Consider the following 143,320-nt stretch of genomic DNA (forward strand, 5'->3'; position numbering starts at 1 on the left):
GTGCCATCTTCCTTTACTGCTTGCCTGAGTTCTTTTAGGTCTGAGGCTTGGAGTGGGTACCAATTAAGTGGTTTAGCTTTAGTGGGGTTGATATTAACTGGGAAGGCTCAAGCAGTTTGGGTTTCAAGTTCTGTATCAGACTCCTGAGTAGCATGGGAGGCGGGGTTAGTTTCGCATGAGAGTCTCTAAAATTGCAGAGTTGTTGAGTGGCTGATGGTTGAGTATAAGGGGCTATGGAATTTGGCAGGGTTTTATCTACAGGTTCTGAAGGTCCCTCACTTTTGAGGTTTCAAGAAGAGGGAGGGAATTTATCTCTTTTTGGTTGCATATGAGTTTGTGGAGTAAGGGGAGAGGCAGGTGAGAGCTCCTTTGGTAATTTAATGGAGACTTGCCTTTGGATGGGGGAGGGATGAGCAGGTGGAGCAGACTGTTTGGCATTTCCTCCAAGGCATAAGGGGGGAGGGGTGGGTAAATGGATTTTATTTCTCTTATTAATTGGGTAAGGGCTTCGAGGTCTGAAATAGAGTAATTTTTGGGACTTTGATCCTTGGGTTCCTTTGACTGAGGGGTGTCATGAGCTGTGTTGTTCTCAGTCTGTTCTATTTTAGATGGCCCTATACATTGCTGGATTGCAGCTAAGATTGGCAAAAAACCATGAGGGTTTTTTTTTTTCCTTGTTGGGTGTATTGCAGAATTTGATGAGGGAAGCTACTCTGCTCCATGAGTCTGGCCTATAGATAATCTTGTAACCCATGCATGGGGCTATTTCAAGGACTTCCTCCCAAAACAAGGAGGCTTTTTTTTTTTGGTTATTTTCATGCCTTGGGATTTTAGTAAGGCACATATTTGCCTGGCCTGGAGTGGTTTTTTATGTGATGTTGAGTAGCCCATGACAGAAAAGAGGAGAAACACTTTGTCCAATGGGAACATTCCCTTGACCTTTAGGCTTTGGGGGAGTCCACAAAGGTCCAAAAATGCTAAGCCTTCCTGCATATTAAAGAACTGGTAGCCACCCTGTGGCCTTTAAATGGCTGCTGTGTTACCAGGTTTTTCTTTTTGTTTTAAAGAGAGTCTAGATAGAAAGTCTTTGAAAATGCCCATTGCAGGATGTTGGGATTTAAACAAAGGCCGAAGGAATCTTCAGCCAACACCAGAGTAGCTCTGGCCAGAAGGCATCAGTTCCTTCAGTTTATCTAAATCTGCTTGATGGCTCCAACTGAATATACAAAAGGAAATAAAAGGTTGCTTGTCTCCAGAGTTGGGGGCTCACCTTTCTGCTGTATTAGTTCTTGTAGCTGCATGTTTATTCGTGCCCCACTTTGGGTGCCACCTGTAGGGCATGGTTCCAGAGGGGGTCCCATGTAAATCTCTGGCCTGGTAGGAGACAGGGTGCAAGCAGGAATGCTCCCCTACTGCTGCTCCTGCGTCTCAGCTGTCTGGTGAGGTCCGAAGCTGCCCTACGTTGGGCACTAAAAAATGTTGCGAACCAAGCTGCCCCACGTTGGGGGCCAAAATGTTGTGGACTGCTCTATCAATGTTGGAACCCGCACTGCCAAAAGCCTTGGGGGCTAAACTGTTAGAGCCTGCACTGCCCCAAGCTGCTCAGGTCTGTGGGTCGGGGTTCAGCAAGAGAGAGAGTGAGGACAGACTTGAGGAATGGAGACCAGACAGAATGTGATTCAATCCCGTTTATTCTTCAGTCTCTCTTCCTAGTCCAAGTCCCAAGTCTTGAGTTCCTAGTCCCTAGTTACTAGTTCCTAGTCCCTAGTGCCTCCAGGTTCCAAGTTCTTTCTCCAAGTGCTAAGTGCCTAATACCTAATGCCTTCTTCCGAGTTCTCTAGTCTAAGTGTCTTCTTCCTCAATGCCTAATTCCTACTCCAAGTTGTACTCTAATTGTACTGTCCAAGTTCTTCCTCCAAGTTGTACTCTAGTTGTACTCTCTAACCTAATTCCTAGTTCCAAGTTGTACTGAACTCTTCTGTTTGCCTCTTGCCTTTTATATGTCTCACTTCTAAGCCATGCCTCTAAGTCACACCTTTAAGTCATGCCCTTAGGCCTTGTCTCTAAATCTGATCTCTAAGTCACGACCTTAAGTCTCAGCTCTAAACCACAGCTTTAAGTCTCACACACCCAAGGGAAGATCCTGGGTATCTAAAGCAAGATGTTATCAGAGTGTGCTCAGCTGTTGTAGGCTATTGTAATCAAATCTCTTGTCAGGGTATATGGCTCAAGATGACTGCAAGGATGATAGCTGCCTTCTGTCGGCTCCCCACAGCTGTCTGTCAATCTCTGGCCTGACCAGGTGCGGGACATCCAGGCCAAACGGAAGAGAGTGCTGCCTCCGGTGCTGCCTTCAGTGCTGCCTCTGACCACATCTCTGCTGTCACTGCCCTATTGCTCCCAGGTGCTGCACTAGTCTCTCTACCCCAAGCTGGTCTGGGTAGTGGGGAGAGGAGAATCCCAAAGGAGTTTTGGGAGAGCAGACCTCTTTCCCAGTGTTACAGCTCTTGCTGGGCCAGTGAGGTGCCAGCTAGCTAGCAGGTAGGAGAGCAGACCTTCCATTGTTACAGTTCTGGCTGAACTGGAGAGGTGCTGGCTAGCTGGTGAAGAGGAAAGGGTCCAGAAGGTGCCTGGGGAATGCAGATCTCTTCCTAAGTTTTACAGCTATAGTGTTACAGCTCTCCCGACAGAAACTCTTAGACAATGGGATGATTCTTGCACATCTTTTTACTTCTCCTGAGCTAGCTTAATGTATACAGTATTGGGCTGAGCTAAGGTCTGGTAGCAGATAACCCCTATTGGCTTGATCTAAGAGCTTAGGGATGCCTCATCTACATGTGGGAGGGCCTGAGGCACTATTCCTATGTGACCAGTAACTATAGTCCTCTCTGTGGGAGGGGCTGTGAGGGACTGAGACTGAGTGAAAAGAGCCAGGCACCAGGAGCGATGCTGAACGCTTCTGTCCCATGGGGGTCCAGGGTTCAAAGCTTATGCTCGAACAGGTGCCCAGCTGCTTCTCACAACTTACTGCCCCACATTCAGAGAGGCCACAAGGGAGGAGGAAAACTGGATGAGATAGATAAGGGACAGAACATTGACCTTAGCAGCACAAAGCAACAGCAGCACCAGGCTCTGCAGCACCAATTTCTGCAGGGACCCCAAATCCCAAACAGTCCCTGCAAGCAGCTTCCCACCCGCCGCTTGCAGGGACCTTGGCAGCTGGCCACTTATGGTGCGAGAACATGGTGGTCCAGGTAGCACCGCAGCTTTTCAAATTGTCACCTGTTTCAGGTGACACACCAATGTCGGGCAAAAATTCACTAGGAATGTGAGATCATTCCCCTGAGAGTTATAGTTACATATTTTTTGTTTTTTTAAAGACATAAGTGAGAAGCAGTGAGACAAACCACAAGACTCCAACCTGGTATGTCTGAGACAAAGTGCTTTCAGACAGGTCACCTGCTGTGAAAAATTACAGCCTTTCCTGAGTCAGAGAGCCAAAAGAATAGGCCTCCATTTTGATGCAAATACTGCTTCATACTAAAGAAGGACAAGTTAGTTACTCTCTGCTTCTCCAAATGGCCCACCTTTGGAGTAGGATAGGCACCCAAAGGGACAGGTGATCAAAGCAGTAGAGGAAAGAGTCTTTAGGCCAGGATGTCTCTGGCACCCCAGGCCAAGTGCCCTATATAAGTTACCTGGATGAATCAAGTAGAGGACCCCAACCCCCATAAAAGCCTTTCTTCCCCAAGACCATTGTAGGTTCTGACCATCAGGAGTGCTCTTCAGGACTGAAGAGCAAGAAAGGATACCAGAAAGTAAGAATGTTCCCTCAGACATGGGGGCACCATCAATTGTCCAGGTTGTGGTCAACAGCGGGGTTTTTTCTGACCAGATCTGACTAGGACCTTAATGTGGCAGAAGTTAAGGGGCACCTAAAAGCCTACCACCAGATTTCATTGGCAGGTCTCAAGGGGGCCACATGAGGCCACACCAATTTTGACCAAGGCATGTGAGGTTAAGCAGGGATCAGATGAGTTGCCTACAGCCTTTCTAGAATGGCTCATAGAGGCATTCTGTCAGTACACACTGTGTCCTTTACAGACCAGGCTAGTAGACATCAAGAAAACGCTTCAGAGGCTAGAGGGACTGCAGGATAAGTTATTAAAAGATTTAGTATAGGTTGTTGACGAAGTCTACCATAACAGGGAGAAAGAAAGAGCAGAGAAGGAGAAAGGAAGAAGATGAAAGAGTGATGAGAAAAAGAAAGCTGACAGGAAAGGAATTTACAGTGAATCTTGGCAATAGTAAGTAGTTAAGGGAAAGCAGAGAAGGGAGACTCCAATCAAAGGGAGATAGAAACTCCCTGAAAAGGACCAGTGTGTACATTGCAAGTAAAGGAGCCAGCTGCTGAGTAGAGAGTGCCCTAACAAATGGAAGCTGGGGTCAGGAACATCCTCAAATGGCAAAGGTATTTTCCCTGAGTGAAGACAGTGATGGGTGTAGACGGGGTTTGGACCCACTAAACTCTTTGTGGACACAGGGGCTCAACACTAGGTCCTCCCCCAAGCCGATGGCCCCCTTTCCAAGAAAAGATCTTGGTTCCAAGGAGCCACTGGCACCAAAATGTATCATGGACTACCTGAAGAACGGTGGACCTAGAGATGGGCTAAGTATCCCATTCATTTATGGTCATCCCAGACTGTCCTTACCCTCTGTTGAAGCAAGACTTACTCTCCAGGATGGGGACCCAGATATACTTCCTGCCTGATGGGGTGCAACTACTTGGCCCAAAAGGAGAACCCATGGGTGGAGGAAAGACTTCTCCTACTGACACCTGCCGGGATCTGAGGCAACCTACTTTACAGACAGGAGCAGTTTTCTCCATGCTGGTCAGAGACAAACTGGTGCTGCTGTGGTGGACGGCACAAATGTCATCTGGGATGAACTTCTACTCCCAACTCTAGGCATGTAAGCACAGAAAGCAGCCTTGGAACTTGGGGCTGGCAGGAAAAATAACATCTACACAGACAGCAGGTATGCCTTCGCCACAGCCCATGTCCACAGGGCTATATACCAAGAGAGAGGACTGCTCACATCAGAAGAAATCTTGGATCTCATGGTTGCCCTGATGAAGGCAGAAAATGTGAATACTATTTGTCGCCTAAGACACCAGAAGAAAGGAGACTCGGTGGCCCAAGGCAATAACCAGACAGATTAAGTGGTTGTAGAAGTGGCTATGCAGGAGCCTATCCCAGTTATGGGCCTGTTAGAGACAATCACTGAGGAATGGGACTAGATTAAGGGATGGCCTTACTTAAAACACACAGAAGAAGAAAGGACTCAGATTGCTAGCCACCCTACCAACTATTACCTAGAGAAAAAAGGGCAATGGTGCACACAAGAAGGGAGAACTATACTCCCCAGAAAGCAAACAAAAGACTTACTAGGCCAAATGCACAGATGGACTCCTGAGAGATAAGTGCATCCAAGCAGTCAAGGGATCAAAGATGTATAATGGACCTCAGGGTTTGGGCCAGAGAGATAGTAGGACAGTGTAAGATATGCCAGCAAGTGAATGCTTATGAGGCCAAGAGTAAACAGGAAAAAACACCTAGGTGAGAACAGCCTAGAGTATATTGGGAGGCCAATTTTGCAGAAGCTAAGCCAGGAAAATATGGAGACCCTCTTGTGTTTACAGATACTATCTCTAGATGGGTTGGGGCTTTCCCCACCAAGCAGGAAACAGCTACTGTGGTAACCAAGAAGCTATTAGAAGACATCTTCCCAAATTTTTCAGTGCCCAAGGTAAATGGATCAGATAACTGTCATGCTTTTGTTTTTATGGTAAGTCAGGGATTGTCAGAGATATTGGGGACTAATTGGAAGCTCCATTGTTTGTACTGTCCCCAGAGCACAGGGCAGGTAGAGAGAATAAACAGAACCCTAAAAAGAGACCTTAACTAGATTGCCCTTGGAAACTGGTGCGGGCTGGGTGGTACCCCTTGTCCTGGCCCTGTTCTGAGCCTGGAACACCCCTCTTGTGTGGGACCTCAACTCCCTTGACCCCAGCTCTTGACTCCCCCCAACCCCAGAAATGACAATTCAGGCTAATAAGGATATTATGGCTCGATTGTAAGCTTTCCAGATCAGACACCAAAAACTGTGGCCTACACTTAGTGATCTGTATAACGCAGGTACCCCAGAGGTTCCACACGAGTAAACAAAGGAAAAGAAGCTGTTCCTGGTGCTGTTGACCATCTCTACCTCCACTGAAGTAGATGGAGTAACTGCCTGACTTCACATAACTCAGACCAGTACCTGATGCCAACTGGAGAGCAGCCAGACACCTGAGCAACCCCCTCAAGCTCAAGATCACCTGCAGTTCTGCAAGACCAAAGAAACCACTAAATGGCTATGGTGTATCTTTCATCTCATGTTGAGTCTAAGCACCCCACATAACCTTATCAAAGTGACTTGGCAAGTGCTCTCAGCCACTGGAAATGTGGCTTGGTCCACTACAGTGAAACACCCGCCTTGTGCCAGGTTACCAGACCTTGTCTTTGATCTCTGTAAGTTAGCAGCAGGCCTTGACTACTGGGATATTCCAACCCTAGAGACACAGGGGTAGGGATTACCAAAATGTTGGGGACAAGGGACTTTTGAATTTAAACTGTATCCCAGAAGCAGCCTTAGAGGGTGGGATTTAGGGTGCATACACCCAAAATTGAGAAGTGTCCTGTGAGAAACCCCCATATATCTGTGCTCCCAAGATGGGAAAAACCAGCAGCAGGCCCAACAGTGTATGTATGTAAAGGGACAGCTACTTTTTCTGTGTTACCTAAGGGTGTAGAAAATTGAGAAGTACATACTGGAGACCATCTAGGGGGGTTGGAGGAAGACAGTAAAACATTCAATGGCAAAGGTAGTGGAGGGACTAGGGGAGAGAGAGAGAGAGAGAGAGAGAGAGAGAGAGAGAGAGAGAGAGCAAGCCCTTTTGAGTCTTGGTTTAACTTTCAACTCCTCTTAGTTTACTACCTTGATTTCTACATTGTTAGAACCACTGATAATTTTGTTCCTGCCTCTGACTTTGGGAACTTGCATTTTAAATCCACTTAGTTGCTTTCATTAAAGATTGCATAGGTGCAGTACAGTTGATGGTCCTGAGAAAAAGACATTAAGAGCTAGTACAGAGGACCAGAGATATGAGCTGCATAACTATCCAATAACTTCAAGATTGAAGCATGCACAAAGAGAAAAGGGGAATGAAGAGGAACTTTGGAACACTTGTCCCCCTCCCCCCCCCCCCATGGGAGAGGTTAATTAACATTATTTAGTCAGAGGACACTTACTGGACTAACATTCAGAGGAGGAAAGGAGAAGCTGATTAACATTCCTCAGACCACAGGGAAGAGAACCCACCTTCAGGTGGGAAAGGCCCAGAGAACCTAGACACATTCCTCAAGACAGACCAATCCTTGCCACTTATAGACAAGGGAGATCCTTCCCACCTCATTCCCCAAAGACCAATCAGTTTAAAAGTCACACCATTCTGCCAATTATATTGTGCCTAGTCACTGCTTTCTCTAGTCCACCCCTTAAACTGTATAAAAAGTGACCAAATGGGCTGCCTGGTGCTGCCACTCCACCTTCAGTGTAGGATAGCCCCAATGCATTGGATCATTAAAATTCCTCTTGATTTTGCATCCATTTACGACTCCCCATGGTTCACTCAGCAGGTCCCCAGTAAGCTAAGGCTCTCCAAGAGTCTTACAATGTAATACAAATTCTTGAAAACCAAAAAATAAAAACAGAAGTAAAGCAGAGCTTATCACATCCTGCTGAGAACCCACAAGAACCCTCCTGCACTCAAAATGCTTCTTCTAGCAGGAAGCTGTGGCTCATGGACCTAATCTCAGACAGAAGCAGCAGGATCTCTATGAGTTTGAGGACAGCCTGATCTACATAGTGAGCTCCAGAACTGCCAGGGATACATAAAATGACCCTGTCTCAAAACAAATAAACAAAGTCCATTTGCCCTTGTCCCTGAACTAGAGCTGTCCCAACTGGAGAGGGAGAAATAAGGCACAGGGCTGAGCAGGGCTCATAAGGGTCACTACTGCTTAGAAAAGGACCGGGGGGGGGGGGGGCATTGAAGACCTGGTATGTCCGATGGAGTCACTTCCTGCAGTGGACAGCCCTGGCCTGGCACAAGCCCCACTGACACACTCAAATGCATGCATTGTGCAAATGTGCACACATAAACACACAAAAGCATCTATACTTCCAGATACAGACATTTGCACATGCTCATATAGAAACATGAACACATACACTTACAGGTACAAACCCCTGAACAAGTAAACATACACATGTCCATATAGTACACACAGATATAGAGACAAATGTGTACAACATGCACATACTGTTTGCCTCTTGTTGCTGTGGGAAGGAAAGGATTTATTTGGCTCGTATGTCTCAGTCCCTCTTTGAAGGAAGTTAGTATAAGACCCAGAGCACCGGCTCTTACATCCAGGATGTCCTTCTCTAAAGACACAGAGACAGATATCAGTGTAACCTGCAAGAGTTTATTGATTCATCCAGTGTGCTGGGTCCATCCCACAATTGGTGCAGAGGCAACCCCGAAGAACAAAGGCATTCACTTTTTATACTTCTTCAGACTATTGGTTTTAGATAGCATGAGTTGATTATCTCTCATTGGTGAGGCCCATTGTCCTTTGCATTCATTGGCAGCCCCTGGTAAGGAGATATCTTTGGTATATAGAAGGGGAGATAAGGGGTCTCGCCCCTAACTCAGCTGAGTCATTTTCTGGGACAGGGCATTTCTGGAATTCTCTCACCTTGAGCTCAACAGAAAGTCTCAGCCACCTGGTTATTTTCTCAAGGGGGAGGAAGTTTCACTTATCTGCTCTATCTTTACATCAGCACAGGAACTCAAGCTGTGGCAGGTACCATGGAGGAAAGCTGCTTGATAGGCTGGCTCCTGACTCACTCCCACATCTATTCTCCCATAGTTCTCTCATAGAGCTCAAGCAAGTTTAGGGATACCTAGGGATGATACCGCCCACAAAGGGCTGGCCCTTCCCACATAAATCACCGTTGAAGACCATAGCCCCACAAACACGCCCACAGGCCAATCTAATCTAGGCAATTCTTGCATCCTAATCTTTGCATTCATTGGCAGGCCCTGCTGAGGAGACATCTTTGATATATAGAAGGGGAATAAAGGGTCTCACCCCTACTTTGTCTGAGTCATTTTGTGGCACAGGGCGTTTCTGGAATTCTCTCACCTTGAGCTCAACAGAAAGTCTAAGCCACCCATCCCAGGAGACTAGATTGGATCAAGTTGACAGCTGAAGCGAACACATACATCTATACTGGACCCTGCACACCTTGGAGCCTCCTACTGAAACCAACAAGGAGATGGACTCATGACCACCAAATGAGTTCAATCAGAGCTCAAGGTGGACCCAAACCCCACAGACCTCTATCTGATGAACTGGTTCTGGGGATTTGTCAATACAATATAATGTTTCCCTTTTGTCTGAATCAGGAGCCAACAAACCCAGAACTTTTCATTTCAAATTATTTTTAATGTCCCACAACTGTGAACAAGGAGTTGCACCAGGAAAGCGCCCAGCCAGACCAGTGCCCAGTCTTCATCATGGAGACACCACACCAGGTTAGCACCACATGTATGGGCCCTTCCAATACAGAGGGCCTACATATCTCTACAGTCAGAATAGGAATGAGCGTCTTGATTTCTGTGGTCCTGGGAGTGAACAGCCCTGTCTAGCAACATGTCTTCAAAGGTTGGATGGACTGCAAACATCCCACCCCTGAAGAGCTGGGAGATGTCAATGAAGGGACCTTGACCTGGCAGCAGCCTGTTCCTACCATGGCCAAACCTGGGAGAAGGGACACTCTCAAGAGCCCTACCTTAAACCTGGGACTCAAGCTACAGTGCACCAAAGCCTAAGAGAGGTCTGGGAGGGCTGGTTGTAAGGAACTGTGTGCTGAGGGTAGGTCCACAGCACCTGACACCAGACCACTATGGCCTGAGGAACCTGCAGCTAGATTGAGGGCTTTTAGTAAACTCCAGCCTTATTTAAAACATTTTTTCTTTATTTTATTTTATGCTTTGTCTTTTTGTGTGTCTGTGTACCATGTGTGTGCAGTGCCCATGAAGGGCAGAAGAACACACTGGATGCTCTGGAACTCGGTTACTAGCTACCATGTGAGTGCTAGGGACAGAACTTGAATCCTCTGTAAGAGTGCACATGCTCTTAACTGCTGGGCCATCTCTACAGCCCCCTGGGAGTCCAGAGCTTTTAAAATAAATGCCTCTATTGAGAAGCAATTCATATGACATATACTCCAGCCACTTCAAAGTGCATATATCTGGGAGTCTAGTATATTCAAACATGTACAGGCAAGGTGGTGCATGCCTTTAATGTCAGCGTTCAGGAGGCAGAGGCAGGTGAACCTCTATGAGTCCCAAGCCAGTCTAGTTTATCTTGTGAGTTCCAGGCCAGCAGGGGAAACATAAAGAGACTCTGTCTCACAGTTAAATTAAATAAACACATGCATAGATAAATATTCGTGTGTGGCTATTGCCCACAGCCCAGATAAATCACTCCAAAACCATTAGGATTTTCTCCCTATTTCTTTGTCCCTTAGACATTGGCAACTGTAGCCACCTGTGGCCACACTGGGTTCACCTGAAAGGAGGGCTGGGAACAAAAGGGGGACAGACGGTGAGAAAAGATGGAGGCAAGACAAAGTTCTCTGATCAAGGCTCAAAGCTTTAAAGGTAAAGCTCTCAATTTAGAGGTAAAGGCCCAATCCAAAACCCTCCTGGTTTAAACCAGAGATGGGTGGGATAATCCAATAATTCTTTCTTGGTCATGGCCAGATATATCTCAAGTCAAGCCCAGGGGCAGTTCTTCTTCTTGGCTTGTTTTGGGGATTTCATACAGAATAACTTGCATAATAATGGGGTGTTTGTTTGTTTGTTTGTTTGGTTTGATTTGGTTTAGTTTTGGTCTGGCTTCTTCTGCTTGTGGCTGTGTTTTCAGGGTTCATCCACATTCTGCATACATCTTAGAAGTGTATTCATGCCTCACAGTTGCTGTGCAAGCACCCTACTGTGGGTTGATGACAGAGTTTAGTTATAGGGCTCTTTCTTGCCTGCTATGTGCAGGGCACAGAACTGGGCAAAATACTATACAGATTTGCTTTTTTTTTAAACCTATGTATGAGTTGATGGACATTCAAGTTACTTAAGGGTTATCTGCTTGACTCTTTAAAATGTTACCATAGAGACCTGGAGAGATGGTTCAGGGGTTAAGAGCACTTGCTGCTCTTACAGAGGACCAGGACTCGGTTCCTGGCACCCACATATGGTGCCCATGTATACATGCAGACAAAACACTCACACAGATAAAATAAAAATTTTTTAAATCTCAAGAAAAACTTTAAATACTGCCATAAACATTGGTATACACATATCTGTTTGATCTCACAGTGCTTATTTTTAATTACATTTACTTATTTATTTTATGCATATGAGTACACCACCATTGTTCTCTTCAGACACAGCAGAAGAGGGCATCCGATCTCCTTACAGATGGTTGTGAGTCACCATGTGGTTGCTGGGAATTAAACTCAGGACCTCTGGAAGAGCAGTTGGCGAGCTTAACCTCTGAGCTATTTCTTCAGCCATCTCTTCAGATCTAAGGACATGCTTGTTGGCAACTGTCACAGTTGTATACCTCTAGAGAAGTCGATTCAGATCTTTTACTATGGCCCAGGTGTTTAAGAAAGAATTAGCGCTTTGAAGTTATAGGAAGCCAGACCAAAAGAAACAAAAGCTCCCTGTTACCAGGATCACAGGGGCTTCCCAAAGCCCAGGCAGGCTCCAGGAAGGAGGAGGAGGCTAGAGCAGGCCACGCCCCGCCGCCATTCCCAGAAGGGCTACTTGAAAGCATCCCACTGCAGCTTCATAGTTTCACTTTTGTGTCCTGACATCTCCAGAACCGCTCTTGCTGGTGGCTCCTGTTGCTCCCGGGTTGAACAGATAAGAGACCTGTCCAGGCACCCAGGCACTTCCTTGCTTCCCTTGGTGAGCCCAAATTCCTCCGTAGAAGTGAGGATCCAGGTGAGCCACCCTACTACTCAGCCCCTCCCAGAGCCCAGAGGCCCCTACTCTAGTGTGGTCTCTTCTGTGGCCTGGATGCCTGGTTGTTAAGTAGGGGATTCAGCCTTCCAGAAGCCCCACTATAGCAGACAACTTGAAGAGAACCTAGCAGCTAGGGCCTAGTCTCTATGTAGGCTACCCACTAGTGATACAGTGGGACTAGCTGGGTTTGGACTTGATGCAGGCAGGGGGAGAATGGGGGCAGACAAGGAGGGGGCTGCAGCACTCTATGGGCCGAATGCTGAGTACCTGGCCCACAAGTCCTTCTCTGATCCCCAAGGGCCTTCTTGCCTCACTGTCCACCTTTAGCCCAAAGACCCGGTGTCCTACGGGTGTAACTGTTGCTCCACACTGCACAGGGTGTCTGCCCAAAGCCTGTTTCGGCCTCTGACCCATGAAGGTTCAACCAGTTGTGGTAAATCAGCTGTACACAAGAGTCCTGGAGGAAACCACTGAACCCTGGCTTTGCTGTGGGCTCCTGTGCCAACTCCCTTAGAAGTGGGGGCTCCTGTTCTTTCCCCAGCCTGGGCCCTCAGCCAGGGACCACAACAGGGTATCTTAGACTTCAGCAGGTGGCCAAGGGTGACACACAGTAATTAATGGTGTGGATAGTGCAGGACCTGCTGCTACAGGCTACCTCCTGTTCCTCCTCAGTCAAGAGCCAGAGACCCCAGGGAGAGACAGGTAAGTGAGCCACAGAGTGGACACTGCCATCTGTGTTGTGTTGGTCAGGCAGGATGTGCCAGGACTAACAAGGCAAGGCTACTCTGAAGGGGTGGGGTTCCTGAGTACTTAGGCAACTAAGTATGAACCTCTGCCCTCCGCCCCCAGGATCATGCCATCAGCCTTTGAGAGAGCGGTCAAGAGTGTGATGAAGGAGGTAGACAGCAAAGGAGATCTCATCCCAGTGGACTGCCTTTGGAATTCAATCAGCTTCAGGCCCTACTGCCTCCTGAGCAGGAGATTCTCAAGCTCATGGTTCTGGAAACCCCCTTATAAATATGTCAACCTGTCAATCAAGGACATCCTGGAACCCAGTGCTCCAGAACCAGGTATCTCTTTACCCTCTCCCCTCCTCCCCATCCTGAGCCCCCAGATTGTACAGAAGAAGGGAGTGGGTGAAGCCGAGCCTGCCATCTTCCTGGGCACGTTCAACTCTACTCCTCTGGCCCTATTTCCAGAATGGGGAGTTTTTTAAAGGCCCCATTGCTGCAGAGGAAAGACAAGGCAGTGGCTACTGGAATAGGACTGTGGAACTGTTCTCATTTTAGAACCAGAGTGTTTTGCCCAGTTCCAAGTTTCTGACGTCACCGATGGGAACATTCAGGGCAGTGTGGCATTGTCAGACATGGCAGAAGGGAGAATTTCCTGTGGGGCTGCAGTGTCTGGCAGTTCCAGTGCCTCCATGAGTGTGTGTATACTGAGTGTGAATCCAAACATCTGGGCAATCATGCAGCGTGAAAGGTGAGTCCTGGAAGGGGTGACGGCTCTCTTATGTTGAGCAGCCATGCATTTGGGAAGGTTGCTGGGTTCTGGGCATCAGAAGGGTTCTGAGGCAGCATCTCTCAGCACTGAACAAGGGAAGCCTAAGAGGAAGGGAGCAGTATAAACAATGTCAGGTGGGAGGGATGTTAACCTTGGTTGCCAGGACTGCATCCTGAAGATCAGGATATCAAGGAAGGGCCCAAGTTCCTTGGAATCAGGCTGAGCTTCTGGTTGTTATGGAAAGGGGGTGATGTGGACTTGGAGCATTTATGGGTCATACATAATGGAGTCCCTCCACAGGCATACACATCCACTTCTCCCCTTTAGAACTTGTCATTATCCTCACAAGCACCTAGACACTGTTGGGAACACCCTGGGAGGGTTCCCAAGCTTGGTATCCACAGACTCCTGGATTCCCTAGCCTTTCCATCTTACCTGTCAGCAGGATGGTAGGGAGGGAGGCTAGTCCGTGGTGGGCAAGCCCTGGCAATCTTTCTGTAGGCACCTGCAGCAGCCTGAGAATAAAATCCTGCAACAGCTTCAGAGCCGTGGAGATGACTTGTTTGTCATCATAGAGGTGCTGCAGACAGAGAAGGAGGTGCAGATCACCATGAACCATAGCCAGGAGGGCTCAGGCCAGTTTACACTGTCTGTAGCCTCATGTTTCCAGGTATTTTGTGCTAACCCTAACACCAGGTTAGTCCTACTTGGGCACAGAGCAATTGCAGGAATCTCAGGAGCCAGGGGCAACATTCCAGCCATTTATGGAAGACTCTTCTAAGACCCCTCCAGAAGCAAGCCATAGCCCCACTTGCCCAGTTAGCTGGAACTACTAAAGGCTGGATCAGCCATTACCAATGACAAGCCTGTCACCAACACTTCACTCATAGCTATTCACTCTACACCCCTGAGCCCATCTCCATCCTTCAGGGTGAAGGCAAGGGGCACAAAAGCCGGAAGAAGATGGTGACCGTTCCTGCAGGCAGCATCCTTGCATTCCAAGTGGCCCAACTGCTCATTGGCTCTACATGGGGTGAGTGGCAAGGGACTGTCTCTAGAGTCCAGACTCTGTGGCAGAGAAGCGCTTCAGCATCCAGGGGATGCTGCGGGCATCTGAATGATGATCTCCCAGACAGGATGGTAAAGTGTGCCAGGAACTGAGATGTGGGTCATAGAGGCAGGGTCTCATGAGGTCCCAGGAGCCCTGGGAATACAGGGATTGATGACCTGCTTGTTTCTGCCTGCTGACAGATATCCTTCTTGTCTCGGATGAGAAACAGAGAACCTTTGAGCCCTCCTCAGGTAAGGCCCCAGACTCTCTGGCCCTACATACCCCTTAACATTGAGATGTTCTGTGCTCAGGGCATGAGGTGGGCACATGCCACACATACACATGTATACACAATGAGTGAGACTCAACTCAGGTGATGTTGCTGGGCCTGCTTAGCTTACCATCTTCCCTGGGTTGCCGTTAGTAGGAAGGATGGATCTGGGAGGGTCCAGGAAAAATCTCAGCCCTCTTTGACATGAGACAATGGTCCCTGGGTCACTGAACAAAACAGCTCTTTCCCTTCTGCCATCCTGATTTGTTGCCTAGGCTTCAGAAGAGGAGTGGACCAGAGGCGCCCTGGATTTAGTCTGCAGCACTTCCGCCGCCACCTTTCACTGAAGTTTGGTCAGTAACCCCTTGACTACCCTGGAACTCCACAGATTCTGCATCTTTTCACTGGACCTACCCCTCCTAACTAATGTTTGCCAAGACTTCATGGGCATCAGGTGGTACTGCCCTCCATCCCTCCAGATGTAACCCATGTGGAAGAAGTTATCAGGGAAGACTTCCAAGGGCTGTATGCAGAGGTGAAGGCTGGTGCCTCAGAACTGGGGAGATTAAAAATGGAGTTGAGACAACAGCTTCTAGTGGACATCGGGAGGATTTTACAGGACCAGACCAGCCTGGAAGCCTTAGAGGCCTCAGTGAGTGAAAGTGTTGGAGGTGGACAGGGTCTGGCCAAACCTGCTCAACCTCACTTACACCTTCCCTATCTCAGCTAGGGCAGGGCCTGTGCAGTGGTGGGCAGGTAGAACGTCTGGATGGCCCAGCAGGCTGCATCCTTCAGTGTCTGCAGCTTGATTCTGGGCAGGTGGACCGCAGACCTGCGGACACTATCTTCTACCTGTTGGGAGCACTGAATGGTGAGCAGCCCAAGGAGGCATTAGTAGGGGACAGGAAAGGAGGACTAGGTTCTATATTGGGCATTCTGGAACCCTCTCTCAGCCCAGATCTCTCCACAGTGCTGAGTGAAACTCAGCGGCAGCTGTTGGCTAATGCTATGGAGATGACTGTACTGTCAAAGCAGCTAGAGTTGGTGAGAGGACCTGGCCTTGAGGGTGCAATGGGGCCCCTGGGACATCAAGGTTGACACGGGAAGGTACTACTTCCCTCAGGCTCAAACTACAAAAAGCATCTGTAACCTCTTACCCTCCTCTGTTGGTAGGTGGAGCTCATCTTGGAACAGAGCACCCCGTGGGAGGAGCAGTGCTCTGTGTCCCTGCCCTCCAGGCTCCTTGGGGACAGCTGGCATGAGGAGGCTCCCACTTGGGTCTTGCTAGAAGAATGTGGCCTAAGGCTGCAGGTGGAGCCCCCCCCAGGTGCACTGGGAACCGACCTCTCAGGGCCCCACATGTGCCCTCTATGCCTCCCTGGCCATATTGTCAAGTCTAGGCCAGGAACCTCATTAGCCTGCTGGCCTCCCTTCCAGCAACATCCCCATGTCCTACCCTCCAGCCAGGGCACCATCTTGCCAAGCCCAGCCTCTAGGAAAGCCAAGTACCCAACTCAGTCACAGGGTTGGAATGCAATGAGACCCAGGAGTTGGGAAAACTCAATAAATGTACAAACAAAAGCATAGTGCTGCATTTTTGAGGGATGCTGGATCATCAGTAGGATGGGGAAGGGTGGGGTTTGCACACACAGAATCAAGGTGGATACAATGGCTGTCACCTCACTTTTGTGACCTACAGACAGGTAGATTCTGATCAGTAAGCAGACTGTGGGACTGTTGGAGTGATGCAACTGGAACAAGTTTTGTGACCCAGGTTGCGAAGTGGGGAATGTTTGTAGAATGAACAGGATAGCCCTTCATGGGCCTAAGGGAGAATGTTAGCCCAGACTTTTTCCCATGTGTGCCAGGGAGTTTTCTCTCCTAGGTGGGAATTGAATAACAGCAAAAGGGGTTTCCTAACTTATGCAGGGATGAGCAGGGGTTCCAGCCTAACACTTTTAAGCACACCAGAAAGAATGCAGCCTTCAGGACTTACTAGCCAGAAGGAATTAAACATTCCACTGTGGCTGGAGAGTTAAACTGCTGTCCCAGGCACTGTTCTACTGCTGTGAGGTGACTCCTTGACAGTTGTGGCCTGAGCTAGCCCATGTTTGGGGGCAAAAAATGTTGGGGTCACTCTATCAATGTTGAAACCCCCACTGCCAAAAGCCTTGGGGACTCAATTGTCCCACACTGTCCCAAGCAGCTCCGGTCCATGAGTCAGGGTTCAGCAAGAGAGACAGTGAGGACGGACTTGAAGAATGGAGACCAGACAGAGTGTGATTCAGTCTCGTTTATTCTTCAGTCTCTCTTCTTCTCTCCAAGTCCCAAGTCTTAAGTTCCTAGTCCCTAGTGCCTCCAAGTTCTTTCTCCAAGTTACTTCTTCCAAGTGCTAAGTGCCTAATGTCTAATAACTAACTCCAAGTTGTTCTCTAAGTTGTACTCCTAATGCCTAATTCCTGCTTCCAAGTTGTACTCTCTGAAGTGCCAATTCTCTGTTCCAAGTTATACTAAATTGTACTCTTCTGTCTGCCTCTTGCCTTTTATATGTCTCACTTCTAAGCCACGCCTCTAAGCCACTCCTCTAAGTCATGCGCTTAGGTCTTGTCTCTAAATCTGATCTCTAAGTCACACCCTTAAGTCTCTCCTCTAAATCACACCTTTAAGTCTCACACACCCAAGGGAAGATCCTGGGTATCTAAAATAAGATGTTATCAGGGTGTGCTCAGCTGTTGCAGGCTATTGTAATCAAATCTCTTATCAGGGTATATGGCTCAAGATGGCTGCAAGGATGATACCCGCCTACTGTCAGCTCGACACACATGACCAAGGCAACTCTTGTAAAGGAAACAGTTAATTGAATCGGGTTTACACTTACAGAAGTTTAGTGTATTATCATCATGGTAGTGTAAGTGTTCATCTGTGATTTGCCAAAGAATGATACCCCAGACTCAAATAGTATGTAAAAAGCATTTTATTCTGCAGAAGTCCAGCATACCAGGGTCTCTCATTACCAAGACAGAGAGACAATCAAGTGAGCTCACAGGTTTTAAAGCACATTAGTATTCTGGGACAGATGATCTTTATCTTATTCTAACTCTAGGCTTCCATTATTGGTGTGTGAAGGCTGGAGCCTGATTTTTCTTTACCTTCTTTTTTTCTAGTAATAATTGACTTCTTGGGCTGGAGAGATGGCTCAGTGGTTAAGAGCACTGACTGCTCTTCCAGAGGTCCTGAGTTCAATTCCCAGCAACCACATGGTGGCTCACAACCATTTGTAATGGGATCTGATGCCCTCTTCTGGTGTGTCTGAAGACAGTGATGGCGTGCTACATAGAATAAATAAATAAATCTGTAAAAAAAAAAAATTAAAAAAAAATAATTGACTTCTTTGGGCTAGCCTGAACTGGCCCAGTAATTAGGGCTAGTCTACTTAACTACCAATTTGAAGTCTGTCATAAAATCAGCCTAGCCTTCTCATTAGGAAGCATGGTGGCATGCAGGCAGACATGGTGCTGGAGGAACTGAGAGTTCTACATCTTGATCTACAGGCAGCAGAAGGAGACTGTGTGCCACACTGGGCATAGCTGGAGCATAGGAGAGCTTTGAGATGAGCCCGCCCCCACAGTGACACACTTCCTCCAATAAGGCCACACCTCTTAATAGTGCAGCTCCCTATGGCCAAGCATCCAAACACATGAGACTGTGGAGGCCATTCCTAAACAACCATATTTACAATCATCATCATGACAGGGAGCATGGTCAGCAGACCTGGTGCTGAAGAAGTAGTTAAGAGCTCCATCCTGGTCCACACTCTGGGGGTGGGGTGGAGGAGGATAGTGGGCCTGGCTACGGCTTTTGAACCCTCAAATCCCACCCTCAAGGACACACTTCCTCCAACAAGGCCATAACCATCTCCAACAAGGCTACATCTCCTAGTCTTTCAGAGTAGTACCACTTCCTGGTGACAAAGCAGTCAAATATATGAACCTGAGGCCCATTCTAACACAAACCACCACACACACCATCAAGAGAACTAACAGTGGAAATGATATTACTTAAAGGGCCCAGAATGGCCTCAAATATCAAAGAGCCATGATGCAGACAGCCCTCTCACCGTAGCGTGCTCACACAGTGCTCCACAACTTTCTAGCCCACCATTCTCCATTGAAAACATGTTACTTTGTCAGGTCAGCACACAGTGATGGTGTTTATCATGACACTTTTATACACTTGTATCATGAAACCTGGAGTTGGTTCCCCAACTCCACTTCCGTTCTCCACCAACCAGCTGGTTTCTTTCTTCTTCATAAGATTCTTTACATCTGCTAGCCACGATCCCAGTGATTCTCAACCTGTGAGTCATGTCTCTCCTAAGACCATCAGAAAACACAGATATTTGCATTATGATTCATAGCAGTAGAAAATTTACAGTTACAAATTAGCAATGAAAATAATTTTATGGTTGGGTCACCACAGCCTAAGGAACTGCATTAAAGGGTCAGGGCATTAGGAAGGTTGAGAACCACTGCACTATCCTGCCTCACAACTTCTGATCCCCTTCCTTCCTTCTCATGATGTCCTTTCTACTCCTGTCCTCTGACCCCCACCCCTACATGAATGTTCTATGGGGCTGGAGAGATAGCTCAGTGTTTAAGAGGTGTTGCTTCTCTTGCAGAGGCCCTGGGTTTGTTTCCCAGCATCCGTATGGTAGCTTATAACCAGCCATCTGTACCTCCAGTTTTAGAAACTCCAGCACCTTCTCCTGCACCATTTGTGCATAGACAATAATGCAAATAAAACACTCATAAACATAAAATAAAAGTAAAAGCAATACACATTTAAAGCTGGTGGCTCATGCCTGTAATCCTAGCACTCAGGAAGCAGACAGACAGATCTCTTTGATTTTGAGGCTGGGCAAATTCCTATCAAGTTCCAGACTAGCAGGGGCTACATAGTAAGATTTTGTCTCAAGACAGATAAATAAATAACATTGTTGCACATATAAGAGAAAATATGTATTTATCTTTCTGAGTCTGACTTGTCTCACTTAATGGAATGCTGTTCAATGGCATCTTCCCAGCAAGTGCTGTGACCTCATTGTTCTGTATGGCTGAGGAATATTCCGTTGTGTACATGTGCCACATTTTCTCTGTTCATCGGTTGCTGGACACATGGCAGGTTCCACTCTCTGGCCGCCGTTGTGAACAGTGCAGCAATAAACATGGATGCACAAGTGTCTGCATGTGGCATGACTTAGTGTTTCAGTGTCTCCCTGAGTGTGGGTTACCCAAGAGTGGGTTAGTGGAGTTGTATGATCACTTCGTTTTCAGTATATCTTTCTTTATAAGATTTAGTTTTATTTTATGTGTATTGGTGTTTTGTCTCTGTGTTTGTTTGTGTGAGGGTGTTGGATCCCCATGGTACTGGAACTACAAACTGTTGTGATCTACCATGTGGGTGCTAAACATAGGTTCTCTGGAAGAGTAGCCAGTGAGCCACCTCTCCAATCGGGGTATATCATTTTCTTGTTTTTTTGCTTGCCTGCCTGCCTGCCTTCTTTCCTCCTTTACTTCTTTCTTTGTTTCTTTCTTTCTATGCTTTGGAGTTCATGTTTGTTTGTTGAGACAGGGTTTCTCTGTAAAACAGTCCTGGCTCTCCTGGAACTCACTATGTACACCAGTCTGGCTTGAAACTCACAGAGATCCACCTGCCTCTTTCTCCCCAGAGTTGAGGTTATCATTTGTTTTCTTGGTGATGGCCACTGTAACTCGGGTAAGAAAGACTCACAAAGAAGTTTTAACTTGCGTGTCTCGCTACCTAAGAGTGTTGAACACCTCTTTAAGTACTTATTGTCCATTGACATTTATTTGTTTAAGAACTATTTGGCTCAGTACTTCATTAACTAATTTATCTTTATGTGTATGCCATGTGTGCAGGTACCAAAGTGTTGGATCCTCTGGAGCTAGAGTTATAGGTGGTTGTAAGCCTCCTGATGTAGGTGCTGGGAGCTGAACCCTGGTCCTCTGCAAGAGCAGGAAGAGCTCTTAACCTCTTCCTATCTCTCTATAATCTCTCCATCTCTCCATCATCTCTCCATCTCTCCACCCCAGTAGCTCATTTATCGAATGGGTGATTTGATATTTTGGAGCATAAAATTCATAGCTCTTTAGTCTGCTAGCTGATGTATAGTAGGTAGATCCATTTTCCCAGTGTGTAAATCGTGTCTCCACTCTTGTGATTCTTTCTTTTCCTATAGAGAAAGTAGCATTTTAATTGCATGTAATTTGTCCAGTCTTAGGATTGTCCCCTGTGCTGTGGGAGTCCTGTTCAGAAAATCCTTGTCTCTGCCTGTGCTTTGAAGTGTATTAGTCTCAGATTTTCAAAGTTTCAAGCCTTACATTGTGATCTTTGATTCATTTTAAAGGTGTATTTGTTAAAGGGGCAGTATTCCCTCCCATTCCCAGCATATGTTTTTGGAAGTTTTATCAAAAATGAGGTGCATGTCCCTGTGTGTGCACTGCTGGGTCCTCCCTCTACACCATTGGTCTATGGGTCTTGTTACAGTGGCTCAGAACTGAAGCTGAGGATGCAGTCCTGTCATTCACCCAGCACAGCTAAGAATTCCTTGAGCTAGGGCTGGAGAGAAGGCCCTGGTGGTTAAGAGCACTGACTGCTCTTCCAGAGGTCCTGAGTTCAATTCCCAGCAACCACATGGTGGCTCACAATAATCTGTAATAGAATCTGATGCCCTCTTCTGGTGTGTCTGAAGACAACTACAGTGTTCTCATATGAATGAAAGAAAGAAAGAAAGAAAGAAAGAAAGAAAGAAAGAAAGAAAGAAAGAAAAAAGAGTCTGAGCAAGCCATAATGAGCAAACCAGTCAGCAGCATCCCTCCATGGCATCTGCATCAGCTCCTGCCTCCAGGTTCCTGTCCTGTTTGAATTGGAGCTTGAATTCCCTCAGTGATGAACTGTTACTAGGAAGTGTAATCTGAAATAAACCCATTCCTCCTCAAATTGCTTTGGTCAAGGTGTTTCACCGCAACCATAGTAACCGAGACACTGGCAGAGTGATGACTGGCTCTGGCAGAGCTGATGAAAAAAAGAATCAGAATAGAGGGAAGTGAGGGCAGACTGTTAGAAATAGAGTAAAAAAAAAAAAAACTTTGAAAACTTTCACCTGAAATGAAAAGAAAGTGGAGAGGCAGAACAAGTGTGTCTCAGAGAGAAACACACCTAGCACAGCATCAGCTGCACACGTCCCTGGCTGAGGCAGGGGACTGAGATGCTTACCAAAAGGTAAGGCAAACCAAACCTTGCCCCGACCCCCACACCCCATCCCAGATCCCTGGCTCTGGACAGGGTGACCCAAGAGGAGACAAGGAGTCATCAAGGAAGGAGTGAGCCAGGTGTAGTGATTGGGGGAATCCTGCAGCTCTGACTGACTAGCAATCAGATGGCTTCTTAATTTATATAGATTCCATAGAGTAAAGACAGATGATCCTAGAAATACAGATTGTATCATTTCTGTCTCTGGACATGTGTGGGGTTACAAATTCAGTCACAATGAGAGAGTACAAAGAGAACAGATTTTATTTTTATAATCAGCCCTATAACTTCAACTCAAAAAACCTAAAGAATGTCTCAGCCAAAGCAAACACATTTATTATATGACAGCCTGCTTTAGTCTGGCAGCATTTGCAGTTTTAAAGCACTCCAGAAAAACAGAAAATATCTGAACCAGTCTTTTATATGAATAGTAAATACTAATAACTAATTCTTTTTCCTGTATAATTTTGTCATCTACGCTATAAAGTAGCAAAAGTTTATTTTAGTCAATCTATTTTATTTACTTTTGTTCTATTCTTCCAGGCTGAACCCTGTCCAATATCAAAACTCCCCATAATCTATCACAGTTTCACAAATGTTTAGAAGTCCAAACCTCAGGCTGGAGAGATGATTCAGAGGTTAAGAGTATTGCCTGCTCTTTCAATACCCAGCAGCCACATGGTGCCTCACAACCATTTGTAATGGGATCCAATGCTCTCTTCTGGTGGTTTGGGACCTCAAGGAGAAGACAGGGAGGAGGAGAGAAGCTATGCCAGAGAAGAGTACAGGGCAGAGCAACAGAGCCACCACGGACACGGACCAAGAGAACACGGCCCAGCGGGGTGCTCAGTTGGGTCTAGAGAAGCCATGATGGAACACAGAAAATACTAAGTAGTAACTCGCAATTATTGGCAGAGTAGATTCTAACAACATGGAGATTAGGCAGTTACCCAGCTATTGTGCTGCTTGAGGCATATTAAAATATAAAGGCTCTATGTGTTTCTTTCATCTGGGGACATAAACCATTGAGGCAGTTAGCAACCCTGAACCAAGATTTATTAAATTATTAATACTACTCTTCCCATGGCCACTGTGCCTCAAGATCTGGATCAAAATCCTGTTTCTTCCAGTCTCAAGATCTGGATCACAGTTATGCCCTTCGTGTCTGGATTGTAGTTCATTCCAGATTAAAAGTCCAAATGAAAACAATCTAGGTAATAACACCTAATATAACATAACTAGTCCTTGTTTATGTGCAAACACAAACAATATATAAGCTTAGCTGGGTGGGGTCTTCCCTGGGATCACCTCTCCCTTCATCTGGTTATTTCCTTGAACACAGGACTCAGTTCTATTTCCTTCCTGGTGCATCTTCATTACTTAAACTATACAGTTTGTATCTTTCCTTCCTCAGCTTGCTCCTTTTCATTAAGATGCTCTTGTGAACTTTAGTAACCACCAAACAGAATTTATAGCAGGCTGTTTTGGGGACTTACTTTGTTAAAGCAATTATTTTGAATTTCTCCACCTTAGCCTCAGGCAAACTCTTCAGACAATAGCAAAAAAAAAAAAAAAAAAAAAAAAAAAAAAAAAAAAAAAGCCACATTCTTCACCAAAATATTACAAAAACAGTTTCTAGGCCATAAACTAAAATTCTTTTCCATTACAATCTATGAGGCCAGGTCTGCACAGTTAAAATCATCCTCAGCACCAATGTCCTCCATATTTCTACTAGGACAGTCCATCAAACCCCACTTAAATCAGTCCATTTCTTCCCAAACCCAAAGTCCCCAAATTCAGATTCCTCCAACCAAAACCATGGTCAGGTCTATCACAGAAATACCCTAGTCCCGCCTACCAGCTTCTGTCTTAGGGTTTTACTGCTATAAAGAGACACCATGACAAAGAACTTTTATAAAGGACAACATTTAATTGGGTCTCATTCACAGGTTCTGAGGTTCAGTCCATTATCATCAAGGCAGCTTGAGCTCTCCAGCAGGAAGGGATGTTAGAGACACCTTCTAGAAAACACCATTATATGGGTGGGTTCTGACATGAGTGGGGATAGGAAATGGATTGATTATCAAAAGGAGTAGGGACAATGGATGTGGACAGGAGAACAGGTCAATGTCTCTTGAGCAAAGGGCACAGAAGCCAGAAGAGCTGTATGGAATAGAGGTGGGAAGAATCGGGAGTGCTGGATTACTGATGTAACTAGGAAGGCCATGACAGACAGGACTCTGGCTAGGCAGACTGAGTCCTAGGAAGGGCACACTCTAGGGAGTGGACAGGCTGGTCTGGCAAAGAATAAGTAGATGGACCAAGACTACAAAAGGCACCTGAGGTAGAATGTGCCATCCGCAACACATCATGGGCACATAGAAAATAGTTTCAGGGCAAGGGGCACCATTGGCCAGCACCAGGCCCACAATGACCCTTCATCATCAGTAAGGCTTCTGCAGATCTGCTATAGTAGGGACTGGTGACAGCATGGACAGTGCCCACGAATCTGGATACTGACACTGGCTCAACGAGGTTCAAGGCAGCTCCATCGGCCTGCGAGGCTCCGGCGTAGGAATGGACTATCCTCATAGAGTGGATGGGGCCTTGTGGGGTATGAATGGTGGTGGATGAAGCTGAAGAGAGTGGGACTGCATGTTTGGACCTGCGACCGGGCAAGCAGCGCCACCTGTTGAGCAGACACATGAGCTCCTGAGGAAACTGCAGACTCTGGGTAGCCCCACAGCTGTCCTAAGTCTATATAATGGGGCATCTCAGGAGGAGTGGAGAAGAACCTGGGGCTGCCCTCACCCACTTTGTCCTGTTCACTCCTCTCCAGAAAGCTTCACCTCTCCAGCACTCTACCCCATGTTAGATCTGGTGTTCACCCCGGAACAGAGAGTCCAACAGGTCCTGACTGACTCCTTTGGGGCTAGTATGATAGACCAGGAAACCTGTACCAAAGCAAAACAGAGAGGTCTGCAAAGCCCTAGAAAACACTGGCCCAGCCCTCAGAGCCCTAAGTGGGTAAGGTGGCCTCACCTATCAGCACAGTGGCTGCCCTGCGCAAGGTGTCCTGTGGGCTCCGCAGGTAGCCCTGGGTCTGACTCAGGAAATGTTGCATGTGACTTGGATACCACTGAACCTAGGGACACAAATGCTCGTGACAGGACGAAAGTTTCAGTCCTTCATGGACAAGGGACTGGAGCAGGTAACATGAACAAAGGCTGTGGCCTGGCCTCACAGGAACATGGTGGTCATGTTTAGCGCAGGTGGAGACTCTATTTTGAAGGAGAGTAGACTATAGACTCCTATGACAAGTGAGCAGCTGATTAGACCCCGGTGCTTTCCCCACTAACCAGGCAGTGGCAGACACGGCTGAGAGCCTCAGGGCTGTCATAGTGAGCCACAGTCACCATCTCCTCCAGCAGGCCCCATCGAAGGGCCTGATCACAGCGGGCTAGTGTCCACTCTGAGCTCTGCAATGGGGGAAGCAAGCAGGGTTAGGGGTCCAGGAGATGGCACTGATGGAAAGAAAGGGAAGGTGACCAGAAAAGGTTGGCACAGCCCAGTGTGAGTTGCTCAGCAAGGCAGCCCAAAGGAAGACCTGGACCTAAAAGTCCTTGAGGTTCTTTGCTGTAGGTCCTGGTTCCGGAGGGAGTCCCACGAGGATCTCTGGCCTGTCTGGGCACAGGGTGCAAGCAGGGATGGTCCCCTACTGCAGCTGCCTGTGGATCTGATCCAGCCTGACCTGGTGCAGGAGGTCTGGTCCAAAGGTGAGAGAGTGCTCCCTCCACTGCTGCCTCCACTGCTGCCTCCAACTGTGTCTCTGCTGTCACTGCCTGATTGCTCCTAGGTGCTGCACTCTTCTCTCAAGGCCAAGCCAGTCTGGGCAGTGGGGAGGGAAGAATCCTGAAGATGTTTCCAGAGAGCAGACCTCTTTCCCAGTGTTACAGCTCTTGCTGGGCCAGTGAGGTGTCAGCTAGCTAGCAGGGAGGAGAGCAGATTCCACCCCCCACCCCCCCCATCCTGCTCCCTGCACTGGCCAGTAGGGTGTCAGCTAGTAGAGGGGAAAATGAGTTGTCATCCAATATGACAAAGGATCTTGACAACCAGGGGAGCAAATTTACAGCATATACACTGTCTGAAAAGAGGTTAAGTGGACTTTTGACTCTTTTAAAGCTAGGCAAATGGCATATAGTTCTTTATATTAGGAGGAGTGGTGGGGAAGCTCTTTGAATCGGGAGATAGGGGGTTCGTCCTCAGGGAAGTAGTATATTACTACTGGAGCTCCCCTCTTCCCCCATCGGTAAATATTGAGGGGACTCCTGCTATGGGCTCTCTGGAGAATAGTTTGGGTGGTAGCCATCACAACAGAGGGAGGGTAGAGGCCCATTTTTCAACAGGATAATGCTTGTCAATTTGTCCTGGGAATCCTATTAAGCTGATAGTAAAGTGGGAATCATTTTTGATTAGCCACTGAACATCTGAGAGGGAGAAGGGGGTGACAAGAATGTCAGGTTCTTTTTCTAGATTTGTAGGGCTCTATCCCTGCCATTTTTAATCATATTGGTGAGTGCATCCACTTCATTTAAAATTCTGGGTACACTACCCATTGGAGTATGGAGCCATTCTAGCACCCCTGTGTTTGGTAAAGGGCTTTTACAAGTGTAGGGGAGGAGTTAAAGATAAGGGGATTTACAGGTGTTGTTTGGTCATGCCTACCAAGAGCCATATCTTTTCGGGCTGAATTGACAGAATTTAGGGCTTGGACTGCTTCTGGGGACAGTGTTCTTAGGGAGGAGAGACTTTTATCTTATTTCAGGAGGTTAAAGAGGGGTTGAAGGGTGCTTGTGGGGAGATGGAGCCAGAGTTGAAGCCAATTGAAGTTGCCTAAAAAGCTCTGAAGGGAGGCAAGAGTTAATTTTTGAGGGAACAAAAGGGTGGGTTTGAGGGGGTGTATTGAAGTAAGGGAGATCTCTGTTCCTAAAAATGTGACGGGAAGAATAAGTTGAATTTTATGAGGGACTATTTAGAATCCTATGGCAGATAGGGAAGGTATTAGCTGGTCTTTAAGTAGGAAAGGAAAGGTAGAAGCATCTCCCAAGAGAAGGATGTCATTCATGTAATGATAGACATTGAGTCCCTTGTCTAAATAGGGTTTTAATGCAGTAGCTACAGCCTCCTGACAAATAGTAGGACTGTTAGCCATTCCCTGGGGAAGAACAGTCCATTCATATTGGGAGGCTTGGCCAGAGCTGTTAATGGGAGGCACTTAGAATGCAAAGCATTCACAGTCTTGGGGTGGAGAGGGATGGAAAAAAGCAGTCTTTTATGTCTATTGCTAATAGGGGAACATTGGCAGGAATGGCTGAGATGTGGGGTAGCCCTCTTTGTGGGGAGCCCCGGATTCACATGGTTTTGTTAATTGCCCTCAAATCTTGCAATAGTCTCCACCCCCTGAGCTATTTTGTATAACAAACACAGGGGTGTCCCATGGTCTGTGGGAGAGGTGGATGTGTTGTAGAGACAACTGTTCCTCTACGAGTTCTCTGAGAGCTCTAAGTTTCTCCCTTGACAGAGGCCAGTGTGGGACCCAGATGGCCTTGTTGGAGAACCAATCAAGGCAGGGAGTATTAAATCTAACAGTGGCGCTAGAATTGGGGGTGATTTTGAGGAGGGTTTTAGGGTCCCCTTGGGTACTATTTTCTTCATAAGTAATATCCTCTATCTTAATATGGTCTCTTTCTGGTTGGGTGGTAAGAACCACGTCTAAGGCCTGTAAGAAATCTCTCCCTAAAAGATTGGTGACTACTTTAGCCACCAGTGGGCATATAAAGCCTATAGCTCCATCTGAGTCTTCCCACCTATAGATCTGCTTGGTGATGCATGTGTGAGAATTACCTCCTATGCCTAGGAGCTGGGGCCTAGAGATCAGTTGCTAGTCTTATGAGACCAATTGCTGTCTTAAAATAGTCCTATCTGCCCCAGTATCAATGAGACACTTGAATGGTTTGTCATCTATTTTAATGGTTCACTTTGGGTGGGAGCCTTCTGAGATGCTGGACACCCATAAGGCTTCTACGGGAGTAGTTGTCCCTCTTACTGTTGGAGCTGAGGGTTGCCCCATTTGAAGTTTAAAGGCTCTAGTGGCTTTCCATCCTTATCATATAGAGCAGTACAGTGCCTCCTCCAGTGGAAATCTTTTCTGCAGCTGGGATGGATGGCCTTAGGGCGATAAGAATCTACTATAAGAGGAGAGTTTTGTGGGCATTCATTCCTCCAATGTCCTGCCTCTCCACATTTGAAGCAGATTCCTTCTGTTTTTATTGCTGCCACAAATGCCTGAGCCACGGGTGCAATCTGGTGTGATGCAGTTCTTATTTCTCAGGTTGCCACAATAAACCTATCATGATGCTGTTCCTGGAGACCCTGGAAGCTAGTCTAGACTCAGAAGTCATGCCTTCCCAAACTATGGTTTTAAGAAGAAAGTCTCTAGCTGCGGGCTTGGTTAGTTCTGAGAATAAAATCAGATAGGGATTCTCCAGGCTTCTGATGGAGGGAAAGCAGGGTGTAGGCGGGGTCTTTTGACCCCAAGGTTGGAGTGAGCCTATTCCAAGCTTGAATATCACAGAGGAAGACCTGTTCATAGAACCCTGCTGGTAGAGTTGCCTGCTGTGCTCCAGTAGAGAATAATTCCTGGCCAAAGAGTTCCTTAAATCCCCATGGGGAGTCATCACCCCTCTCCTGGTTTTGCCTACCTTGTTGAAGATATTCATCATGAAAGAAAGTTTCCCACTCTAGAAACATTGGGCCAGGAAGAGGAGAACAGCAAATATCTTACCAACTTTAGGGGGTGTTTAAGTTGGCAATATGGTTCTATAGGAGAGATTTTGTCCACAGTGCATGAGTGCCATCTTCCTTCACTACTTGCCTGAGTTGTTTTAGGTCTGAGGCTTGGAGTGGATACTAGTTAAGTGTGTTAGCTCAAATGGGGTTGATATTAACTGGGAAGGCTCAAGCAGTTTGGGTTTCAAGTTCTGTATCAGACTCCTGAGTAACATGGGAGGTGGGGTTAGTTTTTGCATGAGAGTCCCTGAAATTGTAAAGTTGTTGAGTAGTTGACGGTTGAGTATAAGGGGCTATGGAATTTGGCAGGGTTTTATCTACAGGTTCTGAAGGTCCCTCACTTTTGAGGTTTCAAGAAGAGGGAGGGAATTTATCTCTTTTTGGTTGCATATGAGTTTGTGGAGTAAGGGGAGAGGCAGGCAAGAGCTCCTTTGGTAATTTAATGGAGACTTGCCTTTGGATGGGGGAGGGAGGAGCAGGATGAGCAGACAGTTTGTTTGGCATTTCCTATAAGGCATAAGGGGGGAGGGGTGGGTAAATGGATTTTACTTCTCTTATTAATTGGGTAAGGTCTGCAAGGTCTGAAATAGAGTAATTTTTGGGACTTTGATCCTTGGGTTCCTTTGACTGAGGGGTGTCAAGAGCTCTGTTGTTCTCAGTCTGTCCTTTTTTAGATGGCCCTATACATTGCCAGATTACAGCTTAAGACTGGCAAAAAAAAACCCATTAGGGTTTTTTTTCCTTCTTGGGTGTATTTCAGTTTTTGATGAGGGAAGCTATTCTGCTCCATGAGTCTGGGCTATAGATATTGTTGTCAGCCATGTATGGGGCTATCTGAAGGACTTCCTCCCAAAACAAGGAGGCTTGCTTTTTGGTTATTGTCATCCCTTGGGATTTTAGTAAGGAACATATTTGCCTGGCCTGGGGTGACTTTTATGTGATGTTGAGTTTCCCATGAGAGAAAAAGAGGAGAATTGCTTTGTCCAATGGGAGCGTTCCCTTGGCCTATTGGCTTTGGGACATTCAACAAAGGTCCAAAATGCTAAGCCTTCCCGCAGATTTAAGAACCAACAGCTGTCCTGTGTCTCTTAAATGGCTGCTGTGTTACCAGGGTTTTCTTTTTGTTTTAAAGAGAGTCTAGATAGAGAGTCTTTGCCAATGCCCATTGTGGGCTGTATGGATTTAAACAAAGGCTGGAGGAACCTTCAGCCAAAACCCGAGGGTAGCTCTGGCCAGAATGCATCAGTTGTTTCTTCAGTTTATCTAAATCTGTGTGATGGCTCTGACTGAAAATACAGAAGGAAATAGCAGGTTGCTTGTTTCTAGAGTGGTGGGTTCATCTTCCTGCTGTATTAGTTCTTGTAGCTGCATGGCTCTTTGAGCCCCACTTTGGGCACCACCTTTGGTCGTGGTTTCTGAGGGCATCCCACAAAAATCTCTGGACCAGTAGGAGACAGGGTACAAGCAGGAATGGTCCCCTACTTGTGCTGCCCACATCTCTGTTGTCTGTCAGTCTCTAGCCTGACCTGGTGTAGGAGGTCTGGGCCAAAGGGGAGAGATTGCTGCCTCCAATGCTGCCTCTGACTGTGTCTCCACTGTCACCACCCGATTGCTCCCAGGTGCAACACTCATCTCTCTGCACCAAGCTGGTCCAGGCAGTGGGGAGAGGAGAATCCCAAAGGTGTTTTGGGAGAGCAGACCTCTTTCTCAGTGTTACAGCTCTTGTTGGGCCAGTGAGGTGCTAGCTAGCTACCAGGGAGGAAATCAGATCTTCCCCCCAATACCCCCCCCCCCCATGTTATAGCTCTTGCTGTTATGGAGAGGTGCTGACTAGCTGTGGAAGAGGGGAGGGTCCAGAAGGCACCTGGGGAACACAGATGTCTTCCTAAGTGTTACAGCTCTTGTGACAGAAACTCTCAGACAATGGGCTGATTCTTGCACATCTTTTTACTTCTCCTAAGCTAGCTCCGTATATAAAGTATTGTGGTGGGTTAAGGTCTGGTAGCAGATAACCCCTATTGGCTTGTGTAGGGAGCCAACAGAAGGTGGCTATCATTCTTGCAGCCATCTTGAGCCATATACCCTGACAAGAGACTTGTTTTCAACAGCCTACAACAGCTGAGCACACTCTGTTTTATATACCCAGGATTTTCCCTTGGGTGTATGTGACTTAAAGGTGTGACTTAGAGAGGAGACTTAAAAGCATGACTTAAAGGTGTGACTTAAGAAGTGAGACTTATAAAAGGTGAGAGGCAGACAGAAGAGGGACTGGAAACTTGAAACTTGGAGGCACTAGGGACTGGAAACTTGGAACTAGGAACTAGGGACTAGGAACTCAAGACTTGGGACTTGGACTAGGAACAAGAAACTTGGAAAGAGAGAAGAAGAGAGACTTGAGAATAAATGGGACTGAATCACACTCTGTCTGGTCTCCATTCTTCATGTCCACCCTCACTCTCTCTCTCGCTGAACCCTGACCCGTGGACAAGAGCAGCAGTATGAGCCAGGACAATTTAGCCCCCAAAGCTTATGGCTGTGTGGGTTCCAACATTTTGGAAGAGCAGTCCCCGACAGGCTTGGTCTGAGAGCTTGGGGATGCCTTATCTACATGTGGGAGAGCCTGAGGCACTATTCCTATGTGACCGGTAGCCATAACCTCTCTGTGAGAAAGTCTGTGGGGGGCTGAGACTGAGTGAAAAAAGCCAGGCACCAAGAGTGACACAGATCTCCTTCTGTCCCATGGGGGTCCTGGTTTCAAAGCTGATGTTCAAACGGGTGCCCAGGTTCTTCTCACTGCCCACCACCCCACACTTGTCCTAGCTTGAAACCTTCAGAGAGGCCACAAGGTAGGAGGGGAAGTACTGGATGAGACAGATATGGGACAGAACACTGACCTCAGCAGCATCCTGACTGGAATCATGTAGGCACAGCAACAGCAGCACCAGACTCTGCAGCACCAATTTCAGAAGGGGTCCCTGAATTCTGAATGGTACCTGCAAGCAGCTTCCCACCTGCCGCTTGCAGGGACCTTGGCCGCTGGCTGCATCAGGTGCGAGAACATGGTGGTCCAGGTAGCACCACGGCTTTTCAAATTGTCACCTGTTTCAGGTGGCACACCAATGTCGGGCAAAAATTCACTAGAAGTTTGAGATCATTCCCCTGAGAGTTATAGTTATATCTTTTTTATATTTTAAAATGTAAGTGAGAAGAGGTGAGACAAACCAGGAGACTCCAACACGAGACCTCTGAGACAAACTGCTTGCAGGCCTCCATTTTGGTGCAAATACTGATTTGTAGCAAAGAAGGGCAAGTTGTTAGTTACTCTCTGCTTCTCCAAATGGCCCACCTTTGGAATAGGGCAGCCACCCATAGGGACGTTCATACAGGTGTCAAAGCAGTAGAGGAAAGAGTCTTTAGGCCTGGATCCCTCGGGGCACCCAGGCAAGAGCCCTATATAGTTACTTGGATGAATATAGTAGAGGACCCCACCCTCATTAAAGCTTTTCTTCCCCAAGACCCTTGTAGGTTCTGGGTGTCAAGAGTGCTCTTCAGAACCAAAGAAAAAGCAAGGGAGGATACTGGACACTAAAAATGGTCCCTCAGGCATGGGGGCATCATCTATTGACCAGGCTGTGGTCAACAGCAGGTTTCTTCTAACCAGATCTGACTGGGACTTTAATGTGGCAGAAGGTAAGGGGCACCTAAAAGCCTACTGCCAGATTCCATTGGCAGGTCTCAAGGGGGCCACATGAGGCCCCACCAATTTTGACCAAGGCATGTGAGGTTAAGCAGGGATCTGATGAGTTGCCCACAACCTTTCTAAAATGGCTCATAGAGGCATTCTGTCAGTACACACTGTGTCCTTTACAGACCAGGCTAGGAGATATCAGGAAAGAGCTTCAGAGGTTAGAGGGACTGCAGGATAAGTCATTAAAAGATTTAGGGTAGGGTGCTGAGGAAGTCTACCATAACAAGGAGACAGAAAAAGTGTAGAGAAAGAGAAAGGAAGAAGATGAAAGAGTGATGAGAAAAAGAAAGGTGACAGGAAAGGAATTTACAACAAATCTTAGCTACAGTGCTTAAGAGAAAGCAGAGAAGGGAAACTCCAATCAAAGGGAGATAGAAAACTCCTTGAAAAAGTCCAGTGTGCACATTGCAAGTAAAAGAGCTACCTGCTGAGCCCGAGAGTGCCCTAACAAATGGAATCCAGGGTCAGAAAATCCTAGGCCTTGGGAAAAAACATCATCAAATGGTGAAGGTATTTGCCCTGAGTGAAGACAGTGATTGGTGTAGATGGGGTTTGGACCCACTCAACTCTTGGTGGACACAGGGACTCAACACTTGGTCCTCCTCCAAGCCTATGGCCCTGTTTCCAAGAAAAGATCTTGGATCCAAGGAGCCACTGGCACCAAAATGTATCATGGACTACCCGAAGAACGGTGAACCTAGAGATGGGCTAGGTATCCCATTTATTTATGGTCATCCCAGACTGTCCCTATCCTCTGTTGAAGCAAGACTTACTCTCCAGGTTGGAGGCCCAGATACAGTTCCTGCCCAATGGGCTGCAAATACCAGGCCAAAAAGGAGAACCCATGGGTGGAGGAAAGACTTCTTTTACTGACTCCTGCCAGGACCTGAGGCAACCTACTTTACAGACAGGAGCAGTTTTCTCCATACTGGTCAGAGACAAAGTGGTGCTGCTGTGTGGACGGCACAAATGTCATCTTGGATGAACTTCTACTTCCCACCCCGGGCACGGGAGCACAGAAAGCAGCCTTGGAACTTGGGGCTGGCAAGAAAATTAACATCTATATGGAGAGCAGGTATGCCTTCGCCACAGCCCATGACCACAGGGCTATATACCAAGAGAGAGAACTGCTCACGTCTGAAGCAATCTTGGATCTCTTGAATGCCCTGATGAATCCAGCAACTATGAGTACTATTTGTTGCCCAGGACACCAGAAGGGAGGAGACTCAGTGGCCTGAGGCAATAACCAGACAGATCAAGTGGCTGGAGAAGTGGCTATTCAGAGCCTGCAAGAGACACCCACTAGGGAATAGAACTAGATTAAGGGATGTCCTCACTTAAAACACACAGAAGAAGAAAGGACTCAGATTGCTATTCATGGACTACCCGAAGAATGGTGGACCTCGAGTTGGTCTGGGTATCCCATTCACTTTTGGTTATCCCAGACTGTCCCTACCCTCTCTTGGGACTTACTCTCCAGGATCTTGGTCCAGATACACTTCCTGCCCAGAAGGCTGCTACTAACAGGCCCGAAAGAAGAACCCCTGGGTCAAGGAAAAGTTTCTTTTACTGACCCCTGCTGGGAGCCAAGGAGAACTGCTTTACAGACAGGGCAGTTTTCTCCAAGCTGGTGAAAACAGAGACAAGCTGGTGCTGCTGTGGTGGACAACACAAATGTCAGCTGGGATGAACTTTTACTCCCTACCTTTGGGCATGTTTGTGCAGAAAGCAGACTTGGAACTTAGGGATGGCAAGAAAATTAACATCTACATGAACAGCAGGTATGCTTTTGCCACAGCCCATGTTCACAGGGCTATATACCAAGAGAGAGGACTGCTCACATCAGAAGAAATCTTGGATCTCTTGGATGCCCTGATAAAGCCAGCAACTAGGAATACTATTTTTTGCCCAGGACACCAGAAGGGAGGAGACTCAGTGGCCCGAGGCAATAACCAGACAGATCAAGTGCCTCAAGAAGTAGCTATGCAGGAGCCTATCCCAGTTATAGGCCTGCAAGAGACACCCACTAGAGAATGGGAATAGAATAAAGGATGACCTCACTTAAAACACACAGAAGAACAAAGGACTCAAGATTGCTAGCCACCCTACCAACTATTACCTAGAGAATAAAGGGCAATGGTGCACATAAGAAGGGAGAACTATACTCCCCAGAAAGCAAACAAAAGACTTACTAGGCCAAATGCACAGATGGACTCCTGAGAGATAAGTGCATCCAAGCAGTCAAGGGATCTAAGATGTATAATGGACCTCAGGTTTTTGGCCAGAGAGATAGTAGAACAGTGTAAGTTATGCCAGCAAATGAATGCTTATGAGGTGTAGCTGCCTACAGCAACAGATTAACTCGGTTCACCTGAAAGGGGTGCTGGAAATGAGGAAAGGGACAGAGGGCAAGAAATGATGAAGCCAAGACAAAGTTCTCTGATCAAGGCTCGAAGTTTAATGTTCAGTTCTCAATTTAAAGGTAAAGGCCCCTCCCAAAACCTTTCTTGTTTCAGCCAGAGATGGGTGGGGGAACTCGTCCTTGTTCATAGCCAGAGGTATCTCAAGACAAGCCCAGCAGGCAGTTATTCTTCTAAGTCCCTGTGCAGCCAAGGTGGATAAATCCACCTAGATCCTTTCACTTGGTCTGTTGTGGTACACAAGGTGTTTCAGGTCTGCTCAAGGATAGGAGGAAGGGCACAACTCCCCCTTTTTAGTTTTTATAGATTAGCAGTGCCAGCAGCCGGAATGGGGCAGAAGATTTCATCCCATCTAGGGTAAAGAGTGGCAGGGTGACCATGCCTGGCTTAGGTTGGCATCTATATTGCTCCTTATTACCCATCATGGAGGAAAAACATACATACCATTATTATTGATGTATTCCTCTATCTTAGGTATATGGGAGCTCAGAAACACTCTTACCCATCTTTGACTAACCAGCCATCTTTGGCACACTCTTTCCCATGTAGACCAAAACCACATTAAGACCAAAGGACCTGTGAGCATGCACTCAATGCAATTCTTCATAACGATGGATAACTGCCATGAGGAATAGCTGAGCTTGCTGAGAGCAATCCTGTGTGAAGGCAATCAATCTGTTTAAAATACAAGGTTCAAAGGTTAAAAGCCACATAATTATCCAAGCAATGTAAATAAATAAAGTTGTCAGCAGGAATGTTCTAGTATCTAATCCAACAGCTGGTTGACAGGGATCAGACACAAAGTCTGGCCACCAGGTATATAGTGAGTGGCTTTAAGTATTGATAAAGCACATATTCTCCAATAAGAGTGCAGACTATGTGCCATGTTAAATCAGCTGGCTGATAAGGATTTTGAGCCATCTTCAACATTAGAATCATAATCAATAGGCTCAAGATAAGTGTCCACTTGATGAACCAATCTTTCAGGAAGCCACTGGGCACCATTTTCTTTTTTGAATAAACACAGAGGGAACCATGACCCCAAATTAAAACAGGGTTAGGACCATTCTATGTATTAGTTAGTGGGTATCTCCATTTGACCCTGACAAATGAGCTGGAAGTGACTGGATACCAGTGGTGATCTGCTGCAGACTGACCTTTAATATCAGTTTCCAAAAAAAATTTTAAACAAAGAAGACAAAAGCACGTTGTGCTTTTGGTGACCTTGGAAGGTATAATTCCACCCCCCTTTAGTTTTTACAAGCCAATTTTTCAGAGTGTGATGTGCATGTTCAACAATTTCTTGCCCCATTGTGTTATAAGAAATTCCAGTTTTATGTTCAATACCAAATTCTTTACAAAATTATTTAAAGTTGTTTCTAGTATAGGCTGGCCCATTGTTGGACTTGATGACTTTAGGTAATCCCATAGCATTAAAAGCTTGTAAGCGATGATCAATTACATTTCTAGAGGTTTCTCCCATATGTAGAGAAGCAAAAAGGACTCCTGAGCAAGTGTCAATAAAGACATGTATATATTTCAATTTTCCAAATTCTACATAATGTGTTACATCCATTTGCCAAATATGATTGGGCACAAGACCTCTTAGATTAATGGCTAAATGGAGAACTGGAGATAAATAAGACAGTTAGGGCATTGCTTTACAATCATTCTAGCCTGCTTCTTAGTGATCTTATGTTGGAGCCTTAAGGTGTGACTAGAGAGATGAGATTTTTTTATGATCATGTCTAGCCAATGCAACAAGATCCAAAACTAAGGCTTACCCTATAATAGCTCTGTCAATACTATCATTGCCTACAGCTAAAGGTCCAGAAAGACCAGCATGAGCTCTTATTTGGCCAATATAAAAGGGATTTCTTTTTTTTTTTCTGGTAAGAATGAGATTTTGTAGTTGTGAAAACAGAGATCCGGCTGGAGTATTGAACTGAAATACACCACAAGTTTCCAACAAGGGGACAGTCTGAGCCACATATAGGCTATCAATAAAAAGATTAAAAGCATCATTTACAGATTGAAAAACATTCAGAACTGCTGTCAGTTCTGCTAACTGAGCAGAGAGTCCAGGAGTCTGTATGACTACCTGTTGATTATTTATGAGATACACTGCTCATCCTTTAGAGGAGCCATCAGTAAAAATTCAAAGAGCATGATGTAGAGGCTGCAAAGAAGTCATGTTAGGAAACATAACCTTATGCACATTTTAAAATTGTATCAATCTAACTGAGATAATGATTTTCCATAATGCCATTAAATCCTATTTGAGTAAGCAATGAGCCTGTACTATGCTGCTTTAAACAAGTATTCTTATCTGCATTAAAAGGCTGAATAATGATGTCTGGTTCTTTGCCAAAATAAATCAGTGCCTGTTTTCTTCCAAGTATAATCATATGGAATACTGCCTCATAATATGGTAGGATGTTATGTTTAGGAGATATCTTTGAATGTATCCACACAAGGGAAACCTTTTGCCACAACAATCTTGTAGGTGTAAAAATCAACAAATGTAGAGGCAAGGAATAGTCTATGTAAGTAACAAATTGTTTCTCAATAGCTCTTTCTACTTGTTGTAAGGCCAACAGCCCTTCTGGGTTTAAAGATTGAGGGGAGGTAGGATCAACACTCCCTTTGAGAATATCAAATAGATGTTTCAATTCTCCTGTAGTAAGCTTTAAATAGGGATGAAGCCAATTGATATCACCTAACAGCTTTTGAAAATCATTTAAAGTTTTTAAACTGTCCCTACAGATGGTTATCTTCTGAGGAAAAACAGCTTGATCTGTAAGCCTAAAGCCTAAATAATTATAAGGATCCTAAGTTTGTACCTTTTCAGGAGCTATTTGTAGTTCTTTATCAGCTAATGTCTGCTGTAACTCTCTATAACATAAAAGCAAGTCCCGAGGATCCTTTCCTCCTAGAAGAATGCCATCTGTGTAATGTATGATGGACATCATTGGCCATTGCCGTCTTATAGACTCAATGGCTTGTGCCACAAATTTTTGACATAATGTAGGACTATTGGCCATCCTTGAGGAAGAACTACCCATTGATACCTTTTCATTGGCTCTCTACAATTAAAAGGAATACTGAAAGCAAATCTTTTACAATCCCGAGGATGCAAGGAAATAGTAAAGAAACAATCTTTCAAATCTACTATTGTTTTTTAATACCCATTAGGAATGGCTACTGGAGATGGAGCCCAGATTGTAAAGCTACCATAGCTACCATGGTTTCATTAACCTTTCTGAGATCTTGTAGCAATCACCATTTTCCAGATTTCTTTTTGATAACAAATATTGGAGTGTTCCAAGGTGACTGAGATTCTATTATGTGCCCGGCCTCTAATTGCTCCTGCACAAGCAATGAGGCAGCTTCTATTTTTTTCTTTAGATAAAGACTACTGATCAACCCACACTGGGACATCATTAAGCCATTGAATTTTATCAGAAAGGGATGCAGGCAAGACAGTGGCCATTATGGAAAATACTCCAAGCCTCCAATGTTAGAATGAGGCTTAGGTGCTTCAAATGTTTTAATACCTTGTCCTTCTTTTCCTAGTGCTTGGCCAGGCAAAAATCCTTGTCTTGGCATTTGTTTAGTCACTACTTCATTAGGGCTGCACATCGTAAGACCCATCTATGACAAGAGATCTCTTCCCCAGAGGGTTATAGGCAAATGTGGCATGACATAAGGTTGAATTTGTCCTGAATTGCCCTCTTCATCTCTTCAAGTTAGAAGTTTGTAACTCTGTTTTTGTAATTGGCATAACTAATCCCCTGAAGGTGAGTGAGAGTATCAGATAAAGGCCAAGCTGAAGGCCAATCTTGTCCTCCAATAATTGTTACATCAGCCCCAGTATCTATTAATCCTTCAAAGACTTTTCTTCAACTTTTAGCTTAAGATTAGGTCTCTTGCTAGTAACATATTGAGCCCAATACACATTAGAGCCAAAGCCCTCTTGTCCTACATCATTCTTAACAAATTTGGGAGGAAACATATGCTAAGGAACTAAAACAAGTTGAGCAATTCTTTTGCCAGCAGTTACAGTTATAATGCCATGGGAGGGGGACAAGCAGGCATAATTTTAATTTCTCCAGAATAATCACTATCTACAACTCCTGGCCCATAAACTGTCTGTTGTGAATGTCTTTGGACCTGAGGCTGACCCCTCCCCAAGGAACAAGCAAGGCAATAAACAAATTTCAGAAAATAACTTTCTAGAAGCTGGTCGTGATGACCAAGACAAAAGGAATGTCTGTCACACAAGCTTCTGCTGCACCCCCTCTATGCATAGTCTTAATTCAAATGTAAATGTTCTTAATCTCAGCCTGTATCCTGATGCCTGGCCCAAAGATTATGCTTCCTGCACCAAGGACAAATTTCTGGCATGTGACCTTAGTGACCTGATTGTTTGCTCGTGCCTTTGTTCCTGGGACAGTCATTTTTAAAATGACTTAAATCTCCATATTTAAAGCATCTTTCATCTTTATGGTTCTGTGCAAGTATTACTTGTACAGTGGTCCCTTGTAAGGCGGCAGCCATGGCTAGGACCTGATTGTATGAGGGCCCAATTTTAACACAAAGAAGAATGTATCCATATAAGTCTGTCTTTGCTTTGTATGGCCTGATAGCTGCATGGCAGGCTGCATTAGCATTCTCATAAGCCAATTGTGTAAAAAAAGGAATTCTTGCTTGAGGATCTCTAAAAATTCTACCAGCTGTTTTCAGCAGCCTGTCCACAAATTCCTGAAATGGTTCATCAGAGCTTTAATACCAGATAAATTCTCACTAAGATCCCCTTTAGTAGGTAATTGATTCCAAGCATGGCGGGCAGCCATTGCAATCTGTGCATACACTCCTGCAGGCAGTTCAGCCTGGTTAGAATTACCTTCATACTGACATTCTCCTAGAAGCATGTTAAGATCCCAATCTGCATTGCCTGCCTGAGCATTCATCCTGGAGCTTCTCTTACTTGTTTTGTGCCATTCTGAACAAGTAATCTCCTCCTGATAAAGTAGCCTTACATAAAGTTTTCCAATCTTGGGAAGTTACATTTGCTTCTACCACAGTATCAAATAAAGCTTGTGTGAAGGGGGCAGTAGACCCATAGTGTGCCACAGCTGTTTTTAACACTTTTATTCAACTCTACCTGCTCTATCCTCTTCTCAACCATAAACATGGGTGAGTCAAAAAATCCCAAACTCATGACTGAACTGCCAACTGCAGCCAATAGTAAACTGGCAGTTTAACTATATTTCTAAGCCTCCCCTACAATGTTAGAGTATAACCACCATCCTGGAAAATAAAACCAACTTTCAACAATGTAAACAATTGATCTCCAAAATGAACACCAAGTGGATTACTTTCATGTTACAAAGTCAGGCTGCCAGTTGTTATTTATGAATGCATTTATTTAGTGTACCTTTTATTATCTCATTAAAAGGACATTGTTTTAAATCTTTTACACGCCAGGCGGTGGTGGCACAGACCTTTAATCCCAGCACTGGGGAGGCAGAGGCAGGCCGATTTCTGAGTTCGAGGCCAGCCTGGTCTATAGAGTGAGTTCCAGGACAGCCAGGGCTACACAGAGAAACCCTGTCTCAAAAAAAACAAAAAAAATTATCTTTTACACTTCTGGTTTCTGAATGACTCCAACCTTGAGTTACCAATTTTAAGCCAACTTTCTGTTTTTGCTGACACAGCTCAGAGAGAGGACAACTGCTTTTCTGAAACCCTTTCTCCCTCTCATATTCAAGATCTATCTCTTCATCTCTTTCTTTAGGAGGTATAGCAGCGCTATTGATAGTTACTCCTTAGTGCCCTGCTTTCTTAGTTTTCCAGTTCCTTCTAAGCTGCTCCTCTCACCTGGGGCAGCTCTTAGGCTGTGGGACAAATGCCTATTTGGAATTCTCCAGTCCCAAGTTTTGCTGTCACCTCCTAGGTAAGGTCAGCATTGGGTCTACACCGTATCCCAGACCATATATATCCCCTTAAACACACTTCCTGCAAACACAGCCTTAACTAGCCACCATTAATGCTGTTCATTGCTCACCAAGAGTTCGGGAACTCTTTGTCTTCTGTTTTCCACGGAGCTCCACCTAAGACAACATTTCTCAGTTGCTCCACTGTTTTCAGGCCATTCATTTTGGTGCCACCTGTAGCCACCTGCAGGTTCACCTGAAAAGGGGGCTGGAAATCAGGAAAGGGATGGAGGGGGAGAAAAGATGAAGCCAAGACAAAGTTCTCTGATCAAAGCTTGAAGTTTAATGTTGAGTTCTCAATTTAAAGGAAAGGCCCTTCCTAAACCCTTTCTTGTTTTGGCCAGAGATGGGTGAAGGAATCTGTCCTTGTTCACAATCAGAGGTATCTCAAGGAAATCCCAGCAGGCAGTTATTCTTCTAAGTTCCTGTGCAGCCAAGGTGGGTAACTCCACCTAGATTCTATCACTTGGTCTGTTGTGGTAAACAAGGTCTTTCAGGCCTGCTCAAGAATGGGGGAAGGGCACAATGAGGCCTAGAGTATATTGGGAGGCCAATTTTGCAGAAGTTAAGCCAGGAAAATATGGATACCCTCTAGTGTTTGTAGATACTATCTCTAGATGGGTTGGGGGCTTTCCCCACCAAGCAGGAAACAGCTACTGTGGTAACCAAGAAGATATTAGAAGATATCATCCCGAGTGCCTGAGGTAATTGGATCAGACAGCAATTGTGCTTTTGTTTCTAAGGTAAGTCAGGGACCGTCAGAGATATTAGAGACTAATTGGAAGTTCCATTCTTCACACTGTCCCCAGAGCTCAGGGCAGGTAGAGAGAATGAACAGAACCCTAAAAAGAGACCTTGACTAAATTTCCCTTGGAAACTGGAGCTGTCTGGGTTTTGCACCTTGTCCTGGCCCTGTTCCAAACCTGGAACACCCCTCTTGTATGGGACACCCATTCCCTTGACCCTGGCTCTTGACTCCCCCCACCTCAAAAATGACTTTTCAGGCTAATAAGGATATTATGGCTTGATTGAAAGCTTTCCATATCAGACACCAGGAACTGTGGCCTACACTTAGTGATCTGTATAACCCAGGTACCCCAGAGGTTCCACACGAGTAAACAAAGTAACAGAGGCTGTTCCTGGTGCTGTTGGCCATCCCAACCTCTGCTGAAGTAGATGGAGTAACTGCCTGACTTCACATAACTCAGACCAGCACGTGCACCTCATGCCAACTGGAGAGCAGCCAGATACCTGAGCAACCCCCTCAAGCTCAAGATCACCTACCATTCTGCAAGGCCAAAAAAAAAAAAAAAAACCAGTAAATAGCTACGATGTATCTTCCTTCCCATGTTGAGCCTCAGCACCCCACACAAGCTTACCAAAGTGTCTTGGCAAGTACTCTCAGCCACTGGAAATGTGGCTTGGTCCACTACAGTGGAACACCTGCCTTGTGCCTGGCTGCCAGACCTTGTCTTTGATCTCTAAGTTAGCAGCAGGCCTTGACTCCTGGGATATCCCCACCCAAGAGACACAGAAGTGGAAATTACCCAAATGTAGGGAACAAGGGACTTTTGAATCTAAACCAAGTCCCAGAAGCCACCTTAGAGGGTGGAGTTTAGGGTGCATACACCTAAAGTTGAGAAGTGTCCTTCAAGAAACCCCATATATGTGTGCTCCCAAGATGAGAGAAACTGGCAGCAGGCCCATCCGTGTATGTGTGTAAATGGACAGCTACTTTTTCTGTGTTACCTAAGGGTGTAGAAAACTGAGAAGTACATACTGGAGACCATTCAGGGGGTGGGAGGAATGTCATAAAAGATTCAATGGCAAAGTCACTGGAGGGACTAGCCGAGAAAGAGAGAGAGAGAGAGGAGAGAGAGAGAGAGAGAGAGAGAGAGAGAGAGAGAGAGAGAGAGAAAGCCCAAAGATAGTTTGAGTCTTGGTTTAACTTCTAACTCTCCTTAGTTTACTACCTTCATTTCTTCATTGTTAGAACCACTGATAATTTTGTTCCTGCCTCTGACATTGGGCCCTTGCATTTTAAATCCACTTAGTTGCTTTTATTAAAGATTACATATGTGCAGTACAGTTGATGGTCCTGAGAAAAAGATATCAACAGCTAGATACAGAGGACCAGAGATATAAGCTGTATAACTATCCAATAGTTATCCAATAGAACTCAAGCTGTGGCAGATACCATGGAGGAAAGCTGCTTGCTGGCTTGTCTCCTGGCTCACTCCCAGGTCTATTCTCCCATAGTTCTCTCATACAGCTCAAGCAAGTTTAAGGATGCCTAGGGATGATACCACCCACAATGGGCTGGCCCTTCCCACATAAATCACCATTGAAGATGATTGCCCCACAGACACGCCCACAGGCCAATCTAATCTAGGCAAATCTTGCATCCTAATCTTTGCATTCATTGGCAGCTCCTGGTGAGGAGACATCTTTGGTATAGAGAAGGGGATGTAGGGTTTTCACACCTACCTCGTCTGTGTCATTTCCTGGGAAGGGGCATTTCTGGAATTCTCTGACCCTGAGCTCAGGGGAAAGTCTCAGCCACCCATCCCAGGTGACTCTAGGTAGGATCAAGTTGACAGCTGAAGTAAAAACATACATCTATACTGGACCCTACACACCTAGGAGCCTCCTACTGAAACCAGCAAGGAGATGGACTCATGACCAGGAAATGAATTCAATCAGAGCTCAAGGTGGACCCAAAGCCCCAGAGACCCTCTACCTGATGAACTGGTTCTGGGGTTTTGTCAATACAATATGATGTTTCCCTTTTGTCTGAATCAGGAGCCAAGAAACCCAGAACTTGTCATTTCTGATTATTTTTAAAGTCCCAAACTGTGAACAAGGAGTTGCACCAGGCAAGCTCCCAGCCAGACCAGTGCCCAGTCTTCATCATGAAGAGACCACACCAGGTTAGCACCACATGTATGGGCTCCTCCAATACAGAGGGCCTTCAAATCTCTACAGTCAGAATAGGAATGAGCTTCTTGATCTCTGGGGTCCTGGGAGAGAACAGCTCTGTCTAGCAATATGTCTTCAAAGGTTGGACAGGCTCCAAACATCCCATGCCTGAAGAGCTGGGAGATGTCAATGAAGGGACCTGGACCTGGCAGCAGCCTGTTCTTACCATGGCCAAGCCTGGGAGAAGGAACACTCTCAAGAGCCCTACCTTAAACCTGGGGCTCAAGCTACAGTGCTCCAAAGCCTAAGAGAAATCTGGAATGGTTGGTTTAAGGAACTGTGTGCTGAGGGTAGGTCCACAGCACCTGATACCAGACCACTATGGCCCTGAGGAGCCTGCAGCTAGATTGAGTGCTTCTACTAAGCTCCAGACTTATTAAAAACATGATTCTTTATTTTTATTTTATGCTTTGTCTTCTTGTGTGTCTGTGTGCCATGTGCGTGTGGTGCCCATAAAGGGCAGAAGAACACACTGGATGCTCTGGAACTTGGTTACTAGCTACCATGTGAGTGCTAGGAACAGAACTTGAATCCTCTGTAAGAGTGCGCATGCTCTTAACTGCTGGGCCATCTCTACAGCCCCCTGGGAGTCCAGACCTTTTAAAATAAATGCCTCTATTGAGAAGCAATTCATATGACATATACTCCAGCCATTTAAAAGTGCATGATTCTGGGAGTCTAGTATGTTCAAACATGTATAGGCTAGGGCAGGCCACACCCTGCTGTTCTGGGAAGAAAGGCTCCTTGAATGCCTCCGGCTATAGCTTAAAGTTTTCACTTTTGTGTCCTGAACCCTAGAGAACTGCTCTTGCTGGTGGCTCCCATTGCTCCTGGGTTGAACAGACAAGAGACCCCTCCCTGTCACCCCAGCACTTTCTTGCTTCACTTGGTGAGCCCAAATACCTCGGCAGGGGTGAAGATCAAGGTGAGCCACCCCGATACTCAGCCCCTCCCAGAGCCCTGACACCCCTGCACTGATGTGGTCTCTACTCTGTGTCCTGGATGCCTACTTGTTAAGTTGGGGATTCAGCCTTCCAGAAGCCACACTATACAAGACAGACTGAAGAGACCCTTGCAGCTAGGGCAAAGCCTCTATGGAGGCCACCCCCTAGCAATAGGGTGGGACCAGCCTGGTTTGGGCTTGACATTGTCAGGGGGAATGTGCAGGTGGCGTGGGGCCGGGGGACTCTTTAGGCCTCTGGGCTGAATGCTGAGACCCTGGCCCACAAGTTCCTCCCTGATCCCCAAGGGCCTTCTTGCCTCACTCTCCACCCTTAGCCCAGAGACCTGGTGTCTTGGGGTGTAACTGCTGCTCCACACTGCACAGGTTGTCTATCTCAGGCCTGTTTTGGCCTCTGACCCATGAAGGTTCAAGAGGTCAGGTAACTCAGTTGTACACGAGACCCCTGCAGGAAACCACGGAACCCTGGAACCACTGAACCGTGGCTTTGCTGTGGGCTCCTGTGCCAAGTCCCTTAGAAGTGGGGGCTCCAGTTCTTTCCCAGCCTTGGCCCTCAGCCAGGGAGCATAACAGGGTATCTTAGACTTCAGCAGGTGACCAAGGGTGACAAAAGTAATTATTGGTGTGGATAGTGCAGGACCTGCTGCTACAGGCTCCCACCTCCTCCTTGGTCAAGTGCTGGAGACCCCAGGGAGAGACAGATAAGTGAGCCAAAAAGTGACCAGTGTCCTCTGTGTTGTGTTGGTCAGGCAGGATGTGCCAGGACTAACAAGGCAAGGCTACTCTGAAGGGGTGGGGTTCCTGAGTGCTGGAGGCAACTAAGTATGAACCTCTGCCCTCTGCCCCCAGGATCATGCCATCAGCCTTTGAGAGAGCAGTCAAGAGTGTGATCCAGGAGGTGGGTGGCAGCAGAGGAGATCTCATCCCAGTGGACTCCCTTTGGAATTCGATCAGCTTCAGGCCCTACTGCCTCCTGAGCAGGAGAATTTCAAGTTCATGGTTCTGGAAACCCCGTTATACTTGTGTCCACCTGTCAATCAAGGACATCCTGGAACCCAGTGCTCCAGAACCAGGTATCTCTTTACCCACTCACCTCCTCCCCATCCTGAGCCCCAAGATTGAATAAAACAAGGGAGTGGGAAAAGCCCAGCATGCCATCTTACTGGGCACATTCACCTCTACTCCTCTGGCCCTATTTCCAGAGTGAGGAGTTCTTTAAAGGCCCCATTGCTGCAGAGGAAAGACAAGGCAGTGGCTACTGGAATTGACTGTAGAGCTGTTCTCGTTTTAGAACCGGAGTGTACTGACCACTTCCAAGTCTCTGATGTCATCGATGGAAACATTCAGGGAAGTGTGACATTGTCAGGCATGGGAGAAGGGAGAATTTCTGGTGGGGCTGCAGTGTCTGGCAGTTCCAGTGCCTCCATGAGTGTGTGTATACTACGTGTGAATCCGAACATCTGGGAGATCATGCAGCGTGAAAGGTGAGCCCTGGAAGGGATGACGGCTTTCTTACCTTGAGCAGCTATGCTTCTTGGGAAGGTTGCTGGGTTCTGGGCATCAGAAGGCTTCTGGGGCAATGTATCTCAGCTGCAAACGAGGGAAGCCCAAGAGGAAGGGAGCAGTATAAACAATGTCAGGTGGGAGGGATGTTAACCTTGGTTGCCAGGACTGTATCCTGAAGATCAGGATATCAAGGAAGGGCCCAAGTCCCTTGGTTCAGGCTGAGCTTCTGGTTGCTATGGAAATGGAGTGATGTGGACTTGGAGCATTTAAGTGTCATACATAATGGAGTCCCGCCACAGACACACGTGCCCACTTCTCCCTGTTTGAACTTGTCATTACCCTCACAAGCACCTAGACAATGTGGGGAACACCCTGGAAGGGCTCCCAAGCCTAGTATCCACAGACTCCTGGATTCCCTAGCCTTTCCATCTCACCTGTCAGCAGGATGTTAAGGAGAGAGGCTAGTCCATGGTGGGCAAACCCTGGCAATCTTTCTGTAGGCACCTGCAGCAGCCTGAGAATAAAATCCTGCAACAGCTTCGGAGCCGTGGGGATGATGTGTTTGTTGTCACCGAGGTGCTGCAGACAGAGGAGGAGGTGCAGATCACTGAGACCCACAGCCAGGAGGGCTCAGGCAAGTTTACACTGCCTGGAGCCTCATTTTTCCAGGTATGTTATGCTAACCCTAACACAAGCTGAATCCTACTTGGACACAGAGCAATGGCAGGGATCTTAGAAGCCAGGGGCAACATCCCAGGCAGTGATGGAAGACTCTTCTAAGGCCCCTCCAGAAGCAAGCCATAGCCCCACTTGCCTAGTTAGCTGGAACTGCTAAAGGTTGTATCAGCCATTACCAATGACAAGCCTGTCACCAACACTACACTCATAGCTATTCACTCTACATGCCTGGACCCATCTCCATCCTTCAGGGTGAAGGCAAGGGCCACCAAATCCAGAAGAAGATGGTGACCATTCCTGCAGGCAGCATCCTTGCATTCCAAGTGGCCAAACTGCTCATTGGCTCTACATGGGGTGAGTGGCAAAGGACTGTCTCTAGAGTCCAGACTCTGTGGCAGAGAAGGGCTTCAGCTAGCCAGGAGATGCTGTGGGTATCTGGCTGCATGATCTCCCAGACAAGATGGTAAAGTGTGCCAGGAAGTGAGATGTGGGTCATAGGGGCAGGGTTTCATGAGGTCCCAGGAGCCCTGGGGATAAGGTATTGATGATCTGCTTGTTTCTGCCTGCTGACAGATATCCTTCTAGTCTCAGATGAGAAACAGAGGACCTTTGAGCCCTCCTCAGGTAAGGCCCCAGACCCTGTGGCCCTGCATACCCCTTAGCTTTGAGGTGTTCTGTGCTCAGGGCATGAGGTGGGCACAGGCTACACGTACACATGTATACACAATGGGTAAGGCTCAAATCAGGTGATGTTGCTGGGCTGGCTTAGCTTTCTGTCTGCCCTGGGCTGTCATTAGAAGGAGGGATGGATCTGCGAGGGTCCAGGGAAAAATTTCAGCCCTCTTTGACATAAGACAATGGTCCCTGGGTCACTGTACAAAACAGCTCTTTCCCTTCTGCCATCCTGATTTGTTGCCTAGGCCACAGAAGAGGAGGGGACCAGAGGCACCATAGCTTTAATCTGCTCGCTGCACTACAGTTCATCAGTGGGCATTTCCAATTCATGTCAGGTCAGTAACCCCTTGACCACCCTGGAACTCCACGGCTTCTGCATCTGCTCCATGGACCTACCCCTCCTAACTGATGTTCCCCCAAGACCTCATGGGCATCAGATGGTACTGCCCTCTGTCCCTCCAGATATAATACCTGAAGAGGAAGAATTCAGCAAAGATTTCCAAGGCCTGTATGCAGAGGTGAAGACTGGCTCCTTAGAACTGGAGAGGTTAGAAATGGAGTTGAGACAACAGATACTAGTGGACATCGGGAAGATTTTACAGGACCAGCCCAGCCTGGAAGCCTTAGAGACCTCAGTGAGTGGGAATGTTGGAAGTGGACAGGGTCTGGACGAACCTGCTCAGCCTCACTTACTCTTTCTCTATCTCAGCTAGGGCAGGGCCTGTGGAGTGGCGGGCAGGTGGAGCCTCTGGACGGGCCAGCAGGCTGCATCCTTCAGTGTCTGGTCCTCCCTTCTGGAAAGGTGGTGCTGAAATTCGCGGCTCCCATCTATTACCTGTTGGGAGCACTGAATGGTGAGCAGCCCAAGGAGGCGTTGGTAGAGGACTGAGAGGGAGGACTGGGTTCTATATTGGCCATTCTGGAACCCTCTCTCAGCCCATATCTCTCCCCAGTGCTGACTGAAACTCAGCGGCAGCTGCTGGCTAATGCTATGGAGTCGACTGTACTGTCAAAGCAGCTGGAGTTGGTGAGAGGACCAGGGTTTGGGGGTGCAATGGGGCCCTGGGGACATCGAGGTTGACCTGGGAAGGTGCTACTTCCCTCGGGCACAAACTACAGGCGGCATCTATAACCTCTTATCCTCCTCTGTTGGTAGGTGGAGCACGTCTTGGAACAGAGCACCCCGTGGGAGGAGCAGTGCTCTGTGTCCCTGCCCTCCAGGCTCCTTGGGGACAGCTGGCATAAGGAGGCTCCCACCTGGGTCTTGCTAGAAGAATGTGGCCTAAGGCTGCAGGTGAAACCCCCCCAGGTGCACTGGGAACCGACCTCTCAGGGCCTCACATGTGCCCTCTATGCCTCCCTGGCCATATTGTCAAGTCTAGGCCAGGAACCTCAGTAGCCTGCTGGCCTCCCTTCCAGCAACATCTCCATGTCCTACCCTCCAGCCAGGGCACCATCTTGCCAAGACCAGCCTCTTAGAAAGCCAAGAACCCAACTCAGTCACAGGGTTACAATGCAATGAGACCCAGGAGTTGGAAAACTTCAATAAATGTACAAAAAAAGCATAGTGCTGGGTTTTTGAGGGATACTGGATCATCAGTAGGATGGGGAAGCGTGGGGTTTGCACACACAGAATCAAGATGGATACAATGGCTATCACCTCACTCTTGAAACCTACAAAGGCAGATTCTGTGGATCAACAAGTCTCATGACAAGGGGGAGTTCCTGGGCTCTGTGCCTAGGGAGAAGATGTTTCTAACTGATATGGCCAAGGGATTAGGATCACCCCTGGGGGCTGGCACAGCTAAGGAGAAGTGTTTGGTACTTGGTGGGGACAACACTACCTCCATAGTGCAGCTCAGCCTTAGCTTGCTGGGAGGTGGAAGCTTCTTCCTGATAGGTTCTTTCTTTCTCAGTGATGCAAACATAGGCCAGATTAGACCAGATTAAAAGTAGATAAAGGCAGGTTTATTAGGAGGCAGCTCTCAGGTGGATTCATCGATGTCATAGGTGGAGGTCAGGGAAGTTACACATCCAGGCTAAAGCAAGAAGGTTTTATGGTTCTAGGATGTGGAGTGATGACATGTGATCTGGGAGGTCGGCCTGTGTCTATTCATGGTCAAAAACTGAGCCCCTGGCCCGAAACTCCGAGATGAACAGTGATGACAAGTTACCCCAGAGTTTTCTCTGAGCAGGCAGAGTTGGGGGAAGGAGAAGCAGATGGCATTTCCTGCCTTGTTCAGAAGAGGAGCAGGGTTTCCAGCCTAACATCCCAACCTTTTATGTCCAGGGGCTCCCATTCAGATCTGGCTACTTCCTGCTGAAGAGGAATGGCATGAGGTGGGAGGGTGAGGAGTGGCTGGGTTCAAGCTTGGGAGGTATGGGTGCAGAAGCAGTTGGTTGACTGTCATCCCAAAGACTTCAAGAATCCCATTTGTAGAAGCAGAGGAGAAGGCATGTGGCTAGAAGACAAATAGATTAGTATCCTCAGCCCTATGAATGGGCTAGCCTTGTGTGAAGAGCAAAGGCTGACAAAAAGAGTGGAATGCAAATGTTCCTGGTTGTATGGGCAGAGTTCTTTTTTCTTTTTGTTTTAAGATTTATTTATTTTATGTGTGTGAGTGCACTGTCACTGTCTTCAGATACACCAGAAGAGGGCATCAGATCTCATTAAAATGGCTTTAAACCACCATGTAGTTTCTGGATATTGAACTCAGGACCTCTGGAAGAGCAGAGAGTGCTCTTAACCTCTGAGCCATCTCTCCAGCCCATGGGTGGAGTTCTTTAGACAATTTGTGGAGTGACTCAATCTGGGTCACCATCAGGCTTGATGTTTTCCCTGAGGAACATGCAGGTCTCACCCTTATCAGTTATGAGGAGGTTAAGATCCTCTACTTTCGTAGGGCCACGGAAGCTTTTAAGTTTACACAAAGAGGTAAGTTTTAGACATGTTAGTATTATCATTTGTACTGGTTGTTTTTTTTGTGTGTCAACCTGACACAAGCTGGAGTTATCACAGACAAAGGAGCCTCCCTTGAGGAAATGCCTCCATGAGATCCAGCTGTAAGGCAGTTTCTCAATTAGTGATCAAGTGGGGAGGGCCTATTCTATTGTGGTGGTATCATTCCAGGGCTGCTAAGAAAGCAAGCTGAGCAAACCAGTAAGTAGCACCCTCCATGGCCTTTGCATCAACTCCTACCTCCAAGATCCTTCCCTGTGTGATTTCTAGTCCTGACTTCCTTTAGTGACCAACAGCAATGTGGAAGTGTAAGCTGAATAACCTTTTTCCTCCCCAACTTGTTTCTTGGTCATGATGGTTTGTATAGGAATAAAAACCCTGACTAAGACATCATTGTTTGTAATCTATACTGAAACTCACATTGTAGAAAACACAGTAGACTCATACCTTTGTGTCATAGTAGACACTTGGAATATGATTTTGGGTTAAAAGCATGAAGAATCCTTAAGGTGAGCTCAGGGAAGACAGACCTTCTGTAAGACAGAAGGGGCAAGAGCTCCCTTGGTCATGATTTGTAGTATGACTGGAGATTGTGAAAGAGGGACTTCTTTCCTCTCTCCAGAAAGCTGGATGCATATAGATTAGATGTACCTTTTTAATGAGAAACACTTTTAAGTTTATATTTAGAAACCAACCATGGGAAATTTAAAATCTCGAGCTTGTGACTATGATAATAGTGGATCGTACAGTGGAAGGCTTTATCAGAGTTACACTAATAGTGGATCAGAACTCTATTGGTTAAGAGTAAAATTTTGAACTTTTGAAGCTTAATACAGCGGTAACATAGTGAGGGTTCAGAATCAGAAGCATTTCTCCCATACACCTTAAATCATTTTTTTTGTATTCCCTAAGTTTTTTACACCCTCTGATTGTCATATCTTACATTTACTCTTCACCATCTCTCCATCCTCTCTCCATCATCTCTCTACCATCTCTTCATCATCTCTCCACCATTCCTCCATCATCTCTCCATCATCTTTCTGCCCCTCCATCATCTTTCTGTCCCTGCATCATCTGTCCATATTTCTACTCCTGTAGCTCTTTTATTGATTGGATGATTTGATATTTTGGAACATAAAATTCGCAGCTCTTCAATCTGCTAGCTGATGTGTAGTAGATAAATACATTTTCCCATTGGGTTAATCGTGTCTCCACTCTTGTGATTCTTTCTTTTCCTATAGAGAAAGAAGCATTTTAATTGCATGTAATGAAGGCCTCCAAACTCGGGAGACCCTTACTCAAGTCTCGGGAAGTCGCGACCACCCACAAACTCCAAGACACCATACCTGGATGCAATCAGCAGAGGTTTATTAGGGAAGAGAGCTGGCAGCCAGCGGCCAAACTGCACACTCGTGCAGGAGTAGAGTTTGACAAAGCCAGTCAGTCTGAGGAGGGTTTTTAAAGGAGTAAACCACAAACCAGGGGAGTAGGAAGGGGCTAAGGTGTGTCAAGGATACATAACATAAAATTAGTGGAACATTTCAGAGGAACTCACCCTAAATGATTTAGAGCCATGTGAAAATCACTCTGCACACTCATTCTTCTCAAAAATGTAGTTTTACCATGTCACTGTGCCCTACCCTGTCATTACCAACTATTTTAGATTAACTATTTTACACTTGTTCCGGCTATAGCCCCACTTAGATGACTTGCATCTTTCTCTGTGGTTAGGAATGTGTCTTCTTGCTTTCAGCTTTCCCCACCCTGAGGCTTGAGGAATGTTAATCCAGCAAGTGTCCTCTGATTCAGGGATAATGTCCTCCACCCGGAATGTGTCCCAGGGCAGTGAAGGCCTAAAATCTTACATTCAGTTCCGAATTCTGGAACCTGCACTTTTTCTGCTGAGGTCTAAGGGCAGAGAAAAAGTCTACATATATTTCATAAAATGGTCTTATAATTTTTCACTCTACAGTAATATGACCAGTCTTGTGGTTGTTCCCTGTGCTGTGGTAGTCTTGTCAGAAAACCCTTATCTCTGCCTGTGTCTTGATGTGCCTTGTCTCAGATTTTCAAAGCTTCAAGCCTTACACTGTGGTCTTTGATTCATCTTAAAGGTGTTTTTGTTAAAGGGGCTGTTCCCCCCACCAGTATATGTTTTTGGGGGTTTTCTCAAATGAGGTGCATGTTCCTGTATGTATGCACTGCTGGGTCCCCCCTCTACACCATTGGTCTATGGGTCTTGTTACAGTGGCTCAGAACTGAAGCTGAGGATGCAGTCCTGTCATTCACCCAGCACAGCTAAGAATTCCTTGAGCTAGGGCTGGAGAGAAGGCCCTGGAGGTTAAGAGCACTGACTGCTCTTCCAGAGGTCCTGGTTCAATTCCCAGCAACTACAGGGTGGCTCACAACTATCTGTAATGGGATTGGATGCCTTCTTCTGGTGGGTCAGAAGAGAGCTACAGTGTACTCATATACATTAAATAAATAAATAATAACTCTTAAAAAAGAATTCTTCAAGCTATTTGTGCTTTTTTATGCTTACATGTGAATTTTTGAATTACTATTTCAAATAGAATGTCACTTATATTTGATGGAAATTGTGTTGAATCTATACATTTTGTTAGGCAATGCAGCCTTTTCCATGTGCTGATTCAGCCCACCCATGAGCACGGGAGACTTTTTCATCTTCTAGTTTTTTTTCACCAAGTTACTTTTTGGTTTTGGAGTTAAAGGGAGTGTATTTCCTTCCTTTGGTTCTTATTTGTTTTCTGTTTCTTTCTCCCCCACCTCCCCTCAGGGACCAAAAAAAACCCTCAGTCTTTATGGGCCTCGGCTGCTTAAGGGCATTGGGAAGAGTGGGTGGCACCAATACTGGGCTGACCATGCTTCACAGGCTTGTAGGCGATGGAGAACTCACCCAGGTAGTGTCTGATCATCTCTGGTTTGATCTCCACCTGGTTGAAAGTCTCACCCTTGTACACACCCATCATGTTGACGACCATCTCAGGCTAAATGATCCTGTCCCTCATGTGGGTCTTCACAACCTCAGGCTTCTCAATGGGTGGCACCACCTCCTTGGCCTTTCTCAAGTGCTTGAGCAGTGAGTGCTGCTTCCACTGCAGGCCACAGTTCAGGTGTCGCCTCTGGTGGGCTCTATACAACTGCATCAGCTGCTCTTAGGACATGTCCAGCTGTTGGTGAGGTCCACACCATGATAAGCAATCTGGCACTAGTGGAAGGTCCACTTCTTCTGCTCCACTTCAGCCATCTTGGTGGCTGCTTGGAAAAGGATGTTTTGTGTTTAAGTTTTAAAATTACATACATTATGTGTGTGTGTGTGTGTGTGTGTGTGTGTGTGTGTGTGTATGAGCATGCGCATGCAACACACATACACACACAAAATGTTCCTGTAACTTAGACACTCTGGTAACTTGTGCTTTCATTTTCACTTAATTCTAGAAACTTTCTCATTTCTTCCCTGACTTCTTTGGGGACACACTAGTCATTGAAAAATGTATTGTTCGTTCTCCATGAATTTATGGAGTTTCTGCACGTTTCATATTACTGATTGTAGCCGCCTGTGGCCACAGACCAACTGGCTTCTCCTAAAAGTGGGGCTGGAAATGAAAAAGGGACAGAGGGCGAGAAAAGATGAAGCCAAGACAAAGTATTCTGATCAAGGATCAAAGTTTAATGTTCAGCTCTCAATTTAAAGGGAAAGCCCCACCACCAAACTCCTTCTTGTTTCAGGAGGAGATGGGTGGGGGAACCCATTCTTAGTCAATGCCAGAGATGGGTGGGGGAACCGATGCTTTGTCACAGCTGGAGATGTCTCAAGACAAGCTCAGTGGGCAATTATTCTCCTAAATTCCTGTAGCATGCTGTACATGCAGCCAAGGTGGGTAACTCCACCTAGGTCCTATTATTTTTGGTTTATTGTGGTAAACAAGGGCTTTCAGGCCTGCTCAAGGCTGGGGGAAGAGCACAATTACCCCTTTTTAGTTTTTAAAGATTAGAAGTGCCAGCAGCTGGACAGGACACAAGATTTCATCCCATCTAGGGTAAACAGTGGCCAGGCAACTGTGCTTGGCTTAGATTGGTGTCTATATTGCTCCTTATTACCTGTCATGGAGGAAAACATACATAGCATTATTGATGTATGTCTCTGTCTTAGGTCTTTAGGAGCTCAAAAACCCTCTTACCCATCCTTCACTACCGGCCATCTTTGGCACACTCTTTCCCATAGAGACCAAAGCCACATTCAGACCAAAGGAACTGTGGCCATGTACTAGATGCTATTCTTCATAGCAATGGATAACTGTCATGGTGAATAGATGAGCTTGTTGAGAGTGATCCTGTGTGAAGGCAATCAATCTGTTTAAGATACAAGGTTCAAAGGTTAAAAGCAACAGGATTATCCAAGCAGTGTAGAAAATAAGATTGTAGGCAGTAATGTTCCAGTATCTAATCCAACTGCTGGTTCACAGTGATCAGACACAAAGTCTGGCCACCAGGTATATAGTGGGTGGCTTTAAGTATTGATAAAAAACACTTAGTCTCCACTAAGAGTGGAGACTATATACCATGTTAAATCAGCTGGCTAATAAGGATTTTGAGCCAGTTTTATCATTAGAATCATAATTATTAGGCTCAAGATCTGTGTCTGTAGAGTGAAAAATTATAAAGACCATTTTGTGAAAAATATGCAGGCTTTTTCTTTGCCCTTAGACCTGAGCAGAAAGAGTGTAAGTTCAAGAACGCAGAACTGAAAATAAGATTTCAGGCCTTCACTGCCCCAGACACATTCCAGGTGGAGGACATTATCCCTGAATCAGAGGACACTTGCTAGATTAACATTCCTCAAGCCTCAGGGAAGAAAAATAGTTAATCTGAAATAGTTGGTAAATGACAGGGTAGGGCACAGTGATGTGGTAAAGCTACATTCTTGAGAGGAATGAGTGTGCAGAGTGATTTTCACATGACTCTGGATCATTTGGGCTGGATTCCTCTGGAATGTTCCACTGTTCTTGGTTACCCCTCCCTCCCTTGGTCTTCCCAGTGTTATGTTCAAAATTTGTAAAACAACCAATCATGTGTAGCCAAGCGAAAATGCAACCAATCATGTGTAACCGCACAAAATGCCTTCCTTTCCCCACCCAATGCTATTAAAAAACAAAAACAAAAAAAAAACCTCTCAGCTTGCGGGCCTTTTGTCAAAATTCTGTTCCTGAGTGGACGAGCAGTTTTGACCATTGACTAGCCAACTCTCCACAATAAACCTCTGCTGATTGCATCCAGGTATGATTTCTTGTGATTTTGGGGTGGTTGTGATTTCCTGAGACTTGAGGAAGGGTCTCCCAAGTTTGGGGGTCTTCATGTCCACTTGATGGACCAATCTTTCAGGCACCCATCAGGCTCCATTTTCTTTTTCTGAATAAACACAGAGGGAACCATGACCCCAAATTAAAACAGGGTCAGGACCATTCCGTGTATTATATTACTTAGGGCATCTCTCCATTTGATCCTGGCAAATAAGCTGGAGGTGACTGGATACCAGTGATGATCTACTGCAGACTGACCTTTAGCATGAGTTTGCAAGAAATTGTAAGAGAAAAGCAAGGTGTACTTTTGGTGTTCTTGAAGGGTATAATTCCCCCTCTTTAGTTTTTTTAAGAGCCAATTTTTCACAGTTCCTTGCAAAACCGGGGCAGAAGTGCCAGTAGCTGCTCCTTTCACACTCAGAGAGTTATGAAGATATTATTTTAAAGTCTGACAACATCAGTTTCACAATTTCTTGTCCTTGAGGATAATAAGAAATCTCAGTAATATGAGTAATATTAAATTGTCAATAAAATATCTCAAATGTTTGACTTCGATTGTCAGTTCCATTGTCTATAATCTGATATGGAACACCAAGCATTGAAAAATAATGTAGGCGCCAGGCAGTGGTGGCAAACGCCTTTAATCCCAGCACTTGGGAGCCAGAGGCAGGCGGATTTCTGAGTTCTAGGCCAGCCTGGTCTACAGAGTGAGTTCCAGGACAGGCAGGGCTACACAGAGAAATCCTGTCTCGAAAAAAAAAAAAAAAAAAAAAAACAAAAAAAAAAACAAAAAAAAAAAGAAAGAAAGAAAAAATAATAATGTAGGAAGTAACTAATTATATTTTAGTTGCTTCTCCTGTTAAAGCAGTTGCAACTAGAAAGCCTAAAAAAGTGTCAAGTCACATGTACATATTTTAATTTTCCAAAATCAACAATGAGTAACATCCATTTGCCAAAATTGATTATGTATAAGTCCTCAAGGCTTAACACCATTATAAAAAATTGAGGATACTGAGAACAATTTTTTTTTTTGTAATTTGACTTCCACACTTTCTACAAATGCTAAATTATTGTCTCAAGCTATTACTATTTTGATGATGTAAAGACTAAGATTGAATGGCCAATTGTTTCTGTAAGGTCTATAATCTGTCTTGTATACAAATCTGCTGTGGCATTGCCCTAGGGTCCAGGCAATCCAGTATTATCTCTTAAATGTCTTATAAAGTTAAGGAACAGTACATGGTTCTTAAATTAAGCTGTATTTGTATAAATAACTGTAAAATTTGAGAATTAGCAATATCTAAAAAAGGAGCACTTTTAAGCAATTATAAATCATGAGCTATATACTAGATATGAGTATACAAATTGAAAGCTTGATTTCTTTCCACATTTCAAACAGTGGCTACAGCATGTAATTCAATTATTTGTGCTGAAGCAGGGGGAACCTCAAGAAAATGAACATGTGATCTAATTACATATACTGCCTTCTTAATAGATGAGCTGTCTGTAAAAACAGTAAACATCTTTTCTATGGGCTGCATGCAAATTTACAGGAAATATAAAAGCATGCATAGAGGAAACTTGTAACAATTTGTCTTTTGGATAATGATTATTAAATTTGCCTAAAAAGTTTGCCATGTAATAGGCCAAATATCAGTATTCTCCAATAACCAATTAAATTGCTATTTGGAATAAGGAATAAACATTTCATCCAAAGTACTTTCAGGATTATATCTGACAATTCTGGACTAACACAATAAAAATATCATAATAAGATGTTCAAACTTTACTTGCAGATGAAGAAAGATGAATCCACATTTATGATTTCTTTTTTGCCAAATAACTGCTGTGAGCACATGAGTAGCAATAACAAAAACAGCCAACAATTTTTCATAGTCTATATAATGTATCTGTTGATAACTAACAGTTTTGTTTATTTTCTGCACAGCTATTCCTCCTTCATCAGTTAATTGTCAAGGGAAATTAGGATTTGCATCCCTCTTGAGAATATTAAAGAGGTTCAAGTTCTCCTATGGTAAGCTTAAGATGAGGTTTTAGCTAATTAATATCTCCTAACAACTTTTGAATATCATTAAAAGTAAACGAAAATTTTTTTTGCCTGTACACCTGCAAGCCAGAAGAGGGCACTAGATCCCATTACAGATGATTGTGAGCCACCATGTGGTTGCTGGGAATTGAACTCTTATATCTTTAGTTGTGAGCCTAGCCTTTAACAGCTGAGCCATCTCTCTAGCCCCAACTATCCTTTCTTAGTAGAGTTTTCTGTGCCACATTCTGCTTAGAATTTAATTCAGGTCCCAAATATTAAAAATATATTGCCTGCCAGGCAGTGGTTGTGCACACCTTTAATCCCAGCACTTGAGAGGCAGAGGCAGGCAGATTTCTGAGTTCAAGGCCAGCCTGGTCTACAGAGTGAGTTCCAGGACAGCCAGGGCTACACAGAGAAACCCTGTCTCGAAAAAAACAAACAAACAAAAAACATATTGCCTTTGAATCTTTTCTGGAGCAACAATCACTCCAAAATTTTAAAGCTGATTACTTCAAACCAAAGCCTTGCAGAAAAACTCATTCAGAGAGATCAGCTAATAAAATATTATACAATGAATAATATACACTGAAAGATTCAAACTCTTCTTGTATTAAAGCAACAACAATTTTTTAATATATTTATAATGCAAGGCTATTAGCCATTCCTTGAGGCAAACCTGATAGATGTCCACACACGGCTTAGAACAGACCACAGCAGACCAAACTGTTCCAAGTGGGTATTATTTAGTATATAGGGCAAAGATGGGGAAGGGGAGAAGTAGAGGGAAAAGATGAAAAAAAGAAAGAAAGAAAGAAAGAAAGAAAGAAAGAAAGAAAGAAAGACAGAAAGAAAGAAAAGGAGAAGAAAGAGGAAGAAGAGAGCAAGGTCAGGGGATTCTGCCTGTTTTATATGGGCGGTGACATAGACTCTCCCAGGTAAAGGTGAGGTAGCCAGGTGGATTCTGGGAATGTATGGCAGTTGCATTGGCAACGATGTGGGGGTCACCTAGATGTGATGTCACTGGGTTCAGAGCCTGATACCAACATACCTCCCTTTTTTATTTTAAAGGTAAGAAAAAAATGAGGAGGGGAAGCTGATGGTAAAAGGAGAGTTGAGGCACAGTATCTCTTCAACTTCTTTCTGCTGCGTAGGGGTGGAGTGCATTTTGGGGAGTAACTGGCTTTCACCATCAGGGTCCACTTGGTAGATTTGTGTATCAGGTTCCTCTGTGGACAGCAGCTGGTAATCCTGTAACAGGAAGTTCCCTAAAAACTGCATAATTCTTGGAGGAACCTGGGAGGACCATCTCCTAGAGCTATCAGGACATCTGGTCCCAGTCAGTTCTGAAGCACCACAACTGGAATCCCTCCAGTCCTGTATGTAGAAAAGAGTGTCTTGCAGTGTTGGGAGAAGAAATGGTTGGTCCGTGATCCTAGCATATGTATCTGACAAGACCAATATGGGCAGCCCCCATAATCATCTGACCACTTTCTACAATAATCTTCTGTCTGGTCAAAGAGAAAGCACGTATAGAGAACATACTATTTAGATGCGACAACAGATATAGGGATGATAGTAATTGGGGTTGGTTCCTGGCATCCAGCTATGGAGCAGTTTCCTGACCCTGTTTGGAAAGACTGTTTGTTATCTGTCAGGGTCTCTTGAACCTTGAATCTTCAGATGGAAGAGCTGACATGAATGGAAACAAGCAGCAGGGGGAGGACGAGAAACCCATGTCTAGTCCAGTGAGGTCAAGCTCGGCTGCCAGAGTGGACTTTCATTTTCTGGGATTGAGGACAAGGTGGGTAAACTCGATGTTCTCTGGAACTTAAAACAGCATGGTCCTGTTAGGGTCAATGTGTATGAAGAAGAGTCAATTTTAGGTGGAGAGATGAAAGGCTTGAGGTGAGACAGGTGGACCCAATGCAGGAGTCCTTCAAGTTTAGCAGCTGTAGGGGCCACAAGAATTACCTTAAAAGGCCCTGCCATTTGGGAGAGAGGGGTGAAAGCTGGTGATCAGGAGGGGAGAGAAGGACTTGGTCTCTAATATTGAGAGTAGGTGGACAGGAGACAGTGTGTGGTGGAGGTAGATGGTGGTCAGCAAAGTTCCACAAGAGAGAACGGAAGTGACAAAGTAATGTGTTGGGAGCCGACTTTAAGCAGAAAGCGACTAGAAAGCAGCTATCATCTTTGCAGCCATCTGGAGCCATATACCCTGATAGAGACTTGTTTTTCAAAAGCCTACAACAGCTGAGCACACTCTGACAAACATCTTGTTTATCCCACATAGCTTGTTTTGCTGTTTAGTGACGCCAGCTACATGGTTCATGTGGTAAAATGTCTTCACCTGTGTTCTCCTGCTTGTGCTTATAAATACCCAGGATTTCCTTGTAATAGAGTCAATAGGAGAAGTCAATAGGTGGTGGTCAGTAGGAGGTAGTCAGTAGGAGGTGTGAATATAGTCTGTGGGAGACAGTAAACGAGACTTGACCACACGCCCTGTCTTGTCTCCATTCTTTGAGTCTCTTGCGCCTCCATCCCCACTCTCTCTCTTGACCAGAGCACTTAGCCCCAAAGCATGGGGCAGTGTAGACAGCAAATTAGTAGCCCCAAAGCATGAGGCAGTGCGGACTTCAACAGTAATGGGGTGAGTAGATGGTCTGGGAGGGGAGAGCATTTAGGTGAAAGACCAGGAGTTAGAACTGGACGTCCATACATGAGTTCAAATGGTGAGATGAGGAGAGGCTGCTTGGGGAGAACTTGTAGCCTGAAAAGAGCCAGAGGTAAGAGTTTCACCCAGTCAAGATGAAGTTCCTGTGACAGCTTGACAAGAGTGGTTTTTAAAGAGTGGTTAGTTCTTTCTATCTTACCTGAAGATTAAGAATGATAGGGAATGTGAAAATGCCAGGGGATGTCTAGGACCTTAGATAAAATTTGAGAATTCTGAGAAGTAAATTTAGGACCATTGTCTGACTGGAAGGAGGCTGGGACACCAAATCAGGGGATGATCTCTTGGAGGAGGAGATCAGAGACTGTCTGAGCCGTTTTGTTAGCTGTGGGAAAAGCCTCTACCCAGACTGAGAAGGTGTCCACCAAGACCAGGAGGTACTTGGCACATTTGACAGTGGGCATGTGGGTAAAGTCAAGTTGCCAGTCAGTTCCAGGAAGGGAATCTCTAGCCTGATGGGTAGGAAAAGGGGTGCTACATTACTTTGAGTTGGGATCTGGCATCTGACAGATTTTGCAAGAAGCAGTGGTAAATTTTATGAAACTTAAGTCCGGGTGGGCAGTGGTGGCACACGCCTTTAATCCCAGCACTTGGGAGGCAGAGGCAGGCAGATTTATGAGTTCAAGGCCAGCCTGGTCTACAGAGTGAGTTCCAGGACAGCCAGGACTACACAGAGAAACCCTGGCTTGGAAAAAAAAAAAAAACCACCCCCCCAAAAAAAAAAGAAAAGAAAGAAAGAAACTTAAGTCCTCGGGAGAAGGATGTAGGTGGGTCTTAACAAAATAAGGTAACACTTGGCTGTTAGGATGAAGGAGTTGGTAAAGATAGGACAGAGTTTGACGAGTGTCATGGAGTGTAGATGTGGATGTGGGTTTCAGTGTAAGAATGTCCGGGGGGGGGTGTGTGTGTGTGAAATGTGTCTAGGCCCCTAAGGGCCGCAGCTCTACCTGCCTTGTCACCTCAGTTGTTTCCCTTGAAGACAATAGAGTTGTCCTTCTGGTGATATCTGCAGTGGACAATCCAAATAGCTGTGGGAAGATGGGAGGCCTTTAGCATGGACATAATTTGGTTTACATTAGTTACTGATCTTCCTTTCTTGGTAAGTAACCTGTGCTTCTTCCAGATAGCAGTGTGGGACAGTAGGATATGGAAAGCATATTGAGAATCTGTGTAGGTGGTGAGGGATTGTCCCTGTGCCAGCTGGAAGGCATGGGTAAGGGCTATGAGTGCAGCCTGTGGGTTGGTGGTATGGGCAGGAAGGGCCTGTACCTCCACCACCTTGGTTGGTGTCTGACACTATGGCAAAGCCTGGCCCCTTCATGTAGAAAGGAACTTTCATCTGTATACCAGGTATAGATGGCTTGAGGCAATGTGCCCTCCTGTATGTGTGAAGGATGAGTTAACAGTTCCTCTAAAGTTTCAGTGCAGGAGTGAGATAGGGAGTAGTTAGTATTAGGTCTAGGAAGAAGATTGGAAATAGTAAGAGGTGAGCATGATTGGAAGGTGAGGGTGGAGTCTTCTATTAGTGCTACCTGAAGAGAAAGAACCCTGGAGGAAGGTAGAGTCTGTAAGCCTTTATAAGTTAGGTGCTCTGACAGGTTGTGAGAAGAGAGGACAGTTACAGGTGATCCCAAGGTTAGTTTCTCTGACACTTGAGTAAGGAGTTCAGCAGCTGCTAAGGTACAAAAACAAGGTGCCCATCCCTGGATGGTTAGATCTAGTCTTTTTGACAAGTATACTACAGGTGCAAAAGATGGTCCCAGTTGGTGACCTGAGACTCAAAGGGCAAATCCCTCCTTTTCAGTTACATAGAGAGACAATGGACGAGTCAGGTCAGAGAGATGTAAGGCTGGGGTCTTAAGGAGAGCCTGTTGGAGCCTCTTCTGGTGGATTGGGACATCAAGGAGAAGACAGGGAGGAGGAGAGAAGCTATGCCAGAGAAGAGTACAGGGCAGAGCAGCAGACCTGCCATGTAAAGGGACCAAGAGAATGTGGTCCAGAGACATGCTCAGTTGGGTCTAGAGCAGCCATGATGGAACACAGAAAATAGTAAGTAGTTACTCGAAATTATTGGCAGAGTAGATTCTAACAACATGGTGGTTAGGCAGTTGCCCAGCTATTGTGCTGCTTAAGGCATATTAAAATCTAAAGGCTCTATGTGTGTCTTTCATCTGGAGACATAAACCATTGAGGCCATAGCAACCCTGAACCAGGATTTATTAAATTATTAACACTACTCTTCTCATGGCCACTGTGCCTCAAGATCCAGATCAAAATCCTGTTTCCTCCAGTCTCAAGATCTGGATCATGTGGAAAGCTGCTCTCAAAGATGGCACCTGGCAAGCAGCCAGGCCTTCGCTTGTAGCCTGAGAAACAAGCCTTATAAGGGAAGAATAATTCATAAGCAGCTTTTGCCTGTAGAGTGCCCCTAACATTGCACCACGTGGCTAATAATGATTGGCAAGCCTTTAGGGTTATGAGCCGGACTTGGGAGGTGAGGGTAGACATTTTTTTACCCAAGAGCCTGAATCAACTGCTTGGAGAAGAACTCGGAGTCGTGCTTTCTTTCTGCTGTTCAGAGAGGAAGGCGACAGGATCACAATTATGCCCTCCTTTTCTGGATTGTAGTTCATTCCAGATTAATAGTGCAAATGAAAACAATCCAGGTAATAACACCTAACATGACAGAGAGTCCAACAGGTCCTGACTGACTCCTTTGGGGCTAGTATGATAGACCAGGAATCCTGTACCAAAGCAAAACAGTGAGGTCTGCACAGCCCTAGAAAACACTGGCCCAGCCCTCAGAGCCCTAAGTGGGTAAGGTGGCCTCACCTATCAGCACAGTGGCTGCCCTGCGCAAGGTATCCTGTGGGCTCCGCAGGTAGCCCTGGGTCTGACTCAGGAAATGTTGCATGTGACTTGGATACTGGTGAACCTAGGAACACAAATGCTCGTGACAGGATGAAAGTTTCAGTCTTTCATGGACAAGGGACTGGAGCAGATAACACGAACAAAGGCTGTGGCCTGGCCTCACAGGAACATGGTGGTCATGTTTAGCGCAGGTGGAGACTCTGTTTTGAAGGAGAGTGGACTGTAGACTCTAATGACAAGTGAGCAGCTGATTAGACCCTGGTGCTTTCCCTACTAACCAGGTGGTGGCAGACACGGCTGAGAGCCTCAGGGCTGTCGTAGTGAGCCACAGTCACCATCTCCTCCAGCAGGCCCCATCGAAGGGCCTGATCACAGCAGGCTAGTGTCCACTCTGAGCTCTGCAATGGAGGAAGCAAGCAGGGTTAGGGGTCCAGGAGATGGCAATTGGTGGAAAGAAAGGGAAGGTGGCCAGAGAAGGTTGGCAAAGCCCAGGGAGAGGTGCTCAGTATAGCATCCCAAGAGAAGACCTGGACCTAAGGGTTCCTGAGGTTCTTGTCCCTAAGCTTGAAACCTTCACAGAGGCCACAAGATAGGAGGGAAAGTACAGCATGCGACAGATATGGGACAGAACACTGACCTCAGCAGCATCCTGACTGGAGTCATGTAGGCACAGCAACAGCAGCACCAGACTCTGCAGCACCAATTTTCGCAGGGGTCCCTGAAGCCCCAACCAGAGCCCCCGCTGGCCCCGCCGTACCAGTGTTCCAAGGAGTCCTGAGCCTTTGTGCCTGTGATAATATAGTCAGAGCTCAAGGAAGAATGAGAGAGATCGACGGGCAGTGGTGACACATGCCTTTAATCCCAGCACTTGGGAGCCACAGGCAGGAGGATTTCTGAGTTTGAGGCCAGCCTGGTCTACAGAGTGAGTTTCAGGACAGCCAGGGCTACACAGAGAAACTCTGTCTCGAAAAACCAAAAAAAAAAAAAAAAAGGGGAGAGATCCGTGAAGAGTAAGGTGGGAAGAGGCCTCATCAGGGCTGCAGATTAGGCCTTAATCTGGTGGCAGGTCCACAGGCCACTGGGTGGGGAATGTAGGCAGAGCCTGTGGGTAGGACTAAGCATCTGTGGACCAGTCCAAGGGGGACAACAGTGGGACCACAGGGCAGTATTTTGCTCACATCATCCAGTAGCAGTGGGAGGCGTGGTCCCAATTCAGACCTGAGGAGTCTCATGGGTGCTCCGGGCTGCAGCAGTAGTCTCCTCAGTGAGCCTAGCGCAGCACCCACGAGCCGCATATCACCTTCACCCAGTGCTCTGAGGAGGACTGGCAGCAATGTGGTCACATGCCTTATCTGTAAAGACAGGACTCATGGCTGGACCTTTCCAGACTCTACCTTAAGCCCACATCATCCGGCAGTACCAGTGTGGGACTGTGAAGGGTAGTTTGGTTCCTGGTCGAGCACAGGCCTCAAATCCTGGACCCTAATGGGAGACAGTAGGTGTTCGGCCTCACTCCCAGTCCCCAGGCTCCTGACAAGTGGTCTAAGACCTCCATTGATCAGCACCTTCCAGTCATGTAGGGCAATGCCCCTATAAGCCCATCCAAAGGTAGAGGGTGTAACTACAGGCCTCAGCCTGGAGAGATTTCCATAGAAATGAGATACCTGAAGGCCAGAGGGCGTAGCTAATTAAGCATTCTTTCCCAGATTCTTATCCTTCCCTATTTAACTCAGGTCTGCCTTGAGAGGGGAGGGGGGTGTACAACCAGATTCATCTACTTTCTGTCATGACAATAAACCCTTTGAAACCATGGACTTTCTCATGTCTTTGGGGCTTGCCATGGAGAACTGTGGAGAAGGCCTTTAACTGATGTGCCGCCACCGCCTAATCTCCCTCCTAGAGGACCTCTCTGCATTCCAGCCACGGAGCTCTGCCAACTCAACTAAGCTAGACAACCCAGCCAAGTGAATGCCAAGCAAGTCGCAAGAGAGTGCCAATCTAGTGGCATAACCAAGAGTTTCTACCTGCAAGGCACTGTTGGGGCTTGCCCTCCCTTGTCCCTCTTGGCTGCGGACTGGTCTTGCCCACACACCCACAGTCTGTTGCGGTAAATCTCTTGCCCATAGGGAGTCCATAGAATAAAGACACAAGTCAATAAATATCAAATGAATGCTGCATGCCTAGATTGGGCAGATTTACCATTAAACTACACTATTTCCCTGGCTATGAGAGCTCTTAACAACTTGCGGTTTCCTAGGTCAAGGCCTTCTTCATCTTCTCTCCCTCCATCAACTGCCCTCTGCCTCAACCAACTGCCAAGTCCGCCGCTTCTCTCCCTCTCTCTCTGCTCTCCTCCTCTTCTTTCCTTTCCCTGCCTCTGGCTCCTCCCACTCCTCTTCTACTGCCCAATCACTGGCTGTAGCCTTTATTTAACAAATTTGATTGGACAGAAGGTTTACAAGATTCACTCCTCCTTCGCAGCCCCTCCCAGAAGTGGAGTTACCATGACAACAAGAGGCTAGGGCTATCCACCACATTTCCCCCTTTTTGTCCAATAATAAAAAAAATTTTTTTTCTTTTCACATATTAATTGAACTCTAATTATATTACCATGTTGTGATTGTTAAAGTATAAGATAAACCTAACACCCAGTCCATCATTTTTGTTAACTAAATAGAACCTTTGCCATCTCTCTCAATTAAAAAACTTAGTTCTGAACCTGGCTTATGTCTTGTCTTCAAAATGAATAGCATCTGAAAACCATCCTCTCAAAGTAAATAGCCTGGGTTGACTGTGAGATTATAAATCTTCAACCCCATCAGAAATCCAGAATGACTCAGTTAAATCAAGATATGGGAAGCACAAAGTGTGGCTTCTAAACTCAACCAATTTAAATAGACCACTGAACATCTAGACAGTTCCTTATTTCAAAACGTTGGAGCATCTGGTCTTCAGCCTTCTGGCCCAGGAATCATCTGACAGACCTAGTAATGCAGAATTACTAAGGGCTGATTACTCTGTCTTGGCAGATATAACCAGTCGACTATTCTGCAAGTGTGTTTCCTTTTTGCACACTATTTCATCTGTAGATGAAAAGAGGCAATTCTTGCCTAGTGGATGTCACACCACAACTGGTGTAACTCCAAAGATGCTCAATTTCTTCTTAGAATCCAAGACTGGGAAGCTGTCAGGATCAGATAGGTCTCCAATAAAATAAATGTTTATATAAGAATGTTTGTAATGTCAATTCTATGGATTTCTGACGTTTTTGAAAATCAACTATGTAAGGCAATCTGAACAGTTGTCTGTTAATTCCTTTCCACTAATATTTTTTTTTTTTTGATTAAAAAGGACTGGGTCTAAGCCTTGTATTTCTAAATAAGATATATAGGTACAATGCCTACATGAGAGTAATATATTAATATAAATTCCATATCAATGTAAGAGATTATAATTTCAACCTTGTAATTATTATAAAGATTTCTTACCAATGTAAGATATACCTATTTTTTTTAACTGAGTCTAAGCTTTGTATTTCTGTATGAGTTATACAGGCACAATGCCTATATAAGAGTAAAATATTAATCCCACTTAATTCCTGAGATTTAGCTCTCTAATTCCCTTCCTGTCTGAAGCTACATTTGTAAAGTATTCCTTAAATTACAACACAAGTATAATTTACAAAGTAACCAGAACCATCCACCCCAACATAAGGAACTGGGGCGATGATCTCCTTTTGTCTGCTTCCAGCTGAATTGGGGCGAAGAATTCCCATCTGGGGGCCCAAAGGGAAACAGGAAAATTGGCTTAGTCAAAGGAGAGCTAGCTGGCATCATTTGCCTTGAAGTCACTGTGTACTGAGAAAGTTCATAGCAAAGCTGACACCATAACTGTTACAGTCAGAAAGGCTGGACAGGCAAGCTAGATGTTCTGGAAAAGTTCTGGAAGCAAGTCCTTAAAAGAAGCGGCTTCGATGCAGTTGCAGTAAAATCAAGCACGAAGCTGGAATAGGAGGTCCTAGAGACTCACAGAATCCCCGAGTATAAATCATGCTAGGGCTGAGTTTCTCTTCTTTCATCCTGTAACATATAAAACTTAAAAGCAACAGGTAGTTTTATAAAAACATTCACGTGGAACATGTAGGGCACACAGCTTTGTCAATGAAGATCAATAAAGAAAGGCCACTGCCCTCTTCAGGTTAGTTTGATTACTTAATCAAACTATATATAACTTATATACATGCCCTCATAAAGGATGGCATGTATTAGGTCATGAGAAATTATTACCCAATTAAATGTTCTTGGCTTTGTATTGACATTTTAGTCCCAGCCAGTTAAGTCCATATAAGAGACATAACACCATATATACATCACCCATTTGGTTGGTTGAGTTAGTCTCCCTTTTCTTCTGTGTCGACTAGAGCTTCAGGGGGTCTCCCTTTGTCATTTCTGATCTTTATCATTTTAGAAGGAACCCACAGCTTTTCTTTTCCTGTGGAAACATAAACATAACCTCTCCCCCAGCATAATACATTTCCCACTTTCCATTCTGACGTCATAATAACCTTAATATAAACAGATTGATTTAGTTCAGTAGTTTTATCCACCATCCAATGTTTCTCAGCGACTGTGGTGTTTTGTTCATTAATATTCAAAAAATTTAAGTTTAATAAAGCAATATAGAATTCATCTTTGGGGGTTCTTATTGATTCCTTTTGCCTATTAAGCATCTCCTTTAAAGTTCGATTAGATCTCTCCATTTTTAGGCACTCTTCCTTCTTCTGCTCAAGAGCAATTTCTAAGGTCTTGAGCCGTGAGTCCTTTTATAGTCCTGAGGAAACCAGGGAAGAAGCACGCTCTTTGAGATCCAAGAGAGAAGTCTCCTTCTCTGAGAGGTCTCCTTGCAATAGGCTGACCTTTTCTTTCAAGTCTTTAAGATCTTTTTTGTAGGTTTCAATCTCCTCTTGCTTCTCTCGCTCATCTCTGTCCTGCTGCTCCTTTAAACATTCAATTGTCTGCTCTTTGTCTGCAAGAGCCTCCTTCAGCATTGTCAGAGCTGTGTCCATGTTAGTTGTGTCCACCTGCAGAGACTTGACTTGCTTTTTCAAGCTGCTCATCTGCTTCTCTTTATCTCTTAGTTGTTCCTGAAGATTTTCTATCTTCTTCTGGAGAACATTGACCATCCGCTCCTTCGTGTCCAGCATGTCCTTGAGGTCATGTATCTCTCCAGTTTGTGTGCCCTTCTCCTCAGTCATAACTGGTCTCAGAACATCTGTTTTTGAAGCAGTGACATTTAATTTTCCTGGGAAAGAGAAAGCAGTGACATTTAATTTTCCTGGGAAAGAGAGAGAGAGAAAGAGAGAGAGACAGAGAGAGAGACAGAGAGAGAGACAGAGAGAGAGAGAGAGAGAGAGAGAGAGAGAGAGAGAGAGAGAGAGAGATTACAGAACTTTTGGAAATGTTAGCTGTAAACACATTGATAAAGCTTAAGAGGCTGTACTGTGGCAAATGAACTAGAGACTACTCTCCAGAAAAATCAACTAGTGCAACAAACTAATCAACTCTGAAAACATTTCACCAGCCACCTGTAGCCTGATTGCCCAGCCATTTAGCTCCTCATTTTCTTGGGTCCAGGGACTATTCCTACCATTCTTTTTGTTTTCTTTATTTGGTCTCTTGTTTTGGTTTGGTTTTCTTATTAAAAACCCCAGTGAGGAAAGGGTATTATAACTAAACAAGCAGTTTAAAAATCTAGCCTATAATGAACACCCAGGGGCCAGATCCAGTGCAATGCCTGGGCGTGTTTAGAAACAGCCCACTAGAGCAACAGGTAAAAGGACAGCATTTGTGCAAAAGTGCTCAAGTACGTTTGCCCATTGCAGCTCAGAGAACAACGCAGGCGCAACACAGACCCATGTTTACTAAGTTCACTAAAGCTGTACGGTGGTTTCTGCCCACTTTACACTATGGTTTTGAAGACGTTTGAGTGGACTAAGTGAGCAACGTAGTGGTTCTGTAACTGAAGACCTAACTAAAGACAGGAATGAGAAATGGAAACAGTCTTTGATACAAACTCTTCTTAACTTACCTCCGATAAGATATTAAGAATAAGGACAGTGAATGTTCTGGAAAATCATTAAGACATCCAAACATCTCCAGGAAGCGAAGTAGATAAGGGTAAAAAGTAAAGCCATGTCTAAAAGTTAGCATCCTCAAGACATGATTGATTTTCAATCTCAGAGAGACGGAAACCACAGTATAGCCTTAGTAAACTTCCCTGAGGGGACACGGGGGTTCTGTGACTAAAGCAACGAGCACAAACACATAACTACTTCCTCCAGACTCACATACCTCAGTGTGTCTCAATATTCTCTAAGCACAAACCGCTTTAGGAATGGTGACATGCAGGTGAATCATGAACCTAGAGCCGTGATGCAGAAGGAAGCTCAGAGCTGGGTGACATCACTGCTTGGGAAACACCCAAACTGAATACTTGTATTTGAGAGGACACAGGCAGTGAACACAACCAAATAAAGTAGGAAATGCTCTTGTATTTTAGAGATACAGGAAATCAAGTACTTATTGTTGGAATGTCTTTACATTTACTATAAAAATATTCCCACTGAATTATATGTTTATGAAAAGAAATATATATACTTGTGAAATAACATAAAGTAAACTGTGAATATTTTTTGTTGTTGTTTTGGTATTCTGGTTTTTGCTTTGCTTTATTTTATTTTGTTTTCAGGAAAGGGTTTTTGTGTATATCTCTGGATATCTGAAACTCACTCTGTAGACCAGGCTGGCCTAGAACTTGGAGTTCTCCCTGACGCTGCCTCTGTACTGGGACTAAGGTTATGCATCACCACACCTAGCCCTGAACATTTTGAGGTCATTAAAACCCAGAGGTCAGTAAAAGAGGCAGCAAACTGTAGCAGAGCTACGGGGACTAGAGTTTGATCAGTGCTCTAAGTATGTCTCCAAAATACCACTCAGGACCAAGTGTGAGTATAGACACTGCTTGGGATTGAGTTGTGTTCCTACACATTTCTCTGTTGAATTCCTAAATGCCAGTCCTTCAGAGCATAGCTATACTCACAGAGAGGACTGTGAGTGATCCTTTAATTAAATGAGATCATAAATGGTGGGACTTGCCAATCTGACAGCTGTTCTTAAGATGAGAGCATCAAGACACAGACACCAGCAGGACAGACACTTTGTACCCACAGAGGGAAGACCATGTGAGGATACCAGGACCAAGATCAGGACCAAGATCCATCTCTAACCCACAGAGGAGGCCTCAGGAGAAAGCAAAGCAGCTGATGGTTTGGAATTCCAACCCACAGAAGGGAGAGACACTTCTGCCTGGTAACCCACACAGCCTGCGGGTTACGTTACAGCATTCCTAGCAAATTCCTAGGTGCCTCTTTCCAAGTGCAATCAAACCAGAGCACTGTAAGCAGAGGACCTTGAAATGCTGTTGAATCTAACACCATTTGACAAGGACACCTGTGGTTTGAGGGCAATTGGATAAGAATGTGTCGGAAGAAGAGCTAATGCTCGTAAAAGCTGCCAACGTGTTGTGAATGATCCAATGGGAAGAGGGGAAGAGGATTCTGAAACTGGAAGTCCTGACTCTAAATTTGTTTTGTTTTCTGAAACAGAATCTTGCCTGCCCCAGACTACATATCAAACTCACTATGAACCCAGTGATTATAGTAGCTTGAGTGAAAGTGGCCCTATTAGACCCACACTTGATTACCTGGTCCCAAGTTGTTGGAACTGCTTGAGAAGGACTAGGACTTCTCCTTTTTTGAAGGAGAAGGAGGTGTGTCACTGGGGATGGGCTTTGATGTTGCAAAAGTCCACACCAATCCCAATTCTCCTCTCCTCTCTCTCGGCGCTCTCTCTCTCTCTCTCTCTCTCTCTCTCTCTCTCTCTCTCTCTCTCTCTCTCAGAGCAGTGCAATAGGAGCTTAGTCACAGACCTGACTAATGTTTCAGAATGGTTTCTCATAGCAGTATTCATTGGGAAAAAGAGACTAACACTTGGGGAGATGGATCAGTGGATAAAGTGCTAGCTGGTCAAGCCAGGCATGCTGGGAAGCCTCCCTAACTCCAGTAGTGGGAAGCAGAGATGGGGGATCCTTGGGTCTATCTGAATACTAGCTTAGCCGAACTGGTGAGCTCCAGGTTCAACGAGAGATCCTGTCTGTACACACACACACACACACACACACACACACACACACACATGTTGCGGTAAATCTCTTGCCCATGGGGAGTCCATAGAATAAAGACACAAGTCAATAAGTATCAAATGAATGCTGCATGCCTAGATTGGGCAGATTTACCATTAAACTACACTATTTCCCCGGCTAAGAGAGCTCTTAACAACTTGCGGTTTCCTAGGTCAAGTCCTTCTTCATCTTCTCTCCCTCCATCTGGTATGCCCTCTGCTTCAACCAACTGCCAACTCCGCTGCTTCTCTCCCTCTCTCTCTGCTCTCCTCGTCTTCTTTCCTTTCCCTGCCTCTGGCTCCTCCCACTCCTCTTCTACTGCCCAATCACTGGCTGTAGCCTTTATTTAACAAATTTGATTGGACAAAAGGTTTACAAGATTCACTCCTCCTTCGCAGCCCCTCCCAGAGTGGAGTTACCATGACAACAAGAGGCTAGGGCTATCCACCACAACAGTCTCTATTTTTCTGTGTTCCAAGTGGCATCTGGGAGCCCAAAGACCAAGACCAATGGCCTCTGGGTCAGCCACATCAGCCCAGAGACCCACACTCAAGAGTCCTACCCCCATGGGACTTCAGACTGAGTTCCCTCCACACCCAGGCAGAGCCCCACAGCCTCTGCCCAGCACCACATGGAGAGAAATCAGTCAAATTCCCACGCTTCTGCCTCCCTGAGCTGTGGTAGACACGTGAGAATCACAATGCCCAACAGGACCCACGCCCACGGGCACAACCCAAAGCCCCACATACCAGGTCAACACCTTCCCACGATTCATTGCAAGGTGGCCAAGGCCAAGAAGGCCCAGCCAGCACACGGTGGGCTCTGGGTCACCCTGCCAAGTTCGAAGGCGCTCCAGGATGACTTCTTCACGTAAGAGCTGTGCAGTGGGCTGGCTCTGCAACAGCTAAGCAAAGGGACACAGAGTCAGTATATCTCTGTGTCTGAGCAGGCAGCCACCCCTCACTATACTGTTCTGGGAAACAGGCTCACCCCAGTAAAGAAGGCCATAGCTGTGAGGCGCTGCGGCTTATTGGTGGTTTGTAGCTGAGGGAGCAAGTCTGTAAAAAGGCCTCGCAGATGATGGTCAGCATGCGCCACCATGGCACTGGAGTAGGGGAAAAGAAGTTCTTCCTCCACTTGGAAGGGCTCATCCCCACCACTTCCCCCATGCCACCATCGCACCTGGCCAGCAGGGAGCCTCCTCCTGTTGTACTGTCCTGGGGTGTCTCCTCACCTGGCCAGCAGCAGGACACCCTCCAGGTGTGTGTGGGCTCCTACCAGTCTCCTCCAGCCTCCTGCTTGCTCCATACATGTGACCACCATTCGGTCACCATCCCCTGTGAGCAGGGCCTTTAAGGTCTTCACAGTGCAGCTGGAGGTTCCAACTGTTGAGCAATGAACAGTGAGTGCAAGGAAGGCCTGTCCCACCCCTCAGGTATCCCAGGGTACCTCCTCACCTGGCGTGGCTGTGAGGTGGCCCTCAGTGAGAAGGGTCCCAAACCTTAGGGCTGTCAGGGGAATGAGCACCTTGAGCCAGCTCATGCAGCTGTGTGACCAGTGCTAACAGCAGGTGAGGGTAGAAGCCTCGAGTGGCTCCCATGCAGCCAGAGACTGCCAACATCTCTCCAAAAGTGCACGTGGCCTGCAGATCAAGTGAGCCCACCCTTGGAATTCTGCCAATTGTGGATGTGTACAGGACATCCCAAACAAGTGTGACTCCAGAGATAATCTGTAGTCCTACCCCTACAAGCCTACTCATTGGCTGTTGGTGGCCAGGCCACGCCCCCTGATGCACTTTCTCAAGCCACTTACTGCTAATGCCTCAGACTAGGGACCCACCACACCCTTCAATGCCCACAACAGTTGCACCAGCACCTGTCCGTTCACGGCTTAGGCTTTGTCACAGCTCAGAGGCTGCCCTTGTAGTGAAGAGAAGCTGTATGGAATCCTCAGGAAAGCCACCACTATGACTCTAGGAAAAGGCTCCAGAAGTAAACCATCTTTTATACTTCCACGATCCTATAACCCAGAGAAAACAAATGCAGACGACAACAGACCAACCAGAACTTTTCATTTCCGATTATTTTTAAAGCCCCAAAACTGTGAACAAGGAGTTGCACTAGGCAAGTTCCCATCTAGACCAGTGCCCGGTCTTCATCATGGAGAGACCACACCAGGTTAGCACCACATGAATGTCCCCCTCCCCAGTAAAGAGGGCCTACAAATCTCTAGAGTCAGAATGTGAATAGCTTCTTGATTTCTGAGGTCCTGGTAGAGAACAGCTCTGTCTAGCAGTGTGTCTTCAAATGTTGGGCGTGCTGCAAGCATCCCATCCCTGAAGAGCTGGGAGGTGTCAATGAAGTGACCTGGACCTGGCAGCAGCCTGTTCCTACCATGGCCAAGCCTGGGAGAAGGGACACTCTCAAGAGCCCTACCTTAAACCTGAGGCTCAAGCCACAATGCTCTATAGCCTAAGAGAGGTCTGAGAGGTCTGTGTGCTGGAGGTAGGTCCACAGCACCTGACACTGTAAGACCTACACTAAGGGAGGACCTCAACCAAGCCTCAGGAATTTGTGGCCACCCAATAACTCACAGACACCAAACTCGATGTAATCAGCAAGAGGTATATTTCAATCATCCTGTTGAGGTCAAGACCCATAACCCATGCAGGGGCAGTGGGGTCACCCCGAGCTTTAGAGGTATAGGGTATATAAAGGCAAAAACCACAAGGAAAAAACCACAACCAAGGGGGAGAACCATAACCCAGGGGGAGTGAAAGGGGTGGTTATTGGAGGGTACCTGTGGAAAGTCTCAGCTTGTTATTCAGTGTGTGACAGGGTCCAAGGAACAGTCATGGGGAACATTTTATATAGGCTATTCTCAAGAGCCTATTCATATTCAACCATCTATCTTGTGGTCAACCAAGTCCCTGAAACACAGAGCTCCCGAACAAGCTGACCTTTACTCTTCGTTCCGCTCAGCTTGTTAGGAGTTTTGGAAAATATTTAAGCTTTCAATACCAGAACACTATGGCCTGAGGAGCCTACAGCTAGATTGAGTGCTCCTACTAAACTTCAGATTTATTTAAAACATTTTTCCTTATTTTTATTTTATGCTTTGTCTTCTTGTGTGTCTGTGTACCATGTGCGTGTGGTGCCATGAAGGGCAGAAGAACACACTGGATGCTCTGGAACTCGGTTACTAGCTACCATGTGAGTGCTAGTGACAGAACTTGAATCCTCTGTAAGAGTGCGCATGCTCTTAACTGCTGGGCCATCTCTACAACCCCTGGGAGTCCAGAGCTTTTAAAATAAATGCCTCTATTGAGAAGCAATTCATATGACATATACTCCAGCCACTTCAAAGTGCATAAATCTGGGAGTCTAGTATATTCAAACATGTACAGGCAAGGTGGTGCATGCCTTTAATGTCAGCATTCAGGAGGCAGAGGCAGGTGAATCTCTGTGAGTCCCAAGCCATTCTAGTTTATCTGGTGAGCTCCAGGCCAGCAGGGGAAACATAAAGAGACCCTGTCTCACAGTTAAATTAAATAAACAAGTGCATAGATAAATAATCGTGTGGGGCTATTGCCCACAGCCCAGATAAATCACTCCAAAACCATTAGGATTTTCTCCCTATTTCTTTATCCCTTAGACATTGGCAACTGTAGCCACCTGTGGCCATGAATCAACTGGGTTCACCTGAAAGGGGGGCTGGGAATGAAAGGGGGACAGACGGTGAGAAAAGATGGAGGCAAGACAAAGTTCTCTGATCAAGGCTCAAAGCTTTAAAAGTAAAGCTCTCAATTTAAAGGTAAAGGCCCAATCCAAAACCCTCCTGGTTTAAACCAGAGATGAGTGGGATAATCTGATAATCCATTCACGGTCATGGCTGGATATATCTCAAGGCAAGCCCAGGGGCAGTTCTTCTTCTTGGCTTGTTTTGGGGAATTCATACAGAATAACTTGCACAGTAATGGGGTGGGTGTTTGGTTGCTTATTTGGTTGGTTGATTTGCTTTGGTTTAGTTTTGGTCTGGCGTCTTCTGCTTGTGGCTGTGTTTTCAGGGTTCATCCACATTCTGCAGTGTATCTTAGAAGTGTATTCATGCCTCACAGTTGCCATGCAAGCACCCTACTGTGGGTTGTGACAGAGCTTAGTAATAGGGCGCTTTCTTGCCTGCTGTGTGCAGGGCCCAGAACTGGGCAAAATACTGTACAGATTTACTGTTTTTTAAAATCTATGTATGAGTTGATGGACATTCAGGTCACTTAAGGGTTATCTGCTTGACTCTTTAGAATGTTGCCATGGACACCTGGAGAGATGGTTCAGGGGTTAAGAGCACTTGCTGCTCTCACAGAGGACCAGGACTCAGTTCCTGGCACCCACATATGGTGCACATGCACACGTGCAGGCAAAACACTCACACACATAAAATAAAAACTTTTCAAATCTCAAGAAATCTTTAAATACTGCCATAAACATTGGTGTACACATATCTGTTTGATCTCCTGTTTGCTTTTTAAGCAACACTCCACCATTGATAGCCACAACCCCAGGATGACCTCTTCCTTTGGATATGCACCTAAGAGTCCAATTGCTAGGTCACCTGGTAACTCTACATTCACCCGTTGGAAAAATTGCCTTTGTATTCTAGAACAGCTCTACAGTTTCCAGTTTTCTGTCTGCAAGGACCTCGGGTTTGTTTTTCTACAGTCTTACTACTATTTACTTAGGATGACAGCCAGGCAGCCAAGAGGCCTTTGATGCTATCTGGTTTCCATTTGCATTTTCCTAATAACTGATGCTGTGATTGCTGGCAACTGGCACAGCTGTATACCTCTAGAGAAATCCATTCAGATCTTTTACATGTTTAAGCAAGAATTAGCGTTTTAAGTTAGAAGAAGCTGGACCAAAGGAAACCAAAGCTCCCTGATACCAAGATTTCATGGGCTTCCTAAAGCCCAGGCAGGCTCTGGGAAGAAGGAGGAGGCTAGGGCAGGCCACAACAAGCTGTTCTGGGAAGGAGGGCTCCTTGATGAGCCTCGCCCCACTGTTCTGGGAAGGAGGGCTCCTTGAACAAGCTGCACCAGGTGGCAGATCACATTTTCACTTTTGTGTCTTGACACCTTGAGAACAGCTCTTTCTGGTTGCTCCCGTTGCTCCCTGATTGAACAGACAAGAGACCCCTCCCTGGCAGCACAGCACATCCTTGCTTTGCTTGGTGAGCCCAAATACCTCTGTAGGGGTGAAGATCAAGGTGAGCCACCCTGCTACTCAGCCCCTCCAGAGCCCAGAAGCCCCTACTCTGGTGTGGCCTGGATGTCTGCTTGTTGAGTTGGGGATTCAGCCTTCCAGAAGCTCCCCTATACCAGACAGGTTGAAGAGACCCTAGCAGCTAGGGCCTAGCCTCTATGGAGGCACCCACTAGCGATACAGTGGGACAAGCCTGGTTTGGGCTTGATGCTGGCAGGGGGAGGTTGGTGTGTGGGGGAGACAAGGAGGGGACATGGGACTCTCTAGGCTTCTGGGCTGAATGCTGATTCCGGGGCCCACAAGTCCCTTTCTGATCTCCAAGGGCCTTCTTGCCTCACTCTCCATCATTAGCCCAGTTACCCAGTTTCCTAGGGGTGTAACTGTTGCTCCACAATGCACAGGATGTCTGCCTCAAGCCGGTTTTGTCCTCTGACCCATGAAGGTTCAAGAGGTCAGGTAACTCAGCTGTGCATGAGAGCCCTGGAGGAAACCACTAAACCCTGGAACCACTGAACCCTGGCTTTGCTGTGGTCTCCTGTGCCAAGTCCCTTAAAAGTGGGGGCTCAGCCAGGGAGCACAACAGGGTATCTTAGACTTCAGCAGGTGGCCAAGGGTGATACACGGTAATTAACGGTAATTAACGGTGTGGATAATGCAGGACCTGCTGCTACAGTCTATCTCCTCCTCCTTCTCCTCCTCCTCTTCCTCCTCCTCCTCCTCCTCCTCTTCAGTCAACTGCTGGAGACCCCAGGGAGAGACAGATAAGTGAGCCACAGAGTGACCAGTGTCCTCTGTGTTGTGCTGTTCAGGCAGGATGTGCCAGGACTAACAAGGCAAGGCTACTCTGAAGGGGTGGGGTTCCTGAGTACTGGAAGCAACTAAGTATGAACCTCTGCCCTCTGTCTCCAGGATCATGCCATCAGCCTTTGAGAGAGCGGTCAAGAGTGCGATCCAGGAGGTGAGCAGCAGAAGAGATCTCACCCCAGTGGACTGCCTTAGGGAGTCAATCACCTTCAAGCCCTACTGCCTCCTGAATAGGAAACTCTCAACCTCATGGTTCTGGAAACCCCCTTATAAATATATCAACATGACAATCAAGGACATCCTGGAACCCAGTGCTCCAGAACCAGGTATCTCCTTTACCTGCCCCCCTCTTCCCCATCCTGAGCCCCGAAATTTAATTAAATAAGGGAGTGTGCGAACAAAGCCCAGCCTGCCATCTTCCTGGGCACGTTCAGCTCTACTCCTCTGGCCCTATTTCCAGAGTGAGGAGTTCTTTAAAGGCCCCATTGCTGCAGAGGAAAGACAAGGCAGTGGCTACTGGAATAGGCCTGTGGAACTGCTCTCGTTTTAGAACCGGAGTGTACTGACCGCTTCCAAGTCTCTGACATCGTGGATGGGAATATTCAAGGTCGTGTGGCATTGTCAGACATGGCAGAAGGGAAAATTTCGGGTGGGGCTGCAGTGTCTGGCAGTTTCAGTGCCTCCATGAATATGTGTATACTGAGTGTGAATCCAAACATCTGGGCCATCATGCAGCGTGAAAGGTAAGCCCAGGAAGGGGTGACGACTCTCTTACCTTGAACAGCCATGCATTTGGGAAGGTTGCTGGGTTCTGGGCATCAGAAGGGTTCTGAGGCAGCATCACTCAGCACTGAACAAGGGAAGCCCAAGAGGAAGGGAGCAGTATAAACAATGTCAGGTGGGAGGGATGTTAACCTTGGTTGCCAGGACTGTATCCTGAAGATCAGGATATCAAGGAAGGGCCCAAGTCCCTTGGTTCAGGCTGAGCTCCTGGTTGCTATGGAAAGGGGGCGAGATGGACTTGGAACATTTATGGGTCGTACATAATGAAGTCCCTCCACAGACACAGGTGTTCACTTCTCCATATTTGAACTTGTCATTACCCTCACAAGCACCTAGACAATGTGGGGAACATCCTGGAAGGGTTCCCAAGCCTGGTATCCACAGACTCCTGGATTCCCTAGCCTTTCCATCTCACCTGTCAGCAGGATGGTAGGGAGGGAGGCTAGTCCATGGTGGGCAAGCCCTGGCAATCTTTCTGTAGGCACCTGCAGAAGCCTGAGAATAAAATCCTGCAACAGCTTCGGAGACGTGGGGATGACATGTTTGTCATCACCGAGGTGCTGCAGACAAAGGAGAAGGTGCAGATTACCCAGATCTACAGCCAAGAGGGCTCAGGCCAGTTTATACTGCCTGGAGCCTCATGCTTGCAGGTATGTTATGCTAACCCTAACACCAGCCTAGTCCTACTTGGGCACAGAGCAATGGTAGGAATCTTAGAAGCCAGGGGCAACATCCCAGGCAGTGATGGAAGACTCTTCTAAGGCCCCTCCAGAAGCAAGCCATAGCCCCACTTGCCCAGTTAGCTGGAACTGCTAAAGACTGGATCAGCCATTACCAATGACAAGCCTGTCACCAACACTCCACTCATAGCTATTCACTCTGCACCCCTGAGCCCATCTCTATCCTTCAGGGTGAAGGCAAGGGCCACCAAATCCGGAAGAAGATGGTGACCATTCCTGCAGGCAGCATCCTTGCATTCCGAGTGGCCAAACTGCTCATTGGCTCTACATGGGGTGAGTGGCAAGGGACTGTCTCTAGAGTCCAGACTCTGTGGCAGAGAAGCGCTTCAGCTAGCCAGGGGATGCTGTGGGTATCTGGCTGCATGATCTCCTAGACAAGATGGTAAAGTGTGCCAGGAACTGAGATGTAGGTCACAGGGCAGGGTCTCGAGATCCCAGGAGCCCTGGGGTTACGGGAGTTGGTGATCTGCTTGCTTCTGTCTGCTGCCAGATATCCTTCTTGTCTCGGATGAGAAACAGAGGACCTTTGAGCCCTCCTCAGGTAAGGCCCCAGACCCTGTGGCCCTGCATACCACCTAAGCTTTGAGGTGTTCTGTGCTCAGGGCATATGGTGGGCTCATGCCACACATACACATGTATACACAATGGGTAAGGCTCAACTCAGATGATGTTGCTTGACCTGCTTAGGGCCCATCTGCCCTGAGCTGCCATTAGTAGGAGGGATGGATCTGAGAGGGTCCAGGGAAAAGTCTCAGCCCTCTTTGACATGAAACAATGGTCCCTGGGTCACTGAACAAAACAGCTCTTTCCCTTCCTCCATCTCAATTTGTTGCCTAAAACACAGAAGAGGAGTGGTCCTGAGGCAACATAGATTTAATCTGCTCACTGCACTATACCCCTGTGCACTTGCGAGGATAGGAGACAACCCAGGTCAGTAACCCCTTGATGACCCTGGAACTCCACAGCTCCTGCATCTGCTCCCTGGACCTATGTCTCCTAACTAATGTTCCCCCAAGATCTCATGGGCATCAGGTGGTACTGCCCTCTGTTCCTCCAGATGAAATCCCTGAGGAAGAAGAATTCAGGAAAGACTTCCAAGGCCTGTGTGCAGAGGTGAAGGCTGGTGCCTCAGAACTAGGGAGATTAAAAATGGAGTTGAGACAATAGCTTCTAGTGAACATCGGGAAGATTTTACAGGATCAGCCCAGCCTGGAAGCCTTAGAGGCCTCAGTGAGTGAGAGTAATGGAGGTGGACAGGGTCTGGCCAAACCTGCTCAGCCTCACTTACTTTATCCCTACCTCAGCTAGGGCAGGGCCTGTGCTATGACAGGCAGGTGGAGCCTCTGGACGGGCCCGCAGGCTGCATCCTTCTGTGTCTGGTGCTCGATTCTGGAATAGTGTTGCCAAAACACGGAGCCCCTATCTTCTACCTGTTGGGAGCACTGAATGGTGAGCAGCTCAAGGAGGCGTTAGTAGAAGACAGGAAGGGAGGCCTAGGTTCTACATTGGGCATTCTGGAACCCTCTCTCAGACCAGATCTCTCCCCAGTACTGAGTGAAACTCAGCGGCAGCTGTTGGCTAAGGCTCTGGAGACAACTGTACTGTCAAAGCAGCTGGAGTTGGTGAGAGAACCTGGGCTTGGGGGTGCAATGGGGCCCTGGGGACATCAAGGTTGACCTGGGAAGGTGCTACTTCCCTTGGGCTCAATCTACAGATGGAATCTATAACCTCCTACCATCCTCTGTTGGTAGGTGGAGCACGTCTTGGAACAGAGCACCCCATGGAAGGAGCAGTGCTCTGTGTCCCTGCCCTCCAGGCTCCTTGGGGACAGCTGGCATGAGGAGGCTCCCACCTGGGTCTTGCTAGAAGAATGTGGCCTAAGGCTGCAGGTGAAACACCCCCCCCCCCAGGTACACTGGGAACCAACCTCTCAGGGCCCCACATGTGCCCTCTATGCCTCTCTGGCCCTATTGTCAAGTCTAGGCCAGAAACCTCATTAGCCTGCAGGCCTCCCTTCCAGCAACATCTCCACATCCTACCCTCCAGCCAGGGCACCATCTTGCCAAGCCCAACCCCTAGAAAAGCCAAAGAGCAGCATCTGAGTCTATTAAAAATGACACAGACTTACCAGCTACATGGACAGGATTCCTCCAGGATTCCCCTGTGGTCACTGGGGCATCCATTTTTGGCCTTCAGGCCCAGAAAATCTTATAGACTTTCCTGTGGAGCAGGAACTTAGGGAAAGTGGCCTACCTTGTCTAGGGAAGTGAGTCAACTTCCCAGTGTCTTGCCCATCCACAGCTCGGAGAGTGTGTCATCAGCAGTAGAGACCAGGACAGTTACAGCCCAGAGGCCTGCTTTGTCGTAGTTGAGGACAACCCCAGGTGAAGGTTCTGTGTCCATCTCTTTTGGCGGAGATCAAGGGTGCTATCAGGGTTAGCTGTGTCTCTTATGAAAAGTTTTTTTTTATTAAACCTTTTAAATGCTGTATTCTGAAGATCTCTGAAGTGTCTGAAGACCTCCTGATATCTAAAAGTATACTCAAATAGACAAACACTGTTTGTTGTCAGTTATTTACTTTTTGTTTAACTTTGAAAAAATATATAGGAGGCTAAATAAAGTTTGTTTTAGTAATTAACTTGTTTTTGGTAATTAAGCATGACTACAAGTATAGTTATCAACATATTAAAGGATATGATTATTTATGGGATAATTGATGAGTAACTTTTGTGCTTTTGTTGTTTTTATTTTTATAATTTATTTTTATTGGCTATTATATTTACATTTCAGATTTTATCTCCTAACCTCTCTTCCCCCCACCACCCAGGGACCTCCTGTCCCATCTCCCCTCTTCATGCTTCTATGAGGATGTGCCCCCCCACTCCCACCTCCCCACCCTCAAATTTCCCCCCACTCAGTGTTCAACCTTCATGGGACCAAGAATCTCCTCTCCCACCTATGCCCGACAAGGCCATCCTCCCTTTCATATACAGGTGGAGTCATGGGTCCCTCCCTATGCGCTTCCAGGCTGGTGGTTTAGACCTTGGGGAGGTCTGGTTGGTTGGTATTGTTGCTCTCCTCATGGGGCCACAAACCCTTTCTGCTCCTTGAATCTTCTCTCTAACTTCTCCATTGGGAAACCCTTGTTCAGATCAGTGGTTAGCTATTCCGCGCCCCTTCCGAGTCCCCTTCGCCTGCGAAAGAGACACGTGAGGCAGTGTTCGGGTAGTTACTACAACGAGGCTTTATTCTTGTATCAGCAGAAGCGGAAGACCTCAAGCCCGGCAAAGGCACTGCTATATGTACCCTAGAGTGGTGTGTTCACTTCTGATTGGCTGTTCACTCATCACCCCATATTACAACCTGGGATGGGCAGTGGCTTGGCGCGCTTTTGCCTTTTGCACCTGCGCAGTTAGTTATTTACTTGTGGGAGCACAGGATGCCCGCGCCATCTTGTAATGGCGAATGCTGTCATGCTCATTGCGGCTCCTAACATCTCCACCTTTCAATTTTATTAAGATGGAACAGCCTTTTGCCTATCAAGCACAGCACCAACTCAGTGAGGGAAAGCAGAGGCCTGATCCCCTGTGCAAAATGAGATATTGTAATGGGTTTCTTCTCTTGTCGTCGTGCAATGAGTAATACTTCCCATACCCATCTCGCTGCCTTTTTGTCGGGGAAAGGGAACCTCCACTCTGGAGTGCCCGGCGGGCGTCCGTGCGTGGAGAGGAGGTTTTGGCATCAAACCTTTGTGCAATCAGGCATACTTTCGGGAAATCTATCCACACTCGTTGAACATTCCCTGTTGAGTACCCACTCGCAAACACCTCTAAATATTCAGGTACCACAGTTATTCAGGCAAGGGCTGGCTAGACTTAGACCTCTCATTGACCCAGTGCAATAGGCTGAACCCTTAGGGTGCATCGACTGAGAGTCTCAGTCATCAGATACTTTCTTAGCCTAGATAGCCAAATTTCAGGGGAAGATCCTTGCTCAAGGCTACAAGTGCTTGGGCGATAGCGACCTTGTCACATTTTTGTTGGGCTCTGAGCTTGCAGACCAACCATAACATGGAACACTAATCCACAACATAGGGCTGCACCAAACAGGCCTATCCCCACCCTTTCCTTAAAGAAAGAAAATGCAGAGGTAATAAGCCAAGAAGTAAAATCGCCAGGGGTAACAGGGTCCACTCGTGTTCCATTAAGGCTCAAAATCCAGATCTGCAATCGCTGCTGCATCTGGTCCAGCTCCCTAGTCCAATTCTCTTGTAAATAAGCAGAAAGATTATGGCTTTGAATAAATGTATCATTCATAAATCTCAGAGGTGCCGGGCGGTGGTGGCGCACGCCTTTAATCCCAGCACTTGGGAGGCAGAGGCAGGCGGATTTCTGAGTTCGAGGCCAGCCTGGTCTACAGAGTGAGTTCCAGGACAGCCAGGGCTACACAGAGAAACCCTGTCTCGAAAAAACAAAAAAAAAAAACCCCAAAAAACCAAAAAACATAAATCTCAGAGGTGTAATACATAGATGTGGGGTTGCTGACACACAACTCATTTGAACCACATCTGTGAGTTGTTCTATATGGGCTTGGAGCAAATCAACTCTCTGATTGACCAACAGAATGTCTGATGCCAAGTGTGCATCCACTTTCTGTAGAGTGGTCAAAGCCTCAGAAGTCTTTTCTGAAATTTGATTAACAACAGTAGCTGCTGTAACTTGATTAGCCAAGGCTATGCCGGCTGTCACAGCTGCAGCTGCAGAGATGGTAATAGCAGTGATAATGGTTGCAGTTATATCAAAATCTCTCTTCTGTCGAAATAAAGTCAAGGTCCCAGACGTCTGAACGGGGATAGGAATCCATTGTGGTATTCTGGCTATTAGGGCCTGCTTATAGACAAGAGCAGACCTGCACTGGGACATAAAGCAAGTTACATTGGTACAAGTATTAAAGGAGTGGTTGGATAAAATGAAAAGAAATGGAGGATACACACAAACTGGAGTCGGTCCTATCTTAACAGTGGTGGTCACCTCTTTGAGCATATGATTTACCAATCCAGGACCATTAATATTATCTTTAGAACCGTTTGTATTTGAGGTATTAATTCGCTCGGTATAGTTAAAGGTATAGGAGAAATTCTGTTGGCATTGAGTCACGATATCTCTAGCCTCTTTTCTAGTGATGTTAAATCGGCATCGTAGTGTCTCAGCTGTCACATGAAACCTTTTATGAAAGGCTTTAGCCAAATCCAATTTTGGCGAAAGGGCAATTGCAATCAACTTTGTGGCTTGATCTGCCAGGTCATTTCCACGGGACATAGGTCCCGGTAACCCTGAGTGAGCCCTAATATGAGTTATAAAGACAGGGAATCTTACCTTAGCCAGGGTAAGCTGAATCTTTTGAAAAACTTCTACAAGTCTGCTAGATGTCTTAATTAACCCAGCAACTTCTAATGCTTTCACTGCATTAAGCACATAAAAGGAATCTGAAACAATATTTAAGGGACCTGGAAAGATTTCCAGAACCTCTGACACCACTAAGCATTCCACAATTTGAGGTGAGGTTTCATGGTATTGTTTGGATGTAACCTTGTCATTAACCACATAGGCACCCACTCCTGTTTTTGACCCGTCATGCCATTCCATCTGGGAGTGGCTCCTGAGACACAATATGTGGAAATATGATAGCTTGAGTTAAGGCAAATTGTAAGATGGGATGCTTAGGATAATGATTATCTATTTGACCATTGAAGGAAGTAACCAGCACTGCCCAAACATCAGAGGTCGCCGTTAATATTTGGACTTGATGGGCAGTATAAGGCACTATCAAAACCTTAGGCTCCCTTCCAAAATGGGTAATGGCTGCTTTTAGTCCACAAAGGGCAAGCTGAGCGACTGAATCTGGATACCTTTCAATAATCTTTGCGGGAGAAGCATTGGGATGAATCCATAACAAAGGCCCTTCTTGCCATAATACAGTGGTGGGTAAGCATCTAGTTTTGAAAACACATAAATCAAAGGTTTTGGTTTCATCTATGCATTTCAACTGGGCATCTTGTAAAGCATTTTCTACTGCTTGTAGAGCACGGCTCGCAGCTGGTGTTAAGGCCCTTGGTGAGGAAATATGAGCATCCCCTTCCAAAATATCAAATAAAGGTTTCAGCTCGGCCGAGGGAATTTTTTAAAATGGTCTTAACCAATTTATATCACCTAATAATTTCTGAAAATCATTCAAAGTATGTAAATGGTCTCTACGAATCTCCAATTTCTGAGGAATTATCTTTTCTGGATAGATAACTGTCCCTAAAAAGGAGCCAATTTCTGAAAATTGAACTTTCTCAGTAGCAACATGCAGACCCCACTGTTCCAAGGTGTTTAATAATAAGGGGTATGAGGTCTGTAAAGTAATTAAATCCTTATGACACATAATAATGTCATCTGTGTAATGGGCCAGCAGCAGAGAGGGAAATTGCTTCTTAATTGGCTCGAGGGCCATTTGTACATACAGCTGACATATAGTGGGGCTATTGGCCATGCCCTGAGGCAGAACTTTCCACTGATATCTTTTATCAGGTTCAAAATGATTAATAGTAGGTAGTGTAAATGCAAATCTTGGTCTATCTTGTGAACACAAAGGAATTGAGAAAAAACAATCTTTAATATCTATAATTATGATTTTCTACTGCTTAGGCAAGGCAGAGAGTAAAGGCAAGCCTCGTTGCACAGAGCCAAATAGTCGCATCTGTGCATTGATGGCTCTTAAATCATGTAAAAGTCTCCACTTTCTGGATTTCTTTTTAATGACAAATATGGGTGTATTCCAGGGAGAGGTAGAAGGTTCTAGATGACCGAGCTGCACTTGTTCTTTAATTAGTTTTGTAGCAGCTTCCAATTTTTCAGAGGATAGGGACCACTGAGGAACCCACATGGCCTCCTCTGTGAGCCAGGGTATGGGCATAGAACCCTCAATGGCAACTAGGGAAAACCCAGGCCTTGTCTTCCTGTGTTTGATTCTTGTGAGACAGGATCTAACCTTCCTTGTTCATTCCTGCCAAGACCCTTCCCTTCTTTAAATCTCATTCTCTTTATGATGTTTATAGCTTGTGGGGAGTACTCACTGGCCAGAACTAGCCCTAGGTCTTGTAAGATGTCTCTTCCCCAGAGATTGACAGGGAGAGGAAGCACATAAGGTATAAAACTTCCTGTTTGACCTTCTGGTGCCTGCCAAGTCAACGAGCGAGAACTGACTGCGGGGCTGGCCTCATATCCCAATCCTTGTAGGGAGTGGGACAATCATGTAACAGGCCATGCCTTAGGCCACCAATTAGAAGAAATAATACTTTTATCCGCTCCCGAGTCCAGAATTCCAGTAAAGTTCTTCCCCTCTATTGCTAACTGTAAGGTGGGTCTAGTTTTAAGGTCAACCACCAGATGAGCGAAGTCAATTCCTTAGGAACCAAGCCCGTGAGCACCTCTAAGCTTCTCGGTGGATGGAAAACAATCATGCAAGCTTGGAAGGACAACCAATTGAGCAATCCTGTCCCCAGGGGAGATGGAGAATATGCCTGTGGGCTAGAACAGAGAACTTGAAGTTCTCTGGTATAATCCTGATCTATTACACCAGGGTGTACCATGAGTCCTTTTAAAGTAAGAGAGGAGTGGCCTAAAATAAGGCCGACACTTCCCCCTGGCAGGGGGCCTCTATAATCAACCGGGATCGGCTGCAACCCCATGTGTGGCATTAGTAGGACTCGGGAGGTTGGAACGGAGGTCCATTCCTGCAGAACCCCTTGTGGCTCTGCAGCGAAAAGAGTCCCCTGAGTGTTCAGCAGTGTCCCATATCTTTTGGGGCCCTGGGATCTTGGGCCCGTATATCCGTTTTTTGAAAAATTTTCTTCCTTAATGGCTGAGGGATTTGGAGGGAGGATCTGACCTCTTATATCTCTAACAGAGCAGCAATCCTGAGCCAGATGATAGCCCTTTCCACACCTGGTGCACAGTTTTGATGGTATTTGATTATTTGGGCACTCTTTCTTCATATGTCCCGCCTTCCCACAGGCAAAGCATCGGGCCATATGTTTTGAAGGGAATTTTCCACGATTCTGACCTTTAAGGAGGACTGCAGCCATTTCTAAGTTTGCTGCTGCAAGTCCAGCATTAGTAAGGGGACCTCCCAAGCCACAACAAACTCTTAACCAGTCTTGTAGCCCCTTGGCTCTCCGAGGAGCAATGGCTGCACGGCATTCAGCTGTGGCATTTTCAAAGATCATCTGTTCAATTAATGGCATTGCTTGCTCTGGTTCCCCAAAGATTCTGCCAGCTGCCTCAGTCATGCGGCCCACAAAGTCAGAGAAGGACTCACTGGTCCCCTGAGTTATTTTGGACAAATAAAGATTACTGCCTTCCTTCCTAGGGAGAGACTTCCATGCCTTTATTGCAGCTGATGCTATCTGTGCGTAGACCTGCCAGGGATGAGTGGTCTGGTCGTTCGCGTGTACGCCAACTCCAGCCAACATGTCAAAAGTCCATAATTGTTGTCCCTCAGTGTTTGCATTAATCCTGGCTTGTGCTTGCAGTGCCTCATGCCACAAGGCCTTCCACTCTAGGTATTGGCCCATATTGTTAAGTACCGCCTTCACTGTGTCCTGCCAGTCTCCTGGCGTCATAGCAGCTGCACTTAACCTCTCCACTTGGGATACAGTAAAATTAGCCCCAATTCCATATGCGTATACTGCCTCAGCTAATTCTTTGACCTGCCTATACTCTACTGGGGCATGAACAAGGGCGCCTTCTGCCCCTTCAAAGACCGGAAATGCCAGCTGTAGTTGTCTCCGATCTCCTGGGCTGAGAAATGAATTGGAGACGCTGCCTGGGGCATAGGCCAGAGGGAAGGGCGGGGCTGAGGGACTCAAGGTCTTTCTTAGTCTTATCTCAGAACGGTTATTTTTTGCATAGGCGGCTGCCTCCTCCTCTAGGCTTTCTTCTTCGGAGCTGCTAAGGTCTATGGCGGCAAGCTCCTTAATGGGGTATGGGGGGTCCTTTTGACCTCCACTCTCTCTTCACCAGCCAGTGAAGGGTCCTTAACCTTAACAGGCCCTGCAGTGGCCCCTGTTCCTTTTGAGTACTCTTTTCTTTGACCAGGCTCCTTGGCCTGTCTCTGTTGCCCAGGCTTTTTTGCCTGCTTCTCCTTTCCAGGCTCCTTGGCCTTATCTTTTTCCCCAGGCTCCTTGGCCTGATGCCGGCTAACATGCTCTGTTTCTGATACCCTGGAGTGGACCTCTCTTGAAACCTCTTGACTTGCACTAATAGCTCTGCTGCGAGCTGGATCCCCACAACACAAATAAGCTAAATGCAAAAGCAACACAAACAAGAGGCCAACTAGTGCAGCAGCGGCAATGGGTGAAAATCCGCCCACAACGAAGGCTTCCACCCCAAACATATCTCTCAGAGATGTACCTCGATCCTGTAGTCTTTTAGCCTGCCCCGAATCTCGGGGGGTCTCCGCGGCGCCTTGAAATTCCCGGGTTTCGGCACCAGATATTCCAAGCTCCTTCCGAGTCCCCTTCGCCCACGAAAGAGACACGTGAGGCAGTGTTCGGGTAGTTACTACAATGAGGCTTTATTCTTGTATCAGCAGAAGCGGAAGACCCCAAGCCTGGGAAAGGCACTGCTATATGTGCCCTAGAGTGGTGTGTTCACTTCTGATTGGCTGTTCATTCATCACCCCATATTACGCCCCGGGATGGGCAGTGGCTTGGCACGCTTTTGCCTTTTGCACCTGCGCAGTTAGTTGTTTACTTGTGGGAGCACAGGATGCCCACGCCATCTTGTAATGGTGAATGTTGTCACGCTCACCTCGGCTCCTAACAGTTAGCTGTGAGCATCAGCCTCTGTATATGTCAGATTTTGGCAGACCTCTAAAGAGACAGCTATATCAGGATCTTGTCAGCATGCACTTCCTGCCATCCACATTAGTGTCTACCTTTGGTGACTGTACCTGGGATGGATACCTAGGTAGAATGGTCTCCAGGTGGCTCCTCCTTCAGTTTCTGTCCCACACTTCGTTTCCATATTCACTCCCTTGAGTATTTTTGTTACTCCTTCTAAGGAGGACAGAGGCCTCCACACTTGGTCTTCCTTTTTCATGAGCTTCATGTGGTCTGTGTGTTGAGTCTTGGCTATTCCAAGCTTTTGGGCTAACATCTGTTTATCAGTGAGTAAATACCATGTGTGTTCTTTTGTGATTGGGTTAACTCACTCAGGATGATAATTTCTAGTTCCTTCCATTTACCTAAGAATTTCTCAAATTCATTATTTTTCATAGCTGAGTAATACTCCATTGTGTAAATGTACCACATTTTTTGTATCCATTCCTCTGTTGAAGGGCATCTGGGTTCTTTCCAGCTTCTGGCTATTATAAATAAGGCTTCTATAAACATAGTGGAATATATGTACTTGTTATATGTTGGAGCACCTTCTGGGTATATGCCCAGGAGTGGTATAGCTGGGTCCTCAGGTAGTGCTATGTCCAATTTTCTGGGGAACTGCCAGACTGACTTCCAGAATGGTTGTACCAGCTTGCAATCCCACCAACAATGGAGGAGTGTTCCTCTTTCTCCACATCCTCGCCAGCATCTACTATCACCTGAGTTTTTGATCTTAGCCATTCTGACTGGTGTGAGGTGGTATCTCAGAGTTGTTTTGATTTGCATTTCCCTGATGACTAAGGATGCTGAGCATTTCTTGACGTGCTTCTCGGCCATTTGAGTTTCCTCAGTTGAGAATTCTTTGTTTAGCTCTGTCCCCCACTTTTTAATAATAAGGTTATTTGGTTGTCGGGAGTCTAATTTCTTGAGTTCTTTGTATATATTGGATATTAGCCCTCTATCGGATGTAGAGTTGGTAAAGATCTTTTCCCAATCTGTTGGTTGCCATTATGTTTTATTGACAATGTCCTTTGCCTTACAGAAGCTTTGCAATTTGATGAGGTCCCATTTGTCAATTCTTGATCTTAGAGCATAAGACATTGTTGTCTGTTCAGGAACTTTTCCCCTGTGCCTAAGTATTTGAGGGTCTTCCCCAACTTCTCTTCTATTAGTTTCAGTGTATCTGGTTTTATGTGAAGGTCCTTTATCCACTTGGACTTGAGCTTTGTACGAGGAGATAAGAATGGATTAATTTGCATCCTTCTACATGCTGACCTCCAGTTGAGCCAGCACCATTTGCTGAAAATACTGTCCTTTTTCCACTGGATGGTTTTAGCTCCTTTGTCAAAGATCAAGTGATCATAGGTGTGTGGGTTCATTTCTGGATCTTCAATTGTATTCCATTGATCTTCCTGCCTGTCTTTATACCAATACCGTGCAGTTTTTATCACTTTTGCTCTGTAGTACAGTTTGAGGTCAGGGATGGTGATTCCCCCAGAGGTTCTTTTATTGTTGAGAATAGTTCTCGCTATCCTGGGTTTTTTGTTATTCCAAATGAATTTGCAAATTGCTCTTTCTATCTCTATGAAGAATTGATTTGGGATCTTGATAGGGATTGCGTCAAGATTGGGAATCTGTAGATTGCTTTTGGCAGGATGGCCATTTTTACTAAATTAAGCCTGCCAATCCAGGAGCATGGGAGATCTTTCCATCTTCTGAAATCTTCTTTGATTTCTTTCTTCAGAGACTTGAAGTTCTTGTCATACATATCTTTCACTTGCTTGGTTAGATTCACTCCAAGATATTTTATATTATTTGTGGCTATTGTGAACCGTGTCATTTCCCTAATTTCTTTCTCAGCCTGTTTATCCTTTGAATAGAGGAAGGCTACTGATTTGTTTGAGTTGATTTTATATCCAGCCACTTTGCTGAAGTTGTTTATCAGGTTTAGGAGTTTTCTGGTGGAAGTTTTAGGGTCACTTAAGTATACTATCATATCATCTGCAAATAGTGAAATTTTTACTTCTTCCTTTCCTATTTGTATTCTTTGACTTCCTTTTGTTGTCTAATTGCTCTGACTAGGACTTCCAGTACTATATTGAATAGGTAGGGTGAGAGTGGGCAGCCTTGTCTAGTCCCCGATCTTAGTCAGATTGCTTCAAGTTTCTCTCCATTTAGTTTGATGTTGGCTACTGGTTTGCTGTATATTGCTTTTACTATGTTTAGGTATGGACCTTGAATTCCTGATCTTTCCAAGATTTTTAACATGAAGGGATATTGAATTTTGTCAAATGCTTTCTCAATATCTACTGAGAAGATCATGTGGTTTTTTTTCTTTGAGTTTATTTATGTAGTGGATCACATTGATGGATTTTTTTTTTTTTTTGGTTTGGTTTTTTGAGACAGGGTTTCTCTGTGTAGGCCTGGCTCTCCTGGAACTCACTCTGTAGACCAGGCTGGCCTCGAACTCAGAAATCCGTCTCCCTCTACCTCCCAAGTGCTGGGATTAAAGGTGTGTGCCACCACCGCCCGGCGACATTGATGGATTTTAAAATATTGAACCATCCCTGCATTCCTGGGATAAAGCCTACTTGATCATGATGGATGATTGTTTTGATGTGTTCTTGGATTCAGTTTATGAGAATTTTATTGAGTATTTTTGCATCAATATTTATAAGAGAGATTGGTCTGTAATTCTCTTTCTTTGTTGGATCTTTGTGAGGTTTAGGTATGAGCATAATTGTAGCTTAATAGAATGAATTGGATATTGTTCCTTCTGTTTCTATTCTGTGGAATAGTTTGAAGAGAATGGGTATTAGGTCTTCCTGGAAGGTCTGATAGAATTCTGCACTAAAACCATCTGGTCCTGGACTTTTTTTGGTGGGGAGACTTTTAATGACTGCTTCTATTTCTTTAGGGGTTATGGGACTGTTTAGACGGTTTATCTGCTCCTGGTTTAATTTTGATACTTGGTATCTGTCTAGTAAATTGTCCATTTCATCCAGATTTTCCAATTTTGTTGAGTATAGGCCTTTGTAGTAGGATCTGACGATTTTTTTAATTGCCTCAGTTTCTGTTGTTATGTCTCCCTTTTCAGTTCTGATTTTATTAATTTGAATACTGTCTCTGTGCCCTTTGGTTAGTCTGGCTAAGGATTTATCTATCTTGTTGATTTTCTCAAAGAACCAGCTCCTGGTTTTGTTGATATTTTATATAGTTCTTTCTGTTTCTAATTGGTTGATTTCAGCCCCGAGTTTGATTATTTCCTACTGTCTACTCCTCTTGGATGTATTTGCTTCTTTTTGTTCTAATGCTTTCAGGTGTGCTGTCAAGTTGTTCGTGTGTGCTCTTTCCAGTTTCTTTTTGTAGGCACTTAGAGCTATGAGTTTTCCTCTTAGTACCACTTTCACGGAGTCCCACAAGTTTTGGTATGATGTGCCCCCATTTTCATTGAATTCTAAAAAGTCTTTAATTTCTTTCTTTATTTCTTCCTTGGCCAAGTCATTCTTGAGTAGAGCATTGTTCAGTTTCCACGCATATGTAGGCTTTCCATTGCTTTTGTCATTATTAGAGACCAGCCTTAGTCCATGGTGGTCTGATAGGGTACAAGGAATTATTTCAATCATTTTGTATCTTTTGAGGCCTGTTTTGTGACCAATTATATGGTCTATTTTGGAGAAAGTACCATGAGGTGCTGAGAAAAAGGTATATTCTTTTGTTTTAGGATGAAATGTTCTATAGATATCAGTTAAGTCCAATTGGTTCATAACGTCTGTTAGTTTCATTGTGTCTTGGTTTAGTTTTTGTTTCCATGATCTGTCCATTGCTGAGAGTGGGGTGTTGAAATCTCCCACTATTATTGTGTGAGGTGCAATGTATGCTTTAAGCTTTAGTAAAGTTTCTTTTATATATGTGGGTGCCCTTGCATTTGGGGCATAGATGTTCAGAATTGAGAGTTCATCTTGGTAGATTTTTCCTTTGATGAATATGAAGTGTCCTTCTTTATCTTTTTTGATTACTTTTGGTTGAAAATTGATTTTATTTAACACTAGAATGGCTACTCCAGCTTGTTTCTTGGGGCCATTTGCTTGGAAGATTGTTTTCCATCCTTTTACTCTGAGGTAGTGCCTGTCTTTTTCACAGAGGTGCGTTTCCTATATGCAGCAAAATGCTGGATCGTGTTTATGTATCCAGTCTGATAGTCTATGTCTTTTTATTGAAAAGTTGAGTCCATTGCTATTAAGAGATAATAAGGAAAAATGAATGTTGCTTCTGTTATTTTTGTTATTGGAGGTGGAATTATGTTTGTGTAGTTATCTTCTTTTGTGGTTGTTGGAAGATTTTTTTTTTTTTTTTTTTTTTTTTTTTTTTTTTTTTTTTTTTTGCTTTTTCTAGGTTGTAGTTTCCCTCCTTGTGTTGGAGTTTTCTGCCAATTATCCTTTGAAGTGCTGGATTTGTGGTAAGATATTGTGTAAATTTGGTTTTGTCGTGGAATATATTGGTTTCTCCATCAATATTAATTGATAGTTTTGCTGGGTATAGTAGTCTGGGCTGGCATTTGTGTTCTCTTGGGGTCTGTATGATATCAGTCCAGGATCTTCTGGCTTTTATAGTCTCTGGTGAGAAGTCTGGTGTAATTCTTATAGGTCAGCCTTTATATGTTACTTTACCTTTTTCCCTTACTGATTTTAGTATTTTTTCTTTGTTTTGTACATTTGATGTTTTGACTATTATGTGGCAGGAGGAATTTCTTTTCTGGTCTAGGCTACTTGGAGTTCTGTAGGCTTCTTGTATATTTATGGTCATCTCTTTCTGTAGGTTAGGAAAGTTTTCCTCTGTAATTTTGTTGAAGATATTTACTGGTCCTTTAAGTTGGGAGTCTTCACCCTCATCTATACCTATTATCCTGAGGTTTGGCCTTCTCATTGTGTCCTAGATTTCCAGGATGTTTTGGGTTACTAGCTTTTTGTATTTTGTATTTTCTTTGACAGTTGCGTCAATGTTTTCCATGGTATCTTCTGCACATGAGATTCTCTCTTCTATTTCTTGTATTCTGTTGGTGATACTTGTGTCTATGACTCCTGATCTTCTTCCTAGGCTCTCTATCTCCAGGGTAGTCTCTCTTTCTGATTTCTTTATTGTTTCTACTTCCATTTTTAGATCTTGGATGGTATTGTTCAATTCCTTCACCTGTTTGGTTGTGTTTTCTTGCAATTCTTTAAGGGATTTTTGTGTTTCCTCTTTAAGGGCTTCCACCTGTCTACCTGTGTTCTCCTTAAATTCTTTGAGAGTGTTATTTATGTCCTTCTTAAAGTCTTCTATCATTGTCATGAGAAGTGATTTTAATTCTGAATCTTGCTTTTCTGGTGTGATGGGGTGTTCAGGGCTTGCTATGATGGGAGAACTAGGTTCTGATGATGCCATGTAACTTTGGATTCTTTTGCTTAAGTTCTTGTGCTTGCCTTTCGCCATCTGGTTAACTCTAGTGCTGCCTGCACTCACTGTCTCTGACTGGAGCCTGCCTTTCCAGTTATCTTGCTTGTGTCTGAATTCTTCAGGGTCCAGATGTCTCTGTGATCTTTTAATCCTGAGCTCTAGTTGTTCTGAGTACAGTGGTTCCTCTAGGATGTCTCAGGATATGGTGTCTCCATGATAGCAGACCAGCTAGGTGTCTGCTTCTCTGAGTACAGTGTGTCTTCTAGGATTTCTCGGGATCCGGTGTCCACACAGGAGCAGACAAGGTGGGTGTCTGCCGCTCTGGGTTCAGTGGTCCCTCTAGGATGTCTTGCGATCCAGTGTCCACACAGGAGCAGACCAGGCAGGTGTCTGCTCAAGGCAGGGGGCCCAGGCAAGGGGCAGAAGGGGTGTGGTATTCCGCAGGGGTGGGGTTTGAGTGTCTGCTGGAACCTGAGTGCTGCCTGCACCCAGTTATGGGCCTGGGGCGGGCATAGGGCAGTGTGTGAGTGTTCTTACCTGCCACTCTGGATTCAGTGATCCCTCTAGGATGTCTCGGGATCCAGTGTCCATACAGGAGGAGACCAGGTTGGTGTCTGCTCAACGCAGCAGGCCCAGGCGAGGGGTGGCAAGGGAGTGGTATTCCGCAGGGGTGGGGTTTGGGTATCTGTCACTATGGGTTTAATGGTCCTTCTGGGATATCTTGGGATCCAGTGTCACACAGGAGCAGGCCAGGCAGGTGTCTGCACAAGGCAGCAGGCCCAGAAAAGGGGCAGAAGGGGTGTGGTATTCCAAGGGGTGGGGTTTGGGTGTCTGCTGGAACCTGAGTGCTGCCTGCACCCAGTTATGGGCCTGGGGCTGGCATAGGACAGTGTGTGAGTATTCTTACCTGCCACTCTGGGTTCAGTGGTCCCTCTAGGATGTCTCAGGATCTGGTGTCCACAGAGGAGCAGACCAGGTGGGTGTCTGCTCAAGACAGTGGGCCCAGACAAGGGGCGCTTTCATTGTTTTATTAGTTTATAAAATTAGTTTTAACCTGGATGCAGTGTCAGGACAGAAAAGGTCTTTTTTGACCCAGTTGAGTGAGCAGACTGTGGAACTGTTGGAGTGGTGCAGCTGGAACAAGTTTTGGGACCCATGTCGGCAAAGGGGGGAAATTTTTCTGGAAGGAATAGGATAGCCTTTCATGGGCCTGAGGAAGAAAGTTAGCCCAGACTTTTTTCTGAGTGAAAGGGGGAGTTCTCTCTGTGCAGGTGAGATTTGAAAGACAACAGAAGGGGTTTCCTAGCTTATCCAGGGATGAGCAGGGGTTCCAGCCTAACACTTCCAAGTATACCAGAGAGAATGCAGCTTTCAGGACTCACTAGCCAGAGGAACTAAACACTCCACTATGGCTGGAGGATTAAACTACTGTCTCAGGCACTGTTCTATTGCTTTGAGGTGACTCCATGACCAAGGCAACTCTTGTAAAGTAAACAGTCAATTGAATCGGGCTTACACTTTTAGAAGTTTAGTCTACTATTATCATGGTAGTGTAAGGGTTCATCTGTGATTTGCCAAAGAATGATACCCCAGACTCAAACACTATGTAAATAAACATTTTATTCTGCAGAAGTCCACCATGCCAGGGTCTCCCATTACCAAGATAGAGAGATAATCAAGTGAGCTCATAGGTTTTAAAGCACATTAGAATTCTGGGACAGATGATATTTATCTTATTCTAACTCTGGGCATCCATTATCAGTGTGTGAAGGCTGGAGCCAGGTTTTTCTTTATCTCCTTTGTTTCTATTAATTATTGACTTGCTTGGGCTTGCCTAGACTGGCCCAGTAATTAGGCCTAGTCTTCTTAACTAACAATTTAAAGTCTGTCATGGAGTCAGCCTAGCCTTCACATTAGGAAGCATGGTGGCATGCAGGCAGACATGGTGCTGGAGGAACTGAGAGCTCTACATCTTGATCTACAGGCAGCAGAAGGAGACTGTGTGCCACACTGGGCATAGCTTGAGCATAGGAGAGCTTTGAGGTGAGCTTGCCCCCACAGTGACACACTTCCTCCAATAAGGCCACACCTCCTAATAGTACAGCTTCCTATGGCCAAACATCCAAACACATGAGAATGTGGGGGCCATTCCTATTCAAACACCATATTTACAATCATCATCATGACAGGGACCGTGGTCACCAGACCTGGTGCTGAAGAAGTAGTTAAGAGCTCCATCCTGGTCCACACACTGGGGGTGGGGTGGAGGAGGATAGTGGGCCTGGCTTTGGCTTTTGAAACCTCAAATCCCACCCTCAAGGACACACTTCCTCCAACAAAGCCATAACCAACTCCAGCAAGGCTACATCTCCTACTCCTTTGAAGTAGTGCCACTTCCTGGTGACAAAGCAGTCAAATATATGAACCCGAGGCCCATTCTTACACAAACTACCACACCATCAGGAGAACTAACAGTAGAAAAGATATTACTTAAAGATTTTGTCTCAAAGCAGATAAATAAATAACCTTCTTGCACATATATGAGAAAATATGTACTTATCTTTCTGAGTCTGACTTATCTCACTTAACAAAATGCTGTCCAATGGCATCTTCCCAGCAAGTGCTGTGACCTCATTGTTCTCTGTGACTGAGGAATATTCCATTGTGTACATGTGCCACATTTTCTCTGTTCATCGGTTGCTGGTCACATAGCAGGTTCCACTCTCTGGATGTTGTGAACAGTGCAGCAATAAATATGGATGCACAAGTGTCTGCGTGTGGCATGACAGTGTTTCAGTGTTTCCCCAATCTAACGCACCCCCCTGAGCCTTGCATCCGTGGGAGAGAAAGCACGAGACGCAGAGATTAGGTAGTTACTGCAAAACGAGGCTTTAATCTGTCTCACACACGTGGGAAAACACGGAGAGGCGTGGAAGGGCAGAGCTGAGGAAGGGGCCTGGCTTAAGTACAGTCTAGAGTGACATATTCACTTCTGATTGGCTGTTCGCTCACCACCCAACATTCAGTGACTATGGCACGCCTCTCAGCCTAGCAACTGCGCAGATCAATGTAGCGCCAACTTGGGGTGGCAGATTATATTGCAGCTCCTAACATCTCCCCCTGTTTAAATTATTAAAATGAAACAGCCTTTTGCCTATTAAATGTAGCACCAATTAAGATTCGAACTCAAACCCGATCAAGCAAACTCCATCTTGGGGGAATAAGCGATCAAGAGCTTATAGCCTGAAGATTTTTCCTTCCCTTCCAGGTGCAATGGAAACCAGTCCTCTGGGTGCTCGGGCTAAGGAAATATAAAGAGAATTGACACCCATTCCTGTGCAATGGAGTATAGCTCCCAGGAGTGCAAGGTCTGTCAACCTATTATTAGGTACCACAATTATTTAGGCAAGGGCTAGCTGAACTTAGACCTCTCATCTAACCCAGTGCAATGGGACAAACCCCTGGTGTGCATAGACTGAGAGGGTCCCTGTCATAGGCTATTTTCTTAGCCTAGATAGTCAAATTTCAGGGAGAGACTCTTGCTCTAAGGCTGCGAGTGCTTAGGCTTTAAGCTACCTTGTCACGTTTTTGTTGGGCTTTGAGCTTACAAACCCACCATCTATGAATACTAATTCACATCATAGGGCTGTACCAAGCAAGCCTATTTCCGCTCTTTAGAAAGAAAGAAAGAAAGAAAGAAAGAAAGAAAGAAAGAAAGAAAGAAAGAAAAGGTCAGAAGACATTTAAGAAGTAAAATCTCCACAGGAAACAGGTTCCATCCGCACTCCATCAAGGCTGGAAATCCGGATTTGCAATTGCTGCTGTACCTGGTCCAACTTCCCATTCCACTTTCCTTTTAAATAAGCAGAAAGATTATGGCTTTAAGTAAATGCATCATTCACAAATCTTAGAGGTGTAACACCTGGATGTGAGGCTGCTGACACACAGCTTATTTGAACCACATCTGTGAGCTGCTTCACATGGGCTTAGAGCCAATCAACTCTCTGATTGACCAAAGTCTATTTTAAGTCTCCATAACGATGTACTGAGATGGGCACAAAGGTAAGCACATGTACAACCAAGGCTAGGTCTAGTGATCCATTTCAGCCTTGTGCTAAAAAGCATGTAAACTTTTTACAATCCAAGATATCAGAATTATTCTGAAAGTTGGATAACATAAAGAAAAATAAAGGGTCTACACACACCAACACTGATTGTGCAGATGTATTCCCAAACACCTTATTAATTTTTAATGTTATTTAAATGGCTAGAGATATTAAATCTTGTAGCCGAAACATTCTGCACTTTATGAAACATATTTAACAAGACAAAGGCAGATATACCCCTTATAACATTTTAAACAGTGGCTACAACACGTAATTTAATTGTGTTGAAGCAGGGTAAATTTAAGAAAATATACATATGATTTAATTTAGGACTTGTATCCCTTTGAAAACATTAAACAGAGGTTTTAAATCCTCTTATGGTAAGCTTAAAATGAGGTTTTAGTCAAATAATATCTCTTAACAACCTTTAAAAATTACTAAGAGTAAATTAAGATGAAAAGTAAACTATTTTCCTTTGCATGTACACTCACAAGCCAGAAGATGGCGTTAGATCCCCACCACAAATGGTTGTGAGACACCACGTGGCCGCTGGGAGTTTAGCCTTTATATTTTAAATTAGGTCCAGCCTTTAATGGCTGAGCTATTTCTAAAGCCAAATTGACTCAAACATTGAAAGGCACTGTCTTTGAATCCTTTTTGGAGTAACAGTATTTTAAAAATATTTTTAAAGCTCGTTATATTGAAGCAATAGCTTGCAGAAAAAAATTCCTTTAGAGAAATCCACTAATAAAATATAATACACACCAAAAGATTTAACCTCTTAACCTTTTGTATTAAAGCAACAACAAAATTTATATATATATATATATATATATATATATATATATATATATAATGTAAACATTACCCATTTTTTGAAGCAATTATTTTTAACAAATATCGCTCCATGGGCTCTTAAACATTATGAATAAATTTATTACCTGTAAACCTTTTACCTTTATCAGAAATGTAAAGGAATGGTATAAAATTTTTTTTATGTAAACATTTATTGAAATGGTAGCTGGAGAAGACAAGTTATGCTGTATAAAACTTAAATTTGAACTCTATTTTGGATTAATTTAATAACCAATCTTTTTTGTCCCATGAGAATATCGGATAAAAGCCAATTTTATTTTCTAATAATTGTTACACATATTAAAGGAATCTAAGGCATCTCGTTTTTAACAACTTTGAATATAAAGGAATTAAAATAATTTGAACTATATTTTATAAGCACATTTTTAGGATCTGGTCTTTAGACTCAGAACGAAAGCTGCTTTTTCTGGCCGCAGCCTGCGTGTCTTAATTCAAATGTAAATGCACTTAACCTCCCTCTGCCTGCCTGCCTGCCTGCCAGTTCAGGCCCAGTTCCGAATTGAGTGATTTTGCTTTTAATTAAAACCTTAAATTTGAACTAAAAACCTCTGGAACAGTTTAAGATTTTACCAAATCCCACAACGATATACTCAGCCACAAATGGCAGGAGAGTCAAAGCCGAAATCTTGTAATCCAGCTTCCTTCTTTCTGATCCTCAGACGGCTCTCGCTCCTGCAACCATGCCTGCACGGGGGGGGGGGGGGGGGGGGGGGGGGGGGGGCAGCGACTCCAGGCCGCGCTATGCCATCGCGACCGCGCTCCTCATGGCGACAGAGGCTGAAGGAGGATGGGCTCTCTGCGGCCGCCAAGAGCCACCCACGCTGCCATGTGCCACGGGCCCAAATTAAATTGTTTTCACCTGTGGAATAAACACAAATAGCCTCTCCCCTCAGGCCGCAAAACGCGCCCAGGCAATTTCGCAGCCTCCCGTTCCCGCGAGGGGTGGCTGCCGCTGCCGCGGCCGCCACCGCTGCTGTGCGGCATTTTGCAAAAATCTTTTGTTCCATTACTGGCATTCTCTGCTCTAAGCTGTGCCTCCCAAGTGCTGGGATTAAAGGCGTGTGCCACCACTGCCCAGCCTGCTTTGTCTGCAACCTTCTCCCACCTGCCGGTGGTTCCATGGACTCTGCAGCAGTCCCTGTTCCCTTTGAACACTCCCTTTTATCACCAGGCCTTTTTTGTAGCCTGCCAACACACGTTAGTTCTGATATGTCCGAGTAGCCATAAAACAATTGCAATATGAGCAAGAGTTTAATTAATGAAGTGGCCGCGGTGGATTTAAATCCGCTTGTCAAGATTTCTACTTTAGACATAACTTCCAAAGGGTGTACCTCTTACAGCCGCAGTTTTTAAACCTTCCTCGGCTCGGGGTCCCTTCGCTGTGCGTAGAAATTTCTGCCGCCTGGAAAAACCGCGCGTGGGTTTCGCGCATGGAAATTCTGCGCGCCTGGAATTTCCACGCGCCTGGAATTTACCCGGGTTTTCGGCACCAGATCTAACGCGCCCCCCTGAGCCTTGCATCCGTGGGAGAGAAAGCACGAGATGCAGAGATTAGGTAGTTACTGCAAAACGAGGCTTTAATCAGTCTCACACACGTGGGAAAACGCGGAGAGGGCAGAGCTGAGGAAGGGGCCTGGCTTAAGTACAGTCTAGAGTGACGTATTCACTTCTGATTGGCTGTTCGCTCACCACCCAACATTCAGTGACTATGGCACGCCTCTCAGCCTAGCAACTGCGCAGATCAATGTAGCGCCAACTTGGGGTGGCAGATTATATTGCGGCTCCTAACACCCCAAGAGTGGGTTAGTGGAGTTGTATGATAGCTTTGTTTTCAGTGTCTTTCTTTATAAGATTTAGTTTTATTTTATGTGTATTGGTGTTTTGTGTCTGTGTTTGTTTGTGTGAGGGTGTTGGATCCCCATGGTACTGGAACTACAAGACAGTTGTGAGCTGCCATGTGGGTGCTAAACATAGGTTCTCTGGAAGAGCAGCCAGTGCTCTTAACTACTAAGCCACCTCTCCAATCCAGGTATATCATTTTCTTGCTTGTTTGCTTGCTTGTCTGCCTTCTTTCCTCCTTTACTTCTTTCTTTCTTTCTTTCCTTTCTTCCTTCTTTCTTCCTTCTTTCTCTCTTCTTTTTTTCTTTCTTTCTTTCTTTGTTTCTTTCTTTGTATGCTTTGGAGTTCATGTTTGTTTGCTTCTTTGTTTTCTGAGACAGGGTTTCTCTGTGAAACAGCCCTGGCTGTCATGGAACTCACTTTGTAGACCAGTCTGGCTTGGAACTCACAGAGATCCCCCTGCCTCTTCCTCCCCAGAGCTGAGATTACAGGTGTGCACCATCACATCTGGCTATCATTTGTTTTCTTGGTGACAGCCATTCTGATGATGTAAGAAAGACTCACAAAGAAGCTTTAAGCTGGGTCTGTCTGCTAGCTGAGAATGTTGAACACTTCTTTAAGTAGCTATTTTCCATTTACATTTCTTTGTTTAAGAACTATTTGGTTCAGAACTTCATTCATTCATTGATTGTTGTTTATGTGTATGCCATGTGTGCAGGTATCAAAGTGTTGGATCCTCTGGAGCTAGGTTTAGAGGTGGTTGTAAGCCTCCTGATGGAGGGGCTGGGAGCTGAACCCTGGTCCTCTGGAAGAGCAGGAAGAGCTCTTAAACTCTTCCTATCTCCCCACCATCCCTCCCTCTCCATCATCTCTCCATCTCTTCATCTCTCCACCCCAGTAGCTCATTTACTGAATGGGTGATTTGATATTTTGTAGCCTAAAATTGGCAGCTGTTTAATCTGCTAGCTGATGTGTAGTAGGTAAATACATTTTCCCATTGTGTAAATTGTGTCTTCACTCTTGTGATTCTTTCTTTTGCTATACAGAAAGAAGCATTTTAATTGCATGTAATTTGTCATGTCTTGGGGTTGTCCCCTGTGCTGTGGGAGTCCTGTTGGGAAAAATCGTTGTCTCTGCCTGTCTTGATGTGTCTTTCTCTCAGATTTTCAAAGCTTCAAGCCTTACACTGTGGTCTTTGATTCATTTTAAGGTGTTTTTCTTAAAGGGGCTGTCTTCCCTCCCCCCTCCCCAGCATATGTTTTTGGAAGTTTTATCAAAAATGAGGTGCATGTCCCTGTGTGTGCACTGCTGTGTCCTCCCTCTACACCATTGGTCTATGGGTCTTGTTACAGTGGCTCAGAACTGAAGCTGAGGATGCAATCCTGTCATTCACCCAGCACAGCTAAGAATTCCTTGAGCTAGGGCTGGAGAGAAGGCCCTGGAGGTTAAGAGCACTGACTGCTCTACCAGAGGTCCTAGTTCAATTCCTAGCAACCACATAGTGGCTCCCAACAATCTGTAATAGAATCTGATGCACTCTTCTGCTGTTTCTGAAGACAGCTACAGTGTTCTCATATAAAATAAATAAATCTAAAAATAATGAAAGAAAGAAAGAAAGAAAGAAAGAAGCAGTCTGAGCAAGCCATGATGAGCAAACCAGTAAGCAGCACCCCTCCATGGCATCTGCATCAGCTCCTGCCTCCAGGTTCCTGTCCTGTTTGAATTGGAGCTTGAATTCCCTCAGTGATGAACTGTTACTAGGAAGTGTAATCTGAAATAAACCCATTCCTCCTCAAATTGCTTTGGTCAAGGTGTTTCACCGCAACCATAGTAACCCTAGCTGAGACAATGGCAGAGTGATGACTGGCTCTGGGAGAGCTGATAAAAAAAAATCAGAATAGAGGGGAGTGAGGGCAGACTGTTAGAAATAGAGAAAAAAGAACTTTGAAAACTTTCACCTGAAATGAAAAGAAAGTGGAGAGGCAGAACAACAGTGTCTCAGAGAGAAACACACCTAGCACAACATCAGCTGCACACATCCCTGGCTGAGGCAGGGGACTGAGATGCTTACCAGAAAGCAAGGCAAACCAAACCTTGCCCCGACCCCCACACCCCATCCCGGATCCCTGGCTCTGGACAGGGTGACCCAAGAGGAGACAAGGAGTCATCAAGGAAGGAGTGAGCCAGGTGTAGTGATTGGGGGAATCCTGCAGCTCTGACTGACTAGCAACCAGGTTACTTCTTAATTTATATAGATTTTATAGAATAAAGACAGATGATCCAGGAAATACAGATTGTATCATTTCTGTCTCTGGACATGTGTGGGGTTACAAATTCAGTCACAATGAGAGAGTACAAAGAGAACAGGTTTTACTTTTATTATCAGCCCTATGACTTCAACTCAAAAAAATCTAAAGAATGTTTCAGCCAAAGCAAACATATTTATTATATGACAGCCTGCTTTAGGTTGGCAGCGTTTGCAGTTTTAAAGCACTCCAGACAAACAGAAAATATCTGAACCAGTCTTTTTTATGAATAGTAAACACTAATAACTAATTCTTTTTCCTGTATAATTTTGTCATCTATGCTATAAAGTAGAAAAAGTTTATTTAAGTCAATCTATTTTATTTACTTTTGTTCTATTCTTTCAGGTTGTACTCTGTCCAATGTCAAAACTCCCCATAATCTATCACAGTTTCAACACTGTTTAAAAGTCCAAAGTTCAGGCTAGAGAGATGGCTCAGAGGTTAACAGCACGGGCTGCTCTTCCAGAGGTCCTGAGTTCAATTCCCAGCAGCCACATGGTGGCTCACAACCATCTCTAATGGGATTGGATGCCCTCTTCTGGTGTATCTGAAGAGAGCTACAGTGTACTCATATACATAAAATAAAGAAATAAATCTTTAAAAAGAATTCTTCAAGCTATTTGGGCATTTTTTATTCTTACATGTGAATTTTTGAATTACTATTTCTAATAGAATGTCACTATATTTGATGGAAATTGTGTTGAATCTTTACATTGCTTTGAACAATGCAGCCTTTTCCATGTGCTGATTCAGCCCACCCATGAACACAGGAGACTTTTTCATCTTCTAGTGTTTTCTTCACCAAGATACTTTTTAGTTTTGGAGTTAAAGTGAGTGTATTTCCCCCCTTTGGTTCTTATTTGTTTTCTGTTTCTTTCTCCCCCCTGGCCTCAGGGACCAAAAAAGAGTCTTTATTGCCTTGGCTGGTTGAAGTGGAGGAGTGGGTGGCACCAATACAGGGCCAACCATGCTTCACAGGCTTGTAGGTGATGGAGAACTCAACCAGGTAGTGTCTGATCATCTCTGGTTTGATCTCCACCTGGTTAAAGGTCTTGCTATTGTACACACCCACCATGCTGCCGACCATCTCAGGCCGAATGATCCTGTCCCTCATGTGGGTCTTCACCACCTTGGGCTTCTCCATGGGTGGCACCTCCTTCTTGGCCTTTCTCAAGTGCTTGAGCAGTGAATGCTGCTTCCACCACAGGCCATGGTTCAGGTGCCACCTCTGGTGGGCCCTATACAACTGCATCAGCTGCTCTTAGGACATGTCCAGCTGTTGGTGAGGTCCATGCCATGATTGGTGAACTGGCACTTGTGGAAGGTCCACTTCTTCTTCCACTCCATGTCAGCCATCTTGGCGGCTGCTTGGAAAATGTTTTGTGTTTCTTTGTTGCAGTCCAAGCTGCCCCACGTTTGGTGGCCAAAATGTTGAGGATGGCTCTATAAATGTTGGACCCTTCTTGCCAAAAGCCTTGGGAACTAACTTGTTAGCCCGCACTGCCCCAAGTTGCTCCGGTCCACGGGTCAAGGTTCAGCAAGGGAGAGTGAGGACGGACACAAAGAATGGAGACCAGACAGAGTGTGATTCAATCCCGTTTATTCTTCAGTCTCTCTTCTTCTCTCCAAGTCCCTAGTCTTGAGTTCCTGGTCCCTAGTGCCTCCAAGTTCCAAGTTATTTTCTCCAAGTGCCAAGTGCCTGATACCTAATAACTAACTCCAAGTTGTACTGAATACTTCTGTCTGCCTCTCGCCTTTTATATGTCTCACTCCTAAGCCACGCCTTTATGTCACACTTTTAAGTCATGCCCTTAGGTCTTGTCTCTAAATCTGATCTCTAAGTCACCCCCTTAAGTCACACACTTTTAAGTCTCACACACCCAAGGGAAGATCCTGGGTATCTAAAACAAGATGTTATCAGAGTGTGCTCAGCTGTTGTAGGCTATTGTAATCAAATCTCTTATCAGAGTGTATGGCTCAAGATGGCTGAAAGGATGGTATCCACCTTCTGTCAGCTCCCCACACTTCTTAAGTATTAAAAATGTATACATTGTGTGTGTGTGTGTGTGTGCACGCGCACACACACACACACACACACACACGTGCATACGCACATGTACCTGTAACATAACATAGACACTCTGGTAATTTATGCTTTCATTTTCACTTAATTCTAGAAGTTTTCTCATTTCTTCCCTGACTTCTTTGGGGACACACTAGTCATTGAAAGGTGTGTTGTTCGGTCTCCATGTATTTATGGAGTTTCTGTACTTTTCATATTACTAATTGTAGCCGCCTGTGGCCACAGACCAACTGGGTTCTCCTGAAAGGGGGCCTGGACATGAAAAGGGGATGGAGGGCGAAAAAAGAGGAAGCCAAGACAAAGTATTCTGATCAAGGATCAAAGTTTAATGTTTAGCTCTCAATTTAAAAGGAACCCCCCCACACACACACACACACACCGAACCCCTTCTTGTTTCAGCTGGAGATGGGTGGGGGAACCCATCATTTGTCACAGCCAGAGATATCTCAAGACAAGCTCAGTGGGCAATTATTCTTCTAAGTTCCTGTAGCATGCTGTACATGTAGCCAAGGTGGGTACCTCCACCTAGGTCCTATTTTTTTTTTTTTTTTTTTGGTTTATTGTGGAAAACAAGGGCTTTCAGGCCTGCTAAAGGCTGGGGGAAGGGCACAATTACCCCTTTTTAGTTTTTAAAGATTATCAGTGCCAGCAGCTAGACAGGGCACAAGATTTCATCCCATCTAGAGTAAAAAATGACTGGGCGACCGTGCCTGGTTTGCTTGGTGTCTATATTGCTCCTTATTACCCATCATGGGGAACATACATAGCATTGTTGATGGATGTCTCTGTCTTAGGCCTTTAGGAGCCCAAGAACCCTCTTACCCATCTTGGACTACCGGCCATCTTTGGCACATTCTTTCCCATACAGACCAAAGCCACATTCAGACAAAAGGGCCTGTGGGCATGTACTAGATGCAAGTCTTCATAGCAATAGATAACTGCCATAGTGAATAGCTGAGCTTTCTGAGGGCTATCCTGTGTGAAGGCAATCAATCTGTTTAAGATACAAGCTTCAAAGGTTAAAAGCAACAGGATTATCCAAGCAGTGTAGAAAATAAGATTGTAAGCGGGAATGTCCCAGTATCTAATCCAACTGCTGGTTGGCAGGAATCAGACACAAAGTCTGGCCACCAGGTATATAGTAGGTGGCTTTAAGTATTAATAAAAAGAAAAACACTTACTCTCCAGTAAGAGTGGATACTCTATGCCATGTTAAATCAGCTGGCTGATAGTCATTTTGAGCCATTTTCATCATTAGAATCATAATCATTAGGCTCAAGATCTGTGTCCACTTCACAGACCAATCTTTCAGGCAGCCATTGGGCTCCATTTTCTTTTTCTGAAATAACACAGGTTAACCACAACCCCAAATTAAAACAGGGTCGGGACCATTCCATGTATTATATTAGTTAAGAGGTCTCGCCATTTGACCCTGGCAAATGAGCTGGAGGAGACTGGATGCCAGTCATGATCTGCTGCAGATGGACCTTTAGCTTCAGTTTGCAAAAAATTTAAAACAAGTAAGACAAAAGCAAGGTGTGCTATTGATGACCTTGGAGGGTATAATTCCCCCTCTTTAATGTTTCAAAAGCCAATTTTTCACAGTTCCTTGCAAAACCAGGGCAGAAGCTCCAGTAGCTGCTCTTCCCACACTCAAAGAGTTATGGAGATATGATTTTACAGTCCCACAACATCTGTTTTACAATTCCTTGTCCTTGAGGATAATAAGGAATCTCATTAATATAAGTAATATTAAATTGTCAACAAAACATCTCAAATGTTGGACTGCAATTGCCAGTTCCATTGTCTATAATCTGATATGGAACACCAAGCATTGAAAAATAATATAGGCAATAACTAATTATATTTTTAGTTGCTTCTCCTGTTAAAGCAGTTGCAACTAGAAAGCCTAAAAGGTGTCAAGTCACATGTACATATTTTAATTTTCCAAAATCAACAATGAGTAACATCCATTTCCCAAAATTGATTACATATAAGTCCTCAAGGCTTAACACCATTATGAAAAATTGAGGATACTGAGAACAAGTTTTTTGCAATTTGACTTGCACACTTTCTAGAAATGCTAAATTATTATCTCAAGCTATTACTATTTTGAGGATGTAAAGAATAAGATTGTGTGGCCAATTGTTTCTGTAAGGTCTATAATCTGCCTGGTATACAAAGCTGCTGTGGCATTGCCCTTGGGTCCAGGCAATCTAGTATGAGCTCTTAAAAGTCTTATAAAGTTAAGGAACAGTACATGGTTCTTAAATTAAGCTGTATTTGTATGAATAACTATAACATTTGAGAATTAGCAATATATACAAAAGGAACAATTTTGAGCAATTATAAACATGAGCTATATACTGCATATGAGTATACAAATTGAAAGCTTGATTTTTTTTTTCAGCATTTCAAACAGTGACTACAGCATGTAATTCAATTATTTGTACTGAAGCAGGGGGAAACTCAAGAAAATAAACATGGTCTAATTATATATACTGCCTTCTCAATAGATGAGCTGTCTGTAAATACAGTAAACATCTTTTCTATGGGCTGCATGCAAATTTACAGGAAATATAAAAGCATGCATAGAGAAAAACTGTAACAACTTGTCTTTTGGATAATGATGATCAAATTTGCCTAAAAAGTTTGCCATGTAATAGGCCAAATATCAGTATTCTCCAATAACCAATTAAATTGCTATTTGGAATAAGGAATAAACATTTCATCCAAAGTACTTTCAGGATTCTATCTTACAATTCTGTACTAACACAATGACAATTTCATAATAGGATGTTCAAACTTTGCTTGCAGATGAACAAAGATGAATCCACATTAATGGTTTCTTTTGCCAAAGGACTGCTGTGAGCACATGAGAAGCAATAACACAAACAGACAACAATTTTTCATAGTCTATATAATGTATCTGTTGATAACTAACAGCTTACCCGATTTTCTGCAAATCTATTCCTCCTTCATCAGTTAATTGTCAAGGGGAATTAGGATTTTCATCCCCCTTGAGAATATTAAAGAGGTTCAACTTCTCCTATGGTAAGCTTAAGATGAGGTTTTTAGCTAATTAATATCTCCTAACAACTTTTGAAAATCATTAAAAGTAAACCAAATTTTTTTGCATATACACCTGCAAGCCAGAAGAGGGCACTAGATCCCATTACAGATGGTTCTGAGCCACCATGTGGCTGCTGGGAATTGAACTCTTAAGTTGTGAGTCTAGCCTTTAACGACTGAGCCATTTCTCCAGCCCCAACTATCTTTCTTAGTGGAGTTTTCTGTGCCACATTCTGCTTAGAATTTAACTGAGGTCTCAAATGTTGAAAACATATTGCCTTTGAATCTTTTCTGGAGCAACAAGCACTCCAAAATTTTAAAGCTTGTTATTTAGAGCAAAGGCTTGCAAAAAAACTCCTTCAGACAGATCAGCTAATAAAATATTATACAATGAATAATAAACACTGAAAGATCCCTACTCTTAACTTCTTGTATTAAAGCAACATATATATATATATATATATATATATATATATATATATATATATATATTCAAGGCTATTGGCCATTCCTTGAGGCAAACCTGATAGATGTCCACACATGGCTTAGAACAGACCACACCAGACCCAAATGGTTCCAAGTGGGGTTTATTCAGGAGATAGGATAAAGATAGGGGGAGAAGTAGAGGAAAAAGATAGAAGAAGAGAAGAAGAGAGAGGAAGAAGAGAGCGAGGTCAGGGGTTTCTGCCTGTTTTATATGAGCAGTGAGGTAGTCTATCCCAGGTAAAGGTGGATTCTGGGAATGTATGGCAGTTGCCTTGGCAACGATGTGGGGGATGCCTAGATGTGATGTCACTGGGTTCAGAGCCTGATACCAACATATCTCCATTTTTCTTATCATAAAGAGAGGGAAGCTGATGGTGAAAGGAGAGTTGGGGCACAGTATCTCTTCAACTTGTTCCTGCTGTGTAGGGGTGGAGTCCATTGTGGGGAGTAGCTGGCTTTCACCATCAGGGTTGGCATGTGGGTAAAGTCAAGTTGCCAGTCAGTTTCAGGAAGGGAACCTCTAGCCTGCTGGGTAGGAAAAGGTGTGCTACGTTACTTTGAGTTGGGATCTGGCATCTGACAGATTTTGCAAGAAGCAGTGATAGATTTTAAGAAACTTAAGTCCTCAGGAGTAGGTTGTAGGTGGGTCTTAACAAATAACATGTAGAAAGGAACTTTCATCTGTATACCAGGTATAGATGGCTTGAGGCAATGTGCCCTCCTGTATGTGAAGGATGAGGCAATAGTTCCTCTAAAGTTTCAGTGCAGGAGTGAGATAGGGAGTAGCTAGTATTAGGTCTAGGAAGAAGATTGGAAATAGTAACAGGTGGGCATGATTGGAATGTGAGGGTGGAGTCTTCTATCAGAGCTACCTGAAGAGAAAGAACCCTGGAGGGAGGTAGAGTCTGTAAGCCTTTATAAGTTAGGTGCTCTGACAGGTTGTGAGAAGAGAGGACAGTTACAGGTGATCCCAAGGTTAGTTTCTCTGACACTTGAGTAAGGAGTTCAGCAGCTGCTAAGGTACAAAAACAAGGTGCCCATCCCAGGATGGTTAGATCTAGTCTTTTTGACAAGTATGCTACAGGTGCAAAAGATGGTCCCAGTTGGTGACCTGAGACTCAAAGGGCAAATCCCTCCTTTTCAGTTACATACAGAAAAATGGACGAGTCAGGTCAGGGGTCTTAAGGAGAGCCTGTTAGAACCTCTTCTGGTGGATTGGGACATCAAGGAGAAGACAGGGAGGAGGAGAGAAGCTATGCCAGAGAAGAGTACAGGGCAGAGCAGCAAACCTGCCATGTAAAGGGACCAAGAGAATGTGGCCCAGAGACATGCTTAGTTGGGTCTAGAGCAGCCATGATGGAACACAGAAAATAGTAAGTAGTAACTCAGAATTATCGGCAGAGTAGATTCTAACAACATGGGGGTTAGGCAGTTGCCCAGCTATTGTGCTGCTTAAGGCATATTAAAATCTACAGGCTCTATGTGTGTCTTTCATCTGGGGACATAAACCATTGAGGCCACAGCAACCCTGAACCAGAATTTATTAAATTATTAATACTACTCTTCCCATGGTCACTGTGCCTCAAGATCCAGATCAAAATCCTGTTTCCTCCAGTCTCAAGATCTGGATCATGTGGAAAGCCGCTCTCAAAGATGACACCTGGCAAGCAGCCAGGCCTTCGCTTGTAGCCTGAGAAACAAGCCTTATAAGGGAAGAATAATTCATAAGCAGCTTTTGCCTGTAGAGTGCCCCTAACATTGCACCACGTGGCTAATAATGATTGGCAAGCCTTTAGGGTTATGAGCCGGACTTGGGAGGTGAGGGTAGACATTTTTTTTTTTTTTTTTTTACCCAAGAGCCTGAATCAACTGCTTGGAGAAGAACTCGGAGTCGTGCTTTCTTTCTGCTGTTCAGAGAGGAAGGCGACAGGATCACAATTATGCCCTCCTTTTCTGGATTGTAGTTCATTCCAGATTAATAGTGCAAATGAAAACAATCCAGGTAATAACACCTAACATGACAGAGAGTCCAACAGGTCCTGACTGACTCCTTTGGGGCTAGTATGATAGACCAGGAAACCTGTACCAAAGCAAAACAGTGAGGTCTGCAAAGCCCTAGAAAACACTGGCCCAGCCCTCAGAGCCCTAAGTGGGTAAGGTGGCCTCACCTATCAGCACAGTGGCTGCCCTGCGCAAGGTGTCCTGTGGGCTCCGCAGGTAGCCCTGGGTCTGACTCAGGAAATGTTGTACGTGACTTGGATACCGGTGAACCTAGGAACACAAATGCTCATGACAGGACGAACGTTTCAGTCCTTCATGGACAAGGGACTGGAGCAGGTAACGCGAACAAAGGCTGTGGCCTGGCCTCACAGGACCATGGTGGTCATGTTTAGCGCAGGTGGAGACTCTGTTTTGAAGGAGAGTGGACTATAGACTCCTATAACAAGTGAGCAGCTGATTAGACACTGGTGCTTTCCCTACTAACCAGGCGGTGGCAGACACGGCTGAGAGCCTCAGGGCTGTCATAGTGAGCCACAATCACCATCTCCTCCAGCAGGCCCCATCGAAGGGCCTGATCACAGCAGGCTAGTGTCCACTCTGAGCTCTGCAACAGAGGAAGCAAGCAGGGTTAGGGGTCCAGGAGATGGCACTGATGGAAAGAAAGGGAAGGTGGCCAGAAAAGGTTGGCACAGCCCAGTGTAAGTTGCTCAGCAAGGCAGCCCAAAGGAAGACCTGGACCTAAAAGTCCTTGAGGTTCTTTGCTGTAGGTCCTGGTTCCGGAGGGAGTCCCACGAGGATCTCTGGCCTGTCTGGGCACAGGGTGCAAGCAGGGATGGTCCCCTACTGCAGCTGCCTGTGGATCTGATCCAGCCTGACCTGGTGCAGGAGGTCTGGTCCAAAGGTGAGAGAGTGCTCCCTCCACTGCTGCCTCCACTGCTGCCTCCAACTGTGTCTCTGCTGTCACTGCCTGATTGCTCCTAGGTGCTGCACTCTTCTCTCAAGGCCAAGCCAGTCTGGGCAGTGGGGAGGGAAGAATCCTGAAGATGTTTCCAGAGAGCAGACCTCTTTCCCAGTGTTACAGCTCTTGCTGGGCCAGTGAGGTGTCAGCTAGATGGCAGGGAGGAGAGCAGATTCCACCCCCCACCCTGCTCCCTGCACTGGCCAGTAGGGTGTAGGCTAGTAGAGGGGAAAGTGAGTTGTCATCCAGTATGACAAAGGATCTTGACAACCAGGGGAGCAAATTGACAGCATATACACTGTCTGAAAAGAGGTTAAGGGGACCTTTGACTTCTTTTAAAGCTAGGCAAATGGCATATAGTTCTTTATATTAGGGGGAGTGGTGGGGAAGCTCTTTGAATTGGGAGATAGAGGGTTCGTCTTCAGGGAAGTAGTATATTACTGCTGGAGCTCCCTCTTCCCCCATCGGTAAATATTGGGGGGACTCCTGCTATGGGCTCTCTGGAGAATAGTTTGGGTGGTAGCCATTGCAACAGAGGGAGGGTAGAGGCCCACTTTTCAACAGGATAATGCTTGTCAATTTGTCCTGGGAATCCTATTAAGCTGATAGTAAAGTGGGAATAATTTTTGATTAGCCACTGAACATCTGAGAGGGAGAAGGGGGTGACAAGAATGTCAGGTTTTTTTTCTAGATTTGTAGGGCTCTATCCCTGCCCTTTTTAATCATATTGGTGAGTGCATCCACTTCATTTAAAATTCGGGGTACACCACCCATTGGGGTATGGAGCCATTCTAGCACCCCTGTGTTTGGTAAAGGGCTTTTACAAGCATAGGGGAGGAGTTAAAGATAAGGAGGTTTACAGGTGTTGTTTTGTTGCCGCCTGCAGCAACAATGTTGAACCGGGTTCACCTGTAAGAGAGGCTGAGAATAGGGAAACAGCGGGAAGAGATGAAGTCAAGACAAAGTTCTCTGATCAAGGCTCGAAGTTTAATAATTGGCTTTCACATATAAAGGGGAAGTCCCACTCCCCAGAGTCTCTTCTCAGTTCAGCCCAGAGGCTGGGCAAGGAGATAGCAGTCTGGAAGGTGTCAAGGATAGCTCAGAAGGCAGTCTATTCAACTCAACTCCTGTGGCAGACTTTGGGTCCCCAAGGCAGGCAGCTTCCCAGGTCCTTTGTTATTCGGTGTCTAGTGGTAAACAGTGTATTCAGGCCTGCTCAGCCTGACAGGCTGACAGCCTTGGGGAAAGGTACTGTTCAGTTCTCCCCTTAACCTTTTAAGACAGACGGCAGTGCCAATAACTGGACAGGGCACAATATTTCATACCGTCCAGGGTCTCTGGCTTAGGTCGGCGTTTATCTTGCTCCTATAATTACCCGTCATTGAGGAAAACATACATAGCATATTGATGTATGCCTCTGTCTTAGGTTTATAGGAGTTAAAAATTATTCCTATAATTACCCGTCATGGAGAACATACATAGTGTTATGATGTATGCCTCTGCCTTAGGTTTATAGGAGCTCAAAACACTCTTACCCGTCGTTGACTATCCGGCCATCATTGGCCCACTCTCTTAGACCAAGACCACATTCAGACCAAGGAATCTGTGGGAATAGGCTAGCTGCAATTTTTTCACCATGAAGTGTAACTACCAGGAGGAGGTGGCTGAGCTTGCTGAAGGCGACCAGCAGTGGTACAGGGCTTAGGTGGCTTAGGCATCTGGCCTGCAGGGGGCAAACCTTTGTGAGGGTAATCAACCTGCTTAAAATACAAGGTTCAGAGGTTAAAAGCAACAGGATTATCTGAGCAAGAATTGGAAGTGGAAGGATTCCCATATCCCATTCAACTGCTAATTAGCAGGGAACAGACAGAGGTCTGACCACCAGGTGGATGGCTTAAGAACAATTACTTGCTCCCCAGCAAGAGTGGAGGTTGTTAAATCAAGTTAAATCAGCTGGCTGTTTTTGAGCCATCTTCTTCATTAGAATCATAATTATTAGGCTCAAGATCTATGTCCACTTGATGGACCAATCTTTCAGGTAGCCATCGGGCTCCATTCTCTTTGTCTGAAAAAATACAGACTGACCCACGATCCCAAATTAGAACAGGATCAGGACCACACCAACTACCAAGTTAAGGGGTCTCTCCACAAGACCCTGGCAAATGAGCTAGAAGTAACTGGATGCCAGTAGCAATCCACTGCAGACTGACCTTTAGCATCAGTTTGCAGAAAATTTAAAACAAGACAAAAGCAAGGTGTGCTTTTGGTGACATTGTGGTATAATTCCCCCTTTCTAGTTTAAAAAGCCATTTTTTTTAGAATTACTTGTAAAACCAGGGAAGAAGCACCATACGCTGTTTTTCCCATATTTAGAGAGTTATGAAAATATTATTTTAAAGTTTCATAATCTTTCACAATTTCTTGTCCTTGAGGATAATAAGGAAATATCAGTAATATTAAATTGTCAACAAAATATCTCAAATGTTTGACTGTAGGCAAATAACTGTAATAGCCAGTTCCATTATCTATCTTAGTCTGATATGGAACACCAAGTACAGGAAAATAATATAGGTAATAACTAATTATCTTTTTAGTTGTTCTCTTGTTAAAGTAGTTGTGTGAAAATAAAATTTGAAAGCAGCGTTGAAACAATAACAAAATTCTTGGTCAGTAAAAACCAACAACAATTTGTTAAATTTAGTCATAATAAAATATTAAGTCCCTGCAGGGGCAGGGTGACCAAAAATAAAGGCATGCAAGGGCGTGCCCAGACAAGTCCAAACAAGCCCAAGTGAGTAATGGGCTATCTGGTGTTTACTTCTCTCTCCCTCCCTTTTCTGGGAGGTCTGAGTTTCTACAAGTTCTGCCAGTTCTGCAAGTTGCTGATGTTTGAAATATCCAATCATGTGTAGCCGTGCGAATGTACAACCAATCATATGTAACTGCGCCAAATTTTCCCCCTCTCCCCAACCCCTACCAATAAATATCCCAAGTTTCCTGGGTCCTGGGTCAGAATCTCTATCTCCTGCATGAGATATGTTCCAGCCCGAGGGCCCTCGTCATTAAACCTCCTCTGCAATTGCATCAAGATGGTTTCTCGTGTATCCTTGGGTTCGTGCAGGTCTGGACTTGGGTGAGGGTCCCCTTTTGGGGTCTTTCAGTTGCAACTAAAAAGTCTAAAAGGTGTCAAGTCACATGTATATATTTTAATTTTTTAATCAAAAGTGAGTAACATCTATTTGCCAAAATTGATTACATATAAGTCCTCAAGGCTTAAGACCATTATGAAAAAATTGAAAATATTGAGAACAAGTTTTTGTAATTTAACTTGTACACTTTCTAGAAATGCCAAATTGTTGTCTTAAGCTATTACTCTTCTGATGTTGTAAAGAATAAGATTGTATGGCCAATTATTTTTGAAAGGCCTAGAATATGTCTAGTATATAAATCTGCTTTGGCATTGTCCTGTGGTTCAGACAATCTAATGAGCTTTTAATTGCCTTATAAAGTTAAGAAACAGTACATGTTTCATAAATTAAGCTGTATTTTTATAAATAAAATTTGAGAATTAGCAATATCTAAAAAAGAAACAATTTTAAGCAATTATAAATCATGAGGCATTTACTGGCTATGAGTATATAAATTGAAAGCTTGATTCTTTAGCATTTCAAACAGTGGCTACAACACACAATTTAATTGTGTTGAAGCAGAGGAAACTCAAGAAAATACACATGTGATTTAATTACATATACTGTCTTCTCAACAGATGAGGCATCTGTAAATATAGTAAATATAGCAAAAATCTTTTCCATGGGCTGCATGCATAGTAAATTTTAGGAAATATAAAAGCATGTATAGAGAAAAACTGTAACATATGATTAACAAATTTGTCTAAAATGTTAGCCATGTAATTAGCCAAATATCACTATTTTTCAATAACCAATTTAATTGCTATTTGGAATAAAGGAATAAACCTTTTATCTAAAATGCTTTTAGAATTTTATCATATAATCTTGTATTAACACAATTATAATTTTATAATAGGATGTTTAAACTTTATTTGTAGATATAGAAAAATAAATCCACATTAGTGTTTTCTTTTTCCAAAGGGCTGCTGTGGACATATGAGTAGTAATAACACAAACAGCCAACAATTTATCATTCTATATAATCTATCTGTTGATAACTAACAGCTTACTCTATTTTCAGCAAATCTATCTCTCCTTTATAGTTAATTGTCAAGGGGAATTAGGACTTGTATCCCTTTGAAAATATCAAACAGAGGTTTAAATCCTCCTATGGTAAGCTTAAGATGAGGTTTTAGCCAATTAATATCTCTTAACAACTTTTAAAAATCATTAAACGCAAATCAAGATTAAAAGCAAACCATTTTTTGTATGTACACTTATAAGCCAGAAGATGGTGCTAGATCCCCACCACAAATGGTTGTGAGCCAGCATGTGGTTGCTGGGAATTCAACTTTTCCATTTTTAATTTTAAGTCTAGCCGGCTGAGCCATCTCTCTAGCCTCAACTATCTTTTTTTTAATTAGAATTTTCCATGTCACAATCTGCTTAGGATATAACTGAGGTCTCAAGTATTGGAAAGATACTGCCTTTGAATCCTTTCTGGAGCAACGAGTACTCCAAAAAATTTTAAAGCTCGTTATATTGGAGCAATGGCTTGCAGAAAAACTTCTTTAGAGAAATTTGCCAATAAAGTATCACATAATGAATAATATATACTAAAAGATTTAAACTCTTAATTTTTTGTATTAAAGTAATATATATATATATATATATATATATATATATATATATATATATAGTAAAGCAATTAACCATTCTTTGAAGCAATCATTTCTAACAATATCGCTTCATGGGCTCTCAAAAATTATGAATAAATTTACTGACTGCAAACCCCCACCTTTACCAGAAATGTAAAGGAATGGTATAAAAACATCTTTTATATCTATAATAATTCTATAAGTATTTACTGGAATGGCAGCTGGAGTAGGCAAGTCAGGCTGTAATGCCCCATTAGTTTCACAAATCTTAAGTTTGAACTTTCTTTTGAATTAATTTAATAACCAATCTTTTTTAGCTGAGTGAAAATATCAGATAAAAACCAACCTTATTCTCTAATAATTGTTACGTATATTAGAGGAATCCAAAGCATCTCATTTTTAACAACTTTGGATATAAAGGAACTAAAACAAATTGAACAATATTTTTGTCGGCAGGTACAGTTATGACTCATGGAGGGAAGTAGGCATAATTTTAATGTCTCCAGCATAATTACAACTCTCGGCCCACAGACTGTTGTAAACAGTCTTTAGGTCTTAGGTTTACCCCTCCTCCACTGTAGAAACAAGCAAAGCAAAAGACAAATTCCGGTAAGGACCTGGTGGAAAAGACCCAGGACAAAAGAAATGCTTAGCACCTGGGCTTCTGCAGCTCAGTCTGCATTGTCTTAATTCAAATGTAAATGTTCTTAATCTCTGACCTGTCCTCTGAGGCCTGGCTAGGCCTGAACTGCACAATATTTTTTTTTTCATTTTTTTAACTTTAAATTTAAACTTTAGACTTTAAAAGATAAGTGTTGTATCTTTTCTCTATAAACATGAGTAAATCAAAAAATTTCAAACTCTCAATAGAACTACCAACTCTAGCCAATGGAATATTGGCAGTTTAACTATGTTTTTAAGCCTCTTTTGTAACATTAGAATATGACCATAATTTTGAGAAACAAAACCAATCTTTAACGATGTAAGCAATCTATTTTCTCTAAAATCAACACCAAGTAGATTACCTTTATGCTATAAAGTTTTGCTGCCAATTCTTATATATAAATGCATGATATTGCAGCTTTTAATATCTCACTAAAGAGACGTTGTTCTTAAATCTTATCTTTATACATCTGGTTTCTGAATGATTCTAACCCTGAGTTACCAATCCTAAGCCAAATTTTGTTACCAAGGTTGTAAACTTTTTTTTATCATATCCAATAACTTTAGGCCGATAATCTATAACCAAGACATGTAGAACATATTTATACCTTAAAACCAATTACAAACAAAAATGAAGTGACAACACATCTTATATATTTAAACCAAACAAAATTTCTTGCTTTCTCTAGCTGTAATTTTAAGATAAAAGCACCTTGTCACAGAGATTTTTTCATGACAAACTCTTAACTTCCTTATTTAATCCAAAAAACCTGCTGGTCCCTTGAAAAGCAGCTTTTGTAGCTGAGCTCTTAGCTACAGGTGTTAAGCAAACTTATCAGCCACTGCTCTGCATATTAAAACTGTCTTTGAAAACCAAGTTAAACTAGACCAAGTGTTGGATCAAGCAGTTTTAACAATCTTTTGAACACTAAACATAGAACATAAATCATAGACGACCAATCATTCATACAATGAGACACGTGGATCGAAAACACACAATGAGACACGTGGACATTGGCGCACCAAGGGACAAACAAAGAAAGCAAAATTATGGATACTGCTCAGTGATCTGCACTTTGTTGTTTTTCGAATTCTTTTAAACCCAGTTACACTCACCTAAAGCTGCCTCTCTTGGGCCTGACAAATACTTTCCTTTCCCCAACTCACTGTCACTCCCTATTCGATTATCAATAGCATCTCTTACAAGCTCCCAAAGGCAAAGGGTGTTAGTATCTGCCTTTGTAGTTCCTAAAACCTGTCCAACTGTTTCCCAGGTTTTCTTATTCAAGGTTCCTTCCTGTGGGAACCATGGGCAGTATATATCTATCTCTGCCAAAAATTTTTCTAACATACTATTTGAAACCCCTGATCCTCCCGCCTGGAGAAATCCTTGTAAGCTTCGGGCAAATGCTGTTTTGAATTCTCCTGTCCCATAATTCGTTGTCACCACCTAGGTAAATTCAGACGCCGGGCCAACGCCTATTTCCTAGAATCTATCCCTGACAAAACAGACTTCCTGCAAACACGGCCTTCAACAATTAACCATAACTAGTGCTAGTATCAAAATCATTTGCTACTTACTAAGTGTGTGGGATAAAACTTCTTCTTCCATTTTCCATAGAGCTCTACACAAGACAACAAACTTCAGCTGATCTCTTGTCCTCAGGTCCATCCCAGCTCAGCAGGCAGTCTATTCAACTCAACTCCTGTGGCAGACTTTGGGTCTCCAATGCCAGCAGCTTCCCAGGTCCTTTGTTATTCGGTCCCTAGTGGTAAACAGTGTACTCTGGCCTGTTCAGCCTGACAGGCTGACAGCCTTGGGGAAAGGTACCATTCATTCTTTGGTCATACCTAGCAAGAGACATATCTTTTAGGGCTGAATTCACAGAATTTAGGGCTTGGACTGCTTCTGGGGACAGTGTTCATGGGGAGGAAAGACTTTTATCTTATTTCAGGAGGTTAAAGAGGGGTTGAAAGGTGTACCTTCCCCCAACCATGAGCAAGTCAGAAGAGACCTTGTTTACCACAACAAGGTCAAGTAACAGGATCTAGGTGGAGTTACCCACCTTGGCTGCCCAGAACACAGAAGCAGAACTGCCCCTGGGCTTGCCTTGAGACATCTCCGGCCTTGACCTGGAACTGACTATGGATTATCCCACCCATCTGAAACCAGAAGGTTTTGTGGGTTGGGTCTTCCCCTTTAAATTGAGAGCTGAACATTAAAGCTTGGGGCCTTGATCAGAGAACTTTGTCTTGTCCTCATCTCTTCTCGCCCTCCTTCCCCTTTCATTCCCAGCCCCCCTTTCAGGTGAACCCAGTTGACTTGTGGCCGCGGGCAGCTACAGAAAGGTGCTTGTGGGGAGGTAGAGCCAGGGTTGAAGCCAATTGAAGTTGCCCAAAAAGCTCTGAAGGGAGGCAAGAGTTAATTTTTGAGGGAAAAGGGGTGCGTTTGAGGGGGTGTATTAAAGTAAGGGAGATCTCTGTTCCTAAAAATGTGATGGGAAGAATAAGTTGAATTTTATGAGGGACTATTTAGAATCCTATGTCAGATAGGGAAGGTATTAGCTGGTCTTTAAGTAGGAAAGGAAAGGTAGAAGCATCTCCCTAGAGAAGGATGTCATTCATGTAATGATAGACATTGAGTCCCTTGTCTAAATAGGATTTTAATGCAGTAGCTACAGCCTCCTGACAAATAGTAGGACTGTTAGCCATTCCCTGGGGAAGAACAGTCCATTCATATTGGGAGGCTGGGCCAGAGCTGTTAATGGGAGGCACTTAGAATGCAAAGCATTCACAGCCTTGGGGTGGAGAGGGATGGAAAAAAGCAGTCTTTTATGTCTATTGCTAATGGGGGAACATTGGCAGGAATGGCTGAGATGTGGGGTAGCCCTCTTTGTGGGGAGCTCCGGATTCACATGGTTTTGTTAATTGCCCTCAAATCTTGCAATAGTCTCCACCCCCTGAGCTATTTTGTATAACAAACACAGGGGTGTCCCATGGTCTGTGGGAGTGGTGGATGTGTTGTAGAGACAACTGCTCCTCTATGAGTTCTCTGAGAACTCTAAGTTTCTCCCTTGACAGAGGCAGTGTGGGACCCAGATGGCTTTGTTGGAGAACCAATCAAGGCAGGGAGTATTAAATCTAACAGTGGTGCTAGAATTGGGGGTGATTTTGAGGAGGGTTTTAGGGTCCCCTTGGGTACTATTTTCTTCATAAGTAATATCCTCTATCTTAATATGGTCTCTTTCTGGTTGGGTGGTAAGAACCACGTCTAAGGCCTGTAAGAAATCTCTCCCTAAAAGATTGGTGACTACTTTAGCCACCAGGGGGTGTGTGAGGCTATAGCTTCATCTGGGTCTTCTCACCTATAGATCTGTTTGGTGATGCATGTGTGAGAGTCACCTCCTATGCCTAGGAGCTGGGGCCCAGAGATCAGTTGCTAGTCTTATGGGACCAATTGCTGTCTTAAAATAGTCCTATCTGCCCCAGTATCAATGAGACACTTGAATGGTTTGCCATCTATTTTACTGGTTCACTTTGGGTGGGACCCCTCTGAGATGCTGGACACCCATAAGGCTTCTACGGGAGTAGTTGTCCCTCTTACTGTTGGAGCTGAGGGTTGCCCCATTTGAAGTTTAAAGGCTCTAGTGGCTTTCCATCCTTATCATATAGAGCAGTACAGTGCCTCCTCCAGTGGAAACCTTTTCTGCAGCTGGGATGGATGGCCTTAGGGTGATGAGAATCTACTATAAGAGGAGAGTTTTGTGGGCATTCATTCCTCCAATGTCCTGCCTCTCCACATTTGAAGGAGATTCCTTCTGTTTTGACTGCTGCCACAAATGCCTGAGCCACGGATGCAATCTGGTGTGATGCAGTTCTTATTTCTCAGGTTGCCACAATAAACCTATCATGATGCTCTTTCTGGAGACCCTGGAAGCTAGTCTAGACTCAGAAGTCATGCCTTCCCAAACTATGGTTTTAAGAAGAAGGTCTCTAGCTGTGGGCTTAGAGATTTTTTTCTAAGCTCATTTTAGTTCTGAGAATAAAATCAGATAGGGATTCTCCAGGCTTCTGATGGAGGGAAAGCAGGGTGGGGTGTAGGCGGGGTCTTTTGACCCTGAGGTTGGAGTGAGCCTATTCCAAGCTTGAATGGCACAGAGGCAGACCTGCTCATAGAACCCTGCTGGTAGAGTTGCCTGCTGTGCTCCAGTAGAGAAATCTTCCTGGCCAAAGAGTTCCTTAAATCCCCATGGGGTGTCATCACCCCTCTCCTGGTTTTGCTTGCCTTGTTGAAGATATTCATCATGAAAGAAAGTTTCCCACTCTAGAAACATTGGGCCAGGAAGAGGAGAACAGCAAATATCTTACCAATTTTAGGGGGTGTTTAAGTTGGCAATATGGCTCTATAGGAGAGATTTTGTCCACAGTGCATGAGTGCCATCTTCCTTCACTACTTGCCTGAGTTGTTTTAGGTCTGAGGCTTGGAGTGGGTACTAGTTAAGTGCCTTAGCTCGAGTGGGGTTGATATTATCTAGGAAGGCTCAAGAAGTTTGGGTTTCAAGTTCTGTATCAGACTCCTGAGGAACATGGGAGGTGGGGTTACTTTTTGCATGAGAGTCCCTGAAATTGTAAGTTGCTGAGTGGCTGATGGTTGAGTATAAGGGGCTATGGAATTTGGCAGGGTTTTATCTACAGGTTCTAAAGGTCCCTCACTTTTGAGGTTTCAAGAAGAGGGAGGGAATTTATCTCTTTTTGGTTGCATATGAGTTTGTGGAGTAAGGGGAGAGGCAGGCAAGAGCTCCTTTGGTAATTTAATGGAGACTTGCCTTTGGATGGGGGAGGGAGGAGCAGGATGAGCAGACAGTTTGTTTGGCATTTCCTATAAGGCATAAGGGGGGAGGGGTGGGTACATGGATTTTACTTCTCTTATTAATTGGGTAAGGTCTGCAAGGTCTGAAATAGAGTAATTTTTGGAACTTTGATCCTTGGGTTCCTTTGACTGAGGGGTGTCAAGAGCTTTGTTGTTCTCAGTCTGTCCTTTTTAGATGGCCCTATACATTGCCAGATTACAGTTTAAGATTGGAAAAAAAAAAAAAAAAAAAAACCATTAGGGTTTTTTTTCCTTCTTGGGTGTATTTCAGTTTTTGATGAGGGAAGCTATTCTGCTCCATGAGTCTGGGCTATTGGGCTATAGATATTATTGTCAGCCATGTATGGGGCTATCTGAAGGACTTCCTCCCAAAACAAGGAGGCTTGCTTTTTGCTTATTGTCATCCCTTGGGATTTTAGTAAGGCACATATTTGCCTGGCCTGGAGTGACTTTTTATGTGATGTTGAGTTTCCCATGACAGAAAAAGAGGAGAATTGCTTTGTCCAATGGGAACGTTCCCTTGGCCTATTGGCTTTGGGACATTCAACAAAAGTCCACAATGCTAAGCCTTCCCACAGATTTAAGAACTGACAGCTGTCCTGTGTCTCTTAAATGGCTGCTGTGTTACCAGGGTTTTCTTTTTGTTTTAAAGAGAGTCTAGATAGAGAGTCTTTGCCAATGCCCATTGTGGGCTGTATGGATTTTAAACAAAGGCTGGAGAAACCTTCAGCCAAAACCCAAGGGTAGCTGTGGCCAGAAGGCATCAGTTGTTTCTTCAGTTTATCTAAATCTGTGTGATGCCTCTGACTGAAAATACAGAAGGAAATGGCAGGTTGCTTATCTCTAGAGTTGGAGGCTCATCTTCCTGCTGTATTAGTTCTTGTAGCTGCATGGCTCTTTGAGCCCCACTTTGGACACCACCTTTGGTCGTGGTTTCTGAGGGCATCCCACAAAAATCTCTGGACCAGTAGGAGACAGGGTGCAAGCAGGAATGGTCCCCTACTGCCACTGCCCTCATCTTCCTTGTCTGTCAGTCTCTAGCCTGACCCAGTGTAGGAGGTCTGGGCCAAAGGGGAGAGATTGCTGCCTCCAATGCTGCCTCTGACTGTGCCTCCCCTGTCACTACCTGATTGTTCCTATGTGCTACACTCATCTCTCTGCACCAAGCCGGTCCAGGCAGTGGGGAGAGGAGAATCCCAAAGGTGTTTTGGGAGAGCAGACCTCTTTCTCAGTGTTACAGCTCTTGTTGGGCCAGTGAGGTGCCAGCTAGCTACCAGGGAGGAAATCAGATCTTCCCCCCAAAACCCCCCTCCATGTTATAGCTCTTGCTGTTACAGAGAGGTGCTGATTAGCTGTGGAAGAGGGGAGGGTCCAGAAGGCACCTGGGGAACACAGATGTCTTCCTAAGTGTTACAGCTCTAGTGTTACAGCTCTTGTGACAGAAACTCTCAGACAATGGGCTGATTCTTGCACATCTTTTTACTTCTCCTAAGCTAGCTCCAAATATAAAGTATTGTGGTGGGTTAAGGTCTGGTAGCAGATAACCCCTATTGGCTTTTGTGGGTAGCCAACAGAAGGCGGCTATCATTCTTGCAGCCATCTTGAGCCATATACCCTGACAAGAGACTTGTTTTCAACAGCCTACAACAGCTGAGCACACTCTGTTTTATATACCCAGGATTTTCCCTTGGGTGTGTGTGACTTAAAGGTGTGACTTAGAGAGGAGACTTAAAAGCATGACTTAAAGGCGTGACTTAAGAAGTGAGACTTATAAAAGGTGAGAGGCAGACAGAAGAGGGACTGGAAACTTGAAACTTGGAGGCACGAGGGACTAGGAACTAGGGACTGGAAATTTGGAACTAGGAACTAAGGACTAGGAACTCAAGACTTGGGACTTGTACTAGGAACAAGAAACTTGGAAAGAGAGAAGAAGAGAAACTTGAGAATAAATGGGACTGAATCACACTCTGTCTGGTCTCCATTCTTCGTGTCCACCCTCACTTTCTCTCTCGCTGAACCCTGACCCTTGGACAAGAGCAGCAGTATGAACCAGGACAATTTAGCCCCCAAAGCTTTTGGCTGTGTGGGTTCCAACATTTTGGAAGAGCAGTCCCTGACAGGCTTGGTCTGAGAGCTTGGGGATGCCTTATCTACATGTGGGAGAGCCTGAGGCACTATTCCTATGTGACCGGTAGCCATAGACCTCTCTGTGAGAAAGCCTGTGGGGGGCTGAGACTGAGTGAAAAAAGCCAGGCACCAAGAGCGACACAGATCTCCTTCTGTCCCATGGGGGTCCTGGTTTCAAAGCTGATGTTCAAACAGGTGCCCAGGTTCTTCTCACTGCCCACCACCCCACACTTGTCCTAGCTTGAAGCCTTCAGAGAGGCCACAAGGTAGGAGGGGAAGTACTGGATGAGACAGATATGGGACAGAACACTGACCTCAGCAGCAGCACACAGCAACAGCAGCACCAGACTCTGCAGCACCAATTTCAGAAGGGGGTCCCTGAATTCTGAATGGTACCTGCAAGCAGCTTCCCACCTGCAGCTTGCAGGGACCTTGGCCGCTGGCTACATCAGGTGCGAGAACATGGTGGTCCAGGTAGCACCACGGCTTTTCAAATTGTCACCTGTTTCAGGTGGCACACCAACTTGGGGCAAAAATTCACTAGAAGTTTGAGATCATTCCCCTGAGAGTTATAGTTATATCTTTTGTATATTTTAAAATGTAAGTGAGAAGAGGTGAGACAAACCAGGAGACTCCAACACGAGACCTCTGAGACAAACTGCTTGCAGGCCTCCATTTTGGTGCAAATACTGATTTGTAGCAAAGAAGGGCAAGTTAGTTACTCTCTGCTTCTCCAAATGGCCCACCTTTGGAATAGGGCAGCCACCCATAGGGACGTTCATACAGGTGTCAAAGCAGTAGAGGAAAGAGTCTTTAGGCCTGGATCCCTCGGGGCACCCAGGCAAGAGCCCTATATAGTTACTTGGATGAATATAGTAGAGGACCCCACCCTCATTAAAGCTTTTCTTCCCCAAGACCCTTGTAGGTTCTGGGTGTCAGGAGTGCTCTTCAGGACCAAAGAAAAGCAAGGATACTGGACACTAAAAATGGTCCCTCAGGCATGGGGGCACCATCAATTGTCCAGGCTGTGGTCAACAGCAGGTTTCTTCTAACCAGATCTGACTGGGACTTTAATGTGGCAGAAGGTAAGGGGCACCTAAAAGCCTACCACCAGATTCCATTGGCAGGTCTCAAGGGGGCCACATGAGGCCCCACCAATTTTGACCAAGGCAGGTGAGGTTAAGCAGGGATCTGATGAGTTGCCCACAACCTTTCTAAAATGGCTCATAGAGGCATTCTGTCAGTACACACTGTGTCCTTTATAGACCAGGCTAGGAGATATCAGGAAAGAGCTTCAGAGGTTAGAGGGACTGCAGGATAAGTCATTAAAAGATTTAGGGTAGGTTGCTGAGGAAGTCTACCATAACAGGAAACAGAAAAAGAGCAGAAAAAGAGAAAGGAAGAAGATGAAAGTGATGAGAAAAAGAAAGGTGACAGGAAAGGAATTTACAACAAATCTTAGCTACAGTACTTAAGGGAAAGCAGAGAAGGGAGACTCCAATCAAAGGGAAATAAGAAACTACTTGAAACAGATGAGTGTGCACATTGCAAGTAAAAGACCTAGCTGCTGAGCCCAAGAGTGCCCTAACAAATGGAATCCAGGGTCAGAAAATCCTAGGCCTTGGGAAAAAACATCATCAAATGGTGAAGGTATTTCCCTGAGTGAAGACAGTGATTGCTGTAGATGGGGTTTGGACCCACTCAACTCTTGATGGACACAGGGACTCAACACTTGGTCCTCCTCCAAGCCTATGGCCCAATTTCCAAGAAAAGATCTTGGATCCATGGACCACTGGTACCAAAATGTATCATGGACTACCCAAAGAACGGTGGACCTAGAGATGGGCTAGGTATCCCATTTATTTATGGTCATCCCAGACTGTCCGTACCCTCTGTTGAAGCAAGACTTACTCTCCAGGTTGAGGGCCCAGATACACTTCCTGCCCAATGGGCTGCAAATACCAGGCCAAAAAGGAGAACCCATGGGTGGAAGAAAGACTTCTTTTACTGACTCCTGCCAGGACCTGAGGCAACCTACTTGAAAGACCCAAAGACCAATCAGTTTAAAATTCACACCATTCTGCCAATCATATTGTGACTACTCACTGTTTCTCTAGTCACCCCTTAAACCGTATAAAAAGTGACCAAATGGGCTGTCTGGGGTTGCCACTCCACCTTCAGTGTAGGACAGGCACAATGCATTGGATCATTAAAATTCCTCTTGCTTTTTGCATCAATTTACATCACTGTGTGGTTCACTCAGAGGGTCTCCAGTAAGCTAAGACCAAGAGTCTTACAATGTAATACAAATTCTTGAAGACCAAAAAATAAAAACAGAAGTAAAGCAGAGCTTATCACATCCTGCTGAAAATCCACAAGAACCCTCCTGCACTCAAAATGCTTCTTCCTGCAGGGTGTTATGGCTCATGGACCTAATCTCAGACAGAAGCAGCAGGATCTCTATGACATTGAGGCCAGCCTGATCTACATAGTGAGCTCCAGAACAGCCAAGGATACATAAAAAGACCCTGTCCCAAAACAAATAAACAAAGACTACTTGCCCTTGTCCCTGAACTAGAGCTGTCCCAACTGGAGAGGGAGAAATACGGAACAAGGCTGAGCAGGGCTCATAAGGGTCAGTACTGCTTAGAAAAGGACCTGGTTTGTGGTTTTCTCCCTTTAAAAACCCTTCTCAGACTGACTGGCTTTGTCAATTCAGATCCCGAGTGAGCAAACGAATTGACCTTGGTTGGCCAACTCTCCCTAATAAAGGCTCTGCTGATTGCATCCAGCTGCAGTGTCTTGCGATTTTGGGGTGACAGTGACTTGCCGAGACTTGAGTGAGGGTCTCCCGAGTTTGGAGATATCCACTCCCATCCAGACCAGTGCCCAGTGTTCATCATGGAAAGACCACACCAGGTTAGGACCACATGTATGGGCCCCTCCAATACAGAGGGCCTTCAAATCTCTACAGTCAGAATAGGAATGAGCTTCTTGATCTCTGGGGTCCTGGTAGAGAACAGCTCTGTCTAGCAATATGTCTTCAAAGGTTGGATGGGCTGCAAACATCCCATCCCTGAATTGCTGGGAGATGTCAATGAAGAAACCTGGACCTGGCAGCAGCCTGTTCCTACCATGGCTAAGCCTGGGAGATGGGACACTCTCAAGAGCCCTACATTAAACTGGGACTCAAGCTACAGTGCTCCAAAGCCCAAGAGAGGTCTGGGAGGGCTGGTTGTAAGGAACTATGTGTGGGAGGTAGGTCCACAGCACCTGATACCAGACCACTATGGCCCTGAGGAGCCTGCAGGTAGATTGGGTGCTTGTACTAAGCTCCAGACTTCTTTAAAACATTATTCTTTATTTTTATTTTATGGTTTGTCTTCTTGTGTGTCTGTGTACCATGTGTGTGTTGTGCCCACGAAGGGCAGAAGAACATGCTGGATGCTCTGGAACTTGGTTACTAGCTACCCTGTGAGTGCTAGGGACAGAACTTGAATCCTCTGTAAGAGTGCGCATGCTCTTAACTGCTGGGCCATCTCTACAGCCCACTGGGACTCCAGAGCTTTTAAAATAAATGCCTCTATTGAGACACAGTTCATTTGACATATATTCCAGCCGTTTAAAGTGCATAAATCTTGGATTCTAGTATATTCAAACCAGTATAGGGAAGGTGGTTCATGCCTTTAATCCCAGCATTTATGAGGCAGAGGCAGGTGAATATCTGTGATTCCTGAGCCAGTCTAGTTTATCTTGTGAGTTCCAGGACAGCAGGGGAAACATAAAGAGACCCTGTCTCACAGTTAAATTAAATAAACAAGTGCATAGATAAATCAACATGTGTGGCTATTGCCCACACCTCAGAAAAAACACTCCAAAATATTAGGAGTTTCTCTCTATTTTTTCATCCCATAGTCACTGGCAACCACTAACAGATTGGCTTGTTTTGGAAATCTCATACAGAATAACTTGCACAGTAATGGGGTGTTTGTTTGTTTGTTTGGTTGGTTGGTTGGTTGGTTGGTTGGTTGGTTTGGTTTGGTTTGGTTTAGTTTTGGTCTGGCTTCTTCTGCTTGTGGCTGTGTTTTCAGGGTTCATCCACAGTCTGCAGTGTATCTTAGAAGTGTATTCATGCCTCCCAGTTGCCATGCAAGCACCCTACTGTGGGTTGTGACAGAGCTTAGTTATAGAGTGCTTTCTTGCCTGCTGTGTGCAGGGCCCAGAACTGGGCAAAATACTGCACAGATTTACTATTTTTAAAAATCTATGTATGAGTTGATGGACATTCAACTTACTTAAGGATTATCTGCTTGACTCTTTAAAATGTTACCACGGAGACCTGGAGAGATGGTTCAGGGGTTAAGAGCACTTGCTGCTCTCACAAAGGACCGGGACTCAGATCCTGGCACCCACATATGGTGCACAGGCATACATAGAGACAAAACACGTGAAGACCCCCAAACTCGAGAGACCCTTTCTCAAGTCTCAGGAAATCATGATCACCCAAAGATCACAAGAAACCATACCTGGATGCAATCAGCAGAGGTTTATTGGGGAGAGTTAGCTAGCCAAGGGTCAAAACTGCTTGTTCACGCAGGAACAGAATTTTGACCACCGGCCAGCAAGCTGAGGGGGTTTTTTATAGCATGGGGTGGGGAAAGGAAGGCATTTTCGCCCGGTTACACATGATTGGTTATTTTTACAAATTTTGAACATAGCACTGGGAAGACCAAGGGAGGGAGGGGTAACCAAGAACAGTGGAACAATTCAGAGGAATCTAGCCCAAATGATCTAGAGTCATGTGAAAATCACTCTGCACACTCATTCTTCTCAAAAATGTGGTTTTACCATGTCACTGCCCTACCCTGTCATTTACCAACTATTGATTGACTATTTCTCACTTGTTTCAACCGTAGAGCCACAGGCCTGTCATCGTGTTCCGCCACCTGAATGACTTTCAGCCAGTTCCTGAAACTGACCTGGCTTGCTTCAGAGAAAATTTTCCATGTCCCTAAAAGAACTTTAAAAGCATCTATATATGTATATATTCTATAAAAATGATTTTTATAATTTTTCATTCTTCAACTCACACACATAAAATAATTTTTGTTTTGTTTTGTTTTGTTTTTTCGAGACAGGGTTTCTCTGTGTAGTCCTGGCTGTCCTGGAACTCACTCTGTAGACCAGGCTGGCCTCAAACTCAGAAATCCACCTGCCTCTGCCTCCCAAGTACTGGGATTAAAGGCATGCGCCACCACCACTCGGCAAAAAAAAATTTTAAATCTCAAGAAAAACTTTAAATACTGCCATAAACAATGGTGTATACATATCTGTCTGATCTCACAGTGCTTATTTTTATTTGGATTTCTTTTTTTATTTTATGCATATGAGTACACCACCATTGTTCTCTTCAGACACAGCAGAAGAGGGCATCAGACCCCCTTACAGATGGTTGTGAGCCACCATGTGGTTGCTGGGAAGTGAACTCTGGACCTCTGGAAGAGCAGTCAGTGCTCTTAACCACTGGGCATCTCTTCAGCCATCTCTTCAGATCTAAGGACATGCTTGTTGGCAACTGGCACAGTTGTATACCTCTAGAGAAGTCGATTCAGATCTTTTACTATGGCCCAGGTGTTTAAGAAAGAATTAGCGCTTTGAAGTTGTAGGAGGTAGGACCAAGAGAAACCAAAGCTCCCTGTTACCAGGATCACAGGGGCTTTCCTAAGCCAGAGCTTGCTCCAGGAAGGAGGGGGTGGCGAGGGCAGGCCACGCCTCACTGTTCAGGGAAGAAGGGTTACTTGAAAGTCTCCAACTGCAGCTGCGCCATTTCACTTTTGAGTCCTGAATCCCTAGAACCACTCCCTGGTTCCTGGGAGTGCTGGTGACTCCCGTTGCTCCGGGGTTGAACAGACAAGAGACCCCTCCCTGGCACCCCAGCACATCCTTGCTTCTCTTGGTGAGCCAAAATACCTCTGCAGGGGTGAAGATCAAGGTGAGCCACCCCATTACTCAGCCCCTCCCAGAGCCCAGCTGCTCTTACTCTGGAGTGGTCTCTACTCTGTGGCCTGGATGCCTGCTTGTTAAGTTGGGGATTCAGCCTTCCAGAAGCCCCACTCTACTGGACATCTTAAAGAGATCCTAGCAGCTAGGGCGTAGCCTCTATGGAGGCCATGCCCTAGAGATATGGTGGGACCAGCCTGGTTTGGGCTTGATGCTGGCAGTGGGAGTTGGGGAGTAACAGGGAGGGGAATGGGACACTCTCTAGGCTTCTGGTCTGAATGCTGAGTCCCTGGCCCACAAGTCCCACCCTGATCCCCAAGGGCTTTCTTGCCTCACTCTCCATCTTTAGCCGAGAGACCCGGTGTCCTAGGGGTGTAACTGTGACTCCACACTGCACAGGATGTCTGTCCCAGGCCTGTTTTGTCCTTTGACCCATGAAAGTTCAACAGGCTCAGGGAACTCAGCTGTACATGACAGCCCTAGAGGAAACCACAGAACCCTAGAACCACCGAACCCTGGCTTTGCTGTGGGCTCCTGTGCCAAGTCCCTTAGAAGTGGGGGCTCCAGTTCTTTCCACAGCCTGGGCCCTCACCCAGGGAGCCCAACAGGGTATCTTAGACTTCAGCAGGTGGCCAAGGGTGACAGACAGTAATTAATGGTGTGGATAGTGCAGGACCTGCTGCTATAGACTACTTCCCCCACATCCTCAGTCAAGTGCTGGAGATCCAGGGAGAGACAGATAAGTGAGCCACAAAGTGACCAGTGTCCTCTGTGTTGTGTTGGTCGGGCAGGATGTGCCAGGACTAACAAGGCAAGGCTACTCTGAAAGGGTGGGGTTCCTGAGAACTGGAGGCAACTAAGTATGGACCTCTGCCCTCCGCCCCCAGGATCATGACATCAGCCTTTGAGAAAGTGGCCAAGAGTGTGACCCAGGAGGTTGGTGGCAGCAGAAGAGATCTCATCCCAGTGGACTCCCTTTGGAATTCAATCACCTTCAAGCCCTACTGCCTCCTGAGCAGGAGACTCTCAACCTCATGGTTCTGGAAACCACGTTATACATGTGTCCACCTGTCAATCAAGGATATCCTGGAACCCAGTGCTCCAGAACCAGGTATCTCTTTACCCTCTTCCCTCCTCCCCATCCTGAGCCCCAAGATTGTATAGAAGAAGGGAGTGGGTAAAGCCCAGCCTTCCTTCTTCCTGGGCATGTTCAGTTCTATGCCGCTGGCCCTATTTATAGAGTGGGAAGTTCTGTAAAGGCCCCCACTGCTACAGAGGAAAGACAAGGCAGTGGCTACTGGAATAGGACTGTAGATCTGCTCTCGTTTTAGAACCAGAGTGTACTGACCCCTTCAAAGTCTCTGACTCCGTCGATGGGAACATTCAGGGCAGTGTGGCGTTGTCACCCATGGGAGAAGGGAGAATTTCCGGTGGGGCTGCAGTGTCTGGCAGTTCCAGTGTCTCCATGAAAATGTGTATACTGAGTGTGAATCCAAACATCTGGGAGATCATGCGGCGTGAAAGGTGAGCTCAGGAAGGGGTGACAGCTCTCTTACCTTGAGCAGTCATGCATTTGGGACGGTTGCTGGGTTCTGGGCATCACAAGGGTTCTGAGGCAGTATCTCTCAGCACTGAACAAGGGAGACCCAAGAGGAAGGGAGCAGTATAAACAATGTCAGGTGGGAGGGATGTTAACCTTGGTTGCCAGGACTGTATCCTGAAGATCTGGATATCAAGGAAGGGCCCAAGTCCCTTGGTTCAGGCTGAGCTCCTGGTTGCTATGGAAAGGGGGTGAGATGGACTTGGAACATTTATGTGTCGTACATAATGGACTCCCGCCACAGACACAGGTGCTCACTTCTCCGTATTTGAACTTGTCATTACCCTCACAAGCACCTAGACACTGTGGGGAACACCCTTAAAGGGTTCGCAAGCCTGGTATCCACAGACTCCTGGATCCCCTAACCTTTCAATCTCACCTGTCAGCAGGATGGTAGGGAGGGAGGCTAGTCCATGGTGGGCAAGCCCTGGCAATCTTTCTGTAGGCACCTGCAACAGCCTGAGAATAAAATCCTGCAACAGCTTCGGAGACGTGGGGATGACGTGTTTGTCATCACTAAGGTGCTGCAGACAAAGGAAGAGGTGCCGATCACTGATAACCGCAGCCGGGAGGGCACAGGCCAGTTTACACTGCCTGTAGCCTCATGCTTACAGGTATGTTATGCTAACCCTAACACAAGCCTAGTCCTACTTGGGCACACAGCAATGGTAGGAATCTTAGAAGCCAGGGGCAACATCCCAGGCAGTGATGGAAGACTCTTCTAAGACCCCTCCAGAAGCAAGCCATAGCCCCACTTGCCCACTTACCTGGAACTACTTGAGGCTGGATCGGACATTACCAATGACAAGCCTGTCACCAACACTCCACTCATAGCTATTCACTCTACACCTGAGCCCATCTCCATCCTTCAGGGTGAAGGCAAGGGCCACCAAAGCCGGAAGAAGATGGTGACTGTTCCTGCAGGCAGCGTCTTTGCATTCCAAGTGGCCCAACTGCTCATTGGCTCTACATGGGGTGAGTGGCAAGGGACTGTCTCTAGAGTCCAGACTCTGTGGCAGAGAAGCGCTTCCGCTAGCCAGGGGATGCTGTGAGTATCTGACTGATGATCTCCAAGACAAGATGGTAAAGTGTGCCAGGAACTGAGATGTGGGTCATAGGGGCAGGGTCTCATGAGGTCCCAGGAGCCCTGGGGTTACGGGAGTTGCTGACCTGCTTGCTTTTCCCTGCTGCCAGATATCCTTCTCATCTCGGATGAGAAACAGAGGACCTTTGAGCCCTCCTCAGGTAAGGCCCCAAAACCTCTGACCCTGCATACCTCTTAGCTTTGAGGTGTGCTGGGTTCAGGGCATGAGGTGGGTACATGCCACACATACACATTTATACACAATGGGTGAGGCTCAACTCAGATAATGTTGCTGGGCCGGCTTAGCTTTCCATCTGCCCTGAGCTGTCATTAGGAGGAGGGATGGATCTCTGAGGGTCCAGGGAAAAATCTCAGTGCTCTTTGACATGAGACAATGGTCCCTGGGTCACTGCACAAAACAGCTCTTTCCCTTCTGACATCCTGATTTGTTGCCTAGACCACAGAAGAGAACAGGACCAGAGGCGCCCTAGATTTAGTCTGCTTGGTGTACTAAAGCCCCGAAGCCACCCATATGCATTGGTGTCTGGTCAGTAACCCCTTGAGCCCCCCTGGAACTCCACAGCTCCTGCATCTTCTCCCTAGACCACACCTCTTATCTAATGTTCCCCAAGACCTCATGGGCATCAGCTGGTACTGCCCTTTGTTCCTCCAGGTAAAATCCCTGAGGAAGAAGTTATCAGGAAAGACTTCCGAGGGCTGTATGCAGAGGTGAAGGCTGGTGCCTCAGTACTGGCGAGCTTGGAAATGGAGTTGAGACAACAGCTTCTAGTGGACATCGGGAGGATTTTACTGGACCAGCCCAGCCTAGAAGCCTTAGAGACCTCAGTGAGTGAAAGTGTTGGAGGTGGACAGGGTTTGGCCAAACCTGCTCAGTCTCACTTACTCCTTCCCTACCTCAGCTACAGCAGGGCCTTTGCAGTGGTGGGCAGGTGGAGCCTCTGGAAGGCCCAGCAGGCTGCATCCTTCAGCGTCTGCAGCTCAATTCTGGACATGTGGTCCGCAGAACTTCGGCCACTATCTTCTACCTGTTGGGAGCACTGAATGGTGAGCAGCCCAAGGAGGCATTAGTAGAGGACAGGAAGGGAGGACTGGGTTCTACATTGAGCATTCTGGAACCCTCTCTCAGACTAGATCTCTCCCCAGTGCTGACTGAAACTCAGCGGCAGCTGCTGGCTAAGGCTCTGGAGATGACTGTACTGTCAAAGCAGCTGGAGTTGGTGAGAGGACCTGGCCTTGAGGATGCAATGGGGCCCCAGGGGACATCAAGGTTGACACGGGAAGGTGCTGCTTCCCTCGTGCTCAAACTACAGGCAGCATCTATAACCTCTTACCCTCCTCTCTTGGTAGGTGGAGCATGTCTTAAAACAGAGCACCCCATGGAAGGAAAAGTGCTCTGTGTCCCTGCCCTCCAGGCTCCTTGGGGACAGCTGGCATGAGGAGGCTCCCACCTGGGTCTTGCTAGAAGAATGTAGCCTAAGGCTGCAGATGGAGCCCCCCCAGGTGCACTGGGAACCGACCTCTCAGAGCCCCACATGTGCACTCTATGCCTCCCTGGCCCTATTGTCATGTCTAGGCCAGAAACCTCATTAGCCTGCAGGCCTCCCTTCCAGCAACATCCCCATGTCCTACCCTCCAGCCAGGGCACCATCTTGCCAAGCCCAGCCTCTAGGAAAGCCAAGTACCCAACTCAGTCACAGGGTTAGAATGCAATGAGACCCAGGTGTTGGTAAAATTAAATAAATGTACAAACAAAAGCATAGTGCTGCGTCTTTGAGGGATGCTGGATCATCAGTAGGATGGGGAAGGGTGGGGTTTGCACTCACAGAATCAAGATGGATACAATGGCTGTCACCTCACTCCTGTCACCTACTGACAGGTAGATTCTGATCAGTAAGCAGACTGTGGGATGGTTGGAGTGATGCAACTTGAACAAGTTTTGTGACCCAGGTTGCAAAGTGGGGAATGTTTGTGGAATGAACAGGATAGCCCTTCATGGGCCTAAGGGAGAATGTTCATCCAGACTTATTTCCAAGTGGGAAGGGGAGTTCTGTCTCTGCAGGTGGGATTTGAAAGACAGCAGAAGGGGTTTCCTAGCTTGTGCAGGGATAAACAGGGGTTCCAGCCTAACACTTCCAAGCACACCAGAGAGAATGCAGCCTTCAGGACTTGCTAGCCAGAAGGGACTAAACATTCCACTGTGGCTGGAGAGTTAAACTTCTGTCCCAGGCACTGTTCTACTGCTGTGAGGTGACTCCATGACCAAGGCAACTCTTGTAAAGGAAATTGTTAATTGAATCTAACTTACAGTTTTAGAAGTTTAGTGTATTATCATCATGGTAGTGTAAGTGTTCATCTGTGATTTGCCAAAGAATGATACCCCAGACTCAAATAGTATGTAAAAAGTATTTTATTCTGCAGAAGTCCAGCATGCCAGGGTCTCTCATTACCAAGACAGAGAGACAATCAGGTCAGCTCACACGTTTTAAAGCACATTAGAATTCTGGGACCGATGATCTTTATCTTATTCTAACTCTAGGCATCCTTTATTTTTGTGTGAAGGCTGGAGCCTGTTTTTTCTTTATCTTCTTTTTTTTTTTTCTATTAATAATTGACTTCTTTGGGCTAGCCTGAACTGGCCCAGTAATTGGCCTACTCTTCTTAACTACCAATTTGAAGTCTGTCATGGAATCAGCCTAGCCTTCTCATTAGGAAGCATGGTGGTAGGCAGGCAGACATGGTGCTGGAAGAGCCGAGAGTTCTACATCTTGACCTACAGGCAGCAGAGAGAGACTGTGTGCCACACTGGGCATAGCTGGAGCATAGGAGACCTTTGAGGTGAGCCTACACCCACAGTGACACACTTCCTCCAATAAGGCCACACCTCCTAATAGTGCAGCTTTCTATGGCCAAGCATCTAAACACATGAGACTGTGGAGGCCATTACTAAACCATCATATTTACAATCATCATCATGACAGGGACCGTGGTCACCAGAACTGGTGCTGAAGAAGTAGTTAAGAGCTCCATCCTGGTCCACAATCTGGGGGTGGGGTGGAGGAGGATAATGGGCCTGGCTATGGCTTTTGAATCCTCAAATCCCACCCTCAAGGACACACTTCCTCCAACAAGGCCATAACCAACTCCAACAAGGCTACATCTCCTACTCTTTCAGAGTAGTGCCACTTCCTGGTGACAAAGCAGTCAAATATATGAACCTGAGGCCCATTCTTACACAAACCACCACACCATCAAGAGAACTAACAGTGGAAATGATATTACTTAAAGGGCCCAGAATGGCCTCAAATATCAAAGAGCCATGTTGCAGACAGCCCTCTCACCGTAGCGTGCTCACACAGTGCTCCACAACTTTCTAGCCCACCATTCTCCATTGAAAACATGTTACTTTGTCAGGTCAGCACACAGTGATGGTGTTTATCATGACACTTTTATACACTTGTATCATTAAACCTGGAGTTTGTTCCCCAACTGCACTTTCTTTCTCCACCAACCAGCTGGTTTCTTTCTTCTTCATAAAATTCCTCACATCTGCTAGCCACTATCCCAGTGATTCTCAACCTGTGACTCATGTCTCTCTTAAGACCATCAGAAAACACAGATATTTGCATTATGATTCATAGCAGTAGGAAATTTACAGTTACAAATTAGCAATGAAAATAATTTTATGAAGCCGGGCGGTGGTGGCACACGCCTTTAATCCCAGCACTTGGGAGGCAGAGGCAGGTGGATTTCTGAGTTCGAGGTCAGCCTGGTCTACAGAGTGAGTTCCAGGACAGCCAGGGCTATACAGAGAAACCCTGTCTCGAAAAACCAAAAAAAAAAAAAACCAGAAAATAATTTTATGGTTGGGTCACCATAGCCTAAGGAACTGCATTAAAGGGTCAGGGCATTAGGAAGGTTGAGAACCACTGCACTATCCTGCCTCACAACTTCTGATCTCCTTCCTTCCTTCTCATGATGTCCTTCTAGTCCTGTCCCCTGACCCCCACCCCTACATGAATGGTCCATGGGGCTGGAGAGATAGCTCAGTGCTTAAGAGGTGTTGCTTCTCTTGCAGAGTTCCTGGGTTTGTTTCCCAGCACCCGTATGGTAGCTTATAACCAGCCATCTGTACCTCCAGTTTTAGGGACTCCAGCACCTTCTCCTGCACCATTTGTGCATAGACAATAATGCAAATAAAACACTCATAAACATAAAATAAAAGCAAAATCAATACACATTTAAAGCTGGAAGCTCATGCCTGTAATCCTAGCACTCAGGAAGCAGACAGACAGATCTCTTTGATTTTGAGGCTGGTCAAATTCCTATCATGTTCCAGACTAGCAGGGGCTACATAGTGAGATTTTGTCTCAAAATAGATAAATAAATAACATTGTTGCACATATAAGAGAAAATATGTACTTATCTTTCTGAGTCTGACTTATCTCACTTAACTGAATGCTATCCAATGACATCTTCCTAGCAAGTGCTGTGAGCTCATTGTTCTCTGTGACTGAGGAAAATTCCATTGTGTACATGTGTCACATTTTCTCTGTTCATCGGTTGCTAGTCACATAGCAGGTTCCACTTTCTGGTCGCTGTTATGAACAGTGCAGCAATAAACATAAATGCACAAGTGTCTGCATGTGGCATGACTTAGTGTTTCAGTGTCTCCCTGAGTGTGGGTTACCCAAGAGTGGGTTAGTAGAGTTGTATGATCGCTTTGTTTTCAGTATATCTTTCTTTATAAGATTTAGTTTTATTTTATGTGTGTTGGTGTTTTGTGTCTGTGTTTGTTTGTGTGAGGGTGTTGGATCCCCGTGGTACTGGAACTACAGTTGTGAGTTGCTATGTGGGTGCTAAACATAGGTTCTCTGGAAGAGTAGCCAGTGCTCATAACTACTGAGCCACCTCTCCAATCCAGGTATATCATTTTCTTGTTTGTTTGCTTGCCTGCCTGCCTTCTTTCCTCCTTTACTTCTTCCTGTCTTTCTTCCTGTCTTTCTTTCTTTCTTTCCTTCTTTCTTTCTTCCTTCCTTCATTTCTTTCTTTCTTTCTTTCTTTCTTTCTTTCTTTCTTCCTATGCTTTGGAGTTCATGTTTGTTTGTTTGTTTGTTGAGACAGGGTTTCTCTGTAAAACAGTCCTGGCTCTCCTGGAACTCACTATGTACACCAGTCTGGCTTGAAACTCACAGAGATCCACCTGCCTTTTCTCCCCAGAGTTGAGGTTTTCATTTGTTTTCTTGGTGATGGCCACTGTAACTCAGGTAAGAAAGACTCACAAAGAAATTTTAACTTGCATGTCTTGCTACCTAAGAGTGTTGAACACCTCTTTAAGTACTTATTGTCCATTGACATTTATTTGTTTAAGAACTATTTGGCTCAGTACTTCATTAACTACTTTGTCTTTATGTGTATGCCATGTGTGCAGGTACCAAAGTGGTGGATGCTCTGGAGCTAGAGTTATAGGTGGTTGTAAGCCTCCTGATGGAGGTGCTGGGAGCTGAACTTTGCTCCTCTGGAAGAGCAGGAAGAGCTCTTAACCTCTTCTTATCTCTCCATCATCTCTCTGTCATCTCTCCACCATCTCTCCATCATCTCTCCATCATCTTTCCATCATCTCCCCATCTCTTCATCTCTCCATCTCTCTATCATCTCTTCATCTCTCCACCCCAGTAGCTCATTTATTGAATGGGTGATTTGATATTTTGTAGCCTACAATTCATAGTTCTTTAATCTGCTAGCTGATGTATAGTAGGTAGATATGTTTTCCCAGTGTGTAAATCGTGTCTCCACTCTTGTGATTCTTTTTTTCCTATAGCGACAGTAACATTTTAATTGCATGTAAGTTGTTGAGTATTGGGGTTGTCCCCTGTGCTGTGGGAGTCCTGTTCAGAAAATCCTTGTCTCTGCCTGTGCCTTAAAGTGGATTCGTCTCAGATTTTCAAAGCTTCAAGCCTTACACTGTGGTCTTTGATTCATTTTAAAGGTGTTTTTGTTAAAGGGGCTGTCTTCCCTCCCATTCCCAGCATATGTTTTTGGAAGTTTTATCAAAAATGAGGTGTATGACCCTGTGTGTGCACTGCTGTGTCCTCCCTCTACACCATTGGTCTATGGGTCTTGTTACCGTGGCTCAGTACTAAAGCTGAGGATGCAGTCCTGTCATTCACCCAGCACTGCTAAGAATTCCTTGATGGAGAGAAGGCCCTGGAGGGTAAGAGCACTGACTGCTCTTCCAGAGGTCCTGAGTTCAATTCCCAGCAACCACATGGTGACTCACAATAATCTGTAATAGAATCTGATGCCCTCTTCTGGTGTGTCTGAAGACAACTACAGTGTTCTCATATAAAATAAATAAATCTATAAATAAATAAATAAATAAATAAATAAATAAATAAATAAATAGAGAAAAAAGAGTCTGAGCAAGCCATAATGAGCAAACCAGTAAGTAGCACCACTCCATGGCATCTGCATCAGGTCCTGCCTCCAGGTTCCTGTCTAGTTTCAATTCTAGCCCTGATTCCCTCAGTGATGAACTGTTACTAGGAAGTGTAATCTGAAATAAAGCCATTCTTCCTCAAATTTTTTTGGTCATGGTGTTTCACAGCAAAAATAGTAACCCTAGCTGAGACAATGACAGAGTGATGACTGGCTCTGGGAGAGCTGATAGAAAAAAGGATCAGAATAGAGGGGAGGGAGAGCAGACTGTTAGAAATAGAGGGAAAAAACTTTGAAAATCCTCACCAGAAGTAAAAAGAAGGTCGAGGGGCAGAAGAGTTGTGTCTCACAGAGAAGCACACCTAGCACAGCATCAGCTGCACATGTCCCTGGCTGAGGCAGGGAACTGAGATGCAAGGCAAACCAAACCTTGCCCCGACCCCCACACCCCATCCCGGATCCCTGGCTCTGGACAGGGTGACCCAAGAGGAGACATCAAGGAAGGAGTGAGCCAGGTGTAGTGATCAGGGGAATCCTGCAGCTCTGACTGACTAGCAATCAGGTTACTTCTTAATTTATATAGATTCCATATTGTTGGGGGCCAACTTTTAGCAGAAAGCAGCTATCAGCTTTGCAGCCATCTTGAGCCATATACCCTGACATGAGACTTGTATTACAATAACCTACAATAGCTGAGCACACTCTGATAACATCTTGCTTCAGATACCCAGGACTTTCCTTGGGTGTGTGAGATTAAAGGTGTGTGAGATTAAAGGTGTGTGAGATTAAAGGTGTGTGACTTAAGAGTATGATTTAGAGATCAGATTTAGAGACAAGACCTAAGGGCATGATTAGAGGTGTGACTTAGAGGCATGGCTTAGAAGTGAGACATATAATAGGCAAGAGGCAGACAGAAGACAGATCAGAGAAATACGGCAGAGAGAGAACCAGACACAGATCAGTAGGAATTAGGCATTAGGTAGCAGGCACTTGAAAGAGAACTTGGAAGAAGTAACTTGGAACTTGGAGGGACTAGGAACTAGGAACTAGGAACTTAGGACTTGGGACTTGGATTAAAAAGAGAGACTAAAGAATAAACAGGATTGAATCACACTCTGTCTGGTCTCCATTCTTCGAGTCTGTCCTCACTCTCTCTCTTGCTGAACCCCAACCAGTTGACTGGAGCGGCAGCTTAGGCCGGGATACAGTGGCTGCCCAAACGCAGGGCAGCCTGGGCCTCAACATTTTGCTCGGGCCTCGACACCATAGAATAAAGACAGATGATCCAGGAAATACAGATTATATCATTTTTGTCTCTGGACATGTGTGGGGTTACAAATTCAGTCACAATGAGAGCATACAAAGAGAACAGATTTTATTTTTATTATCAGCCTTATAACTTCAACTCAAAAAAATCTAAAGAATGTCTCAGTCAAACCAAACACATTTATTATCTGACAGCCTGCTTTGGACTGGCAGCATTTGCAGTTATAAGCACTCCAGAAAAACAGAAAATATCTGAACCAGTCTTTTATATGAATAGTAAATACTAATAACTAATTCTTTTTTCCTGTATAATTTTGTCATCTACGCTATAAAGTAGGAAAAGGTTATTTTAGCCAATCTATTTCATTTACTTTTGTTCTATTCTTTCAGGCTGAACCCTGTCCAATATCAAAACTCCCCATAATCTATCACAGTTTCACCAATGTTTAAAAGTCCAAACCTCAGGCTGGAGAGATGATTCAGAGGTTAAAAGTATGGCTTGCTCTTTCACAGGTGTTGAGTTCAATACCCAGCAGCCACATGGTGCCTCACAACCATTTGTAATGGGATCCAATGCTCTCTTCTGGTGGTTTGGGACCTCAAGGAGAAGACGGGGAGGAGGAGAGAAGCTATGCCAGACAAGAGTATAGGACAGAGCAGCAGACCTGCCATGTAAAGGGATCAAGAGAACGTGGCCCATAGGGGTGCTCAGTTGGGTCTAGAGCAGCCATGATGGAACACAGAAAATAGTAAGTAGTAACTCGGAATTATTGGCAGAGTAGATTCTAACAACATGGGGGTTAGGCAGTTGCCCAGCTATTGTGCTGATTGAGGTATATCAAAATACAGAGGCTGTGTGTGTGTGTCTTTCATCTAGCGACATAAACCATTGAGGTGGGTAGCAACCCTGAACCAGGATTAATTAAATTATTAATACTACTCTTCTCATGGCCACTGTGCCTCAAGATCTGGATCAAAATCCTCTGTCATCCAGTCTCAAGATCTGGATCACAATTATGCCCTTCGTGTCTGGATTGTAGTTCATTCCAGATTAAAAGTGCAAATGAAAACAATCCAGGTAATAACACCTAACATAACATAACTAGTACTTGTTCACATGCAAACACAAACAATATATAAGCTTAGCTGGGTGGGGTCTTCCCTGGGATCACCTCTCCCTTCATCTGGTTATCTCCTTGAACACAGGCCTCAGTTCTATTTCCTTCCTGGTGCATCTTCATTCCTTGAACTATACAGTTTGTATTTTTCCTTCCTCAGCTTGCTTCTTTTCATTAAGACGCTCTTGTGAACTTTAGTAACCACCAAACAGAATTTATAGCAGGTTGTTTTTGAGACTTCCTTTGTCAAAGCAATCATTTTAAATCTCTCCACCTTAGCCTCAAGCAGACTCTTCAGACAATGGCAAAAAGAGCCACATTCTTCACCAAAATATTTCA

At 45.2% G+C, this 143,320-nt stretch overlaps 4 protein-coding genes and 3 pseudogenes across 4 annotated transcripts; 4 read left to right on the plus strand and 3 right to left on the minus strand.

The window, feature by feature from the left end:
• Positions 1-13,055: 13,055 nt before the first annotated feature.
• LOC117719262 (gasdermin-D-like) lies at positions 13,056-16,522 on the plus strand. The gene is given in 10 exon segments (XM_034517414.2): positions 13,056-13,272; positions 13,492-13,684; positions 14,207-14,375; positions 14,636-14,738; positions 14,957-15,007; positions 15,507-15,679; positions 15,754-15,898; positions 15,998-16,071; positions 16,201-16,344; positions 16,346-16,522. Coding segments are annotated over 10 exon segments (1,368 nt in total). The 3' UTR covers positions 16,445-16,522.
• Positions 16,523-24,886: 8,364 nt separating this feature from the next.
• On the minus strand, positions 24,887-77,941 carry LOC117719263 (maestro heat-like repeat-containing protein family member 6; annotated as a pseudogene).
• Positions 46,169-49,573, plus strand: LOC117718638 (gasdermin-D-like). Its single transcript, XM_034516482.1, has 9 exons — positions 46,169-46,388; positions 46,607-46,799; positions 47,322-47,490; positions 47,751-47,853; positions 48,073-48,123; positions 48,637-48,809; positions 48,884-49,028; positions 49,128-49,201; positions 49,331-49,573. The coding sequence occupies exons 1-9, from the start codon at positions 46,169-46,171 to the stop codon at positions 49,571-49,573; spliced, it is 1,371 nt and encodes a 456-aa protein (XP_034372373.1).
• On the minus strand, positions 53,971-54,401 carry LOC117718639 (small ribosomal subunit protein uS19 pseudogene; annotated as a pseudogene).
• A 568-nt stretch (positions 77,942-78,509) lies between the features above and the next one.
• LOC117719373 (gasdermin-D-like) lies at positions 78,510-81,923 on the plus strand. Its single transcript, XM_034517551.1, is given in 10 exon segments — positions 78,510-78,726; positions 78,951-79,143; positions 79,665-79,833; positions 80,094-80,196; positions 80,414-80,467; positions 80,764-80,831; positions 80,956-81,153; positions 81,228-81,372; positions 81,472-81,545; positions 81,675-81,923. Coding segments are annotated over 10 exon segments (1,470 nt in total).
• Positions 81,924-105,267: 23,344 nt separating this feature from the next.
• On the minus strand, positions 105,268-105,767 carry LOC117719264 (small ribosomal subunit protein uS19 pseudogene; annotated as a pseudogene).
• Positions 105,768-131,293: 25,526 nt separating this feature from the next.
• Positions 131,294-135,854, plus strand: LOC117719265 (gasdermin-D-like). The gene is made up of 11 exons (XM_076912297.1): positions 131,294-131,449; positions 132,345-132,568; positions 132,789-132,981; positions 133,503-133,671; positions 133,930-134,032; positions 134,252-134,302; positions 134,599-134,688; positions 134,815-134,987; positions 135,062-135,206; positions 135,306-135,379; positions 135,510-135,854. Exons 2-11 carry the CDS (start codon positions 132,349-132,351, stop codon positions 135,750-135,752), a joined length of 1,461 nt encoding a protein of 486 aa, XP_076768412.1. The 5' UTR covers positions 131,294-131,449; positions 132,345-132,348; the 3' UTR covers positions 135,753-135,854.
• Positions 135,855-143,320: the final 7,466 nt, after the last annotated feature.

Source organism: Arvicanthis niloticus, chromosome 13 (genome assembly GCF_011762505.2).
Source record: "Arvicanthis niloticus isolate mArvNil1 chromosome 13, mArvNil1.pat.X, whole genome shotgun sequence".
In the NCBI taxonomy this organism is placed as follows: domain Eukaryota; kingdom Metazoa; phylum Chordata; class Mammalia; order Rodentia; family Muridae; genus Arvicanthis; species Arvicanthis niloticus.

Bases quoted from the DNA above. Each gene is read 5' to 3' on its own strand.
- LOC117718638 (XM_034516482.1), top strand. From the start codon at position 46,169: ATGCCATCAGCCTTTGAGAGAGCAGTCAAGAGTGTGATCCAGGAGGTG. The intron at 46,389-46,606 runs GTATCTCTTTAC...TTCTCGTTTTAG, and splicing joins ACCCAGTGCTCCAGAACCAG to AACCGGAGTGTACTGACCAC. The intron at 48,124-48,636 runs GTAAGGCCCCAG...CTGTCCCTCCAG, and splicing joins GACCTTTGAGCCCTCCTCAG to ATATAATACCTGAAGAGGAA.
- LOC117719265 (XM_076912297.1), top strand. From the start codon at position 132,349: ATGACATCAGCCTTTGAGAAAGTGGCCAAGAGTGTGACCCAGGAGGTT. The intron at 134,303-134,598 runs GTAAGGCCCCAA...TTTGTTGCCTAG, and splicing joins GACCTTTGAGCCCTCCTCAG to ACCACAGAAGAGAACAGGAC. The intron at 134,689-134,814 runs GTCAGTAACCCC...TTGTTCCTCCAG, and splicing joins CCCATATGCATTGGTGTCTG to GTAAAATCCCTGAGGAAGAA.